The sequence below is a fragment of the Esox lucius genome, chromosome 19, assembly GCF_011004845.1.
Source record: "Esox lucius isolate fEsoLuc1 chromosome 19, fEsoLuc1.pri, whole genome shotgun sequence".
Lineage (NCBI taxonomy): Eukaryota > Metazoa > Chordata > Actinopteri > Esociformes > Esocidae > Esox > Esox lucius.
This window is the reverse complement of record NC_047587.1, coordinates 28,221,512-28,343,779: the sequence shown is the minus strand read 5'-3', so window position 1 is coordinate 28,343,779 and position 122,268 is coordinate 28,221,512. Positions and strand designations below refer to the sequence as shown.

The 122,268-nt window shown below is 42.9% G+C and overlaps 8 protein-coding genes across 26 annotated transcripts in view; all 8 read left to right on the top strand.

The window, feature by feature from the left end:
• Nucleotides 1–4,956: 4,956 nt before the first annotated feature.
• wwp2 (WW domain containing E3 ubiquitin protein ligase 2) lies at nt 4,957–34,533 on the top strand. Of its 5 annotated transcripts, none has more exons than XM_010884077.4 (24): nt 4,957–5,042; nt 5,996–6,077; nt 6,634–6,787; nt 6,950–7,071; nt 7,412–7,549; nt 12,389–12,470; nt 14,639–14,784; nt 14,978–15,212; nt 15,324–15,413; nt 20,735–20,909; nt 25,206–25,263; nt 26,837–26,918; nt 27,778–27,906; nt 28,989–29,067; nt 29,184–29,255; nt 29,366–29,454; nt 30,585–30,744; nt 31,490–31,623; nt 31,776–31,916; nt 32,290–32,410; nt 32,528–32,632; nt 32,728–32,824; nt 33,022–33,094; nt 33,254–34,533. In XM_010884077.4, the coding sequence occupies exons 2-24, from the start codon at nt 6,008–6,010 to the stop codon at nt 33,351–33,353; spliced, it is 2,652 nt and encodes an 883-aa protein (XP_010882379.1). In that variant the 5' UTR covers nt 4,957–5,042; nt 5,996–6,007; the 3' UTR covers nt 33,354–34,533. The 5 variants fall into 5 exon arrangements, with proteins under 5 accessions (XP_010882379.1, XP_010882382.1, XP_010882380.1 ...); XM_010884078.4 differs by lacking the exon at nt 4,957–5,042 and adding an exon at nt 5,253–5,338; XM_010884079.4 differs by lacking the exon at nt 4,957–5,042 and adding an exon at nt 5,442–5,461.
• Nucleotides 34,534–39,015: 4,482 nt separating this feature from the next.
• Nucleotides 39,016–48,739, top strand: adat1 (adenosine deaminase tRNA specific 1). Of its 3 annotated transcripts, none has more exons than XM_010884082.5 (9): nt 39,016–39,347; nt 40,828–40,896; nt 40,995–41,049; nt 41,127–41,257; nt 41,388–41,982; nt 42,582–42,727; nt 42,947–43,046; nt 43,966–44,052; nt 47,347–48,739. In XM_010884082.5, exons 1-9 carry the CDS (start codon nt 39,206–39,208, stop codon nt 47,477–47,479), a joined length of 1,458 nt encoding a protein of 485 aa, XP_010882384.1. In that variant the 5' UTR covers nt 39,016–39,205; the 3' UTR covers nt 47,480–48,739. The 3 variants fall into 3 exon arrangements, with proteins under 3 accessions (XP_010882384.1, XP_010882383.1, XP_010882385.1); XM_010884081.5 differs by having other exon boundaries at nt 47,344–48,739; XM_010884083.5 differs by lacking the exon at nt 39,016–39,347 and adding an exon at nt 40,687–40,730 and having other exon boundaries at nt 47,344–48,739.
• A 1,139-nt stretch (nt 48,740–49,878) lies between these two features.
• On the top strand, nt 49,879–60,099 carry tmem231 (transmembrane protein 231). Of its 2 annotated transcripts, none has more exons than XM_010884084.2 (7): nt 49,879–50,351; nt 50,783–50,949; nt 51,031–51,159; nt 51,297–51,440; nt 56,063–56,144; nt 57,679–57,784; nt 59,530–60,099. In XM_010884084.2, the coding sequence occupies exons 1-7, from the start codon at nt 50,213–50,215 to the stop codon at nt 59,687–59,689; spliced, it is 927 nt and encodes a 308-aa protein (XP_010882386.1). In that variant the 5' UTR covers nt 49,879–50,212; the 3' UTR covers nt 59,690–60,099. The 2 variants fall into 2 exon arrangements, with proteins under 2 accessions (XP_010882386.1, XP_010882387.1); XM_010884085.3 differs by lacking the exon at nt 49,879–50,351 and adding an exon at nt 50,401–50,558.
• Nucleotides 60,100–68,070: 7,971 nt separating this feature from the next.
• Nucleotides 68,071–80,999, top strand: chst6 (carbohydrate sulfotransferase 6). Of its 7 annotated transcripts, none has more exons than XM_020040310.2 (4): nt 68,071–68,410; nt 74,931–75,036; nt 78,988–79,103; nt 79,217–80,999. In XM_020040310.2, exons 3-4 carry the CDS (start codon nt 78,994–78,996, stop codon nt 80,427–80,429), a joined length of 1,323 nt encoding a protein of 440 aa, XP_019895869.2. In that variant the 5' UTR covers nt 68,071–68,410; nt 74,931–75,036; nt 78,988–78,993; the 3' UTR covers nt 80,430–80,999. The 7 variants fall into 7 exon arrangements, with proteins under 7 accessions (XP_019895869.2, XP_010882390.2, XP_019895870.2 ...); XM_020040311.2 differs by lacking the exon at nt 68,071–68,410 and adding an exon at nt 68,744–68,961; XM_020040313.2 differs by lacking the exon at nt 68,071–68,410 and adding an exon at nt 68,744–69,005 and having other exon boundaries at nt 79,005–79,103.
• Nucleotides 75,784–76,824, top strand: LOC117593344 (cuticle protein 16.5-like). Its single transcript, XM_034288203.1, has 2 exons — nt 75,784–75,801; nt 76,405–76,824. Exons 1-2 carry the CDS (start codon nt 75,784–75,786, stop codon nt 76,822–76,824), a joined length of 438 nt encoding a protein of 145 aa, XP_034144094.1.
• Nucleotides 81,000–85,909: 4,910 nt separating the features above from the next.
• spire2 (spire-type actin nucleation factor 2) lies at nt 85,910–103,355 on the top strand. 6 transcript variants are annotated; one of them, XM_034288119.1, is made up of 16 exons: nt 85,910–85,991; nt 86,114–86,632; nt 89,570–89,613; nt 89,799–90,182; nt 90,277–90,351; nt 94,369–94,542; nt 94,775–94,861; nt 95,022–95,193; nt 96,183–96,349; nt 96,503–96,725; nt 98,562–98,671; nt 98,797–98,934; nt 99,025–99,092; nt 99,920–99,947; nt 101,640–101,737; nt 102,303–103,355. In XM_034288119.1, the coding sequence occupies exons 2-16, from the start codon at nt 86,335–86,337 to the stop codon at nt 102,544–102,546; spliced, it is 2,310 nt and encodes a 769-aa protein (XP_034144010.1). In that variant the 5' UTR covers nt 85,910–85,991; nt 86,114–86,334; the 3' UTR covers nt 102,547–103,355. The 6 variants fall into 6 exon arrangements, with proteins under 6 accessions (XP_034144010.1, XP_034144012.1, XP_034144011.1 ...); XM_034288121.1 differs by having other exon boundaries at nt 85,937–86,632; nt 95,022–95,142; XM_034288120.1 differs by having other exon boundaries at nt 85,937–86,632; nt 95,022–95,184.
• Nucleotides 103,356–103,767: 412 nt separating this feature from the next.
• On the top strand, nt 103,768–115,382 carry sntb2 (syntrophin, beta 2). The gene is made up of 7 exons (XM_010884094.3): nt 103,768–104,726; nt 108,435–108,645; nt 109,233–109,434; nt 110,992–111,134; nt 111,307–111,503; nt 111,839–112,029; nt 113,670–115,382. The coding sequence occupies exons 1-7, from the start codon at nt 104,012–104,014 to the stop codon at nt 113,760–113,762; spliced, it is 1,752 nt and encodes a 583-aa protein (XP_010882396.1). The 5' UTR covers nt 103,768–104,011; the 3' UTR covers nt 113,763–115,382.
• Nucleotides 115,383–117,492: 2,110 nt separating this feature from the next.
• The window catches only part of vps4a (vacuolar protein sorting 4 homolog A), a 6,175-nt gene continuing 1,399 nt past the window's right edge, over nt 117,493–122,268 (top strand). Inside the window, exons 1-9 of the mRNA XM_010884095.4 lie at nt 117,493–117,892; nt 119,312–119,423; nt 119,555–119,699; nt 119,885–119,946; nt 120,053–120,172; nt 120,933–121,089; nt 121,215–121,363; nt 121,522–121,603; nt 121,845–122,064. Of these exons, the coding sequence (XP_010882397.1) occupies nt 117,872–117,892; nt 119,312–119,423; nt 119,555–119,699; nt 119,885–119,946; nt 120,053–120,172; nt 120,933–121,089; nt 121,215–121,363; nt 121,522–121,603; nt 121,845–122,064 (1,068 nt within the window). The 5' untranslated portion in view covers nt 117,493–117,871. The remainder of the gene's footprint in view (nt 117,893–119,311; nt 119,424–119,554; nt 119,700–119,884; nt 119,947–120,052; nt 120,173–120,932; nt 121,090–121,214; nt 121,364–121,521; nt 121,604–121,844; nt 122,065–122,268) is intronic.

Here is a 122,268-nt window from a genome sequence, read left to right as displayed (position 1 = left end):
ACCGGAACACCTTCCCAGGAAGGCGTTCCGGAGGCATCCGAAAAAGATGCCCAAGCCACCTCAGCTGACCCCTCTCGATGTGGAGGAGCAGTGGCTCTACTCTGAGCTCCTCCCGGGTGACCGAGCTTCTCACCCTATCTCTAAGGGATCGCCCAGCCACCCTGCGGAGAAAACTCATTTCGGCCGCCTGTATCCGGGATCTTGTCCTTTCGGTCATGACCCAAAGCTCATGACCATAGGTGAGAGTAGGAACGTAGATTGACTGGTAAATCGAGAGCTTCGCCTTGCGGCTCAGCTCTTTCTTCACCACGACAGACCGATACATCGACTGCATTACTGCAGAAGCTGCACCGATCCGTCTGTCAATCTCCCGTTCCATCCTTCCCTCACTCGTGAACAAGACCCCTAGATACTTAAACTCCTCCACTTGAGGCAGGCACTCTCCACCAACCTGAAGTGGGCAAGCCACCCTTTTCCGACTGAGGACCATGGCCTCGGATTTGGAGGTACTGATTTTCATCCCCACCGCTTCACACTCGGCTGCAAACCGTCCCAGTGCATGCTGAAGGTCCTGGTTAGAAGGGGCCAACACGACAACATCATCTGCAAAGAGCAGAGACGAAATCGTGTGGTCCCCAAACCTGACACCCTCCGGCCCCTGGCTGCGCCTAGAAATTCTGTCCATAAAAATTACAAACAGAACCGGTGACAAAGGGCAGCCCTGCCGGAGTCCAACATGCACTGGGAACAAGTCTGACTTACTGCCGGCAATGCGGACCAAGCTCCTGCTTCGGTTGTATAGGGACCTGACAGCCCTTAGCAAAGGACCCAGGACCCCATATTCCCCAAGCACCCTCCACAAGATGCCGCGAGGTACACAGTCGAATGCCTTCTCCAAATCCACAAAACACATGTGGATTGGTTGGGCAAACTCCCATGAACCCTCCAACACCCCGTAGAGGGTATAGAGCTGGTCCAGTGTTCCACGGCCCAGACGAAAACCACACTGTTCCTCCTGAATCTGAGGTTCTACTATCGGCCGTATTCTCCTCTCCAGAACCCTGGCATAGACTTTCCCGGGCAGGCTGAGAAGTGTGATCCCCCTATAGTTGGAACACACCCTCCGGTCCCCCTTCTTAAAAAGAGGGACCACCACCCCGGTCTGCCATCCCAGAGGCACTGTCCCCGACCGCCACGCGATGTTGCACAGGCGTGTCAACCAAGACAGCCCCACAACATCCAGAGACTTGAGGTACTCAGGGCGGATCTCATCCACCCCCGGTGCCTTGCCACCGAGGAGTTTCTTGACCACCTCAGTGACTTCAGCCCGGGTGATGGACGAGTCCACCTCTGAGCCCTCATCCTCTGCTTCCTCAATGGAAGAAGTGACAGCGGGATTGAGGAGATCCTCGAAGTACTCCTTCCACCGCCCAACGACATCCTCAGTTGAGGTCAACAGCTGCCCACCTCTACTGTAAACAGCGTTGGTAGGGCACTGTTTCCCTCTCCTGAGGCGCCGGATGGTTTGCCAGAATCTCTTCGAGGCCAGCCGATAGTCCTTCTCCATGGCCTCACCGAACTCCTCCCAGGCCCGAGTTTTTGCCTCCACAACCACCCGGGCTGCAGCCCGCTTGGCCTGTCGGTACCCGTCAGCTGCCTCAGGAGTCCCACAAGCCAACCAGGCCTGATAGGACTCCTTCTTCAGCTTGACGGCATCCCTTACTTCCGGTGTCCACCACCGGGTTCGGGGATTGCCGCCTCGACAGGCACCGGAGACCTTACGGCCACAACTCCGAGCGGCCGCTTCGACAATGGCGGTGGAGAACATGGTCCACTCGGACTCAATATCTCCAACCTCCCTCGGGATCCAGTCGAAGCTCTGCCGGAGGTGGGAGTTAAAGATCTCTCTGACAGGAGACTCGGCCAGACGTTCCCAGCAGACCCTTACAGTACGCTTGGGCCTGCCGAGTCTGTCCAGCTTCCTCCCCCGCCATCGGATCCAACTCACCACCAGGTGGTGATCAGTTGACAGCTCCGCCCCTCTCTTCACCCGAGTGTCCAAGACATACGGCCGCAGGTCAGATGAGACGACAACAAAGTCAATCATCGACCTGCGGCCTAGGGTGTCCTGGTGCCACGTGCACTGATGGACACCCTTATGCTTGAACATGGTGTTCGTTATGGACAAACTGTGACTAGCACAGAAGTCCAATAACTGAACACCACTCGGGTTCAGATCAGGGGGGCCGTTCCTCCCAATCACGCCCCTCCAGGTGTCACTGTCGTTGCCCACGTGGGCGTTGAAGTCCCCCAGTAGAACAATAGAGTCCCCAGTCGGAGCACTTTCCAGCACCCCTCCCAGAGACTCCAAGAAGGTCGGGTACTCTGCACTGCCGTTCGGCCCGTAGGCACAAACAACAGTGAGAGACCTATCCCCGACCCGTAGGCGCAGGGAAACGACCCTCTCGTTCACCGGGGTAAACTCCAACACATGGCGGCAGAGCTGGGGAGCTATGAGCAAACCCACACCAGCCCGCCGCCTCTCACCATGGGCAACTCCAGAGTGGTGAAGAGTCCATCCTCTCTCAAGGAGTGTGGTTCCAGAGCCCAAGCCGTGCGTAGAGGTGATCCCGACTACCTCTAATCGGAACCTCTCAACCTCACGCACTAACTCAGGCTCCTTCCCCGCCAGCGAGGTGACATTCCACGTCCCTAGAGCCAGTTTCCGTGTCCAGAGATCGGGTTGTCTAGGCCCCTGCCTTCGACTGCCGCCCGATCCTCTTTGCACCGGCCCCTTATGGTCCCTCCTGTGGGTGGTGAGCCCACGGGAGGGCGTCCTAAAGATATCTCTAGGATAATCAAAGGACACAGGATTCAACTGATCTCAATCTGAATTGTCATGACAAAGGGTCTGAATAATGTTCATGAGATGTTTACGTTTTTCAATTCCAATAAATTGGCACACATTAGCAGGTACTGTGTGTAGGCTGATGCCAAAATGTTTATATTTAATCGATTGTAACTTGATGTATTAATGACAAAATGTGGACTGGGCTGAATGCTTTCCAAAAGGCACTGTACTCACATGAACAGAAATGGAATGTTACAAAAATTTGGTTTCTCCTTTTTCTTTCTTTTGTTTCTTTTCTAAAAGCGAAGGGAGGGCAAAAGCAACATTAATTTAAATATTATAAAGATATTTTTAAAGAAATGTATGTTTCTTCAGCACCATCTTGTGGCTATCTGTCCAATGAAATTAGTGTTATTATATGCCTTTCAGGTGGTCCTTACTAAACTTATGTTGTCAATCTGGTAAGTATCAGTGCACGTATGCTGCTGCACCTTGGATTTGTAAGGTGCATGAGTGTCACTTACCTGTAGAACACATGGCACCAGGATGCACTATGGGAAGAAGGCAAGCCGGCGGAGGCAGTGTGATGCTTTGGGCAATGTTCTGCTGGGAGACTTTGGATCCTGCAATTCATGTGGATGTTACTTTGACACGTATCACCTACCTGAGCATTGTTGTAGACTATATGCACCCTTTCATGGCAACGGTATCCTCTGATGGCATTGGCCTCTTTCAGCAGGATAATGTGCCCTACCACAAAGCGAAAATGGGTCAGGAATGTTTTGAGGAACAATGAGCTCAAGGTGTTGACTTGGCCTCCAAATTCCCCAGGTCTCAATCCAATCAAGCGTTTGTGGGATGTGCTGGACAAACAGGTCCGATCCATGGAGGTCCCACCTCGCAACTTACAGGACTTAAAGGATCTGTTGCTAATGTATTGGTGCCAGATACCACAGCACACCTTCAGAGGTCTAGTGGAGTCCATGCCTCAATGTGTCAGGGCTGTTTTTACACAGGGCTGTTTTTACACAATGTTAGGCAGGTGGTCATAATGTTATGGCTGATCGGTGTATACTGTAGCTTTCAAGTTATTTTTGGTATTGGAAAACCATATCATATCAGGCATGTGTGAAAATAGATTCAACATGAATAATACTTGACTTTGTAAACTTAAAAAAGCAAGGAATATATATAATTGTTTTAATGTGTCCTTGAACCTAAATCTTTGAAATTGCCAGGGTTTGTCTAGGAATTATAGATTTGAATTAATAAATGAATACCATATTGTTTAAATCATTCCAAGAAGCTGGTTTTAATTTCATGTAGGATTGGTTTTGCATTTGTGTTTATCTGTCTAGCGATGTTTTCCTTTTAGTTACAAATGTTTTAACATATTAGAGGGGATTTTTCCTTTTAAATGCATCTTTGGTATACCCATAGAGAAGAAAAGAGGTCTCATTTGAATGTTGAAGTAGTACATTTCAGTAACATTTTCCAGACATTCTAACAATTCTGTAAACAATTCCAAAGCATGAAAGACCAGAACAGGTCTTGATCTTTAGCAAGTCATTGGGAGTACTGAAAAATAGTTTTCATGAATGTAAAAACAAATGTATAATTTAGATTTGAGCCTTTGTCTTATACCTGAAACTATGATGAAAGTGACAAACATGTCAAAGTGCCTTGGATTTGACACATTATTTTGTTCAATTTAGTCATTTAGCTAGACTGACAGATACTATACATTTTTCATACTTCTTGGTACTGACAGAATGCACAACCACAGTCCAGAGACATATGACAGCCCTGGTGGTTCATTTCTGCACATTAGATAGGTAGCTCCACTCTGACATTGCCCACAAATGGGAACTATGATATGATTTTATTTGGTAAACCCTATGAAAACATCTTTATTATTTTTTGTATGAGAAGAGGTCAGCCAACCTAGTCATAAGATGTGGGCAGCCAGTGAATTTGAAAGACCCACCCAGTTGACTATATTGAAATGGATGTCAGAACACGTTTTCATCTAGGTAAGTGTTCTGACAATCTCTATGACATGGGTGTTGCGTTTGCGTGTTGCAAACCACAATTCACTGCGCATTACTTTACTGTGAATCACGTGACCGCGTCATTGTGGCAGGCGGAAATGAAAGTTAACTAGCGGTACCAGAAGATCACAGCTGGAAAGGTATTTATTACTAAAAATACTAAATACACAATTAGCACCAATGTCAATTAACATAGTAAAGCGAAAATCATGCTTTAAGTAGTACACGAATATTTATGTACATTTACAACAAAAGGTGGCAGTCATAATGTCCTTAATGCTCACAAAGCTAGTCGCTAGCTAACGTTTGCTAACTGGCGCTAACTAATTAGCATCAACATAGCGCATAGTCTTCCGTGTTTTGTTTTTGTGATCAGTTTAAATATGGAGACAATTAACCAAATTGAGTTGCGGTTGTGTAGTTAAATTTAATCAATGTAAGTTCTGCTAGGAGTTGGCTGTTTCACCATGTTAATTTCTCATACGCAGTGACATGTTGAGGTTATTTCGTCTGACTATAATTTTTATATCCCTTTTATGGGATCACATTCACTGCTTAGGTAACGTTAGTTAGCTACGGACTACTCATTCACTATATTTACAGAAATCATATTAAATTACTTTTCCATGTCCTGACTCGATGTTTGTAGCTAGTTGGGTGGTTATGTAGTTATGTCATTAGTTGGTTAGCAATTCGTTTGATAACTATCCACACGTTTATGCAGGCAGTCGTAAGTAGGGCTGATGACGTGATAACGCTCAGATACGTGTCTAAAGCCTAAACTCTTCCAGGCAATACTGCCTATCAAGTATCTTAGAAGAAGTAAAACCCGCTGTTCTTTGTGCAATAGTGGTTGTTTTCCAGCTGAGATGACTAACTTGTTAGTCTTTCATTTGGCTGTAATTGAATGCAGATTTCACTGACGTGATATAGCTGTGACCTGTGTTGTTACTCTTGGTGTGTTGGAAATACTCTTGGATAAAGTTAAGTTACATAGCTGCTAGTTATTGATTTGGTGTCAGTGTGTGATTTACTTTACAGTTAGCTGTCATTTTAGTTATGTGTGTTCTCTGAATGTGCATGTGTATCCTAGGGCTGTGATGTCATGGCAGCTGCCAGCGTGACAAGACCTGGCAGTGTCCAGACCACAGAGAAATCACAGTTGACCTTGAAAGGTAACAATCAATGAACAGTGTTTTATTCCTCTAACCTATTTGCCTTTTTGGAACTTAATCTCACTCTCCTCTTTCCTGTGTCTATCCGTTGCCCTCGTATTTACGAGAACCATCCCAAGTACTATTGTGTTGTTTCATCATTCATCCATACATTTTCCCATTTGTTCTCCATGCTGTTTATTCCCTTCTTTCTGCTCTCTCTCTGTACGGCAGTGAATTGTCCTATCACTCACTTCCCTCGACCTCTTGTATAACATTAGATGAAACAGGTATAGTTAAATTGGAAGATTTTATGGCCATCCTATTAAAAAGATTTTGAAATATCTTTATGGTTATACCTTGCACCTTGATTAGCACTCTGTTTTGTCTTTTTCCACTAGAGGGCAATGTTTTCATTTAGTTTTTTGTATTACAGTTAGACATGTAGAGCAGCTGTGATAAGTGGTTGTATTACACTCTATAATGCTAGGCTGGAGTTGGGTGTACCACAGTCATTTCATTTAGATTTTGTATTGTACTCAAATATTCATCACTTGTTTATTTTCTCTTCACCCAGTGGTCTCAGCAAAGCCTCAGTCACCCAAGCTGCCCAACCGCTCCAGACTCAGCTCTTTCGTGGAGGTGACTGCTGATGGCCTGAGTAGTGAAACCAAGAAAACAGGCAAACGAACTGGGCACCTTGAGCTGCAGTGGAATGAGGACCTTACCCTGTGAGCTCCCCTTTTCTCTCAACCTTACTGTGTTTTGAGATGCCTCTTGCTCAGTGTGTGTGTGTTTAATCGAGAAAACATTCCAATGCCAAATATTACATGAATGTGTTTAATGTAAGCCTATTTGCATGTTTAATTGATTTTGACTGGTGTGTTGTCTAGGAATGTGACTCCTCAGAGCCACTTAGATCTCAAGTTGTGGAGTTGCCACACCTTGAGGAAGGAGTTGCTGGGAAGTGCCACCATTGACCTGCTTGACACCCTGCGAACACATGATGGCAAGAGTAAGACAACATCTATGTTGTTTATTTATATTTAGGTGGTATGATTCCCGCGCATGCTACTATAGTCTTTCCACTTGTTTGGAAATTACCTTCTACACAACGGAAGATGAAGTTGACATTTGTGAAACAGACTTCATGGGATGTTATTATTATTATTATTATTATTTTTTAACATGTAAGAAAAATGAGAACATCGCTTGCCCCATAGCTTGATAGAGCATTGCTCTTTATCAACCTATTATCGTGTCTTCATTTTCCTTCTCCTTCTTTCTTAATGCTCTCTCTCCCTTCCCGCCCATCTGTCCCTCCCTCCATTCCTCACTCACCCCTTTGGCTCCAGTGGAGAATCTGCAGCTCAGTCTGGTCTTGCAGACAGAGAACAAAGGCTCAGTTGTAGCAGGAGGCGAGCTGAACGTCTGTCTGGACGGCCTGGTTGTTGATCTGGGATCTTTGCCCAATGGCAGCACAGCAACAGACAGTGAGTCCCGCCTCATAACACACAAAAACCAAAAGCGTATACACACACACACACACACACTGACTTAAAACATACATACATCCTGTACCAGTCAAAAGTTTGGCCTTACCTACTCATTCAAGGGTAACAAATCAAAATACATTTATATTGTACATTTGTTCAAACTAGCCAAAGTGGTATCTCAACCAGCTTAATCAGGTTGTTGCCTGGAATGCTTTTTCAACTGTCTCTTGGAGGAATTCCTGCATATGCTGACAAATTGGTGGCTGCTTTTCCTTCACTTTGCGTTCCAACTCATCCCAAAAAAACCATCAAAATTAGGTTGAGGTTGGGTGATTCTGGAGGCCAGGTCATCTGATGAAGTGCCATCACTTACCTTCTTGGTCAGACAGCGCTTACACAACCTGGTGGTGTGCTTTGGGTCATTTTTCTGTTGAAAAACAAGCGATAGTCACTAAGCGCAAACCAGGAGGGATAGAGTACGGCTGCAGAATGCTGTTGTAGCCATGTTGATTGAGTGTGCCTTGCATTCTAAGTAATCACAGACAGTGTTACCAGCAAAGCATCCCCACACATCTCCTCCTCACCTCTTCACATCTGCCCTCGTCAGACCAAAGGACAGATTTCCGGCGATCTAATGTCGATTTCCCCTGTTTCTTGGCCCATGTAAGTCTCTTCTTATTGGTGTCCTTCAGTGGAGGTTTCTTTGCAGCAATATGACTATAAAAGCCTGATTCACACAGTCTTTTCTCAACAGATGATATTGAGAAGTGTCTGTTACTTGAACTCTGTGAAGCATTTCTTTGGGCTGCAATCTCAGGTGCAGTTATTGCTAATTTCTGAGGCTGGTAACTGTAATGAACTGATCTTCTGCAGCAGAGAACTATGTTCCTGTGGCGGTCCTCATGGGAGCCAGTCTCATCATTGCGCTTGATAGTTTTGTGCCTGCAGTTTTTGAAATGTTTCGTATTGACGGCCTGTCATTTCTTAAAGTAATGATGGAATGTTGTTTTTCTTTGCTTATTTGAGCTGTTCTTACTATTATATGGACTACTAGAATACAGACATAAGGATGGTCTTCTGTATACCGACCTTATCTTGCCCCCGTCTGTATAATCACCCTAATGGATTAAGATGGAAAGACATTCCACAAAATAAGTTAATTGTAATGCATTCCAGGTGACTACCTGGTGAAGCTGGTTGAGTGAATGCAGTGTGCAAAGCTGTTATCAAGGCAAAGGCTGGATAATGAAGAATCTACAATATGAAATGCATTTTGTTCTGTTTAACACGTTTTGTTTGCTGCATGATTCTGTATGTGTTAATTCATGGTTGGGTGTATTCACTATTATTGTACAATATGGAAAATAGTAAAGCTAAAGAAATACCCTTGAAAGAGTATTTGTGTCCTAACTTTTGACTGGTACTTATATATAACTACCAGTCAAACATACACACACACTTTCTTGCATTCACTCTCCTGGTCTCTGGTGTATGTGTATAGTTTTCCCTGGTAATGCCATATTTGTGATTGCTTACATTTGTTCCTTTTCTTGGGGTGCCAAGCAAAGAGTGTGTGGCCTATCTTGAACAAGTCTGAGTTATGTTATTGTTGAAAGGTGTAAAGTAATAGGTTGCGGTATTTTGTTTTGGTCACAGGTTCTGAAACTATTTGACCTCTTTCCACATGTTAATGTAGGCCTCGATGATATTCTTTCTATACTTTACTATAACCTGTGGACACAAATATATAAACAAGGAGTGAAAGGATCCCTTCCAAAAACATCAATATTATTTTCCCTTTACAAATGTGGATAAATCAACTGTGGTGAGACAAGGATTTTCCTCTTAAATTGATGGAAAACAGCGTTTTTAATGAAAATCCAAATAAACTGATTTATATCGGTTACTTGATTTGACCAGCTCTCTCATCTATGTATAAGAAACCACACAAGCCGTTTCATACAAAATCATAGAGCCATAGTGTTTCTTGGTGAATCAATGGACACAGCACAAGTCAGGGTTGGGTCTCTGAGCACATGATTCGTGTGTGTGTGTGTGTGTTTATGCATGTGCATGAAAGTAATATTGTTACTAAAGCAATGAATAGGCTTCACAAGCCCTGTTCCATTCAGATTTATTTCTTTGGTGTTCCCCAAACGCTCCCTTTCTCACACGCGCACAACCATGAACACACGTGCACACGCTTGGGAGTGCTTATGTGTAATTTGTTTCTCAGAATTGCGTAATTGAGTCTCATTCTGTGAGCTGTGCAAGACAATCGTCTCCTGTGATCCAGGACGTGGTGGTGGGGGTGGGGTTTCCTCTCAGCCTGGTCGGTGGGGGCTCACTGGGCATGTGGGACAGGGAATATAGGGGGAGGTGTATTAAGGCAATGAATGTGTGCTTTAGTGAATAGAGGTCTTGAGTGTGTCCTCACAGGGCAGGTTTTGTGTGTGTGTGTGTATGGGTCTTGAGTATGTACTCTCTGCCAGGGGGTGGATAAAGGTTCAAGTGTGCCCCCTGTTGCAGGGGGAAGGTGTCTTAAGACCCTCTGTGTTCTCTCTGAAGGCAGCTCTGTTGGTTTAATGTTTTTCCTCATTTCCCCTGGCAGTTTCTCTGACACCCTGACACACGCCGCCACCATAAACAGGCCTTTGTGCTGCGTCCAGCGGGAAACACATTGACACCAGACAGAGCCTCCCTTTACATATTCAGCCGCCTGCACAGTCATGTCCTCTTACACACATGCAGTCAGTACCGAGACCCGGAGACGCAAATGCACCTCACCTGTAATCAACACGCTATATATGTTCTCAGTGTTTGTGAGCTGTTGAACCATATGGAAATATCACCAATGCCAAACAGAATATAAAGTCAACTTTCTTTGGGGGTGCGGGACTGGGGGACTGGGGGGGGGGGGGGGGTGGGGGGCTGATGAGGGATTGACTCTGGAGTTAGAGGGTTTTGAAAACCAAGTCCTTTAAACAATTGACTTTTTCAAGGATTTCAAGTGGCAGGATTTAGCAGCGCACGGCCCCCATCAAACGTTCCTCCGTCTCCATAGAGTGGGCTAAGGCAAGGTTAACATGGATATGCCTCTCGGATGGTATATGGAGCTATTGCTAGACTTTGACTACCTCTACAGTTGTATTATCCACTTAGGGCAGAATGACACAATGGTTTCTCCTTAATTAGACCTTATTTGATGTATCCAAATGGATTCTCACAAGACACCCTTTCATATGGCTGAAACGGCAGTATTCCCTGGACAGCGCAGGCTTGTTTTTCTCAATGACTACCTGTTTACGTAATGGCTGAATCTGAGTTATCTGTAAACACATTATAGCATTGAAGCTGTTTTTTTTTTTTTCCAGGGGCCAGTGTGAGACAGACTGGAGGTTTGTTACTGCTGCCTATAGCCCACATCCTAGCCATGTCCCTCTTTTATAATGAAAAGCATGTTATACGGCTGTGGTTTTAGTCAGACTAATACAGTCATACAGTCACAAACCACATTCTACTGCAGTGAAAAAGCGCTCTCTGTGAAACCGTAACAGTCATTTCATCCCACAAGGACTCTGGAATTTTGATTTCACGTGTGATGTTCTCTGGAGTGATTGGAGTTGTGTGGGCAATTCCAACATTTTGGAAGTTAACATTGGCATGCTAAACTTTAATGTTTCACAGAATCAAGATTAGTTGTATGTGTGAGGTTATAGTAGCCCCTTGGGGGAGTGTGTACCCCAGAACTGTTTCATACTTTTGAGGAGACTTAACATTAGCAAAGGGGTTTGACTTTGTAAGTCTTATTACTTCACACCCTTGAGTAATAACCCATAAGATCTATTCACATATAGATGTTAAAGCAGTCATGCTGTGGATGACAATCTTTAGTAGAGAATCTTAACCAGAACACATCATTTTATACAGTGTCTTAAATAGAAATGTACCTGTTATATGTCCATTATTATGGTATTAAGATGTCATATGTGCCATGAGCAAGCTGATTAATTTCCTCACAACACCACAAATATGTGCATTTAACTGGTATATTTCCTGGTTTTTAAGCAAACCACAATATCCATAATTCATAGCAATGTTCAGTTCTTCATGTAATGATGGATCATCGCAAGCTGCCATTGATTTGCCTTACCAAAAAGACTAGCTAGCAGGCTCCAGAAAATGTGTAAAAAGGTCCCTTTTTGAAAAGTCCTGGTGGTACTGGGAACTAGGTCTCCCGCCAGGCTCTGGTCTTTACAAAGCCAAATAAACTGAAACCTGGCTATCCTGCACTGTGACCGCTTCGTTGTTGGGAGTCCAATGGCTCTCTGGAACATAGACAATGGGCTAAACGCAAAAGCCAAAAGAATTGCTAAAAAACCGGTATGAATCTTTTTATATCTCAGACAGCAGGCTCCCTTAATGAATTTAGTCAAATGAAAGGGGTATTAGGATCAAATTGTTAAATACATTGGTAAAAATGTGCCCTTATTTGGGCCAGCCTTCTCAATGTAAATGTGACGAACTTTGGCCAGTTGCCATCAAATTAAAGTTCCAAAGCCACATCATGCTCCATAAAAATTTATTTCTGAACAAACAGTTATTGATGCATATCAATTTAAAAAGGGTCACAAAGCCATTCCTAAGTCTGTGTCACCACCGCTTATTTATCCACTCCCAAATACACATAATAGGGAACATGACTCAATTTGAATGCAATTTGTCAGTAATACACTTTATTTTGAATGCTCAGGTTGGCCGTTACACATTTTGCTGGTAAGGGTCATGATGAAGTTTTTTTGGTGACTGTGTTCTTCGTCTCTCATGACTGTCCAGAGATCCTGCCGTCGGACAGGCCAAACCTCCGCAGGGCCCAGAGTGAAGAGACCCCAGGGACAGACGGAGGGTCCCGTGGCCGGTGAGCACACGCCTCTTTACCCACGTGCACGCCGCATGAACCAACAGTTTCACACACGACTAAACTGGTCGATCGTTTGGTCGATAGATGATCATGGCGCCCCCGTGGTTAGAATTCAGTTTGGTTTTCTTGGGGGCTGATTCGGCTGTGCTGGAAGAATGTGTTGCTTTCTAGAAGCGTAGGTGTGTCCTGGGCCCACTCTCTTTTTTTATTTTTTAAGAGCACAGAAAGGCAGCAGGTTCTTGCTAAAAGGGCAGTTGGCCGGACTCAAACCCACCCTGCAGGATATGTGTGTGTCTAAGGCAGCACCTTGGACCCCTGGACCCACTGTGGCCACTACGCTAGGCCAATTTGACCGTGATATTCATATTCCAGTTCCAAATTGTTCTGTTTAAATTGACTAGCTCCAATTACCCAAAACATCTCATCTGTACTCTAAACCACACGCTCTCTATCTGCAGCAGTAGTGGGAGGGTCTGGTGCAAGTTTGGCCAAAACGCCAGCAAGCTCTCACAAATTAATATTAGAATCCTGCATTTATCCACAGTCAAATTGGTAAATTAGAGATAAATGTTGTTTTGACAGGAACATTTTACGTGATGTTTTAAGTGGAGAGAATTATCACTCCGTGAAGGAGAGCATTCTAAACCACTGGTGCAACAGCTGGGTTCACACACACACCAGTTTATTCATTTTATAGTAACATATGGAAACCCGTATGTAACATATAAGAAACCCATTTACACCTCGGACCCAGGCCTATTCACCTGCCTTGCTGTTCACTTATTGGAGGGTCTGTGTGTTTAAATAAAGACTTTTGAAAGCCATCCAGACCCCTGGCAGTTTATTTCAATACACGTGTCTGAGTGGAAAAATACAAGTTTTAAAATGTCAACCAATCAATTTGTCAAAAAAGAAAAACATTGACCCTGCGTTGATCCTTAGTTTACAATTTGGATGTAAGACTCAATGTATCTTTCTCTAACTCCCTCACCCAAAATTGTATGAAACTCAATCTTAAAACACACTTCTAAACCGTGTGTTTTTTATCCTGAATGATTGGCTGATAGCTTTGGTATACATTAGATACTGTATACCGGGTGTATGTCATCACGTCACTCTTTACTGCTCTAACTGTGTCGGTTACCACTTCATAATATCAATAAGGCATCTCAGGGTTTGTGGTGTACTGCCAGTAAACCACGGATAAGCGCTGGGCCCAAAACCAGCCCTTTGCTGTGGTATACTTGCCATATCCCACACCCTCTTGTGCTCATTGGATACACCCTTTAAGGGTGATGGTTAGTGCAGTCATCCACCAATAAGTCCTAATCAAGCCCCTGATTGAAGTAGTACAGTATGAGACAGTCCGCTCTACTACAACACAGATGTATGTGGTATTTCCCGAGAAACATTAGAGGGAATTACCATGGAGCTTTTGATTTGGGACATCATTCCACACCTCCGTCCATCTGTCCCTAAACAGAGTATTAGATATTGGGGCGCAGAGAGTGAACGGGTCGATGGCGGAGCTCGATGTTATGTTTCTTTGTTGCCTCTGTGTTCATTCTCCCATGACCAGAAGCATGCCGTATTTTCCCCCATGATATAAAAAGCTTTAGTGTCGGGTGCCTAAAGTTGATATATTCTCTGGTTCTTTTCCGAGCGTCTGTTGTTCTGCCTCTTGCTTAGCGTAGGTGCTTGGTTAAAAATCTCACGCAAAGGCACTATGTTTCAGGCCCTTTCTAATAATGTCTAACCTTGAGTGTGTGCTCAGCATTCCGACGTCTGGGGGGTAGAAACATGTTTTCATTGTATGAAAACACTTGTAGGAAAGAGAAGCTATATTTAGTTTTTGGAAAATATGAGTATATTTTCTGAGGAAAAGAAGCTTACACACTGTGTGTGCGTGCGCGCATGAGAGCTTGAGTGCGCCGGGGCGTGTGTGAGAGAATTGTGCTGAGCTGCTTTTCAATTGTTTTCATTCTCCTCCTGACTCATTCCTAAGCGGCACTCTAAAGTGTCCACTATCAAACACCTTCTAATTCACCTCAGTATCTAAGCTTCACCTCTCAAATTCCCGTTCTGTTCATTCGCACAGTACAGAGTTGAGAGGTTAATGCCAATTTTGTGTTGTGTGCTTGATCCTATGTCTGTGCTCTGGTCAGGACTCACAGACACTCTGCAGGCGGTTCCCGTGGTGGTTCCCCGGGGGGGACCCTGACTAACGGAGAACCGACCGAGGAGCAAAGTCCCGGGGCTTCCGGCCGCCACCGCTCGGCCAAGAACTCCCACAGCAGCCCTGGGAGTGCAGGTACTACAACCTTGGAGAAATTGAAACCGATTTTCCTGTCACTCTCCATTCCCTTGATACTAGAATTGGAACGGTTTCCAAAAAATCAGCATCCAACTTCCATAGTGTAGACATGAAGCGTTATAATCACTGTGACATGGAGCTTTTTCCCTCTGGGGGTCTGTCAACACCGTGTCCCTGCCCTACCCAACAGGTAAAGTGGAGCTGACTGCCAACGGGCTGGAGAATGGCCGCAGCAGTCTGGCTCGTCACACACCCCCTCCCTCGTCCCCGTCGCTCCGGTCCCCAGCCCCCGGCGGCAGCCCCTCTACTGGGCTAGACAGTACCGTCCTCCCCCCTCCTCTCGAGGCGCCTCCTGCCAGCGCCAACACAGACCCGGCCAACACAACCTCTGCTACAGAGCCCGTTCCGGAGTCACTGCCAAATGGGTGAGGCTCTCTGTGCAGATGGTTAGGGTTAAGGTTAACCCTCAACTGTACCTGTGCCTTGGCCTGATTGTGTCCCTCCCACACTCTCTGTCTCTCTCTTTCTCTGTGCAGCTGGGAACAGCGAGTGCTCCCCCATGGCAGGGTGTACTATGTAGACCACAACACGAAGACCACCACTTGGGAGAGACCTCTTCCACCCGGGTTAGTCAGCCTACATGCTTTAACCTCTCTCTATCGCGCTACTAACCATCAGAGGAGTGGTGACAGAGCCAACCCAGTGCATGATGGGAATCTCTCTGTGGAGGGACATTCCCATGTGAACATTCTATGCATGTGACTCCTGTAGCTCAGACTGCTGCCTACACACGGATGTCCCTGGGGGGGGGGTGAGCACCATGGGGGTGTGAACCTCGGTCAGGGGGTGTGAACCTCGCTCAGAGGGTGGCCGAGTAGGCTTTTAGCCTTGTTACATTCCTAGGGGTCTAACTCTGGACGGTCAAGGAAACTGAGGTGTCTGTTTTCTCTGCTACCTACAACTGCAGTAAGCTGCCTATAAAAGTATAAACAGGTTGGCAACGAGAACACACTTTGTTTCATTCCCCCCTGGGTTTGCCCTGACAAAAACGGATTAGACCTCATTTAACGTTGTACACACAAAATAAATGTAAATTTTCTAATAATGCGTATCTTTGAACAATACTTGGCTCTACGGTATCATGGGTCCTTTTCATACTCTGTATGTCTATGGAAAATCACACTGCCTTCAGTAGTCAGGGATTGGGAAATACATTATGTATTCGGACGAAAGAAAAGAGGTTTACCTAGATGACAAGTTGAGCTGCCCTCCAAATTGAAGCACTGCCCTGAAGAATCAGGCGCAGACAGGTAGGCCGTATGATTCTGCCGGTTCTGGACTATACGGTGGTGACACAATGTCCCCAAATAGTGTCTGGTTAACATGATTGTCTAAAACTCAGATCATGAAAGAATGAATCAGTTTATGGCAGCTTGATGACGGGAGACGTGAGCAGTTGTGTGGGCCTGGGTCTTTGTGTTTGTGTATGTCATGAAAGGAAACTTCAGGGTGGTTTCGGGAGAATCTTTGGCTTTTGATCTCATGTCCCAAATGAAATAACAATGTGGCTCCTTTTGGGTGATTTCTGATCATTAATTGCAACCTACAGTGTATTCGGATAAATAAAAAAATGGCAGCCGTTAGTGGACCAAGCCCTACATGATTTAGGAGAGGCTGCCCTATAGATCATGGTTTGTTCCTATTGATGCTGAACATTATGCAGAAAATATCACATTAGGATTGTGTTTTTAGAACAGTTCAATTTCTTAAGATGCTTCCTGAAAAGTGCATGACCCTGTGGTGGCAGGAATGACCTTCTAAGTGGTTTAATGGAGCATTCTTTCCTAATGGTTTTATACTGTTCAATCAAACTTCAAACTAAAATAATATTTCACTATTTCGGCATTTGTTATCCTTTCCAAATTGTACCCCATCTACTATTTTTTTTTAATCGTTTTTCTTTATCACAGCAATTATTCTTCTCTTTATTGAAAGTAATTTTTTTTGTGGTTCTTACTTTTACCAGAAGTTACGTTCGATTTAGAGGGTGTTTTTGGCACCAGGGCTGCCTCTTAGGGAAGAGTCAGGGCACACAAGTACATTTGCACAGAAAAATACATGTGCGCACCTGATGTCAGCAAATTAGCAGTTCTCGACTGTTAGCAGCTGTTAGTGTTTAAAAAAATATACAGCACTGTTATCTTTTCTAGATGCTTAATGTCTTTAACTATTTGAGTTTACACTAAAATGTTTTCCTGTCTTGAAAAAGAGTTCTTCCCCCCAAAAAAATGATTTTGTATTTTTAGGAGTGGCAGCCACAACTCAGTGGTGGTGACCCGCTGCTGCAAAATTAATGCAGTGTTTGGTTTGCCTGCGTTAGTCTTCTTATCTGTGGCTCTGAAAGATTGATTGGCTGATTGGTTAAGTCTCTCTTGTGACGCGGTCGGGTTTCTCACTTACCAGAGCCGAGACTTTTTGCCTTTTTATTCAAATATATATTTTTTTAATATATTTTTGCTTATTCTATGTGAGAAGCCTGTTTGAGGAAAAACGTCACTCCCTCCCCATTTCACTTTTTCCACTGGAGGGAACTGGCCGGGGAACAAAAGTCCTTTGTTACGTGTATGCAGCGTTACACTGGTGCCAATCTGAGGCTCAATTAGCAGTGTGCCTCGAGGAGTCTGGGCTGGCTCTGATTGCAGCTGTAGGGTTTTGTGCTTAGTGCTTGGGCTGCGTATCTGGACTGAGTTAGCATTGCCCTGCGGCCCACCCGATCATCATGGTGCTGCTGTGATGAAAGGCGTGGTGTGGGTCTGCATTAATAGGCCTTGAGCTATGTCCTACTCTAGCAGCGTAGCGTTTAACTGCTCTCAGGTTCCTCCTCTAAGGACAGACTGTAAAGGAGCCGAAGTAACTCCTCTGTAGGATAGCGAAGACATGTAAGAATTTATATTCTGTTGTAGCCTGTATTTTATAATAAATGAAAAGTATTCCGTTTAGTGTAATTTAATGGCTATAGGACAATATCATGCCATGAAAAATTGGATAACAAGTGCTACATTAATACATGGTATGCTGAAACAAAAACAGAAATCATATGATGGCATGAGTTTCATGTTGGGAAATATGTTGCATATTCACATTTTGTAGACCCACCTCTTGCTTTAGTTTTTACTCTTTTGATATGTACCGGCTTTGCACTGATTGATTTTGCCCATTTGTTTTTGACGGCTTTTATCCTGGTTGTTCAGGTTGGTTCACGCATATTAATCACAATTTTCAAATAGTGACTAAGATTCTCAATGGGGTTGAAATCAGGACTTGGAGTGTAGGACATTCACCTTTTTGTTGTTGAGCCACTCCTTTTGCCTTGTGCTTGGGGAAAAACACAAGTGCATTTCCTCCCAAGCTTCTGTTTTTTAGTGGGCTGAAGCAAGTTTTCTTGCAGTATTTCTCTGTATTTTGCCCCAATCTTCCTTCAGTTTTAACAAGATGCCCAGTCCCCACTGATAAGCCTCCCAAGGCATGATGCTACCACCACTAAGTATGTCACGTGAACCAATACTTTAATTACAGTTAATTACAAAATAGATTAATTAACGGAAATTTTCAAACTTCAATTTTATCACACATTTCTAAAAACATGTTTTCTGATGCACTGTATGTTTATGTATATATTTTGGAAACAAGTTGACAATTATGTTATTATGGATTCCGGTTGGTCTGTGAATTTATCGTGGAGAAAAGTTTTCCATTTGAGGGTCAAATGTTCTTTATCAAATAAAGCAATTTCCCCATGTGGTTCAGTCCAGTCCTGATGCATTTTACAGCTTGTTTCTAGCTGGGATCATTGCATATTTATGTTCAGTATAAAAATTGTGAATTGGAAGAACAAAAACATAGTTTACAAAACCCTGGGATACAGCCATAGAAGTGCTTAGTAGCGGGCCAAATGGGACCAGAAGCACAGTAAACGGGGACAACTGTTTTGTTACAGTCCTAAAAGCTTATTTTTGAGGAATCTCTGAGCTTTCAATTCTGACCTATTTCAAGTGTGTAGGTGTGTAAAAAGCTTAGTGTTCTGAACTCAGACCTATTTCAAGTTAGTGTGTGTGCGTGCGTGCGTGTGTGTGTATGTATCTGTATATGTTTGTGTATCTGTGTGGAAGTCTTTGCTGTTTTCTCTTCCAAATTCTGTCCTGGTTGAGTCAGAGATAAGAATAGCAGCCTCTACAAATAAAAAATCACTGCTGCTCTGCGCCGAGAATGTGCTCATGTGTTGTGTGTCTGTCGGCCAATGTGTATCTTAAAGCTGTGTCCTTATCCAGGCTTCTATGTGATAATAAACTGTACCGGTCAAAGGTTTGCACACACTTACTCATTCTTGGGTATTTATTTAGTTTTATGGTTTTCCACATTGTACAACCCCATTTCCATTAAAATTGGGCCACTGAGTAAAATGTAAAGAACCACAGAATGCAATGATATGCAAATCATTTAACTCCCATATTCAATAGAAAATAGTATAAAGATAATGTTGAAATTGATAAATGTTGTTTCTTGATAAATATGTGCCTAATTTGATGCCAGCAACACATTACAAATTAGTTGGGACAGAGGCAACAAAAGACTGGAAAAGTTGTGCAATGCTAAAAACAAAACCCGGTTGAAAATCTCACAAATTGTTACATAATTGGCAACAGGTCTGTAACATGATTGGGTCTTAAGAGAGCATCCCAGAGGGGATGGGTCTGTCAGAAGTAAAGATGGGGAGGGGTTCACCACTCTTTGAAAGACTGCACAGGCAAACAGTGCAACAATTTAAGAACGTTTCTGAATATAAAATCGCCAAAAAAATTGGGTCTCATCATCTACAGTACATAATATCATTAAAAGATTTTGAGAATCTGGAGAAATCTCTGTTTGAAAGGGCCAAGGCCAAAAAACAATATTGGATTACTGTGCTCTTCAGGCCCTCAGACTGCACTGCATTAAAAACAGACACAATAGTGTAGTGGACATCACAGCATGGGCTCAGGAACACTTCCGAAAACCGTTGTCTGTGAACACGTCGCATCCTCCGGTCTAAAGAGGAGAGGGACCGTCCAACTTTTTATCAGCACACTGTTCAAAAGCCAGCATCTGTTATGGTATGGGGGTGCATTAGTGCACATGGTATGGGTGACTTGCACATCTGTGAAGGCACCATTAATGCTGAATAATATATACAAGTTTTGGCGCAACATATGCTGCCATACAGACAATGTATTTTTCAGGGAAGTCCTTGCTTATTTCATCAAGACAATGCCAAACCACATTCTGCGCGTATTGCAACAGCATGGCGCCACAGGAAAACAAATCCATTTGCCAAACTGGCCTGCCTGCAGTCCAGATCTGTCACCCATTGAAAATATTTGGCGCATTATGAAACAAAAAATACGCCGAAGGAGACCTCGAACTGGTGAGCAGCTGAAATCCTATATCAAGAAAAATGGGATACATTTCACTTTCACAACTATAGCAGTTGGTCTCCTCAGTTCCCAAACACTTACATAGTACTGTTAAAAGAAGAGGTGATGAAACACAGTTGTAAACATGCGTGTCCCAACTTTTTTTGAAACGTGTTGCTGGCATCAAATTCAAAATGGGCATGTATTTTTCCAGGAACATTTGATATGTTGTCTTTGTACACTTTTCAATTAAATAGGGATAAATAAATGGCACATCATTCTGTTTTTATTGCCATTTTATGCACCTTTTTTTGGAAACTGATTTGTAGAACAATAATGAAGACATTAAAACTATGAAATAATTATAATAGTCGCTTAGAGAGAATGCAAAAGATGTGCAAAGCTGTTAATAAAGCTGTGTTTTTGGTTACTATATGAATCCATATGTGCTTTTCATAGTTTTTCATAGTTTATTCTCTGCTTCTCCTTCTGTCCAGTTGGGAGAAGCGTGTGGACCAGCGAGGCAGGTTCTACTATGTGGACCACAACACCAGAACCACCACCTGGCAAAGGCCCACGGCGGAGTCTGTCCGGAACTATGAGCAGTGGCAGTCCCAACGCAGCCAGCTCCAGGGTGCCATGCACCAGTTCAGCCAGAGGTTCCTTTACCAGGTAACTCACATTCACTACTTCCTCTGCCCTCTGAATGCTTTGGCTTCTGGGTGAAACCCAAAGGTACTGAAGGGTGCATGTTGAGATTAATAAAGCATTCAGAATTTGAAATGGGTGTTCCATGGTACAGCAAATGACTAAAATGACTCTCATTGGACTCTATTTTTAAAACCTTTCCCTGCTGCCCCCCACCTACAGACTGCTTGACTGGCTCGGTTCTGAGCCCCTATCAAAATACCCCCCTACAATGGGTGACAATGGGTTCCTGAGAACAAGGAGGCAGGCCTGCTGCTGAAAGCCAGGTTCTGTTTTGGTATGCCTCCTCTACTGATAGGTTGTTATTTTTAGGTCTGTGTGAAAGTGGTGACGTACTCCACCCCTCAGGCCGGGGGGGTCCGGCTGGCCTCCTGGGACTCTTGACATCATCCACTCATGTCCAGATAGAGCAGGTTTAGTCTTTCCTGTTCCTTTAGCTTGGCTTCCCGTTTGGTTCCATGCATGTGAGGCTTTGTTGAATTCTGTCAAATGTTCCCAAGTCTGAAGAACGCTGGTGTCACAGTGTGTGTCTGCGTACGTACTTGTCTGTGCCTTTGTGGGCAATTATAACGTCAAGGTCTGTTTGAAAGTAGTCTGGCCCCGGACCCCGCTTCATGCATGTTCTAGGGCAGAAATATCACACTTAACTCCAACATTGCAGCTGTGTTAGCACACTCCCACTCTCTCACACACACATGACGCAGCACACAAAACACACCGAGATGAAATCCATTATACGTAACATACGTAATGTCCATAATGACACAGTGGGGTTTTGTGTGAGGGTGCCTGGGCACATTTTGCCAGTAATTGCAGCTCGTTAGAGACTCCCGAGAGAGCAGTCTCAGAGTCATTAACTGCTGTTTCCGGCTCCTTCTCCTGGTTCCCTCGTATTCTACCTCCTCCTGCCTTTTCGTCCAGTCTGTTCCAACTCAGAGAGGAGTAATGCAGAAACACCACTGGAGCTGTACCATTGTCTCCGTATGTGACTGCCATTCTAAGTGTTTGCATTTGACTCTTTTGATTTTGGGTTAAATGTTTTCTATAATTTTGGCCAATGAATCTGTGGAAGAATGTTTTAGAAGTTGTAACAAATACACTATCATAGTATTTATTGACACAGTAGCCACAGAACTTCACCAAATACGTTTTCGAGCCCCCACCTCTGCCCTATGACAACATGTTAAAAAAAAAAAAAACATTTTAGAAAATTTGCTTGGAAACTGCTAAATGTTCTCTCTGTTGCCAAGGGCTGGACATTTAAAAGGTTTCTTCCTAGGTTCAATGACTTAGTTTTGTTCAGCAATGCAGTGTTGAAATTATAGTGAAACTCTGTGTATGCTCTTGTCATCTCACCCAGGTTTGCTTGTGATTATAAAGGTGTCTCTGATGAATAGGCTTTTACAGAAGGGGTCCTTAAGAAGTTTAGGAACCATTGCCTTGGGTCTTCCACAGCCAGTATTTACATTTTACATAGAGAAAAAAAGAAAATCTTTAGGGGTTAGTCTTTAGTAGTAGAGTTGACAAGCCACTGACCAATTTAACAACAGTTACTCCAAACATGTAGTTGCCTAGCAAATGTATGTAGGTTTATTAGTATTGCCTGGTGAAAATCTTAATAAATGGTATTCCATTGCCTCATACCTTAATAGTTTTAATTGTTTTAGTGTTTTACTTTTATTTGTGGCCAAATCATGAATTGGAGAACAAAAATAAAGTTAAAAACCTTAAGCATAACCTCTCATGCTATTTAAAAGATTCCATGGAGCATAACAACGTTTTGGAAGAAAATTGTTTCACCTGTGTTGTAAGTAATTATACACAATCTATAAATATTTTCAGCTACTTAATTTCGAAAATCCCCCATTAATCATAGGCATTCTATCAGGCACAAATCTGGTGCCAAAAATAGATATTTATTCCTAATTAATTGAAGTGGTATAGAAAATAATTAGAAATAGAAAATATTATTTAAAGGAAAGATTTACCCCAAAATTGCCTTTTGGTGTATTGTGCTGATAAAGTCCTAGAATGTTTTGCTGCTCTAGATGTAATGATGACATAAATCAGCAGACCAGATGGTCCAGCTGATCTTTTCAGTCCTGATTGATTTGGTATTTTAGACCAATTAGTGATGACCTCTTATTATTTGGAGTGCTGTTTAATGCCGAATAACATACTATTTTTAGTTTGTATTCATTCTTACCTGTTTTTCAAAATGTTTTTGTTATCCTAAATTAAAAGGTTCCCTTCTAATATACTATAGAAACATCTGATTGATCCAGCAAGTTTGTAGTCTCAAACCTGACATGATTGCGAACATGCTTTTGACTTTACAATAATTTAATTTGTCCAAATTCTGTACCAGTCAAACGTTGGGACACACTTACCCATGGGTTAGTTGCACTGTCCAAATCAATGTGGTATGTAAAGATCGAACTTTGTTAAACCATCTGGCTTATTGGGGTACTTTAATCACACAACACCAAGCATGTTAACAACACTGTCATTGTTTTGTCACTTTGGGTGAACTTCCCTTTTATTGTTTTCCTATGCTAGCGCTAACATCAGGGCTGCTAACTTAGAGAGACTTTCTGCAACTCATATGCAAGCGTTTGCAGCCCAGGCCCATGTGACTACTCCCTCTCACAGTGCCAGTCATTCAGATGTTTCTGGCAAGGTGTCCAGACACTTTCTGGCCTTTTTGGAGTCATTTTCTCCACTTGAAGCAGGACGGGAGTCTGTTGCTAATTTAACACTTTTATCAATAACAATATAAAACCCAAATGACCCACTTAACACTTAATCACTTCATTTTGTATTTTAGTAAGTCTTCCACTTCATTGTACCACTTTTAAACACCCCCGCTGCCTTTTTTCTGGTTTTCCCTGTTTTTTCCTCTCTAGCTCTCTCTCACTCCCTCTTGGAACTGGTGAGGAACTGAATGGTCAGGGCATAGGAGATGATGTCATGTCTTTATTTCATTATTTCTTTACCTTTTTTAGTCACAGAAACACAGAAGGGTGGGTCTCATACATAGATTGGCTGTTGATCAAGTGACACACACACATTCCCCTCGAACTGCTCTTCACCATCGTATTCCTTCAGATATTCTGAACGTTTTCATGATGATTTCACAGAAATCAACAAGGTATGATTATTCTGGGGGAAATGCTGGGTAAAGTTGTGTGTTCAGGGACTACTCTGTGGACAGTTTTGTACAGTTACCGAGTGAAATGGCAGACGTTGAGGTTAGGAGAACGAACAAATGAATAAATACGTTAGGTTTTTGCTAAACGTTTTCATCTACTGTTACAACTTTCATACTCGCTCATGAAACCAACCGTGTGGGTACCAACTTCTCACAAACATCTTAACGAGTTAAATTTTCACTTGGGCAAATGTGCGCACCCACACACACGCGCGCACTCACACACACACATTCAGATTCAAACAAGCTCATACACATTGAATTTGTATTTGCTATATACAAGTTTACTGTGAAGTGGTGCATGCACATACTGTGTGTGTGTGTGTGTGTGTGTGTGTGTGTGTGTGTGTGCACACAGGCTGAGTAAACCACCCTGTGTCCAGGCAGGGTGAATAAAGGTGCTTTTGTCAGGAGGGGGTGGGCAGTCTGGAACAGCCATGAATGTTCCCTCAGTTCGCTCAGACATCGCGCCTCCCTGCTTACTTTCACAGCACATCTAGAAGAGGAGGACCTCTGCGGATGGGTGGGGTAGGGAGGGGTGCAGTGGGGGGGGCAAGGAAAGTGGGTGGGTCTTGAGACCAGCCTGTGAGCTCATTGGAACAGCGTGTTGTTTCTCTCCTCCTGAGCGTGTAGTTTTTGGAAGACATACGAGCTACGTCCAAGGCACTGTGTCAGTCTCCTGTTCCAGCTGCATCGGAGAGGTCACCTCAGCCCTGAGCGGTCCTCGGAAAGGCCTGAGCGGTCCTCGGAAAGGCCTGAGCGCAACGCTTCACTCTGCCTGCCGCTGCTCCAGCACACTCCCAGGTTTTCAACTGTGGGAAAACAGTTAGAGCGGAGTTGAGAAAAGTTTTTGCGTTTTTTTCCTCTGCGTTTTGTTTTTCTGCATTCTTCTCACGCCGGTGTGAGAGCAAAACTGAGTGTGAGAGCTGATTCAAGGCCTGCGTGGACACAAGCCTTCCCCACCCGGGCCCCTACCACGAAGACACCCTGAAAAAGGCCGTAGGGAAGGAAAGTGTCCTAACTGGAAACGTATTCTCTCTCTCCCTCAGTCGTCGGGCGTTCCTGCTGTGGAAAATGACCCTCTTGGTGTGCTCCCTCCAGGATGGGGTAAGAGTTCTCCACATACACACCTCACCTCACCTCTCACCACAGAAACACTAGTCATTGTCCCCTAGGGGCCTGTGTGGCCCCTGGACCTAAGACCAGGGACGTGGGTGTTGCTACTGGCTCCAGCGGTGTCTTGGAGTGTCACTGGCTACATCCACACCTGCACTGGTTCATACGAGAGCGGCTCAAGATACTTGTAGAAACATGAGTATTTCAAGGGCACCAGACACTTTATTTTTTTGTGTTGAAGAGGGAGTGTTGTTTGGGTGTCTCTCTCACACACACACACACACACACACACACACACAGACTTAGCTGTGGGCTCATGTTTGTTCAGCATTTTGTACACACTGTTTTATACCCTCAGGCTGAAAATCCCCCCGATCTTCCATTTAACTACATCTCACCTTTTGCTGAAATGTACACTGTTATTTCTCTTGTTTTTTCCCTACTAACATTAATAGCTGTATATGTTTTAAATAATCAAGCGCGCTTCTCACATACATGAATATATCCAGTCTATAAATGCTTGCATTCTACCAAAAATATTCTCTGCGTACACAAAAACTCTTTTCACATACTGTGACTTACTTAGGCACCAATGCAGCATTATATTTTCTGACCATAATTCGTTTTCAACATGTTGCAACACCACAAGCGAAACGCCTCAATTATACACTGGACTTGAATCTTGATGGATTTTCTTTCATGTATTTCTGTTAGAGATCTGTGGTTCTTCCCTGTGTCTTTGGGGAGTAACAGAGGGGTTGGATAGAAATCAACTTCACGGGAGAAAGAAGGGAAAGAAAGCCTTGACCAAGCGCGGGAACAGTCAAATAAAGGGGAGGCTGGATGAATACAGAGGCCAGGGTGAGGGGGGGAGAGCAGCAGGATAGCTGGAGTTGCAGTGTGAGCGCTACTGTTCCTGCGCCCTCCACACACGTCTGCTAATGAGAACAAGATGTCAGGGAGGGAGAGCGGGTGGGGGCGGGGCACCCGCTCTGGTCAAGAAGCCGGCGGGTCAGGACTAAAGCAACACACACAGGTGCACCCACTCAAACGTTTCGGCGCACGGACGCCAGCGCGCGTCCCCCCCCCCCCGGGGCGAAAGGAGTTGACGTGGTGGTCATGTCATCATCCTTCATGCCGCCGCTGCGTCACTTTCGCCCGAAATAGAACGGAGTCAGCGGATTGTTACTCTGCCGTTCTCACGCTCCCGCTCTGCCTCGGCGTTTGACTCTTTAACATTCCCCCTGAGCCCCTCTGCCCCAATCTGTATCCAACGCCGTCTCCCCCCGCAGGCTGGTCCGACAGGCCGAGGTGAATTTGTTGTCGGAGGTATTTTGGGAACAAGCTGGAGTGAAATGTCACACAGGCGCTTGAGTTTTCAATCAGCTTTGTGAGATTCAACAGCAGGCCCCTTTCCCTCTATTCTCTGGTCTTGTCGGGAACTGTTCAAGGCCTTGCCCCGGACGGTTTCCCCTATCTCCTGAAAAACAAGCTCCTTAATGATTTAAAAGGATTAACTCTTGATCTTTCCCGCCATTAACTGTGGTCTTCTCGGTCCCTGTAGAGAAACGCCAGGACAATGGCAGGGTGTATTTTGTCAACCACAACACACGGACCACACAGTGGGAGGACCCAAGAACCCAAGGGTAAGCCTCCATCTGTCTATGGTCCAATCGGAGAGGTGTGTGCGCACGCAAGAGTGTGTGTGCTTGTTTGTTGGGTATGGGTGTTTGTGTGTGTTTAATGTTTGGACACACAAGTGTCTCAGAGAAAAGCTGCCACATATTGCTACCATATCTTCACTGATATTACACTGTGTGATAGGAAACGGTAGCCACACACATGTTTTAGCTAATCATTATGAGTCATAGGCCAAATGCACAGATAATACAGGCCTAATGCACAGATAATACAGGCCTAATGCACAGATAATACAGGCCTAATGCACAGATAATACAGGCCTAATGCACAGATAATACAGGCCTAATGTACAGGTCATATAGGCCTAATGTACAGAACTGACATTTAGAATAACTGGTCAATAGGATAGTGTCACTTCCTTAGTAGGCCTTGTTTTCTAACCAAGGCTGTTTTCTGAGCTGTGTGGGTTAGGCTTAGATTGGTCCTCGATATCGGTGCTCCGCTGTGGATGGCATCGACATCACCATGTCTGGCCAACAAAACTACAGCAATGGTGAAACCCAATCATCCAATCGTGTTATGAGTTTGAGGTCATTTTACTTTCCCACATTCATCGTTTTAAACTTGTCAGTTAGCTCATTCACTCCCTCATTCACCTTCCAAGCCAAGTTGCCTCATAGCTTCCCTCATATTTCCATGCTCATGTTGCTTAACACTCCTAGGGTCTCAGAAGCATCCCCAGTGAGGTCAGAGGTTCAGGGTGGCGGTCGGGGGGTTGGGGGGCCGGGGCCGGGGGGGGACAGGTGTGCCCTGTTTGGAGAGCCTCCAGTGTAGGCTGTGCTCACTGCCCTCTCCCTCTTACAGGATGATCCAGGAGCCCCCTCTGCCCCCGGGCTGGGAAATGAAGTACACCGCCGAGGGAGTCCGATATTTTGTGGATCACAACTCTCGCACCACCAGCTTTAAAGACCCTCGTCCCGGGTTTGAGTCAGGGTAAATATTATTCTGCAGAGCCGCTTTTCAGGGGTGCAGTCACAGCTCCTGGTAGAATCGACTGACAGATAGCTTTGTACCACTCCGTCCTGTCAGGGAGCATGTGTTCAGGGATTCTCTTGTCATAGTCTGCTTTTTTTTTTTTTTTTAAGTTTTGATTTCTTACCTTTTTCATTTTTTCTCCCCTCTTTCTTTAAACTGGACAGAACGCACAGCGACCATCCCTAGGAAGTAGATGGTTAGTGTAGATACAAGAAAAATGTACACACACAGACATACGCAAGCACACGCTGTTACAAGCAAATGTGACTTAAAGCACGGCCCTGTTTAGAACTCTTCGAAAAGAGACAGAGTCAGGAAAACGAGCAGATGTGGGCCAACAACTGTAATCCGAAGCAGCCTGCTCGGCTGTCTGACTGTCTGTGTGAACGGGTGGATGTGTGCGTATGAGAGAGAACACGTGTTCATGCTGATGTTGTAACATATGAAGGTCTTTGGTGTTATATTTTTAGACGGCTGGTCACAAAGGGTTCTTAAACTGTCCGAAATGTTTCTCATTTGATACTGCTGCCTGCAGCCCATATCTGTAACCCAAGTGTTGCCTCTGCGGTCTATAACGTTTGACCAAAACCAAGATGTGCCTGGCAGCGTTCAAGAAAGCAAATAAGCAAGCATTAGAGGCCTCTTTCTCAGATTTCCTCGCTCCATCTCAAGCCTTCTTGGTTTCTCTGCTGACTAGGCACATATTTAATATGTCTGTATTCAAGTGGTGTAGCTTGTACTAACACAGCTGCACACCGAGGCTTACCTCCGTCTCCGGGCTAAACCCAGTTCTTTCACTTGCGCTGCCCGTCAGAACTGACCACATCCTCTGAGTACTGCCCAAAGTCTTCACTACGCAGCTCGACAGCAGGGTCCATTTCCCTGTCTCTAAAGCGTTCTGGAAAGGGGACAGCCGTGACGACCCAGCCTTGCCTGGCGCCTCTGCACTTATCTTTCCCTGACATGTAAAACCTTGCTTTAATATGCCCTTTATTTGCTAGCCGAGCCAAAATAAAGCCCCTCCATGTGTTTATCTGTAGGTCGAGGACGGGTGGTTCCCCCGGGGCCTACGATCGCAGCTTCAGGTGGAAATACCACCAGTTCCGCTTCCTGTGCCATGTAAGTGCTGAGTCGTCTCGCATGATCCGCGTTATCTGGGTCGAGCCAGGTCTCACATCTCTTCGTCTGATGTCCGGCGTTAACCAATGGAATATCTGCACCTCTTCTCTCCGCAGTCCAACGCCTTACCAAGTCACGTGAAAATCTCGGTGTCCAGACAGACTCTGTTCGAGGACTCATTTCAGCAGGTGAGGATGCTGTGTGTTCACCGCTCTGTGGGGAAGCATGCAGTTGTTTTCTTAGACTGGCCAATGTCGGGATACAGGCCGCTGACGTCTGTCCTGTCTTCTTCCCACAGATCATGAACGTGAAACCCTACGACCTTCGCCGGCGCCTCTACATCATCATGAGAGGGGAGGAAGGTCTTGATTATGGAGGCATCGCCAGGTAAGATGAGCGTCCTCCGCCCGTGTGCCTGGCCAGCCGTCATCCGCCCGCGGCTGCCCTGTGGTCCTCACCTAAATGTTCGCCATCCTCAACCCCCATTCCCGTCCCTGTCCCCCCTGACCGTCATCTGTTGTCTGTGTGTGTTTTGGTGTCCGGCCCCTGGCCGGCGTGTGTTTCTGTGTTTTCGGGGGACTTTTGAGTGTTGGTGCCGCTGGTGTTATCCTGGGCTTTGTTCCTTCGTCCTCCTCCACGTGGTCTGTGTGTGTCTCTGTCTCCGGTGTCGCGCCAGTGGTTTTACCCTATGGTAGGTTACGTCATGCTGTTCTACCACAGGGTAGAACCACGGACGGGATGTTTGGAGGTGTCTGCACAGCCTCGGTACCATCCCTGGAATTGGCCGGCCGCAGGGTCTGTGGTCAGGGCTTGGTGGTGGCCGGGGCTTCATTCTCTACACGCATTTCATGTTCCCCACATTATGCTGTGTGTCGTCATGGTGTCTTCCGGTGTCACCTGGTGCCCCCGACGTGTGTTTGTGTGTGTCCACATGCTAAGTACGTACAGGTAATGATCTGAACTACTCAGAGACGCCTCGGTCGGGCCACGGCTCACTGTGACACTTCCTCTAACATGTTTTATCTGAAACCATTTTGGCGTTGGGTATGTTGTTGACATACATCTCACAACTTTGGTGTTAAATAGAATAGTAATTGCCCGAATAAAAATATCACAGTATCTGATCATTTTTAGCCCCCATTTTTGTTGAAACTGTCCTACTGTGAATTACCTGCATTTCAGCTGTCTTGTGTTAATATCATTGTGCTCCGATCCGTTAGTTCCGTTTGTGCAGGTGTGTGTAGAAAACCCCATTTCTTCATGTCTTTACAAATCAAACTGTTAAAACCACCATGTAACTTTATGTGCTTTGAAAGTCAAAGATTTCTGTCATGTTCGCTGCTGTTTTCAAATGTTGTGTTGTTGGTTAAGTATGAGGAGATTTGTCAAATTCTGTCTGTTGCCCTAATGCATAACCGTAACGGCCGTACTCCCTGTTCATTTCCGTATGAGGGTAATCAGTGGTGTGCCTCTCTGCTAGGTATCGGTGTGTAATGCCGTGTCTCTCTCCAATGCAGAGAGTGGTTCTTCCTGCTGTCTCATGAGGTGCTGAACCCAATGTACTGTCTGTTTGAGTATGCTGGGAAGAACAACTACTGTCTGCAGATCAACCCCGCCTCCTCCATCAATCCTGACCACCTGACATACTTCCGCTTCATAGGCCGATTCATCGCCATGGTGAGAGATACTTCAGTGGATTTTGGTTCTTGCAGATTTGTGACAGCCGAGGTCAACCAAGACGATAGTTACGTGTGAAATGAAAACGTCTGATAGAAATGTGTGGCATGTAAGTGGCGGCCGCTCTTTGTCTGTCTCTGTGTTCGTGTTGTTTCATCTGGAAGTGGTTTTAAAGCCATTTGTCCCTAAACCAAGTGAATACGTCTCTTATATTAAGAACCCTCCCTTCCCCCACCTTCATCTGGCCAAACTGGGCTCTCTCTGGGACAGCGTCCAGAAGCTACAGGGCCTAAAACCAACCGCCCCCCTTCTTTATAGCATGATCTCACTGCCACGCCCAGCAAACCCGTCATGAATGGTCGATACTTCATATAATGCTCTATATTTAGTCTGCTAACCGACTTCACACCCCCCCCTCCCATATATGCTGGTCTTAAATCCAGGTCTGTGGTGCTTCTGCCCTTCCCCTCCCGTCTGTCGGGTGTCCTGTTGCTCAGTGGACGCTGCTGGTCCTGCCTGAACAGACCATGAGTCACAAGGGGAGGGTGTCTGTGTTTGTCTTGGACTGACACACACTGGGGCTCTGTGCTGTTAAATTAAACAGTCTGGGTCTTCTCCTCTGTGTCTGTGTGTGTGATCTTTTTTACCGCTAGCCGGCTATGTGTGTATTATCTATGGGTATCGGCGGCAATGGGGCTTGGAGTGACTTTTGGTTTGGTACTTACTGCAGCCTCTCTTCCTCTAGGCCCTGTACCACGGCAAGTTCATTGATACTGGCTTCACGCTGCCCTTCTACAAGCGTATGCTCAACAAGAAACCCACTCTGAAAGACTTGGAGTCCATTGACCCTGAGTTTTACAACTCCATCATGTGGGTCAAGTAAGTACACACGGCGCCTTTTAGTGTGTGTGTGGCTGTGTGTGAGCGTGGACGGCCCTGGTGGCCAACTGTGTGAAGGAGAACAGCGACGCTGGTTGTTTAACAGGCGGCTTGAAGCTCCCGTGTGTGTAATGTGGCGGTTCTGTGTACAGGGATAACAGTCTGGAGGAGTGTGGAGTGGAGCTGTACTTTGCTCAGGATATGGAGATCCTGGGGAAGGTCTCCACCCACCAGCTGAAGGATGACGGTGAGAACGAGCTGGTGACCGCTGACAACAAGGAGGAGTACATCAGGTCAGTGGTCGCTTCTATCTCTGGTATCATCGCGGTACGCTACGATATATATTGCGATTCTCCCATTGGGACGAGAGAACCATGAGAAAACCGGGATCGGTATTAATGGGAAGAAATGTGCTGAAAACAAATAGTATTTTTATTTTTTTTAATAAGTACGAGCTATGAAGGGCAGGCAACCCGCGGAGTTTCGAAATGTGGTCCAAGCAATACGATATGTGGTGGAACATAACGCCAGGATGTGTGACCGGTCCGGTGCACCTACCGTGTATCAACAGCACTTCTAGCTTGACACTCAACATGATGAATGAATATCCTCCCTTGTTGCTTACAAGTGCTGTGTTTCCCCACCGTGTCGTCCCTGTCTACTCAGTCTGCTGACGGACTGGCGCTTTACGCGGGGGGTGGAGGAGCAGACCAAGGCCTTCCTGGATGGCTTCAACGAGGTCGTTCCTCTGGAGTGGCTACGCTACTTTGACGAGAAGGAGTTGGAGGTGAGTTCCAGGTGTGGCAGGACCACCAGGAAGTGTGCTATGGTTATGGACTTCCCTTAAAGACCTGAACATTCCCCTTTTGTGACTGTGGGTAACTGGTCTCATTCCTGCCTGCAGCTGATGCTCTGTGGGATGCAGGAGATCGACCTAAGTGACTGGCAGAAGAACACCATTTATCGTCACTACACCAAGAACAGCAAGCAGATACACTGGTTCTGGCAGGTATGGTGGCCTCTCACAGCATTGTGTTTGTGTGTGTGTGTGTCTAAATCCCTTCGTGCAGCCTTAAAAATTTGTCCGACCTGTTTATTTTGTAGGTTGTAAAGGAGATGGACAATGAGAAGCGGATCCGTCTGCTCCAGTTTGTCACAGGAACATGTCGTCTGCCAGTCGGAGGCTTTGCTGAACTTATAGGTACAGTTCAGATGCCATATAAGGACATTGTCTGATGATGTGTCTGTATATGTTTGTGTCTTCTGGAGGGGTTGAAATAATGCCACATTTTGGTTGGAACTTAATGAATGAAATAATGTTAGTACTGTAACAAACGTTGTAATTTGACAGACATTTGAAGTATTTCCTTGTCTCTAACATATGCTAATTCCCTTCAGGGAGCAATGGACCACAGAAATTCTGTATAGACAAGGTGGGGAAGGAGACTTGGCTTCCAAGAAGCCACACCTGGTAAGAATGACATTTTCCTGAATTCCGTTGTCATTGTTGCTTTATTGAATAGCGTTCCTATTACAACATCCATCACTTTGGTATCTATGTACAGGATGTGCACAAATCTGTCCCTCCCTCTCTCCTTTCTCCATCCCTCCATAACTGTCACTTACTCAGCTTCAATCGTCTGGACCTGCCGCCATACAGGAGTCTGGAACAGCTGAGAGAGAAACTTATGTTTGCCATCGAGGAGACTGAAGGATTTGGGCAGGAATAAGGGAAGAAAGTGAGGGTTGTTGGATAGAGAATGAAGAGTCATTCAGATGTTTGTTTTTTTTGTTTCGTTTTGTTAATCACCAGGAAATGAACTCTCCGATCATCTGCGCATCTAGCCTCCACTCCCAGATCATCTGTGTTTGGGAAACCGTAGAGAACATCAGGGTGGGGGGTGGGGGGGTTGTTCATGTACAAGCTGACCTGAGGGGCTGGTCCAGACTGGTTTATGTTCTAATATTTGACCATTAACCCCCCCTCGTGCCCCAAGACCCCTCTCACTAGTTCTAGAGACACACCAAAAACATAAAACAGGAAGTCTTCAGATAATTATATCAACTGCAAATTGCAATGACAGCACAGCTACAGCAAATATATCATATCTAAGAGGAACGAACATTTTAATATTGAGTGAGAGTGTGTGTGAATGGAAGAGAGAGAGAGAGAGGTTATATATTTAGGGGCCTGTGTTAAAAAGGATAGATTGGTGATTTTATTTCTTTTTTGTTCATTGTGAAATTCTGCTTTACCTGTACATAGCTAAAATAAATGACTCAAATCTTGAAGTGGGTTGATTGTGATAGTTTTTCAGATCCTTGGGTGGAAATGTTATACTTGATTCTGATTTTATTTAGATTTTTTTGCTAGATCAATTATTTTGTCATGTTCATTAAAATGATTACCATGATTGATAAAGATGACAAAAAAGACCATTAATTAAGGTGTACGGTTTATGTGCTTAAAGGCACATCATGTTCCCCACGAAAAACCCTCCGTGTTACAGTCCAAGTAATGTTGTGAATGATGGATTTCTATCAGCCCAATTTTGCCAGATTGGACTGGGGAGTCTACAGTGTGGCTGGTTTCGGATTTGAGGCAACAGTTTTAAACGTGCCTGTTACAGGACCACCGCCTGGTCGATGGGAATTGAATATCATATCTTGAGTCTTGGCTGCATCTGTTTAATGTGTACCAAATGCTTTAATGTGTGTCCTTGAATCATATGCCAGACTACACCCATGTGAACCTTTAGTGGTCAATAAGTTGTTTTAAGAACTAGTCTGGAAAATATTGCATAGAGGCGTGTGTCCATAGATGCCATATATCACATTTTGTGCGAAGTAACCACAAAATTATGCTTTTCACAAAATTGTAAATGGTGAGAAAAAAAGATGTATTTTGAACCTTGTGTTGCTTGGCTACCAAAACTCTTTGCTCCAGCCAAAACACACCCACTGGTATTGGGTAACCTAGTTCGGCTGACACCAGCTCTCAAAGTCTGCTGTGTAATTACATGGCATGAATCATATTCTGCATTCATTCAGGATTGTCCACAATCATGGTAGCATCCACATTAAAGTGTCTAGTAACATCCTATTTTTAAAATAAAAGTGGTTCCAAAATGGCAGTATTAATTTCTCTTGTGCATGAAATCTTAAGAACAATAAATAAAACAGCCCAGTCAGTCACAAGTTTCAGGTGTTTATTGCATATTTGGAATAGAGTACCAAATGTTAAATTTTGTTAGATTTTTATCATTAAGAACAGTACACATGCCACTGATGGATACTAATAATTTTTGTATTTAAAAGAATACTCTTAAGCGTAATCAATTTTTTTAGCATTTATTGTATTTTTCCCATTATTTTTGGAGTTGCCTGTATTTTAAACACATCAACCATTTCGTGATCAACCTGCAGTTGATTCACATTCAGTTTTACCCCTGATATTTACTACTGGATCTCAAAATATCTGTTAAACTGTAGATACAGGGGGGTGGACAAAATAACGGAAACACCTGTTAATATATTCATATCATGGACCAAATAAGGAGTAGGACCGCCGGTTGCCTTCAGAACAGCTATACTCTGAATGCTGTCATACACCTGAACTGTGTTTAGTGGGATGTTGCACCATTCTTCAAGAAAGAAAGACTCTAGTTCTTTGAAGGATGAAGGCAAACCTCTGAACTCCAGAATGTCCCATAAATGTCAATGATGTTTGGATCTAGTGATTGGGGAGGCCATGAAAGGCATTTTGATTTCATCCTGGTGTTCATAAAACCACTTGCAATTCTTTAGATGTGTGTATGGGGACATTGTCATCCTGGAAAACTAGAACATCATGAGGGAACTGTGTTTGTACCATAGGGTGCATCTGGTCCTGTAAAATGGCCTCATATTCCTTGGCTGTTACACCACCAAGTAGAGCAATCATCAGACCCAATTACTCCCACTAGATGGCTGACCTTTCCACTACAGATCCCCCACCATGTTTAACAGTTGACAGCAGACATTGTGGGCATCCTTTGGCTTTCTCCAAACGTAAACCCATCCGGATGTAGGAAAGGGTGAAAAATGACTCATCAGACCATAATACTTTTTTTCCATTGCTCAGGGGTCCAGGTTTTCTTCTCGTTACACAAAGTTATACGTCTTGTGTATTGGCTTTGGATACAAGCAGTTCCCGAATGGCAGCCCTGCCATAAATTCCATCTTTGTGAAGCTCATGATTTTTTGTTTTTGTTGAGATTGGGTCACAGAGGTGCTGATTCAATTCTGTGGTAATTTTCAAAGCTATGCTTTTGGGGCATTGAGCAACTATCCTGTCAAGTTTACATCTATCCCTGTAGGTCAGCTTCGACTTGCAACCACTGTTCCTCTTTACCGATGCAGTTTGTCCATGTTAGGCATACACGGATCAGCCATAACATAATGACCACTGACAGGTGAAGTGAATAACACTGATAATCTTGTTATCATGGCACCTGTCAGTGGGTGGGATATATTAGGCAGCAAGTGACATTCTGTCCTTGTGGGGTGTTCCCGGTCTGCAGTGGTCAGTACCTATCAAAAGTGGTGCAAGGAAGGAAAGCGGTGAACCGGTGACAAGGTCATGGGTGGCCAAGGCTCATTGATGCACATGGGGAGCGAAGGCTGTCCCGTGTGGTCCAATTCAACAGAAGACCTACTGTAGATTGTAAATTGCTGGTACTGATAGAAAGGTGTCAGAACCCACAGTGCATCGCAGGTTATTGTGTATGGGGCTGTGAAGCCGCAGACCCGTCAGGGTGCCCATGATGACCCCTGTACCACTGCCGAAAGCGCCTACAATGGGCACGTGAGCATCACAACTGGACCAAGGAGCAATGGAAGAAGGTGGCCTGGTCTGATTATTCATGTTTTCTTTTACATCACGTGGATGGCCGGGTGCGGGTGCGTGTGCGTCGCTTACCTGAAGAACACCTGGTATCAGGATGCACTATGGGATGGAGGCAAGTCAGAGGAGGCTGTGTGGTGCTTTGGCCAATGTTCTGCTGGGAAACCTTGGGTCCTGCCATTCTTGTGGATGTTACTTTGACACGTACCACTTACCTGAGCATTGTTGCAGACCATGTGCACCCTTTTATGGCAATGGTATTCCCTGATGGCATTTGGTCTCTTTCAGCAAGATAATATGCCCTGCCAAAAAGCAAAAATAGTTCAGGTTTTAGGAACACAACAACGAGTTCAAGGTGTTGACTCTGCCTCCAAATTCCCCAGATCTCAATCCAATCGAGCACTTGTGGGATGTGCTGGACAAACAAGTCCGATCCACGGAGGCCCAAACTCGCAACCTACAGGACTTAAAGGATCTGCTGCTAACATCTTGGTGCCAGATACCACAGCATACCTTCAGAGGTCTAGTGGAGTCCATGCCCTGACGACCAGGGCTGTTTTGGTGGCAAAAGGGGGACCTACACAATATTAGGCAGGTGGTCATAATGTTATGGCTGGTTGTTGTATGTTGTCATGATATTTTGGACTGTTCGCCTTGACACATTTAATCATCAAATGCACCTGCATTTCGAGCACCCAATATTTGATTTCTTTGAAACACTTTTCTGTCTGATGTTGCATTGAACAGACTCAAATGTTAAAGTAATAATACAGACCTCGGTCATAACCGACACACAAACTATAATCAACGAAGTGTTACCTCTGCAACTGCTACTCCAGTAAACTAACATTAAATCATGGGAACAGCTTGACAGACATATGCCATTGTGTGTAAAATGAAGTACACCCCACATAAAGTTGCTTCTTTATGTATTTGGACATGTGGATATAGGAGGTAAAATCCAACCACATTTAAGCCAGTTTAAGAATCAAATTACCAATTACTTTGAAACCATTTATGCAATTAAAATAAACAGAAATGCAAGTTCCCCATTTGAAAAATGTTGTACACACATACCTTTACAAAAATGGCTAAAATTAGAATCAGGTGCACCAAAACATTAGAAAGTAACCTGAGAGGATCCAGCTTTCCATAAAGATTAGACACTTGGTCTGGTTTGGTCTTTATCATATGCATGTGTGGTAACACATCATGCCAAGATCAAAAGACTTAACTGAGGCCCTAAGTAGAAAGATGATTGATGCCTGTGAGTTTGGGAGGGGTTACAAAGACATTTCAAAGCAATTCAAAGTTCATCATTCCATTGTCTGATGGATCATCTACAAATAGAGGAAATTCCAGACCACTGGCAATCTACATAGAACAGATTGTCCCACCAAATTCAGGCCAAGAACTGACCAAAAGATGTTCATAGAAGTCTCTAAGAAACCATGGCTAACATCAAAGGATCTAAATGCCTCTTTTGCCACAATAAATGTCGAAGTGCATGAGTCAACTGTCAGAAAGACACTGCACAAACTTGGCCTACATGGGAGCTCAGGAAGGAAAAACCTCTGCTCTCAAAAAAAATTGTCAAGACACGACTGACAACACCTGGATAAGGACCAAAACTACTGGAACAATGTGTTCTGGACAGATGACTCAAAGGTGGAGTTGTTTGTCTACAATACCATGTTTGGAGAAAACAAAACACTGCATTTGATCATATCCTCATACCAACCGGGCTGCTTTGCTGACTCAGGGCCTGACCAAGTTGCTATTATTGAATCAACCATCAATTCAATATTGTACCGGAGAATTCTTGAGGAGAATTTGAGGCCATTTGTCAAATGCTGAAGCTGAACTGAACATGAATTTTGCAACAGGACAGTGATCCAAGACATATAATCAAAGCTACAACAGAAAGGCTCAAAAGAAGAAATGGAGGGTGTTGGAATGGCCGAGCCAAAGCCCATATCTCATTCTAAATTAAATGCTGTTGGGGAACTTGAAGCAGACCTTACAAACAAGAAAGCCCTCAACATTACACAGTTGAAGCAATAATGTAAAGAAAAGTTGACAAATATTCTTCCAGGTTAATGTAAAAGACTGATAGCCAGTAATAAGAAATCGTTGCATTAAGTTAATCCGCCCAATTGGGAAAACACCAGCTATTGAAAGTTGGGGTACTTTTCTGCATTATGAAATGGCAGGACTACACAGAAAAGAGCTGTGAAATGAGGAAGCTTTTTTCTACAACACAGTGTTCTTGTCACACTGCAGTAGTAACAATTGCTAGAACTGGTCATTTTTCCAACGCAAGCTTTAATAAATCATCGCATTATTTTTTATATTACTGTGTTAAAATTAATTCAGGTATTTTATGGGTCAACACAAAGCATTTTTGTCAGTTTGGTGGACTTTTATAGTGAAATGTTAAGACTCGTTTTACCCGGAAGTTTTTATTATCATCGTCATGTCACGTGTGCAAATATCCGCTTGTTAGGAAGCGGCATGAATACATATAAAAAGCATGTACATTGTAATAAATTATAGTAAATATTGGCGAGATACAATTATAGTAACAGGAACTACAAGTACACACTTTTTCCAATTTAAGTGACTTTACAGCTGACTGCTGCTGCCATCATATGCAATATACCTAGCTGTTGTAAAACTCTCACCAACTGCTGAGCAATGTGGACCGCAGATGAGATAACACAGTTGTGCTACCAACGCTTCAGCGAGTTGCCCAAGAGAGGAAAGCCCGAGCCGGGTAGAGAGTGGACACTATTGGCCGCAGTAATTAAAGTTTCAGTGTTGCCCAATCAAGAGAAAGGTGAACTATAAATGCGTCTTTTTGGCGTTGTTTTAGCCCTATTTCTTTCTGTTCGCAAGTTTTTATTAATGTCAGATTAAAACGAGGTATGCTTACAAGCACTGGTTCTCAACCAGAGGTTCTAGGACCCATGGGGGAACTATCTTCAGAGGTTACTTGTGAATGCTCATAGGCTTAAGTGTGATTAACCTGAAGTATTCACCTGTGCCCAAAGTGTGTTCTTCATCGAATGATTGGACCAAAAACGGAAATGACTTTATTTGCTAAGTACAAATATACAATGGGGAGGAAGAGTATAGGATATATCCTATACATTCATTTACAGTTGATGTACACATTTGTTGATTTACAGTGCTATCTAGTTAGTGCGTGTATCCAGCAAGTTGTTAAGAGCAGAGTTTTGGGTGTGTGGTGCAGCAGTTAGCTGTTAGCAGGTTGGTTGATGTGGCTTGTACAGTCATGTTACTCTCTGTGGCAGATGGCAGGTTACTGAGGGTCACAACAGAAGGAAATAAACTGTTCAGATGTCAGGACTTGGTTTTGGCTGTAATTGATCTTTCCTGGGATGTTAGCCAATTAGTTAAGTGTTTGTCGGTTACTTCAGGAGTCAAATTTCTAATTATTATAATTTTCAGCGCAGCCACTTGATAGTATTTTTGGGTAAGCCCGTGCAGCCATTTAGGAAAGAGCAGCTTTGTCCTCCATTGAAAACGTTGGTGTTTTTTACATCCAAGACACCACTGGCCAAGTCTTGAACAAAACTTGGGCGAGTGGTGTTTTTAATCAGAAACATCATTACCAGAATGACACTGATTGGCCAGATGGTGGTGCTACAATAAGCATTTTAAAATACTAATGTTGCAAAATCATATTTGTAACCTTGGTCACAACAGATTTGACTCCTGGTGCTTCTGCCTCTTGGGTTTTCTACCAACTTTGCCGGAGACCCCTTCAAATGCTTCTCCTCTGGGATTGAATTAACAATCCACACCAACTATTGTTCAATGCAACCTTTTTCTGATTAGTACTAGTATGTTGAACAGCATTGCCAATACTGACCAATAAACATTCACCTTGTAATGGTCTGGCACATAACTGCCTGTAGACAGGTTTCAGGGATCTTGTAGTAGATGCCGGGGGTTGATGGCACAAGCAGGGAACCTTACCAACAGTGAGTTGCTGTGTTCTAGATGTAAGATGACCTGAGCCCGTATTAATAATTGTGCCCGGTGTGAGATAAGGTTGTTCTCTACAAAGGTTGTGGAGCATTATTATGCAGGAGTGGGTCAACGTCATTGGTTTTTGCTCTCTGGGAGGGAGGCACCATAGATTTGTCAACCCCCAGAGGAAGAGCAGCTCTGTCTTTTCAAGTTTGCACTTGAGGTAACAGGCCAACATCCAAGCAGAGATGTTTTCTGTTGCATTGGTTTTCTATTAAGTGCCAGTAGTACAGTAAAGCCTATGTTTTATCTTCACACAGTTGAGAAGGAGGTAGTGTCTTTGGGGACTGGCACCAAATGTTTAGGACGCTCATCCATGAGTTCAAACGGTTGGTATGCCAGTGCGCACGCACACACACACACACACACAAAAACACTGAAAAAGGCATAAACAGAGGTGCTGATGATGACTTTCTTGTCCCATCAGGGGATGTGCTCAATGACAGCCATGCAGAAGTAATTGCCAGGAGGGGCTGTATAAGGTGAGAGCATGACAATGGTGTATGTGTGACATTTGTTTGCGTGTGTGCAGTGTGTTTCACCCGCTTTGTTTTTGCAGGTATTTGACTGAGCAGCTGCGAAGGGCAGTAAGTGGCCAGGACAGCTCTGTGTTCTGTCAAGGAGAGGGGAGGGGGAAGTGGAAGATGAAGTCCGGGGTGTCTTTTGTGTTCTTCACCAGTCACACACCATGTTAGTAGACCTTTGTCAATGTCACGCCCTGTTCTGTAGTTTTAGTGTGGCTTGTGTTATTTACCCTCCAGACGCGTATTACATTTCTTTAGAACTGATACGCTGAGACACGTCTCATTATTGTCCCCAGGCGGGGATGCCTCTATCGTTCCCATTATGACCGACATCCAATCCCAACCCTGCCCACCAGTACGGTCAGAGGAGATTCCCCATGGAACCAATGAAAAGCCAGAAGGACGAAACCAGAAGCGCAGAGCAGAGACACAGGATGATGGGATCAATAAACATTCAAGATTTAAGACGGAGGCAAAGTCAGATGATTGGCTCCAGTGTGGCCGGAGCTTGGGCGTACGCCCTCCCGCTGAAAGCCCAGTGCCCGAGGGGGAGAATGCACTGGCCAACGTGGTGTTGAAACAAAAAGACAGTGCTCCGAAAGAACCGGAGGACGTCCACCGGACTGGCGCCAAATGTGTCCCTGGAGGCCCAGAGGATCCCCGCCAGCCTGGGATAGGGTACCACAGCACTGGGTTGCTGAGGGTGAAGCCTGGCCGGGGGGAGCCCACTCTGTCACTCTGCTGCAGTGACAAACTGGCCCGGTGGGGTGTTTTGGGTTTCCAGGGTGCGCTGCTCTCCCATTACCTGCAGGGGGCAATCTACTTCAGTGCAATAGTGGTGGGGAAATGTCCATACAGCCACCAGGCCATGCAGAGAGCTCTGATCACTAGGTGAGCGGCTACATGAGACTGGGGAAATACTGGAGGGGTTTAAAGGGAAGTTGAACATGGGAATGTTTTGAATTTGTGAAAACTTTGAGAGATTGGATATTATAGAAATTATTAAAATGTTTTAGCATGGATGTCACCATAGAAGGCATCCACCATCTAATGTAGAGAATTGGGTGGTACTTTCCATCTTGGTCATCAGGAGGGATTGACTAATTAATTATACAGAGATTAATTATACAGGCTACTCAACTCCATTCCTGGAGCGCAGAAACATTTATGTTTCTAACCAACTGTTCTGTTGTACTCACCTAGCACCCCAGTCCCTGAAGTCTTTCGGCCTTCCAGGACCAGAGTTGAATAACTCTGGGGTACTTTAACATGGAGATTACTTCAGATTTACATAAATGATTTATGTAAATCTATTTGAGTGTATTACTTTTTTTTTTTTATTAAACACAAATACAGTGTTGTTTTTTTGTTTCCGAAGGGCACAATAATTATGTGTTTGTTTTTGTCCTGAGAGTTAAGGGAAAGTAATTAGTGACCCTGTGTTTAAACAAATTTGAGGAGAAGTGATTGGTTCCTCTGTGTTTCTCCAGGTGTTCTGATGTGAAAGCCCTGCCTGTTGGCTTCTCAGTGCATGCTCCAGAGCTCCTGCAGTCCAGCCTGGAGTTTGTTCACAGCCAGGCACAGACGGAGCACAGTCATCAGCCTGGCCAGGGCAGAGTCTCACCCTGTGGAGCAGGTGGGAAACTGTTGTCCCCCCCCCCCCCCCCCGATCACTGTCACGTTACGTAACACTGTTTCACCCTGTTTTTCCCTCATGCATCCCATTTTCACCATGTGATCTTCCCAACTATCCTAGTCCAACTTGAGCCCTGTCTGGCAGAGTTCACGTGACATAATGTTGATGTTTTATTTCTGCCTATCCTTTGAGGCGTGCTTGTCCTATGTCCTGTTTCAGCTATTAGCTGGTGTGCTGTGTCAGACCAACCACTAGATGTCACTGCTAATGGCTACAAACATGGAGTGACTAAGAAGGCTCTGGGCACATCAAAAGCAAGGTAATCTACACCAACTAGTCCCAGTGACATTCTTTTGGGGTTTATATATCCCCTGCCTGTCCTGCCCAGGTCTGTACTCCCCAAAACTAAAAAACTCCCCAAAACGAATGTGTTTGGACTAATGTCAAATGTGTAGGCCTATGATGTTACAAAACAATGTGATTTTAAAATAGGCTATTGAATCTTTGTAGCCAGTTAAGTATCACATTTCTGTTGTTCATTTTATTTTCCTTTACAGGCAGTAGACTATATAATTGAGCCAGTATATTTAGATCTATTCCACAAATGCTCCAGTGTTCAATGGATATGTGTTTTTGTTCATAAACTATACTCTCACCTAGGCAAAATAGTTTAATAATATTATAATAATGCGTTATTAATGCTACTATAATATTAATAAATTATTCAGTAGATGTTGGTGGTCAGTAATCACTTAAGGTTGTGGCATAGTTTAGGCTACAGTAATATTTTGGCTAAACAATCAAATCACTCAGTAAGTACCCTACAAGTGAATTTAAAAGCTTATTTTAAACAGTAAAATGTTAAATGAGGTTATAAGACAGCTTTCTATACTAAATGCTTCCATGTTTCCATTACTTTCTTTAGCCAGAAATGAATTCTGAAGATCAGGCTTAAATGACCATACAAAGCAAACACTTTATATTTATAACGGTGTAATGACTAGGGGTGTTTAAAGAAAACAACATGGATTTATGAATAGGTTACATTGCTGCACTAGGACCTTACATGCATTATGTAAATGACTCAGCACCTTTCAACTGGAACATGCCATACAGTATGTAATTTCATTAACTCACATACATCTACATGTAAGTAACAGTAAGATAGTGCCTCATCACATTGGTACCTGTGTTCAGTCCCCTGAACTTTAGATTGATGGCTGTCCATTTGTTCTCAGGTCTCTTATTTGTAAGGTGGAACTCTTTCATGCTTTCCTGTCAGTCCTGGCTGCCAATGACAAGTCCTGCTTGCCTGAATCTCTAAGGTAATACTTTTCAAGGGAGGGAAGATACGTGCTGCTATCATATTGTTTTATCTAAATGTCATGTTATTGTCCATATATTCTGTTTGAGTAGTGGATAGTGTGGTGTGCATAGTCAGCATTGAGTGCCAAATGTTTTTCTTTTTCTTGAATAAATGGATGAGCGGTTTAGATTTCCTGCATGTGGTAATATTTTAGATCAAAGGTCTCTCTGTATTTGTGTGTGCGTGCGCGGGCATGTGTGTGTGACTGAGAGTTTACTCCCAACTAAATAAGTGACCCTCTGTTCTTCAACTCTCCACCTGATAACCCGATCCTACCTAACCCCCCTGGGAACCTATCATTTTCTTTCAAGCTTCTGTGCTCTCTGAAATAAAAGTAGGGATTATACAACAAGGAAAGTTAAGTCTCAAAACTATCTTCTGCACACTCTTGGAGCAAGCTATTGTCTGTAAAATTGGAGTGTAGCTACATTTAATTGTTATGGGGAGATTTAAGCTCAATGAGTGCATTCCTTTTTTTCTTTTTTTGGGATTAAGTTACCAGTTAAGACACTAAAAGATGAATTGCAATACAGATTTCATAAATAATTTCCTATTTCCTATAAAATGTAATACAACCCTGTTTCCAAAAGAAAGTTGGGACACTGTGTAAAATGTAGATGAAAACAAAATGCTCATCATTTAAATCCTATATTTAATAGAAAATAGTATATAGACAACATATCAAATGTTGAAACTGGGATATTTTATAATTTTTATTATTGTTTCTTGAAAAATATGCCCACTTTGAATTTGATTTGTTGGGAGAGAGGCAATGAAAGACTAGAAAAGTTGTAATGCTAAAATACTAAACCTGGTAGGACATCACCCAACTAATTAGGTCAATTGGCAACAGGTCATTAACATAATTGGGTATTGAAAGATCATTCCAGAGAAGATGGGTCTGTCAGAAGTGAGGATGAGGAGGGGTTCATCACTCTGAATGACCGTGCGGGCAAATAGTGCAACCATTTATGAATAATTTATCTCAACGTAAAATTGCTAAACATTTGGGGATCTCATCATCTACGGTACATAATATCATTAAAAAATTCAGAGAATCTGGAGAAATCTCTGTATTCAAGGGACAAGGCCAAAAACCAATATGGGATGGCTGTGCCACTGCATTAAAAACAGACATGATTCTGTAGTGGAAATTACTGCATGGGCTCAGGAACACCTCCGAAAACCATTGTGTGTGAACACAGAACTTAAAACTCTACCATACAAAGAGGAAACCAGAACCCATGAGAGGGACCATCCGGCTTCTTATCAGCACACAATTCAAAAGCCAGCATCTATGATGGGATGGGGGTGCATTAGTGCACATGGCATGGGTGACTTGCACATCTGTGAAGGCACCATTAATGCTGAAAAATATATACAAAGCAGAAGGGGATACAAAAAGAAAATCACAACACAAGTAAAACATTTTCAATTTTCCATTTGTCATTTAGCAGACACTCTTTAAAAGTGTAAGATTTCAGAGGTTTTCAAAAACTGGGCAGGGACTGCCGTAGTGATGGTACAACCAAGAGACCAGAGATGGCACAATGAAGAGCTTGGGTGGGATGCAGGGTTTGAGCATTGCTTGAAGGTAGGGAGGGGCAAGCACTGTGGTCTTGTAGGTATGAGTTTGAACTGAAGCTAGTGGAGAGAGTGAAGGAGCAGGGTGACATGGGAGAAGTTAGGGAGGTTGAACACCGGTCGGGTTGGGATGTCCACGCACCAGTGACCCCTACACTATTAAACACAAGAAAACAAACCAGACAATGTCGAAAGGACAATAATAATGCATTGAGTAATTGATAATGCATATTTTTGAAGAACTAGAGAATTTAGTAGTGTGAAGGTGCCAATAGATATGGTCACACCTATAAATAGAACAGGAATCCCATGGACTTGATTCTACCTCCTGGAAAAAAAACTATTTCCCATCCATCCATCCATCTTCTTCCACTTATCCGGGGCCGGGTCGCGGGGGCAGCAGTCTAAGCAGGGATGCCCAGACTTCCCTCTCCCCAGACACTTCCTCTAGCTCTTCCAGGGGGACACCAAGGCGTTCCCAGGCCAGCCGGGAGACATAGTCCCTCCAGCGTGTCCTAGGTCTTCCCCGGGGTCTCCTCCCAGGAAGGCATTCAGGAGGCATCCGGAACAGATGCCCAAGCCACTTCAGCTGACCCCTCTCGATGTGGAGGAGCAGCGGTTCTAATCTGAGCTCCTCCCGGGTGACCGAGCTTCTCACCCTATCTCTAAGGGATCACCCAGCCACCCTGCGGAGAAAGCTCATTTCGGCCGCCTGTATCCGGGATCTTGTCCTTTCGGTCATGACCCAAAGCTCATGACCATAGGTGAGAGTAGGAACATAGATTGACCGGTAAATCGAGAGCTTCGCCTTGCGGCTCAGCTCTTTCTTCACCACGACAGACCGATACATCGACCGCATTACTGCAGATGCTGCACCGATCCGTCTGTCAATCTCCCGTTCCATCCTTCCCTCACTCGTGAACAAGACCCCTAGATACTTAAACTCCTCCACTCGAGGCAGGCACTCTCCACCAACCTGAAGTGGGCAAGCCACCCTTTTCCGACTGAGGACCATGACCTCGGATTTGGAGGTACTGATTTTCATCCCCACCGCTTCACACTTGGCTGCAAACCGTCCCAGTGCATGCTGAAGGTCCTGGTTTGAAGTGGGCAACACGACAACATCATCCGCAAAGAGCAGAGACGAAATCGTGTGGTCCCCAAACCTGACACCCTCCGGCCACTGGCTGTCCATAAAAATTTCAAACAGAACCGGCGACAAAGGGCAGCCCTGCCGGAGTCCAACATGCACAAGTCGGACTTACTGCCGGCAATGCGAACCAAGCTCCTGCTTCGGTCGTACAGGGACCTGACAGCCCTTAGCAAAGGACCCAGGACCCCATACTCCTGAAGCACCCTCCACAGGATGCCGCGAGGGACACAGTCGAATGCCTTCTCCAAATCCACAAAACACATGTGGATTGGTTGGGCAAACTCCCATGAATCCTCCCTCACCCTGTAGAGGGTATAGAGCTGGTCCAGTGTTCCATGGTCCGGGCGAAAAACAATTTCCCCATTAGATTAAAAAGGTTAATTCCAGTAAATGATTACTTTTCTGTTGTTCATTTGACCTCTCACCACTTGCCTTGTGATGTATAGTTTCCTAATACATGACATTAACTGACACTGAGGCTTTGTGTTTGTTGTTTCTTGTTCTTTGTGTCAGTAGGGGTGAAGATCTGCAGACATACTGGGACTACAAGCAGGCAGCTCAGTTATACCAGCAGGCCTGGCTGCAGCTGCGCTCACAAGCCTTCCCATTGTGGCCTCGCAGTGACCGCGACCTGCTGCTGTTCCACTGATTACCCCCCATGACTTCACGTCACGTTGATTTGTCATGAACAGATTTTAGTGTTTGTAAAAGGCGCAGTGATACGCTTGGATGCTGCTTCCTTCGACGTATCAATACCACAGTCTAAAGAACCCAGAGAATTTATGACTTTTTTTTTGTGAGTAGTTAATCAGTTAAAGAGGAAATGAGTGATAGGTCCCGTACCATGGAGGGTACTGAGCGCTTAAAGTATTTACATTTTAGTTAACATTTAACTAAAAGTATTGTGTGGTCATACAGCTTATGTCCCTCAGCAGCTTCTTTCTGTCTCTCCCAAATGTTTTCCACTCTGTCAGTGAAGAATAAAATGCCCCAAAATATATCGCATTTGCACCTCCCATCCTATCCTGATTATCCTGACAGCGCATGGCTACGTATCCTGACTATCCTGACTGTGCATGGCTATGTATCCTGACTGCGCATGGCTACGTATCCTGACTATCCTGACTGCGCATGGCTATGTATCCTGACTGCGCATGGCTACGTATCCTGACTATCCTGACTGCGCATGGCTATGTATCCTGACTGCGCATGGCTATGTATCCTGACTGCGCATGGCTATGTATCCTGACTGCGCATGGCAATGTATCCTGACTGCGCATGGCAATGTATCCTGACTGCGCATGGCTATGTATCCTGACTGCGCATGGCTATGTATCCTGACTGCGCATGGCTATGTATCCTGACTGCGCATGGCTATGTATCCTGACTGCGCATGGCTACGTATCCTGACTGCGCATGGCTACGTATCCTGACTGCGCATGGCTACGTATCCTGACTGCGCATGGCTACGTATCCTGACTGCGCATGGCTACGTATCCTGACTGCGCATGGCTACGTATCCTGACTGCGCATGGCTACGTATCCTGACTGCGCATGGCTACGTATCCTGACTGCGCATGGCTACGTATCCTGACTATCCTGACATAACAGGGACTGGGTCACTGTTATGTCGGCAGGACCTTCAGATGCAATTAAGTACACCCACACCACGACAGGGTATGTTGTATACCCTCCTTGTGGGTTTTACATATACTCAGACAGCTGATTGTCAGGTGAGTGGCAACGTGTCTTCATATACTGTTCCCAGACACCTCCAACCAAATATGTGGAAAGTAGCCTTTGGGGGACTAATGTGTAAAACCAATCCATGTGTGAGCTAACAAACTCATTGACTATGTGTACACAGACACTAATTGCAACTTAAAAAGCCACAGGTGTGGGAAATCCACCTTTAATTGCCATTTCCATCTCTGTGTGTCACCTTGTGTATATGTAACCAGGCCAAACATTCAAGGCTATGTAAACTTTTGATCAGGGCCATTTGGGTGATTTCTGTTATTGTGATTTAAAAAGGAGCCAAACAACTATGTAATAATAAATGGGTTCATATCATCACTATCCTTGAATAAAAGACAAGTTGTTTTGCATGATCAGTCATATTTTCTAAATCAATGCCAAAATATCACAAATTCTGCCAGGGTATGCAAACTTATGAGCACAACTGTACACTCAGTACAGCCTACTGTGTGGAACCGTGCCCCTACTGTACATGATTAGACTACATCTCACAAGCTGAAGTTAGACACAGTGTCACAGTTCTGTACTATCATCTGATAACCCATGTATACTACCTGACACTACCTTCATGGTACTTCATCTAAGCAGCCTCCATAGGTGCCTTTATTGTTTGCAGCCACGGCCTGCAGTCTGGTCATTAACTAACATTAAATGATGACAACATGGTTACTCTGCTTGCTTGCCTCTGAAGATTATCAGGGTCGATCCTGGTCACTTGGTCCCTAGATGGGAGACCAGGTGCTGCTGGAAGTGTTATAAAAAGGCAAGAAGACAGTACCCTTTGATCTATATATCAAGGTGCCATCTTTTTAGGATGTAAAATTGGTGCCTTGTTTCGGTGGTCTCTAAAGATCCTAATGCCCTGATCACAACAGTTCTGGCCTAAGCCCTGTTGTCATGACCAAATGTCCAATCTGGCTCTCATACCAACCTAACTATCCAGTCATTAATTAACTACTTCCAACTTGTCCCCCACTTTAACTATTCCCCTGGTGGTTGCTGTAAATGAGAACGTGTTTTCAGTCAACTTGCATGGTAAAATAGAATTCAACAAACTCAATTTAGTTTAACAAAGTTAATCCTTTTTTTTCATACTGTGAATTATTCACATAATCACTGAAAATAATAGTTACCTCCAAGTATTGGGACAGTAAAGTGAAAGTCTATTTGCTATATTTTGAAGGCATCCAAAAACTATGAAAAGATAAATTTGAGGCAAAACTCGACTATTTTGGGGACAACATTGTTGACCTTAAAATAGTCAGAAGACTGCATCGTTGAAACCGCGACGATGTGTTGCCATGGAACAAGCAGCGGCAGCCATGGTAACACCCGGACGCTAAACAACCGGAAGTACCGAGTTAGCAAGAATAAGCGTGGTGGCCGTTGAGATTTCAATTCGAAGCAGTTGAAAAGTATATTATGGACAACCTAAACGTTATACTACAGATTGCTTTTATAGTGCTAATTTGTGCTTTTGGATTTACCTGCCAGCAAGACAAATGTTAGTTTGGTTAGCTTGCTAACTTAGCAACGCCACGAACTGTCTGGTCAAGTACCGAGTTAGCTAACCACATTAGCAAGATAACTACTCGTCAACCCTTCTTCCGACAAGCTATTCGTCATGGCATTTTATGAAGTCTATTCTCACCCGGTTTTAATTAGATACAAAACAAGTGTTTGCACGAAAGCCACGTTGTTTATTTGTATGGTCTTGTGCCTCACTTACATCCCACCCCTTCTGGTTGCGTACAGGAGCCAAGGTAACGTTAATTCAAGACTAAGTTAGGTACTAGTAGTTAATTAGCTAGATTGAGTTGAGTATAATTATTAAATACCGTTCTCACGACGGTAGAATGTCAACAGGAATAGATTATTCACTACAGTTTTTACAGTGTACAGTACAGTAGCCATGTCTCAATTCCAAATTCCTGCCTTCTTGAATGTTCTTGTTGGTAATGACTTAAAAGGTATGCAAACTTTTATTTTCAAAATAGCTATTCCTCTATATTGTTGTCTAAAACGCACGGCTATACGCTGAGTTTCGTGCAATGTGTATGTGTGCTCACCTGAATAAAAATCCCAGGTTACACTGTAAAATATGTAGGTGCATATTATGTTTGTAGAATGACTGCAAACAGCAGACTCCTAAAATATATAATGTGATTCAGTATTATTCCCTTCCTCTGTTTAGGGTTCTGGGTGAAAAGGAGTACATACGAAGAGCAACCTGTTGTTCGCTTCCAGTACCAGACTCTGATAATTGCAGTAACAAGCACCAGCGGTGATTATGTTGCATGGAGCACTTTTCCCAATTTTAATAACATGCAAGGGGCTCACCTTCGAATACCTTCTGTCTCTGTAAGTGTGAATACTTTGTACATTGTACTTTTTGGGAACATAAAGATTGCTCACTAATCTCTGGGAATGTTTAATGTGCAGGTGCGAGAGGAAGATCAGAATCAGGATGGAAAGTTGGACCGTCTTAAGTTCAGACTTGACCTTCCCCTTCGGCCTGAAGAGCAAGTGTACAGCATCCAGCTACTACTGACCTTCTCCTACAAGCTTTTTGTATGCCCCTGTCTATAAAATCAGATACGATGCCCAATGGATTCACTATATCTACAAGCTTTTTTTTCTCACTGCTACTGCCTCCCTTTGTCATTCTCATCAATCTGGCTCTTTTCTCATTGTTTATGTGTTTGCAGAGAATGTCAACTGTTGTGATGCAGACACTAGCCTTTGTGCAGCATTCTTCTTCAGTTCCTGGCTCTCAGCTCTTCATCATTGGAGATCTGCGGCTCCAACAGAGAATCCCACTTCCACACCGTGGTCTCCACACTGTCTACAATGTAAGGAGGCACACTATCACTCTTTCTGTATCTGTATATCACTTTATTTTTCTATAACTCTCACTATCTCTTTCTGTATTGCATTCTGTATGTCTCTTTCTGGAACTCTTTTTCTGCTTCAGTCTCTCTTTGCATCTCTATCTCTCTTTGTATCATATTCTGTGTCTGTATCTCTTGGTCATCTTCTGTATCTGTCAGTATCCCGTAACTTGAGTCATTGGATAGTGGTAGTTATGCTGTGAATCTGAAGATGGTAGGCCTGTCAAAATTTACATTTTCTTATACTCAAACATAATTTCTTTGCTTTACTTTGTAGCCTAGAGTACTTAATTAGAATACTACCTTCGTTTGGTGAAAATTTAGCATATAGGACTGTATGAAAATACAGTGGATTAATTTAATGCTGTATTTGTGTCTACTGAAAGTTAAGTATAATGCACAAATGTTGCTCCAAAACCTGTATATATTGTTCAGCATTAATGGTGCCTTCACAGATGTGCAAGTCACCCATGCCATGTACACTAATGCACCCCCATACCATCACGGATGCCAGCTTCTGAACTGTGCACTGATAAGAAGCCGGATGGTCTCTCTCCTCTTTAGTCTCGAGGATGCAGCGTCCATCATTCCAAAAATAATTTCATATTTTGATTTATCAGACCACAGAACAGTTTTCCCCTTCATCCTCAGTCCAGAATTATTTTTAATACCCAATCATGTTACTGACCTGTTGCCAATTGACCTAATTAGTTGTGTGATATTCCACCTGGTTTAGTTTTTTAGCATTTACATAACAAATTTACATTAAATAAAGGAAATTGACAGAGGAATAAAGTATTGAACACAGTAAGAAAAAGCAGTGAAGTAGCTGATTCCACTAAATAGATAACTTACCTTTGGTAATTTGAATCAGCTTCGTTAGTACATTTTGGTAGGTTCCACTCTTTTAAAAAGGGTTATGCTCCTCTGAATGCAAGTAAACACCTTATTTGTTACTGAACTGTCACGCAAGAGACATCCCATGATGGGGAGAGGCAAAGAGCTCTCCCAAGAACTTTGCAACAAGATTGTTGAGCAACACAGCAATGGCACTGGTTACCGATGGATTTCTCAACTCCTAAATGTTCCTATAAGCACCATGGGGACCATTATCCACAAGTGGAAGGAACATCACTCCACCATCGACCGGCCACGCATCGGAGCTCCTCGCAAGATTACCAACTGGGCAGTCAGAAAGTTAGAAGAGTAGACCAAGAGCCAAAGACCACTTGGAAAGTGCTCCAGAAAGACCTGGAAGCAGCAGGTATAGTCATCACAGAGAAAACAATAGGCAACACACTCCAAAGCCACTGTCTACATGCCCAATCACCTCAGAAGAAAAGGCATGTTGAAGCTTGTTTGAAGTTTGCAATACAATATTTGGAGAAGCCTGTAAATTACTGGGAGAATGTAGTGTGGTCAGACAAGACAAAAATCAAACTTTTTGGCAACAATACGACACGCTATGTTTAGAGGAGAAATGGCTCTGCAAAAATACCATACCTACAGTGAAGTTTAGAGGTGGAAGCATCATTGTATGGGACTGTTTCTCTTCTCATGGTACCGGCGCATTTCAAATAATCAAAGGAAAGATGATTGGAGACTTGTACCAGGAAATTCTTTGAGGATTAGACACAGGTGGACTTTCCAGCAGGACAATGATTCAAAACATACTGCAAAGGAGACTCTCAAGTGGTACAAGAGGAAGAAAATAAAGGTGTTTGGATGGCCCAGTCAATCACCAGACTTAAACTCTAAGATCATTTGTGAAAGGAACTGAAGTTCAACATTCACCAGCGGGACACCCAGAATCTTCAAGATCTAGAGACTGTCTGTGTTGAAGAATGGGTCAAAATCCCATCTGAACACTGTGAGAGAGAACTTTCCTTGTAGAAGAAGCATCTTGAAGCTGCTATTGCACACAAAGGCTTCTCCACCAAGTTTTAAATAAATTCAGTTAGCATGTTCAATACTTTTTTTCCTATGTAATTTCCCTTTCCTATGTAACATCACTTTTTTTTATGGATTGGAATGTTATGATATTTTTCGCTGTGTGGCTTTATTGAGTCAGTACCAATGTCTGGTCTGAATTTTATGAATAGGTGCATTGGAAATATTTTCATGACAATATTGTTGACGTATTGAATACTTATTTCCCCCTCTGTACATATATGTATAGATATGGACTATAAATTGAGATGCATTGAGACATTGCCACAGTGATTACGGATGTACAGCACCATAGCGCTTTTCCTTTTCATTTGTTAATTTAACAAACAAGCAGCTCATAATCAAATGCCTTTATCTCAGAAAACATGATGGAACAATTAAAAAGCAACATTAACTCTTCCTCAAGCTGCTGACTGTAGTGCACCTACAGTGGATATAAAGTCTACACACCCCAGGTTTTTCTGATATAAAGAATGAGATAAATCATGTCAGAAATGTTTCCACTCTTAATGTGACCTATAATGTGAACAATTTAATTGATAAACAAACTGAAATCTTCAAGGGGGAAAAATGAAAAATATAAAACTTAAAATAACCTGGTTGCATAAGTATGCACACCCTTTTATAACTGAGGATGTGGCTGTGTTCAGAATTAACCAATCACATTCAAACTCATGTTAAATAGAAGTCATTACACACCTGCCATCATTTAAAGTGACTGATTAATCACAAATAAAGTTCAGCTTGTTCTTGTAGGATCTTCCTGACATTTTCTTAATTGCATCTCAGAGCAAAAGCCATGGTCCGCAGAGAGCTTCCAAAGCATCAGAAGAATCTCATTCTTGAAAGATATCAGTCAGAAGAAGGGTACAAAATAATTTCCAAAGTATGAGATATACCATGGAACACAGTGAAGACAGTCATCAAGTGGAGAAAATATGACACAAAAGAGACATTAACAAGAACTGGACAACGACCCTAATCACACATCCAAATCAACAAACGCATTACTTCAACAACATTTTGGAATGGCCCAGCCAGATACCAGACCTGAATCCAATTGAACATCTGTGGGGTGATCTGAAGAGGGCTGTGCACAGGAGATATCCTCGCAATCTGACAGATTTGGAGCGCTTTTGCAAAGAAGAGTGGGCAAATATTGCCACGTCAAGATGTGCCATGCTAATAGACTCCTACCCAAAAAGACTGAGTGCTGTAATAAAATTAAAAGATGCTTTAACAAAGTATTAGTTTAAGGGTGTGCACTCTTATACAACCAGGTTATTGTGAGTTTTAAATTTTTTATCTCTTCCCCTCAAAGATTTCAGTTTGTTTTTCAATTTAATTGTTCACGTTATAGGTCACATTAAAGGTGGGAAAAGTTCTGACATGATTTATCTTTATTTCATTCTTTTAAATCCCAAGAACCTGGCATTTTAACAGGGGTGTATATACTTTTTATATCCACTGTATGCAACCATAATTCTGGAAAAACTAAACCATGATCCTATTTCAAACTTTTGCATTGTAGAACAGCATATGGATCACTGTCCTCCCTCAAATAGCCTACATGCTATTTGATTCATATATTTAAAAAATAATAATTTTTATAGTTATGTGGTGTGTTTGTTTTGTGTTGCTTGTGAGTTGCTTTTTTTTACTGACTACCCATGACATAGATTAGTTAAATTAGGTACTACATTGTTTGCTTGTGATAGCAAGCTAGATTAATACAGTTTTATAAGGTAACCTATAGGTCAAAGTCCCTGATCTACATATTAACAATTTAATTGTTGACTTACTGCATGTTAGTGGTTGGAGGAACTGTAACCTGTCCTGACAGGGCTTTAAGAAGCACATTTGGCAGATGGGAATCGATGAAACACTCTTCAACCTCAAGTTTCTTCGGTTGTATCACTAATACTGTAGTTTTAGTGTGGTGACTGGATTAGACGCTTCAGGAGAGAGTTTTTGTGTTTTTGACTAGGGTACACTGCAACAGCTTGTGTACTCTTAAACAAAGCCTCATCATGGTTGTATGAGTACTAAAAGCATTCACTCCCCCAATCACAAATATTGTAGTCATACATAAGTACACCTCTTTATATATCAGGACAGTGACACACCTTGCATGCTTCAAAACTGCTTTGTGTCCTTAACCTATAACTCAAGGAAGCTGTCTTTGGTTGCCTACAGTTTATTCACATTTTACAGGGTATTCTGTATTATTTACTTTATCAACCAACTCTTATCTGTTTGTCTGGCTGACCACTGATGAATGCAGAAGGGTGCTTGTCAGTATTTGCTGTATCAGATTTTAGGATTACATTTCTGACAGTCACATTTTATGCTCATACTGTCAGAAGTGTACAGTGCCAATTTGTGCTGTAATTTAAACATTTGATTAGTTTTGTAACAGAGGTCTGCTATCATTCACTCCCTGTACTAAATAAGCAGTATTCTCCTTTCATCTTGGGGTTGCCAAATAAATGGGTCAGAGACTTTGAATAAACTGGAGAAGGCTCTACTTTTGCAGAACGTATATTTAATTCAGAAGCTCCAAAACTGCAGCAACTCCTTTATATTTCTATTATGTGTACTTATTAATTGGTTTGTCCTCTGTTATAATCTAGGTATCAGTAATTGATGGAGCAAGTCCATTTGCAAGCACTTATGATCTTGCCAACATCATTGGATCCTATCAGGATAGAAACTGTAAGTAGGAATTCTGTGCTGTACTAATGTTGTATTACAACCATGTAAATAACTTCACAGTTTGTCGTGGAAACATTCATTGGGACATTTTAGAATGTTCTTTGGTTTGGTTTACAAACAACATGGCAACCAAATTTTACAATGGTCTTTGACCACCCAGGAAACTTTAACCCCGTTTCCAGAAAAGTTGGGACACTGTGTAAAATGCAAATAAAAACAGAATGTAATGATGTTCAAATAACAACCTATCAAACATTGAAACTGAGAAATTTTATTGTTTGTGGAAAAATACAGTGGGGAGAACAAGTATTTGATACACTGCCAATTCTGCAGGTTTTCCCACTTACAAAGCATGTAGAAGTCTGTCATTTTTTATCATATGTACTCTTCAACTCTGTGTGACGGAATATAAAACAAAAATCCAGAAAATCACATTGTATGATTTTTAAGTAATTCATTTGCATTTTATTGCATGACATATTTGATACATCAGAAAAGCAGAATTTAATATTTGGTACAGAAACCTTTGTTTGCAATTACAGCGATCATACGTTTCCTGTAGTTCTTGACCAGGTTTGCACACACTGAAGCAGGGATTTTGGCCCACTCCTCCATACAGACCTTCTCCAAATCCTTCAGGTTTCAGGGGTTTTGCTGGGCAATACAGACTTTCAGCTCCCTCCAAAGATTTTCTATTGGGTTCAAGTCTGGAGACTGGCTAGGCCACTCCAGGACCTTGAGATGCTTCTTACGGAGACACTCTGTCTGAATCCCATCAGAGGAATGCTATAGTGGGTGAAGAAACAATAAAATGTCTCAGTTTCAACATTTGATATGTTATCTTTTTACAATTTTTTACTGAATATAGGGTTTAAATAATTTGCACATCATTGCATTTGGTTTTTATTTACATTTTATGCCGGGTCCCAACTTTTTGGGAAACAGGGTTGTCCTTCAAATCCTGGAAACCCTACATAGCATTGTCAATGCTAAAACTAATTCTATCCATCCAATGTTCTCATTTCAGCTTTATGATACACAACTGGCTAAAATATCAGCTTTTTTACTAAAAAGGCATTATTAGAATCTTAAAAAAAAATAATACATACACAAAGAGTGGAAATGTAGTGTATATAAAACACAGAAACAATAGTGCATATTATGTTTAACCAGTAATAGTACATATAAATCAACTTTGAAACTATAATAAGGCAAGATCAATGTATTTGTTTTGGGGTTAGCCAAAACCTTATTACCCAAAATGTACTGGTTAAACACAATATCTTAACTCTTTTGTACTTCTTTCTTGTACTTCAGGTAACTATTTACATTTACAAGTGTCTGAGTAGTATAAATGTCTACCCGACAAATGTTGGAATATGCATGCTGATCATTTGGGGAATATTTTTATAGAATACAAATAAAAAAAATATAAATAATACATGTATACACTTCGTAGAATTCTCTGTATACATAATCAGTTCACAATGTTTTGTCTGCTATTGCTTACTCTTAACACTTCTGTCTTACACAGTAACAACGGTTCTGTCCTGTCCAAATCCGGTGTGGACTGTGGGTCGCCCTGCTGGATCACCCTTCCAGATAAATGCTGAAGTCCGCTACCCAATCGAGGTTATCAGATATCCTTTAGTGTCTATGTGTTTTTGTGTGTGTGATATACAGTGGGGCAAAAAAGTATTTAGTCAGCCACCAATTGTGCAAGTTCCACTTAAGATGAGAGAGGCCTGTCATTTTCTTCAGGTACACTTAAATTATGAGAGACAAAATGAGAAGAAATAAAATCCAGAAAATCACATTGTAGGATTTTTTATGAATTTATTGGTAAATTCCTTGGTAAAATAAGTATTTGGTCACCTACAAACAAGCAAGATTTCTGGCTCTCACAGACCTGTAACTTCTTCTTTAAGAGGCTCCTCTGTCCTCCACTCGTTACCTGTATTAATGGCACCTGTTTGAACTTGTTATCAGTATAAAAGACAGCTGTCCACAACCTCAAACAGTCACAATCCAAACTCCACTATGACCAAGACCAAAGATTTGTCAAAGAACACCAGAAACAAAATTGTAGACCTGCACCAGGCTGGGAAGATTGAATCTGCAATAGGTAAGCAGCTTGGTGTGAAGAAATCAACTGTGGGAGCAATTATAAGAAAATGGAAGACATACAAGACCATTGATAATCACCCTCGATCCGGGGCTCCACGCAAGATCTCACCCCGTGGGGTCAAAATGATCACAAGAACGGTGAGCAAAAATCCCAGAACCGCACGGGGGGACCTAGTGAATGACCTGCAGAGAGCAGGGACCAAAGTAACAAAGGCTACCATCAGTAACACACTACGCCGCCAGGGAATCAAATCCTGCAGTGCCAGACGTGTCCCCCTGCTTAAGCCAGTACATGTCCAGGCCCGTCTGAGGTTTGCTAGAGAGCATTTGGATGGTCCAGAAGAGGATTGGGAGAATGTCATATGGTCAGATGAAATCAAAATAGAAATTTTTGGTAAAAACTCAACTCTTTGAGTGAAAACCTCCTTCCATCAGCAAGGGCATTGAAGATGAAACGTGGCTGGGTCTTTCAGCATGACAATGATCCCAAACACACCGCCCGGGCAACGAAGGTGTGGCTTCGTAAAAGCATTTCAAGGTCCTGGAGTGGCCTAGCCAGTCACCAGATCTCAACCCCATAGAAAGTCTTTGGAGGGAGTTGAAAGTCCATGTTGCCCAGCGACAGCCCCAAAACATCACTGCTCTAGAGGAGATCTGCATGGAGGAATAGGCCAAAATACCAGCAACAATGTGTGAAAACCTTGTGAAGACTTCTGTTTGACCTCTGTCATTGCCACCAAAGGGTATATAACAAAGTATTGAGATGAACTTTTGTTATTGACCAAATACTTATTTTCCACCATAATTTACCAATACATTCATAAAAAATCCTACAATGTGATTTTCTGGAGAAAAAGAAATCTCATTTTGTCTCTCATAGTGAGGTCTTTAACAGGTCTCTCTCATCTTTTCAAGTGGGAGAACATGCACAATTGGTGGCTGACTAAATACTTTTTTGCCCCACTGTAGATGCTACCCATCAAGTTTGACAATTACAGTTTATTTGTTTGTACAGACAGGGTGGGACATCGTTGTTTATCTTAATTATTGTATTTTTGCATAACACCTTTATTGCGAAACACTGGTGCCATTATTACAGTTGCTAGGGAGAGTTTATGCATCCCATTTTGGTCAATTAGTGGAGGCAAGACATTTTGATCAATTGGCAGAATATAATCAGTCTATTACATCCACATTAAAAGTAAGATAAATGAGAGGCCACTGCAAATAAGATCTGTTTCCTTAACCAAGTGTCTACCTATCGGCCTGGGTTCTGGGAGATGATAAAAAACGCCTGGATCCAGTACGTTAGTGTGCTGCTCATCTTCCTCTGGGTTTTTAACCGGATTCAGACCTTTGTTTTCCAGAATCAGGTGCTGCCCACTCTACCTATACCACTGAAACCACACTACTCTTGATTTCATTAATTGGTTTGGAGCATGGACACTCATAGATATAAACAGCACATTCTCCAAACAACTAGGATGTCCAGAACAGCTGAAACACAGCAGAACCTGGCCAGACAACTGCTTTGCTTTACTTTGTGGCAATCTGTGAGCCACATACTGCTAGCATGTAAGTGTTATTTTGCCTACATATTATTTGCGTAACCATCACTACATAAACACAAAAGGTACACAGACATTCAGTTACTTCAATCAATTAGCATTTGTTTTGCAAATGAACTGTAATGGAATAATTGACTTTAATTTAGCTATGTTGCTGGCGCTATGTGAATGTATAAACATAGCATTCACATAGCATACATTCATTGTGGACCGTGATAAAGACATTTCTGGTTTCTATAATAAATAGTTTTTCATTTGTACATACCTTTTGGAAATGTTAATAAATGTTTATATATTTTTACCCTGTCATATTTGCATTCACTGCTACCAACAGCATCAAGAACATGTTGATTCAATTCACAATTATAAGACAATGTGCTGCATTACAGTTGTTTGTTTATGCAACCAAAAGTGACAACCAAATGTTTGTTTAAAAAGTGCAAATTTACAATCCACAATCCTATTGCAGCTGATTATTTTACAGTTGTATGTTGCATCAACATAAGGGGAGCCTGTGTAGACTAATAAGGGGAAGAATCTATTTAATACATTTTAAAATAAGTCAAACTGTACAATATGTGGAAAAACTTAAGTACTTTCCAAAAGCTCTGTAAATACGTTGATGACAATAACTTTGGTCAAAGGAATTGCTTCAGCATTAGTTTCAAAGATAATGTGAGTGTTGATGTGTAAAAAGATCCCACCATTGACACGTCTAGGGTGATTTCATACTGCATTTGTAATACCACTGTTTGTTCCTGGTTGAGGTTTAGTGTCACAGCTAAAAGATGACTGGTTGTTTTACATTGTATGGTGGTACCTGCCTTGTCCTGATGTGGTTGGTCTCCACATTGTATGGTGGTACCTGCCTTGTCCTGATGTGGTTGGTCTCCACAGCTTTTGTTCTGCTTTATCTGTGCTGTTACCAAGTGTCTAACTCTTTTATTTTACTCTGCCCCTTCGCCAAAGAAAAGTTTAGTTTAGCACCAATTAAAAAAATTACAATGGTCAAAGGTTTGGGGAGGGGTTTTGCGAAAGGTCAGTTCTCCAGGCAAATGCGTTTAATACTTGGGCTTGTATAAATACAAAGCTATAGAATGTATGGTGTGGTTTATACAGGGTGCGGGTTATAAACGGGGAAATACAGTTTTCTTTCAACTGTGTGTTCTACCACAGTTGATGTATCCACAAGGGAAGTGTTTTGATATTTTTGGAAGAGATCTTTTCACTCCTTGTTTATATATTTTTGTATCAACAAGTTATATTAAGTATAGAAAGAATATCAACCATGCCAACATGATCATGTGGAAAGAGGTTAAATAGTTGTACAAAACGTCTACATTAACTGAGAAGACTGTCCATGTACACCTGAGACCAAGACAGAGTGATGCAAGAAAGAGTATGTGTGTGCATGTACAGTTGAAGTTGGAAATGTACATACACTTAAGTCATTAAAACAAATTAAACAAACTATACCAATTAAAACAAACTATAGTTTTGGCAAGTCGGTTAGGACATCTACTTTGTGCATGACAAAAGTAATTTTTCCAATTGTTTACAGAGAGATTTCACTTAGAATTCACTATCACAATTCCAGTGTGTCAGACGTTTACATACACTAAGTTGACAGTGCTGTTAAACAGCTTAGAAATTGGCATAGCTTTAGAAGCTTTTGATAGGCTAATTGACAACATTTCAGTCAATAGGAGGTGTACCTGTGGATGTATTTCAAGGCCTATCTTCTAAACATTTTAAGAAATCAACCAAGACCTCTGAAAAAATGTTTTTAGACCTCCACAATTCTGGCTCAAACTTAGGAGCAATTTCCAAACGCCTCAAGGTATCACATTCATCTGTACAAACAATAGTATAAACACCATGGGACCACGCAGCAGTCATACCGCTCAGGAAGGGGACAGGTTCTGTCTTCTAGAGATGAATGTACTTTGGTGACTTGAGGAACATTATGAAGAGTTCAGTGTTGCCCTGGCCTCCAAATTCCCCAGATCTCAATCTGACTGAGCATCTGCGGGATGTGCTGGACCAAGAAGTCCGATCCATGGTGGCTCCACCTCGCAGCTTACAGGACATGAAGGATCTGCTGTTAATGTCTTGGTGCCAGATACCACAGGACACCTTCAGGGGTCTTGTAAGGTCCATGCCTTGTTGGGGCGGCGCTGTTTTGGCAGCATGCAGTGGACCAACAGCATTTTCCAAAAAGGTTGGGACACTGCGTAAAATGCAAATATTAACAGAATGCAATGATGTGCAAATCACTTATCCCTTCTGAAAATAGTACTAAGACAACATATCAAATGTTGAAACAGAGAAATTGTATTGGTTTTGGAATAATACATGCCCATTTTGAATTTGATGCCAGCAACATGTTTAAAATGTTGGGACAGGGGCATATTTACCACTGTGTTGCATTGCCTTTTTTTTAACAATACTCTGTAAGCGTTTGGGAACTTAGGAGACCAATTGCTGGAGTTTTGAAAGTGAAATGTTTCCCATTTTTGCTTGTTATAGGATTTCAGCTACTTGTTTCATAATGCACCAAGTGTTTTCAATGGGTGACAAGTCTGAACTACAGGCAGGCCAGTCTAGCACCCAGACTCTTTTACTACAGAGCCATGCTGTTGTAATACATGCAGAATGTGGTTTGGCATTGTCTTGCTGAAATAAGCAAGGCCTTCCCTGAAAAAGACGTAATCTGGATGGCAGCATATGTCAATAAATAAAAGGCAATTCTAACAGGCTTAATAGAGTAGTCAAAACGAACAATACCTCAAGAAGGGTAAGGTGAACTGAGCAGAACTAAGTAGTGGAGCTAATAAGACTGGTGAGTAAACGGGTGACTAGAATGCTGGTAATTGCCATCTAAGGACTGGGATGCGTTCAGGTGACTGGGAGAGTGGGGTGCTTTCAGGTGACTGGGAGAATGGGGTGCGTTCAGGTGAATGGGAGAGTGGGGTGTGTTCAGGTGAATGGGAGAGTGGGGTGCGTTCAGGTGAATGGGAGAGTGGGGTGCGTTCAGGTGACTGGGAGAGTGGGGTGTGTTCAGGTGACTGGGAGAGTGGGAGAGTGGGGTGCGTTCAGGTGACTGGGAGAGTGGGGTGCCTTCAGGTGAATGGGAGAGTGGGGTGCGTTCAGGTGAATGGGAGAGTGGGGTGTGTTCAGGTGACTGGGAGAGTGGGGTGCCTTCAGGTGAATGGGAGAGTGGGGTGCCTTCAGGTGAATGGGAGAGTGAGGTGCCTTCAGGTGAATGGGAGAGTGGGGTGCCTTCAGGTGAATAGGATATTATGTACCGTAGATTATGAGATGCCCAAACTCTTTACAATTTTATGTTAAGATACGTTATTCTTGCATTGTTGCACTATTTGCCAGCACAGGCTTTCACAGAGTGGGGAACCCCTCCTCCTCTTCTTAATGTCTTATCCTCTCTGGGATGCTCTTTTTATACCCAATCATGTTACTGACCTGTTGCCAATTAACCAATCAGTTGTGAGATGTTCCACCAGGTTTTCTCTTTAGCATTACACAACTTTTCCAGTCTTTTGTTGTCCGTCTCTGCTTTTTTTTAAATGTGTTGCTGGGATCAAATTCAATGTGGGTGTGTATTTTTCAAGAATTTATAACATTTCTCAGTTTCAACCTTTGATATGTTGTCTTTGTACTATTTCCTATTGAATATAGGAATTAAATGATTTGCACATCATTGCATTCTGTTTTTCTTTACATTTTACACAGCGTCCCAACGTTTTTGGAAACGGGGTTGTATATATATTTTAAACAGGGAAATGTGAACTTTGCCCTAAATCCAAGTAAGATTATGCTGACGATTTTGCAGGTTTTCCTACTTACAAAGCATGTAGAAGTCTGTAATTGTTTATCATAGGTACTCTTCAACTGTGAGTGACGGAATCTAAAACAAATCCAGAAAATCACATTGTATGATTTTTTATTAATTAATTTGCATTTTATTGCATGACATAATTATTTGATACATCAGAAAAGTAGAACTTAATATTTGGTACAGAAACCTTTGTTTGCAATTACAGAGATCATACGTTTCCTGTAGTTCTTGACCAGGTTTGCACACACTGCAACAGGGATTTTGGCCCACTCCTCCATACAGACCTTCTCCAAATCCTTCAGGTTTCGGGGCTGTCGCTGGGCAATACGGACTTTCAACTCCCTCCAAAGATTTTCTATTGGGTTCAGGTCTGGAGACTGGCTAGACCACTCCAGGACCTTGAGATGCTTCTTACGGAGCCACTCCTTAGTTGCCCTGGCTGTGTGTTTCGGGTCGTTGCCATGCTGGAAGACCCAGCCATGACTCATCTTCGATGCAGGGAAGGAGGTTGTTGGCCAAGATCTCGCGATACATGGCCCCATCCATCCTCCCCTTAATTCGGTGCAGTCGTCCTGTCCCCTTTGCAGAAAAGCATCCCCAAAGAATTATGTTTCCACCTCCATGCTTCATGGTTGGGATGGTGTTCTTGGGGTTGTACTCATCCTTCTTCTTCCTCCAAACATAGTTGTTGCCTTCTCATCAAGCTGCTTGCCTATTGTCCTGTAGCCCATCCCAGCCTTGTGCAGGTCTACAATTGAATCCCTGATGTCCTTACACAGCTCTCTGGTCTTGGCCATTGTGGAGAGGTTGGAGTCTGTTTGATTGAGTGTGTGGACAGGTGTCTTTTATACAGGTAACGAGTTCAAACAGGTGCAGTTAATACAGGTAATGAGTAGAGAACAGGGCTTCTTAAAGAAAAACTAACATGTCTGTGAGAGCCGGAATTCTTACTGGTTGGTAGGTGATCAAATACTTACGTCATGCAATAAAATGCAAATTAATTATTTAAAAATCATACAATGTGATTTCTGGATTTTGGGATTTTTCTGGATTCCGTCTCTCACAGTTGAAGTTTACCTTTGATAAAAATGACATGGTTTGTAAGTAGGAAAACCTGCAAAATCTGCAGTGTATCAAATACTTGTTCTCCCCACTGTAAGCTCTATTGAAAACATACAGTTTAATGTGAGGACCGCTTTTATATTGAATTTCTGGAAGGAAATAGGAAGGTTTTGACAATCGTTAATATGTAACTGATTGAGACTGCCTAATCTCCTGCAGGAATTACAATGAAAAACAGATTCCTTTCTGATTAACTGCTGGCAAATACAAGTTTTCTTCCTTGTCAGTTACATTACTTTCGGTTGGGCCCTGCAACCGAGGTCAGTGAATTTATTAGACTGGGGTGTTCTAAAGTGGTTGCTTTTGAGATTGAACTTTGTGCAGATTAACTTTGTGGACTTTCTGTAAATATTGTTATTTTGGTTTAGCTGGTTGAAGGGCTATAACTTTTTCTGAATTTTATGGCCAAGAAACAGTGCCCCTCTTTGTTTCTCTTTTCTTTCAGTAACAGATGCATTTGGCTATTATGTACCTTTCCAACTGGCGCAGTACCAATTGATTAGCTCATGTAGCTTGGCAGTCAGTTCGACAATAGTTTCTCCAGTGTTCAGGAATAGTGAACTATGTGTAGTTCAACTAGTCATTAATGGAGAAGCAGTTATTTCTTAACACAGAGTCATACCCACTTTATCTCATTTAAATATGCTTCTTCATTATTTTCTCATGAATAAATATAAAATAGATTTTATGACCATCGTGTGATGTGCTCAATTATGTATGGAATCTTTTGAATGTAACATGTCAGTAATTGCCTGTTATGCTAGATACAGTGCCTTCAGAAAGTATTCAGACCTCTTCACTTTCTCCATATTTTGTGTTAGACTTAGTTTATAAATCACAAATATAATAATAAATATAAATAATATACACATGTGTATATATAGCCATCAATCTACAATTACCCACTAATTAAAAAGTGACAACACATTTCTGTAAATCCTTTGATTTCATGGAAATGATTTTGAAAGGCACATGTCTGTCTTTATAGAGTCCCACACTTCACAGTCCATATTAGAGAAAACATCCAAGCCATTAAGTTCAAGGATCTTCAACTGAACAGAATTGTGTTGTGATATTAGATTTGTGGAGGGTTTGAAAAAAAATTATAAAGCATTTAAGTTTCCAGGATCAGAGAGGGCTCCATCACTGTAAAATAAAAGAAGATTGGATATACAGTGGGGCAAATAAGTATTTAGTCAGCCACCAATTGTGCAAGGTCTCCCACTTAAAAAGACGAGAGAGCCCTGTAATTTTCATCATAGGTACACTTCAACTATGAGAAACAAAATGAGAAAAAAATATCCAGAAAATCACATTGTAGGATTTTTAATGAATGTATTGGTAAATTATGGTGGAAAATAAGTATTTGGTCAATAACAAAAGTTCATCTCAATACTTTGTTATATACCCTTTGTTGGCAATGACAGAGGTCAAATGTTTTCTGTAAGTCTTCACCAGGTTTTCACACACTGTTGCTGGTATTTTGGCCCATTCCTCTGTGCAGATCTCCTCTAGAGCAGTGATGTTTTGGGGCTGTCTCTGGGCAACATGGACTTTCAACTCCCTCCAAAGATTTTCTATGGGATTGAAATCTTGTGACTGGCTAGGCCACTCCAGGACCTTGAAATGCTTCTTACAAAGCCACTCCTTTGTTGCCCGGGTGGTGTGTTTGGGATCATTGTCATACTGAAAGACCCAGCCGCGTTTCATCTTCAATGCCCTTGCTGATGGAAGGAGGTTTTCATTCAAAATCTCACGATACATGGCCCCATTCTTTCTTTCCTTTACAAGGATCAGTCGTTCTGGTCCCTTTGCAGAAAAACAGCCCCAAAGCATGATGTTTCCACCCCAATGCTTCACAGTATGTATGGTGTTCTTTGGATGCAACTCAGCATTCTTTCTCCAAACACGACGAGTTGAGTTTTTTACAAAAAGTTCTATTTTGGTTTCATCTGACCATATGACATTCTCCCAATCCTCTTCTGGACCATCCAAATGCTCTCTAGTAGACCTCAGATGGGCCTGGACATGTACTGGCTTAAGCAGGGGGACACGTCTGGCACTGCAGGATTTGATTCCCTGGCGGCGTAGTGTGTTACTGATTGTAGCCTTTGTTACTTTGGTCCCAGCTCTCTGCAGGTCATTCACTAGGTCCCCCCATGTGGTTCTGGGATTTTTGCTCACCGTTCTTGTGATCATTTTGACCCCACGGAGTGAGATCTTGCGTGGAGCCCCGGATCGAGGGTGATTATCAATGGTCTTGTATGTCTTCCATTTTCTTATAATTGCTCCCACAGTTGATTTCTTCACACCAAGCAGCTTACCTCTTGCAGATTCAGTCTTCCCAGCCTGGTGCAGGTCTACAATTTTGTTTCTGGTGTTCTTTGACAGCTCTTTGGTCTTGGCCATAGTGGAGTTTGGAGTGTGACTGTTTGAGGTTGTGGACAGGTGTCTTTTATACTGATAACAAGTTCAAACAGGTGCCATTAATACAGGTAACGAGTGGAGGACAGAGGAGCCTAATACTTATTTTACCAAGGAATTTACCAATGAATTCATAAAAAAATCCTACAATGTGATTTTCTGGATTTTTTTCTTCTCATTTTGTCTCTCATAGTTGAAGTGTACCTACGATGGAAATTACAGGCCTCTCTCATCTTTTTAGGTGGGAGAACTTGCACAATTGGTGGCTGACTAAATACTTTTTTGCCCCACTGTACCAAGACTCTTCTTAAAACTGTCCAAATAAACAAAATAGCCAGGCAAGAAAAGCCTTGTTCAGAGAATTGACCAAGAACCCAATTAGCACTCAGAGCTTCAGAGTTTCTCTGCAAAGATGGGAGTACCTTTCAGAAGGATAACCATCTTTGCAGTGCTCCATCAATCAGGCCAGGCTGGACAAACCGAAGCCACTCCTAAGCAAAACGCATAAATTGAGTCTATTACAAACCAAAATGTGGAGAACGGCTCTGAATACTTTCCGAGCGTACTGTATTTTTCTCATCTCAAGAACTGAGCAGCTGAGTAGGATGTGAGTCGGAATATCCTGGAACCAGATGTATTGTCTACATAAGGAAATGAATAATTTTGTTGGCCTATTCGCATTTGTATCCTGCGCAAACAAACTTGATTTAATCAAGTCAACTAGAAAGCCAGGACCACATATGCAAAAAATGTAAATGTAAAAATAAAGTGGAGCGGAAAGTTTCTAATTATTTAATTGCACTGGTCATTATAGTTATAAAATATGATGCAATGTAAGTAAGGCTATTAAAGATCCCTCTAAAGAAATTGAATGTAGGCAATAATCTAATGAACAGCTCACGTCCCTTACGCATTCCTTTTCAGCATCACCATGAAAGCTCACTTGGTGAAAAGGGGTCTTTCCGCTTGTAATGCCACCCCTAGTTCTCCCTCCTGTCCCCCGCCCATAGCCTCCTGCCAGGCGCGGCTCTCATGGCCACGTCTCAAATCTTTTTGTGCACAAACTAACTTTCCGAAGACAGTAGATGTCCGTTTGAAAACCGTAAATGTGACAGTTACTTTTAAAGATCTCCTTCAATCTTTGCGGACTCCCTGCTACGCCAGAGTAGGTAAGGCATTCAATGAAAAACTAACGACAGGGACTGAACACATTCGACAAGGGCTTTTTTGGCGATGGGTTTTATTTTTCTCTGTCTGTATAACTGAATTAGGCTAATAGTGTTGGGGGGAAATTGTGAATATTTGTGAATAAAACAATTGTGAACACATTTTTGTATGAGAAAACATATGTTTTTATTTTGACTCCCCTCCAATGTGGCTGGTAAATTATATTCTATCAGCCATGCCAAACTATTCCAGTATATGGCTAGTCTTTCTCAACCTGTGGCGGAAACGTGGTCTCTTACATAAGCCTATTTGGTATTGCATACACGTTAAGAAATCAGTCGTATGTAAATACCGGTATTGCGTGCAAGCAGTGTAGAAATGGATGTGAACATACTTGTTTTAATCAACTAGTCTTAAATCAAAATACGTTTACTCATACCTATGATCAGGGTAAATTTAAATGTATTTGCTAAGTTTTTTGTCGTTAGACCATTATCAGTGAAACTTGCTGATTTCTGAGGTTTTTTATTCCGTAAATGGGCTAACCAACAAGGTAGACAACTCTACAACTTGATCCACCCCTATCGGGAAGACCAGGTATCGCCTCCGGGGATTTCATTTTTTGAGCTACTAGACTCAACTTGTTAAACGAATAATTTATACCTGCCTGCTACGAATAGCAATAAATATTATCTCTAAATCATACAAGGTGTGCCCCTGACTCATAGGAGTGAAACGTTACAATTGTGTGTCAATAACATTCAGCCAGTGTAGACAGTGCTCGCACTTAAATATATCAAAATTGTTATGCCGAATTAAATCAGAAATTCATTGTTGTTTCTCAATGATGCTTGTGGATTTTATGCTCAAATTATTCAGATGTGCTAAAACAAAAAAAAAAAACGTGAGTCACCAGGATATGGATTGCGGATCACCATGCTACTATTTGAAAGGCATTCAGTTTATGGCTAACAAGCATGTTTTTGATTCAAGTAACTGTTGATGGACATGCTAGTCATGCTTTGCAGATAAAGCCAGCTGGGCACATTTAGCAGATTTCATAGCTTCTGTATTGCCTAGATGGATATGTGGGCATATCTACATATTTGGTACTGGGCTGGCATCCTTTGAGTGTCAGTTAAAGTTAAAGCCAGAAAACGTAAACAATAAAATGTATATTAATATGCACTTCAAACTGTTTTCCATTCATCCACACCAGAAAGGTAGACTAATGTATTTGAGTGGTAGCCTAAATGCATTTTCCTTTGCAATGGTAAAGTACTACAGGCACGATGCATGTAATAAAAAAAATGATGTACAGTTGTGCTCAGAAGTTTGCATACCCTTGGAGAATTTGGTAATATATGTACCATTTGTAAAGAGACCGTAAGTGAGCAGGCAAAACACATGTCTTTTATTTCTTATGGGATTCACATTCAACTGTAGGTCATAACAGAATGGCACAATCATGAAACAAAACATGGCAATAAAGAAAAAGATGACCTGACCCCTGTTCAAAAGTCGACACACCCGTAGTTCTTAACACTGTGTATTGCCCCCTTTAGTATCAATGACAGCATGCAGTCTTTTGTAATAATCTATGAGGCCCTGAATTCTTGCAGGTGGTATAGCTGCCCATTTGTCTTGGCAAAGTACCTCCAGGTCATGCAAAGTTTTGGTCATTTTGCATGAACCGCAGGTTTGAGACCTCCCCATAGTGGCTCGTGATATTAAGCTCAGGAGACTGTGATGGCCACTCCAGAACCTTCATCTTATTCTGCTGTAACCACTGGAGGGTCAACTTGGCCTTGTGCTTAGTTCATTGTTGTGCTGGAAAGTCCAAAAGTGTCCCATGCGCAGCTTTCGTGCAGAAGAAAGCAAATTGTCTGCCAGTATTTTCTGATTACATGCTGCATTAATCTTGTCATATATTTTCACCAGATTCCCTGTGCCTTTAGAACTCATACCGGCCAAAACATCAGTGAGCCACCACCATGCTTCACAGTGGGGATGGTATTCTGTTCACTATAGGCCTTGTTGACCCCTCTCCAAACATGGTTGTGGTTGTGACCATAAAGCTCTATTTTGGTCTCGTCACTCCAAATTACAGTGTGCCAGAAGCTGTGAGGCGTGTGAAGGTGTTATAGAGCATATTGTAACCAGGCTTTTTTGTGGCATTGGCGCAGTAAAGGCTTCTTTCTGGCAACTCGACCATGCATCTTTCTTGGTCTACCTGACCTTCCTGTATTTTTCACTTCTTAATAAGTGATTGTACAGTACTAACTGGCATTTGCTAGGCTTTGGATATCTTTTTATATCCCTTTCCATCCTTTATTAAGTTCCATTACCTTGTTACACCGATCTTTTGACAGTTCTTTCCTGCTCCCCATGGCTCAGTATCTAGCCTTCTCAGTGCATACACGTGAGAGCTAACAAACTCATCGACCATTTATACACAAATACTAATTGCAATTTAAAAAGCCACACGTGTGGGAAATTCACCTTTAATTGCCATTTTCACCTGTGTGTGTAACCTTGTGTGTCTGTAACAAGGCCAAACATTCAAGGGTATGTAAACTTTTGATCAGGGCCATTTGGGTGATTTCTGTTATCATTATGATTTAAAAAGAAACCAGATAAAGTTTTTTGTAACACCACAACCTTCCTTTCACCATTGACTACAGATTTAAACCAATTTAAAGAAGGCACAACATCTATTTCAGTGTTGTTTGCAGTTGCTAAAGTTTCTTAACATAATTATTCATTTGGATTTGGTCTTATAGGTTTTGTTGAAAGGAAATTAAGAGATCATTGGGAAGTCAAGTCTGCTTCCCATTACTCGTCCTCAGCCCTTCCCCCTTTCTGTAAAGCAGTTGCTGAGCCATAGGAGTCATAGTGGTAGGGAAATATATCACCCAAACAAGATATTTAAGCAATAAGACACAGCTAAGAGATGTTCTTTGGCATATAGCATTGTGGAGTCATGGTGCTTGGCCATGGTATATTGGCAGTATACCACAAATCCCTGAGATGGCTTATTACGATAGAAAATGGTTACCAACACAATTAGAGATGTTAGATGTGCCGCAATGTCATACCCATTGTATATGGCTGTCAGCCAGTCAGCATTCAAGATTCAAAGCAACCAGTTATAATAATAAATCATAAACTACCAACAGACGCCATGCCTTGACTAAAAACAAGTGTATGTCTGTATTTGCAGCAGAGTAGCTTTCCTTATATTTCTCATACAACAAATACATACCAGCAACAAATGAGGACAGCAGAACAACAAGTGAATGTGCCTATGGGGCCCATTGTCAGGAGGTGCGGAGCCTGGTTGTTTTCTATCACAGCTCATCATTAATTGCACCCACTTGGTGTCCCAGGTCAAAATAAGTCCCTGTTTAGGGGGCTGCAAGGAAATGGAGTGGATGACAATTGCTGTTATTTGAGCTGTATGTCTGTGGTACAATATAAAACATAAGGTCATCATCTAAGAGCAATTGTGTTCCTCACAGGGTGTGGTTTTACATGTGGTTTAAACTTTCTTTAATTTGATTGGCAATGTAAGCTATTGTATGATGTAATGGTTTATTTCATGAGTGAATCAGGCTTTGCTAAAAGCTGAAACTCAGCCCATGTCACTGGTGTGTGTCTGTTTCTTTGGGAAAGAGAGAGACATATTGAGGGAGAGAGGGTGTGTTTCTGTGATCAGTGTGACTGGGTTTGGGTCTGGGTTTGGGACTGGGTTTGGGACTGGGTTTGGGTCTGGGTTTGGATTTGGGTATGAGTGGTATGGTAGTCCTGGTTCTGCTCCTAGAGGCTCATTACAAGTAACCTTGACTGTTGAGGTGAGGTATCAGAATTAATGTTATGATAATTTCTTTGCCTTTTATATACCTATTCCATGTAATTTTACAACCCTGTTTCCAAGAAAGTTGGGACGCTGCATAAAATAGAAATAAAAACTGAATACAGTGATGTGCAAATCATTTGTTCTGATATTTAATTGAAAATAGTACCAAGACAACATATCAAATGTTGAAACTGAGAAATATTATTGTTCTTGGAAAAATACAAAAAAATTGAATTTGATGCCCGCAAACACATTTAAAAAAAGTTGAGAAATCTTTACCACCGTGTTGCATCTCCTCTTCTTTTAACAACACTCTGTAAGCATTTGGGAACTGAGGAGACCAATTGCTGTAGTTTGGAAAGTGAAATGTATTCCCATTCTTGCTTGATATGGAATTGCAGCTGCTCCACAGTTTTGGGTCTCCTTTGTCGTATTTTTTGTTTCATCCCCAAACTCTTTGCTATTTTACATTGAGAAATGTTCTTCTTAAATTGTTGCACTATTTGCCCTGCAGTCTTTCACAGATTGGTGAAGCCCTGTCCATCCTCACTTCTGACAGACCCATCCTCTCTGGAATGATCTTTTAATAACCAATCATGTTACTGACCTGTTTCCAATTGACCTAATTAGTTGTGTGATATTCCACCAGTTTGAGTTTTTTAGCATTACACCACTTTTCCAGTCTTTTGTTGCCTCTGCCCCATCTTTTTGAAACATATTGCTGGCATCAAGTTCAAAGTGGGCATTTATTTATATTATATTAATTATAACATTTCTCAGTTTCAATATTTGATATGATGTCTTTGTACACTTTTCTATTGAATGTAGGGTTTAAATAATATGCATATCATTGCATTCTGTTTTATTTACATTTCACGCACCATCCCAACTTTTATGGAAACGACTTTGTAATATTTTACCTCATTTTACATGACTGGAGACATACTGTAACTGAATCTTTTTAAATGATCAAACCGGAAAATGACCTAGGACTGGGTATGTCGAAGCATACTGTATAAATATGGAGAGGAAATTATAGTCAATTTTTTATTTTTTTATTTCAATGACTCATCCTGTTTTTCACAGGACAGGTACTGGCAATGGCTGAGGTATATGTGCCAAAAGGACAGTCATGTTTGGAATAGGCTGTTTGCTTAATCTCTCTACAGTATTTGGGAACTTTGCAAATATTTTGGTGACTGAGAAATTTCAGGAGCCCTTTGCTTTCCAACATGTGTTTTCCCTCGATTAGATCGGGTAACTGTTGAAAATCCAGTTTTCTCCATATGTATTGACATTACTGTTTTTAAGTGAATATAAGAGTTAATGAGGAGGTGACTCAAATTAGGCACTACCTTTACAGTCATTAGCTAGTGAAGCTTTGCAGTCATTAGCCTTTGACGCGGGTCAGCAGACTTTTCCATGTAAATATTGATGTCTATGACTTCGAGGTGCAGTGGGAATTAGAGAAGTGGGAGAAACACTAGGAGGGGCAGAAATAGATTTTCATCCAGCGATTTAGTTGTGTCTACTGTGGACAACTAGGAAAGGGCTGGAGGCAATTGTTTGATGCTGACCTTTCCTTGTGAGTTTACAAGCTTAAGCTGTTGTTTGAAGTTGTCGTGGTGATGTTTCATCATCATTTTATCATCCTTGAGATATTTCTACAACTTCATTTGAGTCCATCAGTGATACATTCAATTGATTAGACATGATTTGAAAAGGCACACTGAACATATATCATGAAAGATTATACAATAGCTCCTTACAAATGAAGCATACTTGACATTTCACTTGGCCTATCTTTAAGCATGATTGTATAATTATTCAGTAAATCATGATCGTTAAGTTATTGTGTATCAAACCTACTCATTCAAGGGTATTTCTTAAATTTACTATCTTTCACATTGTTGAATAATAGTGAAGACATCAAAACTATAAAATAACACATGGAATCGTGCAGTAACCGAAAAAGAGTAAAACAGATCAAAATACATTTCATGTTGTAGATTCTTCAGTGGCCCCTTTACCTTGATGACAGCTTTACAGACTTGGCTTTCTCTCACCCTCTACTGTGTTTTGAGTCTTTCTATTTTAACATTTACCCAGTTTAAGAACATTGTCTGCTATGTCTTCCACACTTTGTCATTTGAAATTATCCAAAATATATTGAGAAGCAAAGAAGAATTAAGGTTATATTCTTAATATGATGGAGTTCTTATTGCGCTGCATCTGTGAAGGAGTTGAGTCACCAACAGAAAGTGTTTTGTCTGTGATTTACCCCCGGGGTGTGTTTTTTGAAGGTCATTCATCTCTCTCTCAAACGGAACTGTCCGAGGGACTGAAAAGTGAAACTGCCCCAGCTTGTAGCTCAGCAGACCAACAACGGATTGCGGTCAATGGCCACAAAAGTTGACAAATATAGAGAAGCTGCTTTAACAGTGTACATCAGAAACATATCGGATGCCATTTTAGAACAGTCTTGCTTTTCCAATCGTGACCACAAATCGCCACAACTAACCAAAAATTGACTTCTTGATAATAATTGCATATATGTTTGGCATCTTTCAGGTGTTTAGCTAAGCTGCCGGCACAAACTTTTAGTCGGCACTGGCTATTCAGAAGGAGCTCAACATTTGTTTGTATATTTTTTTGCTTTACAGAGAAGGAGGTACTAGTGAGACAGACAGCGTTGAGGCTGAGGCTGCCTGCAATACATGTACTGTAGGAGGTAGCAGAGAAGACAGGAGGAAGCAAGTGGAGAGAACGGTTTGTACAGTGGTTCTCAAACTGTGGGTCAGGCCCCATTTGGGTTCTTTGGATAAAACCTTTGTCAATCTTATCAAACAAATTACTATATTAAAGTTGTTTAGTTAAATCCAGCTTTAAATAGCCGTCATTGGCATCAGAGAGGGATAGTATAGACTTTATTACACTTTCGTGTGTTCAATGTCTAAATTATGGCTTTAGGGATTGACCTTTGAATTTTGCGTGGTGTGACCGGAAGGTAAAGATGATTATGGGATTAATAATTAATCGTTTATGTCAAAAGGTTAAAAGGGGTTGTTTTCAGACTTCTCAGGTGTCTTTTAGGGAGAGGTGGATTTTATGATGTTGACCCAGGATGTTTGGGTAATAAAGGTGATTTATGTATATGCTTTCATAGGTGTATGATATTTTTTTAAATAATAATAATAAGTTGTATTTGTATTGCATTTAACATTTTATCAATCTCAAAGTGCTACAGAGCATATAAAAATACAAAATAAATTAAGGGCCATACATTTAATATAAGGCTTATAAGTTTTTTAGGTCTCTTTTAAAAACATCTGTAGTCTGAGGGGCCTTCAGGTGGTCAGGGAGGGCGTTCCACAGCCTCGGAGCAACAGATGAAAAAGCCTTGTCACCCATGGTGCAGAGCTTGGTTCTGGGGGTTTGGAGGGTTTTTGTGGTTGCAGATCAGAGGGTAAGTAAGGAAGTCTGGGGGGTAAGGAGTTCCTGTAGGTAAAGCGGGGCATGTCTGTGAAGGCACTGGTGAGTAGGGAGACCTTATATTAAATTCTGAGTGGGACAGGGAGCAGGTGAAGAGATTTCAGGATGGGGGTGATGTGAGCATGCTTGCGCACTGTGTTTCTCACGGGAGGGAGATGAGCCTGTGTTTCTTATGGTTAGGGAGGAGCTGTGGTACTCCTCAGGGGAAGTCGGGCTGGTCAGGGGGTCAGGGTGATGGCCTTCTCAGAGGAGGGTGTCTGGTTTTGGGAGTCTCAGGTTAGGGAAGCGGGGGCTGGTCAAGGGGGATCTGGGTGATGGGGGCTGTGGCCTTCTCAGAGGAAGGGGTCTGGTTTTAGGGCTCTTGGGGCAGGGCGTGTGTGTGTCATGAATAAGGTTTGTGTGCTTCCTGCAGGCCAAAGATAGGGTTGGACTTTAATTTCCTTTCGATTTTTAAGATATTTCAAGTGACTGACAAATAACAATAGTCGCCTTGCTACTGAGCGATTCACCACATCTTTGTTTCAAGAAAGTGACTGCCTAAGAACCATAATATGAGCTCTGATTGTTGGGGTTCTCAAGGAAGGGAGGGGTGATGTGTAGGTTTGAGTGTAAGACCTTGCCTCTAAAGTCAAGCTGTTTTTCAAGGATGCCCACCTCAGGGAGGTTGGAAGGGTTCATGAGGCTGCCCCGGATGTGTCTGAGGCTGCCCCGGATGTGTCTGAGGCTGCCCCGGATGTGTCTGAGGCTGCCCCGGATGTGTCTGAGGCTGCCCCGGATGTGTCTGAGGCTGCCCCGGATGTGTCTGAGGCTGCCACGGATGTGTCTGAGGCTGCCCCGGATGTGTCTGAGGCTGCCCCGGATGTGTCTGAGGCTGCCCCGGATGTGTCTGAGGCTGCCCCGGATGTGTCTGAGGCTGCCCCGGATGTGTCTGAGGCTGCCCCGGATGTGTCTGAGGCTGCCACAGATGTGTCTGAGGCTGCCCCGGATGTGTCTGAGGCTGCCCCGGATGTGTCTGAGGCTGCCCCGGATGTGTCTGAGGCTGCCCTGGATGTGTCTGGTAACTAGGATTCAATCTAAAAATAGTTCCATTGAAAGTTTTATCTTTCAATTGAACTGTTGTTTCGTTCATTTGAACGATCTTGCAGCGGCATTCTACTCGACCACGGAATACGCTGTTGGTTTTACTATTGCAAAGAAAAATACATCAAGACAGTAGAAACGAATGCTCATCACCATAATTCCGTTTACATCATGTCTTCTCTATGTAAGGCTCAGTGTAGGCATTATTGACTCAAATGAACGAAATGACTTGAATGAATCAAACTTTTTACTGAATGTCTCGACAAGATCCAAGTCAGTAGAAAGAGTCGAACTTCCCATCACTACTGCTTTGACAGGAGGAGGGACTTCTATGTATAGTTCCAGAATGTGATGTATATAATTTTTTTGTAAAAGCCCAATTCAGTTAGGGTTGTCAGCTAGAAAAGGCCAGAAAGAGAGCAGGTAGACCTGTCAGCAGTAACGTATCAGCAGAATCATGGAACATATTTGTTCTAAACATGAAGGATCAGCCATTTTCTAAAATATATATTTTAAACTTATAAGCCTTATATTAAATGTATGGCCCTTATAAACCACAGGACTTTGTTGGGCTTTTTAAAATTGAAAATCATCTGATTAATGCAAAACAGTATTAAAGTATTTTAAAATATATTATTTGATACAAGCTAGGTCTTATTCATAGACAATGAAACAGCATTTATTTAAGATTATAAAATATTTTTGTCTAATGAGAACTAATTGTATTTATGTTCATAAATTTAGATATTGACATAATTCCTGTCAATGTTCCATGATTCTGCTGATACGTTACTGACAACCCTAACTGAAATGCATGCTGGGTAATCAACCAGAGTAGAACGCATGAGGCAAATACTCAGGGCCAATGCTATGCTGAGTCCTGTGTGTGCCTCATCAAGCAAGGTTATTAGTTTGTTACCAAACTTGTTGGAAATGTTCTTGGGGGTTGGCTGTGTTTTAATTGAACTGATAGGTAGCTGGGGTCAGTGCATACTTGGGGCTTTGCTGCCCCCTTGAATGTGATGGACTGTGTGCTTTGCTCAATGTTTAGAGTTGGTATTGCACTTTCATGCTTAAAATAGTTACAAATGCTTGGAAACCTGTTGTCTGCAACAACTATTTCCAAGAATAATAAATCTACCTGTTTTACAAAAACGTATGCATTCACACCCTGTGAAGTTGTGCTATACGTGCTTAATAGACAACCTCTGATGATTTTCCTATGGAATAATTAATGCTTTGCATTCTGGGAAGTGCTGTCCTAGTCGCTTCAGTGGGCTTTTTGAATTATTAACACTTTGCGTTCTTGGTGTTTTACCTGCACTCGCAAGCCGTTTCAGTGGTGGATGGGCTTCTTTTTGGAATCGTTAACGCTTTGCATTCTCTGTATTTTACCCGGACTTGCGTCCATCATACAAAATGACACCCTAGCTGATTCAGTGTTCTTACATTCTGGAACTATACGTAGTCAAAGCAGTCAAAGCAGTAAAACCTGTCAAAGCAGTAAATCACCTGATGGCTCATAGTGTGTGAAAAGGGATCTTGCTCTGTCTGTGTTAAGTAATTATCAGGCCAGAGCCCTCCTTTCCCTGAAAAACACAGCACCCTTGGTCAATAGCCTAAAGGATGACACTATACAAATTCAGGAATTGCTCTTTGGTGCATCAAATATTTCTGAAAGTTAGGGCCACCACTCGCATATCGCTCAGCACCAAAGCCTTTATTGTTCTTTTCCTTATGCATTCACGATTCACTAACTTTTTAAAAACCCTTCATAAAAATCTTAAAACAAATTACAGAAACCTAGGGAAATTTTTAAAAGCTAGTCATTAAACTGTATACACACAAACGCACAGTCCCTGCCCATTATGATGTTGCCCATCCTGGGTCAACATCATAAAAACCACCTGTCCTTAAAATACACCTGTGAAGTCCAGAAAATACCCCTTTTAACCTTTTGACATAAACGATAGATTATTAATCCCATAATCACTTTTACCTTCCGGTCACACCACTCAAAGGTCAGTCCCTTAATCCCTAAATCAGACATCGAACACCCGAAAGTGAAATAAAGTCTATACTATCCCTCTCTGGCATTTCCTTTGGCTGGTGTCAATACCTCTGAGATTTGTCTCTATCAAATATTAGGCTGCAATGTTCAACAGAAAGTGGACCCAGACTGTACTTCTACTCTCCTTTAAGACGAAAAGCATTACGCTATTCCTATACAGAATGTACATTCCCCCCGCCGTCTTACTCAAACTGTAAGTCAATTGCTCCGCCTCCAATGACAACTGTTCTTTAGGGGTTCAGCAGAAACACACATGCAATGTAGTAGCTGAATTAACATGTCCCTGTGTTGTGTCTTTCTCCCCAGCTATCACAGAGTCTCCAGCATGCCGCGCTGCCGACTGACTCTACCAACTGTGGTGTTCCTGCTCCTCCTGCAGGGCGTGGCCTTGGTGCTGCTGTTTGGATGGTACGTCCGGCTCCTCCCTTGCGGCAGCCCTACCTCGCAGGGCCAGGTCCACGTGTTGCTGCTGTCCTCTTGGCGCTCCGGGTCCTCCTTCTTGGGCCAGGCGTTCAGCCAGCACCCGTCTGTCTTCTACCTGATGGAGCCTTCGTGGCACGTGTGGACCACCCTGCAGATGCCTGGAGCCAGAGCCCTGCGCATGGCCGTGAGGGACCTGATGCGCAGCGTCTTCCAGTGTGACATGTCCGTCATGGACTCCTACACCCCGGCTCAGCGCAACATGTCCGACCTCTTCATGTGGAGCCACAGCCGCGCCCTGTGCTCGCCCCCTGCCTGCCCGCTCACCCCCCGCCACCTCTTCAGCAACGAGACGGTGTGCAAGCAGAAGTGTGACCAGCCCGGCCTGCGTGCGGTGGAGGAGGCCTGCCGGAGCTACAGTCACGTCGTGCTGAAGGAGGTGCGCTTCTTTGAGCTGGAGTCCCTGTACCCTCTTCTGCAGGACCCCGCCTTGGACCTGCGCATCATCCACCTGGTGAGAGACCCGCGGGCCGTGGCACGCTCCCGGGAGCAGTCAGCCAAAGCCCTGGTGAAGGACAACGCCCTGGTTCTGGAGCAAGGCAACACCCTGGTGGCTGACACACAGTATCGCGTCATGCAGGAGATATGTCGCAGCCACGTCCGCATCCACGAGAGGGCCATGCTCAAGCCCCCGGATTTTCTACGCGGACGTTACAAGATGGTGCGCTACGAGGACATGGTGAAAGACCCACTGACGGAGATTGAGCGCATGTATAGGTTTGTGGGTCTGGAGATGACGGAGATGCTACAGGGGTGGATATACAGGGTCACACACGGTAAGGGCAAGGGCACCAAGAAAGAGGCCTTCCAAATAACCTCCCGCAATGCCGCCGACGTCTCACAGGCTTGGCGCACTACGTTGTCCCATGACAAGGTAAGGCGTATACAGGAGGTGTGTAAGGGTGCCATGTCTTTGCTGGGGTACAGAACAGTAGGCAGTGAGAAGGAGCAGAAGAAACTTGACCTGGACCTTCTGAATCCCCGTGAGCGGTATCACTTCAGCTGGCTGCCCTCCAAAACAGACAATGCCAGCAATTAGTAAATACCATCGTTTCAGAGGCCGAATGGCTGGGCGCGATAACAATTCCAGTAAACCCAAATAAGAGAGTGACAATCATCCAGGAGGGAAGAAAAGCTGGAGGACAAACTTTGTTTGGTGTTAACGAACATCGATCATATTGATATAGATTGGCTTTAATTAGAAGTGCCCCTCTGTAGTTATTGGGACACTAAGCATTTTTCCCAATTCCTTGACCCTACAATCTGAAAGTTTATTTTTGAAGTCAAACAATTACTCAGCTTTGATTTTAGGGTATTTGTGTATACTTTATTGCTGTTTTCTGTCAGCAGAAATTATGAGATGCTCACCTATTTCACTAGAATTTGCTTGTTTCTGGTTTGTCACGCTTGTTCCATTACATAATTTGTGCTGACATAAGAGCGCTGCAATATCTAGTCTTGATTCTGGGCATGCGTTTGCCTTTGGAGTATGCGATTGTTTTCCGTCCACCTAAAGGTTAAAGAGGTGTCAAGTCAAGACAAGGTTTTCCCACTTACAAAGCATGTAGAAGTCTGTAATTTTTTATCATAGGTACTCTTCAACTGTGAGTGACGGAATCTATAACAAAAATCTAGAAAATCACATTGTATGATTTTTAAGTAATTAATTTGCATTTTATTGCATGACATAGGTATTTGATACATCAGAAAAGCAGAACTTATTTGGTACTGAAACCTTTGTTTGCAATTACAGCAATCATACCTTTCCTGTAGTTCTTGACCAGCTTTGCACACACTGCAGCAGGGATTTTGGCCCACTCCTCCATATAGACCTTCTCCAGATCCTTCAGGTTTGGGGGCTGTCGCTCCCTCCAAAGATTTTCTATTGGGTTCAGGTCTGGAGACTGGCTAGGCCACTCCAGGACCTTGAGATGCTTCTTACGGAGCCACTCCTTAGTTTCCCTGGCTGTGTGTTTTGCATCTTCAATGCTCTTACTGAGGGAAGGAGGTTGTTGGCCAAGATCTCGTGATACATGGCCCCATCCATCCTCCCCTCAATACGGTGCAGTCGTCCTGTCCCCTTTGCAGAAAAGCATACCCAAAGAATGATGTTTCCACCTCCATGCTTCACGGTTGGGACGGTGTTCTTGGGGTTGTACTCATCCTTCTTCCTCCAAACACGGCGAGTGGAGTTTAGACCAAAAAGCTCTATTTTTGTCTCATCAGACCACATGACCTTCTCCCATTCCTCCTCTGGATCATCCAGATGGTCATTGGCAAACTTCAAACGGGCCTGGACATGCGCTGGCTTGAGCAGGGGGACCTTGTGTACGCTGCAGGATTTTAATCCATGACAGTGTAGTTTGTTACTAATGGTTTTCTTTGAGACTGTGGTCCCAGCTCTCTTCAGGTCATTGACCAGGTCCTGCCGTGTAGTTCTGGGCTGATCCCTCACCTTCCTCATGATCATTGATGCCCCACGAGGTGAGATCTTGCATGGAGCCCCAGACTGAGGGAGATTGACCGTCATCTTGAACTTCTTCCATTTTCTAATAATTGCGCCAACAGTTGTTGCCTTCTCACCAAGCTGCTTCCCTATTGTCCTGTAGCCCATCCCAGCCTTGTGCAGGCCTACAATTTTATCCCTGATGTCTTTACACAGCTCTCTGGTCTTGGCCATTGTGGAGAGGTTGGAGTCTGTTTGATTGAGTGTGTGGACAGGTGTCTTTTATACAGGTAACGAGTTCAAACAGGTGCAGTTAATACAGGTAATGAGTAGAGAACAGGAGGGCTTCTTAAAGAAAAACTAACATGTCTGTGTGAGCCGGAATTCTTACTGGTTGGTAGGTGATCAAATACTTATGTCATGCAATAAAATGCAAATGTATTTATTTAAAAATCATACAATGTGATTTTCTAGATTTTGTTTGTATTCCATCTCTCACAGTTGAAGTACCTATGATAAAAATTATAGACCTCTACATGCTTTGTAAGTAGGAAATCCTGCAAAATCAGCAGTGTATCAAATACTTGTTCACCACACGGTATCTCATGACAACAACTCCCAACAGATTCAGGAGAGTGTTGATCTTTTCTATATTGTGTTATGCCATTTTGACGTACTTTTGAGTAATAAATAATAATTAGTCTGTTGGGAAGGACTAGAATAATTAGGCAGGATATGTATTGAATCACATTGATTTACAGCCTACATAAACTGGAGCTAGAGATGAAACCTAGCTCAGTGGTGTTATAGTTTTCTCATGCATGGTGTAAAAGGTGCTGCTATACGGTAGCTATCAGTGAAGACTAATGATGAGGCTATTCTTTTTTGCTCAGAATGTACTGGACGAACACAAATGTAATTGTGTATGTGTAAATGTAACTAGTATGCGTGTTTGTATTGGGGGAGATTCCTATGAAAATGGGTTTATAGGTTTTGTTACTGTGTGTATGATGTCAATATGTAATCAGGTACTGCCCCTTCTCCATCCTTTTGGCCTAGGCCTAACCCGATGATGGTCTGCGGCTTCAAGAAGATAGTGACTTTTATCTACAGCGTAACATTGTTAGAAATTAAACAGTGCAACAACAGTACAACTGTTGTTTGTAAAAAATGTGTATGCACCCTGCTCTTTTTAATTGACATTGTCATAGTGTTGAGTATCCATTGCATTTTCTTATTTAATATATGTGGAATGTCCTCAAATATTTTAGTACAGAGAAAGCAGTCTCGCTTTTACAAACCAGAACCTTGTTGATAAAAGTAATTCATGTTCACCCAGACAAATAATACGGCCTCAGGTGAGCCATACCACTGAAAGTGGACTAGCAGTCCTAATAACAAAAAGAATATGTAACTCTGATTGACTCTAATGATAAATTTGCCTTTATTTTATATGTGTTTTGTGCATAGAGTCCATTCATGGGTGACATCTTAGGAAGTTCCTATACTGAGAAGTTTACAATGGAGAAAGTGGGATTTAACACCCAGCTATGTAAGTTGCTATAATGGGTGTGTAATTAGTGGTCAGTTACAACTGACAATTGACACACTAATATAGACCTACCAAATGGCCACAGGATTACTCATGTAATGTACGTTTGAATAACAGACTATAAAGACACAGGATGTTGTGTTGGCAGTCCCCAGATGTCCTACATAGGGAATCAACCAGCCGGCCCCCTCCTTCCATCATAGGACGTGACTAGCCAGTATTTCTTAGCATAGACATTTGAACAGCATGCTGATTTCTGTCATTTCAAATGTTGCTTGGCTGTCTATTTGGTAACTCAGTATATTTAAAATATTTAGGAGAAACAGGTCAAGGGTACAATACCAAATACTTGACAGAGATGTTTGGCAACAATGACAAAATATCATGAAGATTAAACAATCCAAATAAAATAGAGTACATTTTCTTTTGTTGTTAAAATACATTTTTAACATATGAAATATATTTGCAGTTGCCCCCCTTAACCTTCAAATGATCAGTAACAGTTTTAATGTTCGTGTTATGACTGTGATCTGTGGTACTTGATTGAACTCTGTAAATTGCTGTGAATACTAAATTACCAAAATATAAAAAATAAACACTTGCAATGCATTATTTGTGTTATTATTTTAATTAGCTTCACTTCCAAAAAAGAAAATATTTCTATGTTGAGTCTGTAGTTAATCATAATTAATGTGCACAAATCCACAGAGAGAATAAACAAAGCTCCAGTAATACATGTTCTGTTAGATATTCAGTGTTGAGTTTGGATTTAAAGGTATTCATGTAGGACAAGAGTGCTAGATTCTTTGCAGTGAAGAACTGGATATGTGATTAAAGCTGTAAAACAAATTCTGCCAATAAACAATATGTGGTAACACAGTAAGAACATGTTAATTTTGACAGTACTCCTGAATAAAATAACAACTGACAGTCACAACCTAACCTTTGGGAAGGTGTTGTAGTGACTTTTTATCTGTAATGTACTCAAGCTTCAGAGGAGCTGTTCAAAGACAAGAATGTCTATGGGTTCAATTAGTGATAAAAGCATGAACATAGCAACATGATCAAATGTGAGTCTAGAAATGTCCTTTTTTCATACCTCTCAGATATAGGAAAGACAATTCAACACCTTGAACATTTAAGTGATATATGTTTGGATTATTTATGTGTGGATTAATTGTGTCATATGGAATGAGAGTGAGCTTTCCAGCCATATACCAAAATATTCTAACCTTGGATGTTAGGGGTGCAAGCAGATTGAGATGGAAAGTAGGATAGAAGATAGAAAGTGTGTAATAATTTGAAAGCCTATTGAGAAGTAGGTTATTGTAAAAGAAATGTTGGATGTAAACTAAAGCTGTGTTGTTTTGCTGTTAGCTGATGGGTAAAATACATATCCTGTCGTTTTAAAATATGACTGGAGTCAGCAACTTCTGAACACAGAAACGGAGGACACATGGCGTCATTTATATCTGCTTTGAAAAAAGGTTTCCGGAGTGGCAGTCAGCAGCAAAATAAACTCCCTCAAGTATTGCCATGGTGAAATGTTTGATACAACAGCTCCCTCTGCTGACAGAGATTATTGATGCCTGTTCTTCGTCCCATGTATAAGAGAAATCATTCTGCTTACCTGTGTCTTAATTGTTCTGCCGACTCGATTTACACGTGAGTTTAACATACTTTCCTTGGGGCGTGTTGCATGGCCCTGTAATACAGAATCACACACTACAGTATATTTTCACTATTTCAAGTGTTTGATATTTCTGATCCAATCCTCTCCTTTTTTTATCTTTTTTTTTTTTAGCTTTTTAGTAGGTATTAAGGCATAAGTTAAGTTCTAGTGGTTATTAGAACTTCACAGAGTCATATTATTTCAATCTGCCAAAGGAAAGAAAAGATGTAATCAGTAAATGACTAATAAACAGTGTGAAAGTGTGAAACATTAATGATTTCAAAACAAATTCCTGAAGTAATGTTTAATATATTTTATTAAATAATATCTAAAGTAACATTTTAATTTCCCTTGTCTCAAATGGCACTGTCCCTATTCTTCTCCAACTCAACAAATCATGCATTTCAATTGCATCTGTTCATTGCTAGTTAGATGTGCTGTAAGTTATATAAACCGTTATAAATTAGTAATGTTACAATATGTCGTTATAACATTGTTAAAATAACAGATGCTTTACATCTTCTCATTGGCTTGTAAAGTTTCTATATTGTGAGCACGAAACGCACAGTGGCTTAGATAAACACCCTAGAAATGTTGGAACCTAGATAGGAAACTAGAGGGGACAAAACTTGTTTGGTGGTCAGTACTCTTCTGGTGCCTATTGAAGATTATAAGAGTACCTACGATCAGTGGTTAGGTCCAGATGCGGCTTAAGGCAGAATGTATATCAGCAAAATGAACAGGTGGCATAAATAGGCACATTAAGTGGACTGGCATGTTAACGCTTTCCTTCCACAGATGTGTGGGCTCAAAGCTGCGGATTGGTTGGATAATGCTCAGGCTGCGTAAGACAGAGGCGGGGCGAATGGGATGCGGGGATGCGCTGCAGTGAAGCTGAGAATCATGCTGAACCGCATTGTCAGATCTGAGTGTATGGTCTATTTTGCCAAAGAGAAACATCTTTAAGTTTTCATCCATCTCATCATTATTGTGTACCACATTTTTGCTGGTGGTTAATGATTTTCAACAAGTTTGCCCCTTTTCTCCTTGCAGGTTGATTGCGACAACGTAAGGTTTCCTCCTCCCGCCTCTTCTATCCTTGGCGCTGATTGACATTCCTGCAGATCAAAGATCGCTTTCATTTGCTGTTATGGTAACTCGTTTCTGCGGCAGTTGTGTTGGCGTGCTGTGTAGAAGGAAGTAACCTGGCGTGCTCCCATAATGGCCTCAGAGCCGGCGGAGTAGGCTAATGGAATCAGTAGCCTACTGCAGCCATGGCCAGATCAACAAACAGAAGCTCCAAGGATGGGGATTCAAGGGTGTCCGCTCCCACGGACCGGGCAGAGGCGCGGGACCTGTGCGACCCCAGGGAACTCTCTCTTGAAGAAGTGTTGAAATCGTACGAGCAGCCCATAAACGAAGAGCAGGCTTGGGCGGTGTGTTATCAATGCTGCGGCGGGCTGAGAGTTCCGAGCCCGCTCACTGTGACCGGTGTAATTTACCGGATAAAAGACCCGTCATCTATACTCCTACTCAGGGATGGGACGGTTTCCCTGCAGCTTTGCAACAATGGTAAGAGAGCCTACTTGTCTTATTTATCGAAGTTCCTGCTATCCTTCACCCTGGCAAATAGTACACTAGCCTTAAATATTTATAATTGTTGTGTTTAATATTCCGCATTTGATCCTAACATTTGATAAAGATTTCGCTGTTGTTTTGAATGGGCAAGTCACAATAAATGCGTCAGTTGCACTCTCTCCCTTAACGGGTGTATTGGATTATGCTAGTAGGCTAAATGATCAATTATTAATTTAGTGCAATTTTCCTTTGTATCTGCTACAGTTAAGTAGCCTGTTATGAAGCTTATAGACCACAGCTTCACTGTCCCATTCAGTTCAGGATTCCTTTGGTCGACAAGAAAATACCTGAGGCCACTGCGGGCCGGGGCTCAAAGCGAACCTCGGTCACAGTACATGACATAACTAAAACTGGGCAATGACATGATAAGATAAAATATACAACTGGGAGAAGAAATAGATAGTAGGCTGTAAATTACGAATTGTTAAGACATTAAGAGTGACCATGGAAAGAAGTCAAAGACAAATATGAAATCCCCTTATCACTATGCTTATTCTCTGTTTTAAGTAGTCTACTCTATAGAAGAAGACAATTAGACTAAATAAAACATGGAAATTAAATCACAACACCTTGGACACTAGAAATCCAGGCTAAATATCAGATAATCAGAATTATAGTAGTATTTTTGTCACAGTTATATATATTTTTGTCTTGTTAAGATGTAGCACTTTATACTGGAGAGTTGAAACCCACTATACATTAGAAACCCATCGAGGGTACAGCTCAGCCAAGTTTGAGATTTTTCACTGACTACCAGCCAACATGTCACCTTGAGAATGATTACTGAGAGATGTGTTAATCATTAGATTCATTGTTGCTGTATATTTGTTGTATGTATGCCATATGAAAATCTATGTTTAAAAAAACAAATTGAAAGTAAATGTATTCAGTCAACTCATATATTAAGTACCGGGTCCTTGAGTTTTGCATTATTATCATAAATACGTGAAAAAACAGCTTTTCTGTGTGGTTATGATGTGACATACACTAATAACAGAATGGTAGACCAGTCATAAAAAGGAATAAGACAGTGTTTGTCCTGCTCATCCTTTCATAGACTGCTGATTGGTGGGTTCAAACTGCCTGTATAATTGTTCCCCCAAAATGTATTTAGGGTTTAAGTGGGAATGTACTTTAAATGTATTGATAATATTGGATTAAGGTATCCATCTACATCAGGATTAAAAGTTAAAGAATTTGACAAAATACAATAAAATGTGTCATGTTTTTTCAATGTAGTTCAATTTAACTTATTTAATTGAATGTGAATCCAGTATTTCAATAATAATCTTTCTTGAAATAAAATATTTTGAATGCATTTTACTGTTGAATGCAACAAAATATAAAAGTATTGCGGTGTGCTTTTCTCATTAATAGTTTTATTTGCTCTGACTTAATCTGCACTGATTTAATCTGGCATTATAATATTTAAAGACAAAACTAATTAAAGCCTGTCAAAGTTGCACAAATATATCTCCTTCAGTTGTTGATATTTGGTTGCTTAGACAACCAAACACCATTCAATATAAACTGTGTAAGTAGCCTAGTGTAAGTAGCCTATTAACTTGTCGCAAGTGAAATTATTATAGGTTTAGTCTCTTAACTAAACCAAAAATACAAACTAAAGAATAAAATGAAGCCAGTGGCTCAGATGAAAAAATCTGAGCTTTAGAAAACTTGTCTGAATGATTAAAAGATACACAGTCTTAGTTTGAGGTTAAGGTAAATGTTTTAGCATGTAATTGAAGAAAACTTACATGTTCAGGATAGCATTCAAAGGTTGAAGATCTTTCACAATTAATATAATAATTGTGAAAGAAATTTATTATCTTTCACAACTGTGCAGGATCTCAAACATCATTGATCACTTGGACTATGTAATTTTAATGGACAATCAACTGCATTCCAGGTAAATTAGTAGTGCCATTAGGTGATGCACAGTGAAAAAACGTACTCTGTATACAGGACAAAACATCTGACATTGAATTGGGATTTGAATTTTCTTGTGCTTTTAAATGCTTGAAACATTTAAACATTTAAATGACAACTAAATAAACAGAACTCTGTTTCTGGAATTTGGCTGTGCCTAGATGGTTAAAAGCATCACCAGACAAGTGCAAGATGGTAAAACCCATTTTCTCTCTCAGACACTGTCTGTGTCCTTGGTTACGAGACACTGATTGGCCGTAATGAAACCTGTCTAACTGGTTCAAAAAGGATCTGTTACTCTCTTCTAATGGGCTTGAATAGAAACAACTTAAACCTCCTGAGAGAGAATAGTACAACGACCCTGTGTCAGGCAGACTCTTTGTCCAGGCACAGACACTATATTCAGACTGGCCCTGTTTACTGGGGGCTTAGCCCTGCTCTCAGTGCTTTGTTCTGCAATGAAGGAGCAGCATTGGCCCCTCATCCAGGCCTAGCCTCCGGTTTTGCATTTCTGCTGTGCTGAACATATAGTTCTAGGCCTCCGGGGTGTCATTACAGACATCTGAGCCCTGCACTTCCTTCCTGTACACACCGAACACTGAGCCATTACTGACCAGCTGAGTTGTGACTGCAGAACAGGAGGCGTATGCAATTCAATGTGACTGTCCAATGAGAAATGTGTATTGTAGAGATGTAAGAGGATCAATAGTGGGAAACTGATACATTTTGTCTGCATTTGCTACTGTATATCACTTTCTGTTTATTTTAATAACCTCTGCAAGACGTGCATTGATAATATCATATCAGTGTGTTGTACATGAAACATTCGTGAAATTCTTGGCGAGCACCAGACCTTATCAGGTGAAGAGCGGGCATGTGACCATCAAACAGTTAATGTTGCCATGGTAATACAGCTGCATGCCTCCTTCCTTGTCTTCATAGATGACACAGATGAACCTCCCGTCCCACCAATCGCAGAGCGCCAGGTGAGTTTCCGAACCCCCCCCCCCCCCGTTTTCACTTGCATCACACAGCCCACTGACACTGGTCTTTTCTACGAGGCCACATCGGCGCCGCATGTCCCCGGTCTCGGACCCACATCCCTCCACCCGAGGCCTTCAGCTTGTTGCTTTGTCCCTTTCATTTCCTCAACTTGTGCTTGTCTCCTCAGCTGGTCCAGGCTCTGGGCGTGGCCATTTACCAGGCCCTGGACTGGGGTCTGGACGACAGCGAGGAGAGGGAGTTGAGTCCTCAGCTGGAGGGGCTCATTGAGCGCATGGCGGGGGGAGGACCCAGCCTCCAGGCTGACTGCGGCGCGGCCAACGGAACAGCAGACGAGGGCTACAGTGGACAGGAAGAGGAAGAAGAGGAAGACGAGGGAGACAAAGGGGCTGTAAGGCCGGTGTGTACGTTTCGCCAGGTCATGGCTCTGTGTGCCTCCAGACTGGCCAACCCCGCCCTCGCCCCAGACCACTACCAAGCTGTGTGCCGGGCACTGTTCGTTGAGACTCTTGAGCTGCAAACCTTCTTGACCAGAATCCAAGATGCCAAGGAGGTTTGTTCCTGATTCCACAGCAGCCAGGTGTAAAACACTGATGTCCCCTGTTGCCTGAATGGGTTATTATCAGTGTGTTGTCGTTTCACTGTAGATGCTGAAGAAGATCAAAACAGAGGACCCTCAGGGGGACACTGCTGAGATCGATGCTCTGAGAAACACTGACTGGGTGAGACACTGGGAGGTAGTACATGTGGGGCTGTGATGGTGTGTGTGAGGTAGTACATGTGGGGCTGTGACGGTGTGTGTGAGGTAGTACATGTGGGGCTGTGACGGTGTGTGTGAGGTAGTACATGTGGGGCCGTGACGGTGTGTGTGTGTGTGAGGTAGTACATGTGGGGCTGTGACAGGGTGTGTGTGAGGTAGTACATGTGGGCTGTGACAGTGTGTGTGAGGTAGTACATGTGGGGCTGTGACGGTGTGTGTGTGTGAGGTAGTACATGTAGAGCTGTGACGGGGTGTGTGTGAGGTAGTACATGTGGGGCTGTGACGGTGTGTGTGTGAGGTAGTACATGTGGGGCCGTGACGGTGTGTGTGTGAGGTAGTACATGTGGGGCCGTGACGGGGTGTGTGTGAGGTAGTACATGTGGGGCTGTGACGGTGTGTGTGTGTGAGGTAGTACATGTGGGGCTGTGACGGTGTGTGTGTGTGAGGTAGTACATGTGGGGCTGTGACGGTGTGTGTGTGTGAGGTAGTACATGTGGGGCTGTGACGGTGTGTGTGTGTGAGGTAGTACATGTGGGGCTGTGACGGTGTGTGTGTGTGAGGTAGTACATGTGGGGCTGTGACGGTGTGTGTGTGTGAGGTAGTACATGTGGGGCTGTGACAGGGTGTGTGTGAGGTAGTACATGTGGGGCTGTGACAGGGTGTGTGTGAGGTAGTACATGTGGGTCCGTGACAGTGTGTGTGTGAGGTAGTACATGTGGGCTGTGACAGTGTGTGTGAGGTAGTACATGTAGAGCTGTGACGGGGTGTGTGTGAGGTAGTACATGTGGGGCTGTGACGGTGTGTGTGTGAGGTAGTACATGTGGGGCTGTGACGGGATGTGTGTGAGGTAGTACATGTGGGGCTGTGACGGGGTGTGTGTGTGAGGTAGTAAATGTGGGGCTGTGACAGTGTGTGTGTGAGGTAGTACATGTGGGGCCGTGACAGTGTGTGTGTGAGGTAGTACATGTGGGCTGTGACAGTGTGTGTGAGGTAGTACATGTGGGGCTGTGACGGTGTGTGTGTGTGAGGTAGTACATGTAGAGCTGTGACGGGGTGTGTGTGAGGTAGTACATGTGGGGCTGTGACGGGGTGTGTGTGAGGTAGTACATGTGGGGCTGTGACGGTGTGTGTGTGAGGTAGTACATGTGGGGCCGTGACAGTGTGTGTGTGAGGTAGTACATGTGGGGCTGTGACGGGATGTGTGTGAGGTAGTACATGTGGGGCTGTGACGGGGTGTGTGTGTGAGGTAGTACATGTGGGGCTGTGACGGTGTGTGTGTGTGAGGTAGTACATGTGGGGCCGTGACAGGGTGTGTGTGAGGTAGTACATGTGGAGCTGTGATGGGATGTGTGTGAGGTAGTACATGTGGGGCTGTGACGGGGTGTGTGTGTGAGGTAGTACATGTGGGGCTGTGACAGTGTGTGTGTGTGAGGTAGTACATGTGGGGCTGTGACGGTGTGTGTGTGAGGTAGTACATGTGGGGCTGTGACAGGGTGTGTGTGAGGTAGTACATGTGGGGCTGTGACGGTGTGTGTGTGTGAGGTAGTACATGTGGGGCTGTGACGGTGTGTGTGTGTGAGGTAGTACATGTGGGGCTGTGACGGTGTGTGTGTGTGAGGTAGTACATGTGGGGCTGTGACGGTGTGTGTGTGTGAGGTAGTACATGTGGGGCTGTGACAGGGTGTGTGTGAGGTAGTACATGTGGGGCTGTGACAGGGTGTGTGTGAGGTAGTACATGTGGGTCCGTGACAGTGTGTGTGTGAGGTAGTACATGTGGGGCTGTGACAGGGTGTGTGTGAGGTAGTACATGTGGGTCCGTGACAGTGTGTGTGTGAGGTAGTACATGTGGGCTGTGACAGTGTGTGTGAGGTAGTACATGTAGAGCTGTGACAGGGTGTGTGTGAGGTAGTACATGTGGGGCTGTGACGGTGTGTGTGTGAGGTAGTACATGTGGGGCTGTGACGGGATGTGTGTGAGGTAGTACATGTGGGGCTGTGACGGGGTGTGTGTGTGAGGTAGTAAATGTGGGGCTGTGACAGTGTGTGTGTGAGGTAGTACATGTGGGGCTGTGACAGTGTGTGTGTGAGGTAGTACATGTGGGCTGTGACAGTGTGTGTGAGGTAGTACATGTGGGGCTGTGACGGGGTGTGTGTGTGAGGTAGTACATGTAGAGCTGTGACGGGGTGTGTGTGAGGGAGTACATGTGGGGCCGTGACAGGGTGTGTGTGAGGTAGTACATGTGGGTCCGTGACAGTGTGTGTGTGAGGTAGTACATGTGGGCTGTGACAGTGTGTGTGAGGTAGTACATGTAGAGCTGTGACGGGGTGTGTGTGAGGTAGTACATGTGGGGCTGTGACGGTGTGTGTGTGAGGTAGTACATGTGGGGCTGTGACGGGATGTGTGTGAGGTAGTACATGTGGGGCTGTGACGGGGTGTGTGTGTGAGGTAGTAAATGTGGGGCTGTGACAGTGTGTGTGTGAGGTAGTACATGTGGGGCCGTGACAGTGTGTGTGTGAGGTAGTACATGTGGGCTGTGACAGTGTGTGTGAGGTAGTACATGTGGGGCTGTGACGGGGTGTGTGTGTGAGGTAGTAAATGTGGGGCTGTGACAGTGTGTGTGTGAGGTAGTATATGTTGGGCCGTGAGAGTGTGTGTGTGGATTAGTACATGTGGGCTGTGACAGTGTGTGTGAGGTAGTACATGTGGGGCTGTGACGGTGTGTGTGTGTGAGGTAGTACATGTAGAGCTGTGACGGGGTGTGTGTGAGGTAGTACATGTGGGGCTGTGACGGTGTGTGTGTGAGGTAGTACATGTGGGGCTGTGACGGTGTGTGTGTGAGGTAGTACATGTGGGGCTGTGACGGTGTGTGTGTGAGGTAGTACATGTGGGGCTGTGACGGGATGTGTGTGAGGTAGTACATGTGGGGCTGTGACGGGGTGTGTGTGTGAGGTAGTACATGTGGGGCTGTGACGGTGTGTGTGTGTGAGGTAGTACATGTGGGGCCGTGACAGGGTGTGTGTGAGGTAGTACATGTGGAGCGGTGATGGGATGTGTGTGAGGTAGTACATGTGGGGCTGTGACGGGGTGTGTGTGTGAGGTAGTACATGTGGGGCTGTGACAGTGTGTGTGTGTGAGGTAGTACATGTGGGGCTGTGACGGTGTGTGTGTGAGGTAGTACATGTGGGGCTGTGACAGGGTGTGTGTGAGGTAGTACATGTGGGGCTGTGACGGTGTGTGTGTGTGAGGTAGTACATGTGGGGCTGTGACGATGTGTGTGTAAGGTAGTACATGTGGGGCTGTGACGGTGTGTGTGTGAGGTAGTACATGTGGGGCCGTGACAGTGTGTGTGTGAGGTAGTACATGTGGGGCTGTGACGGGATGTGTGTGAGGTAGTACATGTGGGGCTGTGACAGTGTGTGTGTGAGGTAGTACATGTGGGGCTGTGACGGTGTGTGTGTGTGAGGTAGTACATGTGGGGCCGTGACAGGGTGTGTGTGAGGTAGTACATGTGGAGCTGTGACGGGATGTGTGTGAGGTAGTACATGTGGGGCTGTGACGGGGTGTGTGTGTGAGGTAGTACATGTGGGGCTGTGACAGTGTGTGTGTGTGAGGTAGTACATGTGGGGCTGTGACGGTGTGTGTGTGAGGTAGTACATGTGGGGCTGTGACAGGGTGTGTGTGAGGTAGTACATGTGGGGCTGTGACGGTGTGTGTGTGTGAGGTAGTACATGTGGGGCTGTGACGATGTGTGTGTGTGAGGTAGTACATGTGGGGCTGTGACAGTGTGTGTGTGTGAGGTAGTACATGTGGGGCTGTGACGGTGTGTGTGTGAGGTAGTACATGTGGGGCTGTGACAGGGTGTGTGTGAGGTAGTACATGTGGGGCTGAGACGGGATGTGTGTGAGGTAGTACATGTGGGGCTGAGACGGGGTGTGTGTGAGGTAGTACATGTGGGGCTGTGTGTGTTTGTGTTTTGCAGACTCGCCTCTGGGTCCAGCTGATGAAGGAGCTGAGACAGGGGGTGAAGCTGAAGAAAGTGCAGGAGAAGGAGTTCAACCCACTTCCCACCGAGTTCAGCCTCACACCCTTTGAGATGCTAATGCAGGACATCCGCACCCGCAAATTCCAGCTACGGAAAGTCATGGTGAGCCAGGTAGTGGCACTGATGAGAGGATTCCTGATCAGTGGATTGGAGAGTGTCAACACAAACTACCATTCAACCCACTGAATTGAGAACATACACTAAACATCAAATGACACCAAATAGAGCAGGAAAAATTTATTCAGGATTCCGCAAGTGTATAGATCAGATAGCATCAAAGTTGCCCATTCCTGATTGAACAACCATAGTTATTTTAACTGTATTTATCTCCTGGTCTCTGTAGGTGGGTGGCGACATCCCCACACGGGTGAAAAGAAATGCCCATGAGCTCATTTTGGACTTTATCAGGTCTCGCCCTCCACTGAAACCAGTGAGTCTCCCTCCACTACAGTTTGTTCTGTTTATGTGATTGCAGTCCACCTGTGCCAGCACTAGTTGTGAGTCACAGTCTGAGCTGGGTCCTATGTGGTGGTCTGTTTCTCTTGTGTTCTCAGCCTGGCTGTGCTTTGTTGTGTTGTGTTCCCTGCTAGGTGTCCGAGCGCAACCTGCCCCCTCCTCCTCAGAGGCCACAGTCCCTTCATGAACGCGTCCTTGCTGAAATAAAACAGGAGCGCAAACTGAAGCCTGTAGACCCACCCAGCTCCAAGAGATGTATGGGTGTCTCTGTACTGAACACAGAAAGCAATAATACAGGTTTTTCTAGTACGGTCGTCTTCTTGTAGACTTTTTAATTATTTTTGGGTACATGTTCCCATTTGAAATGAATTATTATGGTACCATAACCATGGGAAAACCGTTGTTGCAAAAAGAGTAAAGATGAAACACCAGTAGGAGTAGTAACAATGTACCGCCAGTCGGAGTAGTAACATTTTACCACCAGTCAGAGTAGTAACCTTGTACCACCAGTATGAGTAGTAACAGTGTACCACCAGTAGGAGTATTAACATTGTACCACCAGTAGGAGTAGTAACATTACACCAACAGTAGGAGTAGTAACGTTACACCACCAGTAGGAGTAGTAACATTGTACCACCAGTAGGAGTAGTAACATTTTACCCCCAGTAGGACTAGTAACATTGTACCACCAGTAGGAGTAGTAACATTGTACCCCCAGTAGGAGTAGTAACACCAATCAATGAAACACTAATCAGGCATTATAGGTAAATTAGCATTTTCTGAAGTTCTGGCCACATATTCTCAAATCTAAGGTCAGAATCCTTTTAAAAAGCATTTAGCAGTGGTTATGACTGTTCCTTCCCCTTTCCATTAATTTAATATCACCAGATGACAATTGACACCAGCTAATGTAAGACATGATAACATAATAATAATTTTCTGTAATGTTCTCCTCGCAATAACATATCACCAACACTTGATATTAGACTAAGCATCACTACTGGGTAGTCAACTGGGTTACCCTAAGGACTGTAAACAATGCATGAATGTGCATTTTCACACTATAAATGACCTAATTTGTCCTTTTATATTGATAATTATTCCACATTTAAAAGTTTTTTCCATTGTTGACACAAATACCATTGCAATTTGAGATTGTCCCGTAAATATTTCATTGATATGAAGACTGTGACATGAACTTCAATGTCCCCTAAACATATCATCGACATAAACACTGTATAAACTGCTTTGATGTGTTTTTGTTCAATCTTTGTGTTTTGTCTTTTATTTCTCAGCATTTGGCTCCCTCCCATGTCTGGCAAAAGCCTGCCCTTGTGATTTCAAATCCACTTCCTGTATGGACCTGTCCATCTCAGATCCTGGCACCCGACCAGCATCTCGCCCTCGTATTCTGCTCAAAGCCCCCACGCTTCAAGAGATGGAGGAGATGAACATATTTGAGGTAGAGGGATGAAAGAAGAGAAAACCATATGGTTTAGTCAAGTAATTTGGCCACCTCGTACTTTTATTTTGCCCACATTTAACGGCAGCTTCCGTCCACAAAGTTCACGTACCGTATCTTCCACTGCCTCCATCTGCCCTTCCGGTTGTGCAGGATGAGGATTCTCCTGACAGTGGGGAGGTCACCCGCGCTGAGAGTTTCCCCTCGTCTATGAAACGTGACCGATCGTTCTCAGAACACGACCTGGCCGAGCTCAGGGGGGAGATGCTTCCCTCGCTGTCTGACTCCGGCCACCTGGGAAGGGCTTTGATGCAGATGGGGGAGAGGCCACGGTCACACACGCTGTCAGGGACTCGGCTGCCCCACGCACACAGAGGTCAGTAGGCCCGTCTCACTGAGCCTCTTCTCAAGTCAGGCAGTTTCAGCTGTCGGCCAGCAGGGGGAGCACTTCAATATGTCTTCATGTGATATGGTGACTGCACTCATCAGGTTTGGTTTATGAAACCAATGGATTGAAATTGTCCTTTCACCTCCAATAGTTATTCATGTTAGAAAGGTAGCCTCATTTTTTTTTAAATGAAATAATCGCTTTGTTTTAAATTGTGTAAAAACGTGCATCTCCACTGAAAAAAGTACATCCAAGCGTGGATTACTAAAGCGTGGATTACTAAAGCGTGAATTACTAAAGCATGGATTACTAAAGCGTGGATTACAACGGCATTAATAAAACATTTGGTGGCAGCCGTCTTAGTGCCAACATCATTTTAACTGCTATCAAACCTAACAACATCATATGTCTTTGCTGAAGTGACATGACTTTTGGTGATTTATTGTTAAAGATGTTGTTAGGTTTGATAGTTTTTTTGTATGATTTCAGCCAGTGGTTGTTGAAGTGGTGTTCATGAGCCAGAACAAGGCAGAGTGGTTTGTGTGCTGCTTTATCTGAGTGTTGTACTACATGAGATGGGCTTAAAAAAAAACAAGATAAAAATGATTCCAATTCATCCCAAACTGCATTTGTAATATAATGATTTATTTTTTTATATCTGAAGGTTTGTTACAATGTTTTTATCTAAATGAATTATGTGATTCAATCCATTCCATAATTGTCCATAATGATTTAGGTTGAAAGGCGTTACTGCTGATGTGTAATTTAAATGTAAGTGCTTCATGATGGATACTAATCAACTTATAAAGATGTACAGACAACAACCAGCTTGCTATAAATGTAGAAGGAAAGCAGCTAATGGGTTTGATAGATTTGTTTTACCTGTCTTCTTACCCACCCCTCATTTGTGAGGGAGGCGTGCTGCCATAGCCAATAAGTTAGGAAGTAGCCTGGCACGCAGAACTGGACCAGAGCAGGAGCCTGTCTTCCGTTTCTGTTGAGCGTGAGTTATGAGTGCACAGGTGTCTCAGGACCTGAACCTCATCTTCCATCTCAAACGTCCAATCTCAGGGCAAACACAGTGAAAACCACAAATCCCCTGAGTTGGTTGGACATGAGAGAACAGAAAGTAAGGGTTGAGTGATGTCTAGCCTTCTGTTCTATGAGAATGTTAACCTCTGTTAATCACAGGCATGTAGAAATTGCAGTCATCAGCAGCTGATTTACATTAGCCTACATTTAGCCAGCTCTTTTTTCTGGTGCTTGCTCTAACCCTGAGTCTTGGCTGTGGTTAGGCCCAGTAGGAGTTGCCCATGTCTCCAGGTTAGTCCTCATTTCGTTTATACCTTTACAGATATCAAAACTTAGTCTTATAGGTTACATTGCATGCTACCAGTACCTAGATTTCTGGATTTCTTCTGACCTCAATGATGTTCCTCTCTTGAACATAAAAAAACAAGCCTCATTTGCAAATGTTCCTTTATGCATTTTAATGCTCCACCAAAAATAAAGATCTGTTTATTGTATCCCCATTATCGCATATAATGTCAACAGCTAGTCTTCAAGAGTGTGTGGGTGGGTGTGTGGGTGAGTGTGTGGGTGGGTGTGTGGGTGAGTGTGTAGGTGAGTGTGTGTGTGGGTGGGTGTGTGTGTTCGGGCATATGTGTGAGAAGGGATGTGTCTGAGACATCACCACAAATGTATCTCTGACTGTGAGAACATGGACTGTGATTCAAAGATTCTTTCTCCTTCCTCTCTGGTCCTCATCTCCCTATTCTCTGTTTTTCCTCCTTTCATCTCTAAATGTCTCCCTTACCGAGCCAGGCTGGGTGAACCAATCCCCTGGCCATCTCTCACTCAGCTCTGTGGAGGAGACGACAGAGGGGGCAGACACCGCCTCCCACTCTCGGAGTGGCAATAAACACCAGTGGATGGTAAGTGGCCCATGACCTTTGAACACCTCTCCGTGTCGCTTCCCTGGATGGCCTCCAGTTCGTCCTGACCGGACCGTTCGATGCTAATCCCCTCTCTTTCCACTCCCTCCTCAATCCCTGTCAAGGAGGAATTCAGTCACCCAGTGGAGAGTCTTGCCTTAACAGTGGATGAGGTCATCAATGTGCGCCGTGTGCTGGTGAAAGCAGAGATGGAGAAGTACCTGCAGAACAAGGAACTCTATTGCAATTTGAGGAGAGGCAAGGTACATGCAGTTCAGTCACATCCTTGGTTAATGTTTTCTCTCAGCCTTGTGAATTACTGTCCAACTACAGTATTTGAATATGTCACCCAGGTGTGCTGTTGCTGCAAGATTAAGTTCCCCCTCTTCTCCTGGCCATCCACCTGCCTGCTATGTAAAAGGTCAGTAGACACTACCATTTGTGCTGGTATGTTAATACACAATTCTTTCGAAGGAACAACAAATTGCCTTTATTTGAAGTTGGTCCCTGATCAAGAAACACCAAAATATTGATGGTCTAGACATACCATGGTGATTTTGATGGAATAGCACCTAAAGCTCTGCTGTCAGATTCATAACTGTCCCTGTGATTCTGTCTCTTTCAGGTCTGTCTACCAGATTCACAACTGTCAAGTGATTCTGTCTCTTTCAGGTCTCTCTGCCAGATTCATAACTGTCCCTATGATTCTGTCTCTTTCAGGTCTCTCTGCCAGATTCATAACTGTCCCTGTGATTCTGTCTCTTTCAGGTCTCTCTGCCAGTTTCATAACTGTCCCTGTGATTCTGTCTCTTTCAAGTCTGGCTGTCAGATTCATAACTGTCCCTTTGATTCTGTCTCTTTCAGGTCTGTCTGTCAGATTCATAACTGTCCCTGTGATTCTGTCTCTTTCAGGTCTCTCTGCCAGTTTCATAACTGTCCCTGTGATTCTGTCTCTTTCAGGTCTCTCTGCCAGTTTCATAACTGTCCCTGTGATTCTGTCTCTTTCAAGTCTGGCTGTCAGATTCATAACTGTCCCTTTGATTCTGTCTCTTTCAGGTCTGTCTGTCAGATTCATAACTGTCCCTGTGATTCTGTCTCTTTCAGGTCTCTCTGCCAGTTTCATAACTGTCCCTGTGATTCTGTCTCTTTCAGGTCTCTCTGCCAGTTTCATAACTGTCCCTGTGATTCTGTCTCTTTCAAGTCTGGCTGTCAGATTCATAACTGTCCCTTTGATTCTGTCTCTTTCAGGTCTGTCTGTGGATCCTGCAGTGCTAAGGTACCTTAAAGACCTTTCTGTTTGTCACTATAATGGTTCTGAATGTGTTTTTCCCTGTGCTTTCTGGTGGTTTGAGTTACAATTTTTTACAATTGCTAACATTCTTTTGTCCAATCTGTAGTCACATTTTCTAAATACTAAAAACAATTAGCACAACATCCGTGTGTTAAGGACCATATACGTTAACACAATTCATGTTGTTTTTCACAGAATGTGCAGTCAGTTAAAACGTTTCTAAAATTAAATTATATTTTCTTTACATACAATCTTACCCAATACTAAAATAATTGGGGGGGTTTTGTCTAATTTACCTATGCTTGCACACAGCATACCAGAAATGAAGACCTAATGTTCAAAACCTTTAGTATAGGCTCTATTTCAGCAACAATGGCAGCTCAAAAGTATATTGAAACAGCTGTTAAGCATTTTTGAATGAACAGATCATTGAAATATTGAGAAATAGCTGATTTTCCTGTAAGTTGTTTGATTTTTACACATTTGGAACCAAAGACCAAATGTGATTTTTGTTGATCACTGGCAGCAGTTTCATGTTGCTAGTAAAACTTTCCCTGAAGCAATTCTGTCACTTACAATTTTTTTCTAATGTACATTCTATAAAGTAAAGATTACTCATTCACTTTTAGATATTATGTTGCCAAAAATACACAATTTGACACTCAACCAAAAAATTTACAGTGGTTTACTGTAAAAGCAAACTGAATCATAAAAAACTATGGATTTGATATTGTCTGTTGTATGCAGGTAGAACTGACACATACGAAGTAATGCGTTTTTTGTAATGCTATCAACTGAAAGTAATTGTGCAATATGTTCCTCTTGAATAGAAAACATGTCCTAGTGTTTTGACAAAATGATCAGATATTGAGTTGAGTTTGCCGTGTTTTGATAAGAGTTAGTGAATGCAGAGAGTTTTTTTGCATTTTGAAATGTAGAGTTGGTGTTTAATTAACAAAATGTGGTTATGAGCAGAAAATATACTATTTTTAATTGTGCGATGTAGTTGTGTTGCTGTGTTAAGAGTTTAGATAAACCCTAACTATAGATAAACGCTTGTTAGCAATTGTAGAAAACTGTAAATATATAAATCTTTCACAGGTGCAAAATATGTTAAGATATTCTGTGGTGGCTCATACTATTATTGTGATCTTAATCATGTCAATTATTTTGATCTGTGCCTCAGTTACCAGACCATTTGGATTTGTGATTCTGTGCTATGTAGGTTTGCGCCCTGGGCTGTTGTTGTTTGTTGTGTGAGATTGTGGTTTGTCTTTGCTGTGTGGTTATGTGTTTTTCTCATGGTTCTGAATATACTTTGGGATTGTGCCTTGAGGTTCTGTTGTGTTTTCTGTTGTATTTGATGCTATCTGTGTGTATGATTATGTTTGGTGATTCCATGCTTGTGTTTTTGTACAATGAGGATCTGAGTTTATAGTTTGAATATGTGGTTGTGTGTGTGTTTGGTTGCCTGTGGTATATGTTAGATGTTCTGTGCCGTTGTTTCCCCTTTAGACACACAGCTTTATCTTCTCTCATAATCCTTAATCATATCAAGACTGTCATTTCCTCTTCACGTTCTGCTTCTGATACAATCTATTTCAGTTCTATAAATGTCCTCCTCCTCCGCTCCAATGCCCATTTTAACTACCTAGTTTCCTCTGCCCTCTGCCACAGATGAAGATTCCTTCCAAGAAGATGGCCCACATCCCAGTCTATACTGTGGGCTTTCACAGCAGCCCAAAGAGCCATGGTCGCAAAAGTGAGGTCTACAAGTGAGTCTTGTTTGTCTGTCTGTACTATTTCATATACCTATCAGTCTATCTGAGTGACAATATGGACACTGAACTGCATCTCTCTTTACCTCTGCAGAGAAAGTCTTTACTCACAGCAGCCAATAGTAACTCGTGCTCAGTCTAATCGTTGTTCCTTCTCTACATCTCTCAGCATTATGTAATGCTTCCGCCAGATTTTTAATCGGCCATTATGTAATAATTAGTCATACGACTGCTCCGCAGACCGTCTTTAAAGGTCCAGCACTGGTCACATGGTCACCCAATTAAAATTGCCACGCTCCCCCAAAAAACACACTGCTCTCCAAAAGTGACCTTATCCGGTCTCAGCCAGATTCAACACCAACGCTAATCCCAATCAGCATTTTTTAACTGGAAGAAGATTTTGGATGATCATGTGACTGGAGTGGCTTTTCAACCCCCCGCAGACCACTAGAGCAAATACTCCAGGCCCCATGTGACACTTCAGGCCCAGACGGTCCATGGTCATGGTGAATACTTGGGTGAAACCACTGAGGGGTTATGACAGGTCTCTTCCTCACCTCAGATCCCTGCGTACCCTCTCCCGCCGATCCGTGGAGGAGGAGTTCCCACACCTGTACGCCCACGGCTGCAGCCTGCGGGACGTCTGCGCGGACTGCACCAAGTTTGTGGCTGATGTCATCTCGTCGAGCCGCAGGAGCCTGGACATCCTCAACAACACTCCCAAGAGGGAAGCTGGCACGCCCAAGCCCCAACCCCGGCCTCACGTATCAGCTCAGCCGCCTAGCTTGAAGAGGAAGAACAAGTGACTAGAGTGACTGTTGGTTAATCCCGCCCCCTTTAAAGGGTTGCACCTGTGTTGCACTACTAGCCCACTCAAACACCCCACCCACCCCACGCCCAGCCTGCAAGTAACCCCTCCCCCTGCTCAAGTGCTTGGTAAAAGTTGTTCCTCCTCCTCTGTGGAGAGGTTCATAGGAGGATGTGGCCTGGTGACAACCAATAGTCTGCCTTATAATGGCTTGACTCCCTGAGAGCGAGAGAGAGAGAGAGAGAGAGAGAGAGAGAGAAAGAGAGAGAGAGGGAGTAGTCTAGGGAGTAGTGGAGGGAAGCAGACAGGGGAGGTGGAAATGGGTGAGAGAGGAAGAGTTGGGTGAGAGAGGAAGAGGTTGGAAAGAGGAGATACTGTATATCTACTGTAGGAGCCACGTTGAGCTTTAGGCTAAACATTTAGCTCCATAGTTGCCTTCTAGTTATGAATGTAATATACCGTTTTAACACCAAAACAACACCTGTAAACGCTTCTTCCATGACCCACTTTCTCAGAACACTGGAGGGGGAATAATGTTTTTAGTTTTGAATGTGCTTGGATTGTCTGTGGTCCAACTTTAGTGCTTTGTGGCACTGACTGTCTGAATGAAACAGTCGAAGAAGACCAGTAAGGGTCAGTTCTGGGTAAATGGGATTCTGGGAGGGACATGTCCAATTGGCACCACACTGTGCTATCACTGCTGCTTTAGAATGATGTTAAGCCCCCTCTCTTGCCCATGGACCTGTGCGATCTGCTCTAATTTTCTAAACACTCAGTAAACCTCAACTGCAATAAATCTAATGTAAAAATGAAGTCCTTTGTGTGGATCTGTGGATATGTTCATCTTTACTTCAGAAGGCACAGGAGGCAATCTACTGTTGTATAGAACTGCTGTAGTCATGTTGCAATTGAGAAAATAAAGCATTGTTAAATAGGTTTTCATGTCCGGCAGAGGACATCTTAAGTACTATGTTACATCCTAGGCTAAGTGTTAAATGTTACGATCCTTCATAAGTTACACCTATAGTGTGGAATGTATGTTACATTGTTTTACACTGCTTCAGACCCCCTATAGTAAGAATGGAGATGCAGTGGGGCGTCAGAAGATGAAGTAAATGTCTCTGGGGATTTATTTAAACTCCGCCTATTTTATGAATAAGTCATTTAGGGTGCCATTCATTGGCTGGTTCTGTCATCTGGCTTGGAGTTTTCACTCCACAGACAATCCGTATCAGCGTGCTTGATAATAAGGGAGTACATCAGTAGTTGTTTCCCTTCAACTCTTATTCCCCTCTTCTTCCACTTTTATTTTTTTCTTCCCACTTCAGTTTCCCGCAATCTGAGCGTAAGTGGGTGTGTCAAATGTACTCTAGTGCTGGGTAGTACTTGGGTAGGCTACGCACTCTGAAAAGAGGAAAAAGTTCATCATGAGTTTAGTCTGAAACCCGCCCTGGACTACAAGGATGGCTGTCTGGACACGAGCGGACAAAAATGGTCAATTAGACCTTTTGCTCCGGGACCGCTGGATTCGGGTAACGGCCGAATTGACCCGCGAGACTTTAACATTAACGGCTGAAGCTGAGTTAAGCGGGTACGGGAACAACTTGGACTATAACAATTCAACGGGCCTGCGAAATGGAATGTCGAACGGAAACGATCCAGGGTTAGTGTCTGGAAATTCGAACCGTGGTCAGACGTCGAACTCGGAACAAACTCAGAACCATTGTGCGCTCGGACGAAGTGGTAGCCCTGTGCGTGGGGGCATCAACCGGGGTCACTACGACGGTTTTAAAAGCCCTCATAAGTATAATCGTGATAACGGTACGAACTCTGATTTTGGTAGCCCGGGGTCCAGTTGTGGTAGTCCTGGATCCAGCTTTAGTTCCAGGCATGGCGAAACTTCAATCAATGTAGAATCCGGCGCTTCGGAAGCTGTGCGTAAAGTTCGAGTTGTAAAACAAGAGTCTGGCGGGTTGGGAATCAGCATCAAAGGTGGTCGAGAAAATCGAATGCCCATCCTCATATCCAAGATATTCCCCGGACTTGCAGCTGATCAGAGTCGGGCTCTTCGGGTGGGGGACGCGATCCTGTCAGTCAATGGAAATGACCTCAGGGAGGCTACGCATGATCTGGCGGTGCAAGCTCTTAAAAAGGCCGGGAAAGAGGTTACGCTTGAGGGTAAGTTTCGAAACGCAATAGCGGGGATTTGAGAAGGCCACTCAGACTGACAGCAGCTTCCAGTAGTAGCCTAAACAATGTTCGCTTCAAAGCCAAATATGTTTACAGAAGTTGCAGGCCTATATAATACAGATGTGGGCCAAATATCGCTATCCATTTCACGATCAGAAAATAGACACAGATTTAAAAGAAAATCACGAGCAAACAGTTAAAATATAAAGCTGTATCTTGTAGGAATTACTGATGCCCTAGCTACCCTTTTCTCTTGTCTTTTGATGTATAAACGTAAAAAGACTCCAAGCCATTGTTTCAGGGTACAGCTATGTTTAATTTATATTTCGTTGACCGACTACAACACATCTATAAGCTAAAAAGAAATGTCATCAGTTTACGTAGCACAACTGTTGATTAGAAGGGGCTGGTGCCAACTAACTCAAAAGTATCATTAGGCTTACTGTAAACAGGAAAGCACAGTGGTTACACAATTAGCCACGTAGTATTTGAGTCTTTCAGATAAGATTGCATTGTAGGCTAAAACAGTCATAATATTTTCAAGCTGTTATATTGATTTTTGGAGCACTTTGGTGTGAAGCCCCAGGGTTTGGAAACAACTGGTCAGTAGATGATGCACTCTGTGGTGGTTAATGATTTAGCAAGTAACCTGCATGAATACTGAATACGGTTGAATTTCGAGTTTGTGTGATGCAGTTTGTTTTATCTTGCAAGTCAAAGCGAGGTTTCTCTATAATACCCAAATTAAAGTTGGCTTGATCTTTTTTGCTTCATAAATAGACTCAATTTTTATGCTTATCATTTTAAATAGGCCTAATAGTCCAAAGTATCCTTAAAATGTGTGTAATCTCTGCCCCTTCATTAAGGAAAACCAGGAATTTTATTTAAGGAATGTGTCAGTGACCTGTCACTGTTTGTTAGACTGACATAGTGAATTGTGGTGTTTGTTAATGAACCCCCATTCCAGTGTGTCTGCATTCTCCTCCTGATCCTCAGAAGACTCCACTAGGCCTCACCACCTAGAGATGTAAGGAGTCCAGGCCACTGTGTAATGTATACAATACATACACCCTCTACATTACGCCAATTACTGACTTAACAGTTGTAACCCGGGCTGCCTCCAGGACCTGCTCAAAAGGCAGGGATGGGGTGTTTCTATGTAACAGTACATACTTTAGCTGTTCATAATAAATATGAAGTAACAAGAAAGGACATTTAATAACTGAATGGGACTAGTCAATTTGTTCATAGCTGTCTTGTTTAGTTGGTATGCCTGTTGTTGGATGAAAGAGGAGACTACTGTCTGTTTAAAGGGAACAATAAAAACTGTACAAAGAGACAAAGACTATTCATGAAATGGGGACAGGCCCCGGTTAGATCTTTTTTTTATTTTATTTTGTCCACAAGCCAAAACTTGTTGACCAATGAGATGTCTAAGAAACGTTGAAAAGCCAGCTCCATATTAAGGTTGAATCATGTTTAATGTGGCATATCACTACATTGAGCAACACCATCGTTAGTCACATATCATTAAATCAAGCACACCTGCTCTTCTCTCTCGCTTAATCTCTCTCTCGCTCTCATCATTCTTTCAAGTTGTCTGTGTCAAACAGCAATGGACATCCATGAAAATATCAGTAGACCTTAAGTCTAGTTAGTGTAACTAAGATGTTTATTTTAACCCACATACTGGATCTTGAGTGTTTTCTCGTAGTGCCATGCCCTGCTTTTGTGATCCAGTTCAGAGTGGACTGAGGTGAGAAAGGGGGTCAGGTGTGAGTTTGAAGGGGAGCAGCAGCGGAGGCCTTTTTGAGTGGGGGGCAGGTGTGTGTGTTTGAAGGGAGCAGAGGGAGCCTCTCCGCAGGCCTCTACAAACCCCCTGCCCCCTCCCCATCTGGGGGATTCTGACATACTGTTCTCATTAGGCCTGGCAGCACACAGTCTGGGGTGGGGGGGGGGGGTGGGATTTAGAGTAGGGAAAACAGAACAAGAAGAGAGCTGGAAACACTATGGGGGATTTTGGTCAGAAAAACAGAGGTCTGGTGTGGTGTGTGGCTAACCGGGCTTGTAAAGCTGTACCCAGGTGAAGGCTACAAAAACAAGAGAACAAATGCAAGGAGGGGGTGGACAGTGGGGGGGGTTTGAACTCCTTTAGCCAGTTATGAGCTAGAGTCAGATTCCTCTGGCTCTGCCCTTCCTCTCAGTATCATTGCGCTACATTGCTGTGGGCGTAGAGTTATGGAGGGAGGGGGACAAGCTAGCTCTGGCTATAGGCTACGTAAGATGGCACCGCTAGGGACCACATCTCTCTCTCTTACACACACACACACAAGCTGTCCTCTGTGTACTGACCTAATTAGAAGCAGAACAGGAGCTGAGTGACAATGCTGACGGTTCTAATGAGATCTTTAAACAGCACCGAGAAGGGACAATGAGAGCTGCTTTCGGAACCAACCGTCTGACTGAAAATGGTAACTCGCTCTTTCAGCTTGTTCCGTTCCCCGGAGAACATTGCCATAAAACACAAATAGTCCAAACATCCCGGTCATTCCGCTGTAGCCTGCTCTCGCTCAAGCGGAGAGTTTTGGCAAGTGGAGATGTTGTGGTAAACCTCCGAGCATCCAACATGTATCTTTTCCTGTGAATGCGTGCCGGTGTCATAACATCTTTGTCACCTATAGCTCAACCTGTCATGGCTAGAGCTGGTCGGTACTGATACCAGGGCCCGGTACAGTGGGGATGCAGGAATGCAACGGAGACAGAGCCTGTACTTAAACATACCAGGACATTTATAACCACACTGGAACTCTGCACTGATGTTGTGGCTGGAAAAAGTCTTGACTGAGCATCTTTACAGTTAATTTAATGATTAGGTTAAAAGTAGCGTTGTCATTCACTACTCCTCACATTTCTACACTACATCTGGTGGCTGTGTATATTGGAAATGGGACACTATGGCCGGGAGGCTAACATATAATTTGGCCCATCAGGAGGGGCATATGATTGAAGGAGGCTGTGTCCATCTTCATCTGTTCAGGGTTTGGTGGATTCGGGCCAGACGCTTCCATGGACACACACACACACACACACACACACACACACACACACACTGACTCTCTCTAAAAGATTAGAAAAGGCTGCAACATTCACTGACACTGTAGGAGCAGGGTGGTTTGCAGTGGCCTCTTGAAAATAGGTTCAAATCCTTGGCCTAGTGCCTTGGAACTACCTCTGCCACTAGTCCCCTTTATTCCACCCTCACACACCCCACCTGTACTTATACAAGCAGATGTTTGGGCCAATTACCTTCACAACCCTAATCCTCTCCTACATCCAACAATGAGCTCATCTCTTCAGCACCCCATATCGAGTTTCTAAGTCCGACCAGAGTGATCCAGAGGACTAACATACAGCGGCAGTATGAGCGAGAGGGTAACGGACAATGGATATAAGATGGAACTGGCCGCAGGACCAAATTTGGAAACTGAATCCATGATTCCAGTCAAAGCCATTCTTCTCCAAGCAGCCAACCAGCCAAACGCACAGCTGCACTGCCAACTCTTCTGCTCCACAAGATCAATCCTTATAAGACATGTATTAGTCTTTAATTGAGCGTGACAACTTTGAACTTCCCCAACTGGCGGTCATCATGAATGACCAATGTGGCTATTTTTGTGTCTTTCTGCGTTTCTGCAGTGAAATATATCAGAGAGGTTTCCCCACTGTTTAAGAAGCCCTCCTTGGTGGCAGACCTGCCGTGGGATGGGGTGCGCCCTCAGTCCCCCAACTTCAGTGGTAGTGAGGACTCGGGGTCCCCCAAACACAGCGGAGCTAAGGACAGGAAGGTGATCCCCCTAAAAATGTGCTTCATCAGCAGGAACCTAACCATGCCTGACTTGGAAAACAGGTAAGGTGTGGGTGTGTGTGTGGAGAAAGCTACCTTGTCCCAAACACTTGGTGGAAACAGAACATCACTTCCCAATTATGAGACACACAGATCATACAGACCCGCCCCAAAAATCGGAAAGAAACTCAAACATTGATAAACTTCCGTATCTGTGAAAGAGATTGTGAAATCACAGAAATACTGCAATTTGAAATCACAGTAGAAAGATCTGTGACCTGTTGCCTTGGGGAAAAAAAGCCACAAACAACAGTGTAAACAACCAATATTTAACTATTTTTCTATTTCACTGTTGTTCATACTTAAACTATTTGCATAATATTAAAACACTCATCGGGTACTCACATGACATATATGAAATGTTTGTACTTTTGAAAGGTTTGTGTCATGTTTACTTTTACTTTTCCACTTTTTATTATGTATATTATTTTCTTATATTATTTTCGTATATTATTACTTGCTTGACAATGTATACCCAATGAATCCTTTTGAATTGTGAGAGGAATATATGAGGTAAAACACAAAACATAATGAGAGGGATGGTTTGGAATGTTTAGGAAGATGAAGTTGAGTTCTGCTGACTCCTACAGGCTTCTGGAGCTTCACTCACCTGATGGCCAGCACACGGTGGTTCTGCGCTGTAAGGATGGCCCCAGTGCTCACTCCTGGTTCACAGCCATCCACACCAACATTGCTGCCCTGCTGCCTCAGACCCTAGCACACATCAACTCCTACTTGGCCACAACCGGGTCACACCCCCAACTGAAACACATCAGCTGGCTGGCAGAACAGGTATTAAACTCATAGAGGCCTTCAGAATAAATTACACAAACACTCTAAAGCAATGTTGCCCAACCCTGTATCCTGAAGAGCTAGGTTTTCTGTCCAACCCCAGTTGTAATTATCCTGCTAATTATTCGAATCAGGCAGGCTAGTTTTGTGAGAACGTACAAAATGGCAGCCTTTCAGGAACAGGTTTGGGAAGCTTTGCACTAAATAGTGTGCAAAATAAATGAATTTAAGTATTGTTTTCTTTTGTAAAATATAGTTATGGACCAAGGCATACATTGTATTGTTGTGTTGCAGTCATGAAAAAGCAAGTACACCCCCTGGAAAAAGTTTTTCAGACCATTGGCAATGTACGTACGACAGGTTGTCCCACCAAATTCATCTCAAGAGCTGACTGAAAGATGCTCATAAAAGTCGCTATGAACCCTAGGGTAACATGACAGGATCTACAGGCCTCTCTTGACAGAAGCAATGTTCAAGTGTGTCAGCTGTCAGAAAGAGAATGCTCTAACTTGCTCTACATAAGAGGTTAGGAAGGAAGAAGCATCTGCTCTCAAAAAAGAATATTAAAACATGACTGATGCCAGACCAAAACTACTGGAACAATGTGTTCTGAACTGATGAGTCAAAGGTGGAGTTATTTGGCTGCAATTTCGGATACAATGTTTGAACAAAACAAAACACTACTGAAGAACCTCACACCAACTGTAAAGCATGGAGGCAGTGGCATTTTGGTTTGGGGCTGCTTCCTGCCTCAGGGCTTAGACAACTTGCCATCATTTAGTCAACCATGAATTCCATATTTTTACCAGAAAAGTCTTAAGGAGAATGTGAAGCCACCTGTCAAAAAGCTGAAGCTGAACCGAACATGGCTCATGCAACAGTTCCATGATCCTAAACATGAAAGCAGTGTTTCAATAGAAATGACTCAAAAAGACCAACCCTCAATAATGGAAGTTCATTGAGTGGCCAATTCAAAGCGTAGATCCTAATCCTATTGAAATACTGTGGGGGAACTTTAAATGAACCGTCGATGCACGAACGCCCTCGGACATGACACAGTTAAAGCTGTACTGTAAAAAGGAATTGTGAAATGTAAAAAAAAAAAAAAAAAACACTTCCTCAGGGGTGTACTTACTTTTTCAAGTGACTGTAAGGTATTTAGGTCAGCAGTCACAACAAACCTTATAAGAAACAATGGGAAAAGGAATAAAAAACGAAAAGATCAAAATCAGGTACTACACGGCATGGCATCATGGGAGCTATAGGCCTCAAAGCAGGTGTCAGTGTAGTGAACCCATTTTTAATGAATGGATATTGTCTATGCGAAGTGGTAGTTAGTTAGTCATGGTTGGGGGTTGACAGGAAACACTGAGACAGAAAACCACAGGAAGCTTGCTGTAGCTACAAAAATATTTCCACCGTGCCCACTTACAGTAGCATGATGCACACACACACACACACACAAACACACAAACACTGGAATGTGGAAAATCTCATCAGCAATCAAATCACACGCTTTGACACTCCCTTCTGTCGTTCTGTTTCGTTATGGTGTAGGTCCAGTTGGAGGGTGGGCGGCACCAGTTTCGACCAGTCGTCATGGCACTGACAGAGAAAGATATCCTGCTGTTTGAATCTGTTCCATGGAGCCTTGAGGCCTGGTCCACACCCCTGCTCACACACCCCTTACTGGCCACCAGGTACTGTCAGCGGGTCTGCAATGGATCTCTGTCCCCCGGCCTTTCCCCTCTCTGCGCCGTGTTGCAGTGTGGTTATTAGAACTTATGAGTCACTGTCGGCTGTGTGAAGATCACTTGTGGGTGGAGCAAACAGTGAATTGACCTTTTCTGGTTCATGCCCATTTGTCTGTAGACTGGTGCACTCTGGCAGTGCCCGCAGTTCCCAGGCGCAGGGGGCGGACCTGGTGTTTGGCACACGAACGGGAACTGGCCGGGGCATCGAGTCCCATGTGTTCAGGGTGGAGACGCATTGGGACCTGTCTTCTTGGACCCGGGCTCTGGTGCAGGGGGGGCATTCTGCCGCGGAACTCATTAAGGAGGTCTCTATCGGTGAGTGAATTTGTTTGTCAGTCAGTAACTTTGGTTTAGACAGGACAGAAATCTGTGTGTTTTACTAAGGATTTGGAATCACGAGTCAATGAAATACAGGAAGTGCTGAAAGAAAAATATTAGAAGGAAATGTTGAAAATGACACAGCAAAGTCAGTCACGGGACTGTTTCCACTCAGCAGAGAACAATAGTGGCTTCTAGTACGAGCTGGAAACGTTCAGTATTTTCCTTTCCTATTCCACTGCAGCACAAACACATTCAATACCTTTTATCAGACAAATACTCACACACACACACTCCCTCACTTCTCACTCACCCTCCCCTCTTTCCATAAGGTTGTATGCTGAACAGGCAGGACGTTCGCCTCACACTCCATTATGAGAAGGGCTTCACCGTGACCCGGGAGCCAGGCGAGCCCGCAGGCGGTGCTGTGCTTTTCAGATATCCCTTCGAGAAGCTCAAGATGTCTGCAGATGATGGAATTCGCAACCTCTACCTGGACTTTGGAGGCCCAGAGGGTGAAATGGTACTGGGCCGATGTGCACAAGTGCTGTGTAATACAAATCCAAAAAAGTTGTGACGCTGCGTAAAATGTAAAGAACAGAATGCAATGATGTGCAAACAATTTAAACCCTATATTAAATGGAAAATAGTACAAAGACAACATATGAAATGTTGAAACTAATGTTGAGACATTTTATTGTTTCTTGAATAGTATATGGCCCTTTGAATTAGATGCCAGCAACATGTTTAAAACGGGCAATAAAAGACTGGAAAGGTTGTGCAATGATAAAAAAAAACACAACCTGGTGGAATATCACACAACTAATTAGGACAGTTGGCAACAGGTCAGTAACATGATTGGTTATTAAAAGAGAATTCCAGAGAGGATGGGTCTGTCAGAAGTGAGGATGGGGAGGGGTTTACCTCTCTGTGAAAGACTGCGCGGTCAAATTGTTTGAGTTTGGGGATCTCATCATCTACAGTACATAATATCATTAAAAGATTCTTAGAATCTGGAAAAATCTCTGTATGTGAGAAACAAGGCCAAAAACCAATATTGGATCTTCAGGCCCTCAGACGGCACTGCATTAAAAACAGACACGATTCTGTAGTGGACATCACTCCATGGGCTCAGGAACACTTCTGAAAACCATTGTCTGTGAACACGTCGCTGCATCCACATATGCAAGTTAAAACACATGCAAAGAAGAAACCATATATAAAGAAGAACCAGCTCCGCATTCTCTGGGCCTGAGCTCATTTAAGATGAATTGAAGTGCAAAACTGTCCTGTGGTCTGACAAATCACAATTTGAAATTATTTTTGGGAATCATGGACGCTGCGTCCTCTGGACTAAAGAGAGGGACCATGTGGCTTCTTATCAGTGCACAGTTCAAAAGCCAGCAAGACGATGTCAAACCACATTCTGTACATATTATATCAGCATGGCTCTGTAGCAAAAGAGTCTGGGTGCTAAACTGGCCTGCCTGCAGTCCAGACCTGTCACCCACTGAAAACATATTATGAAACAAAAAATACGACAAAGGAGACCCCAAACTGTTGAGCAGCTAAAATCCTATATCAAGCAAGAATGGGAAAACATTTCACTTTCAAACCTACAGCAGTTGGTCTCTGGATTTCAAAAACGCTTACAGAGTATTGTTAAAAAAAAAGAGGTAATGCCACACAGTGGCATGCCTCTGTCCAAACTTTTTTGAAAACATTTGATATGTTGTTTTAGTACTATTTTCAATTAAATATAGGAATAAATCATTTGCACATGATTGCATTCTGTTTTTATTAGCATTTTACACAGCGTCTGAACTTTATTTGGAGACAGGGTTGTAGTCACATTAATGGTGCTATAATGTCCATCAGAGCCATGAGAAGGGACGGGTCTAAAGGGGTATTCCATGGCTCACCGAGCAAAGTTGAGAATGGCAAATCCATCCTCCGAAACAATCTTCATTTTCCTGGGCCGCCTAGATGCTGCACTGAAAATCAGTTGGAACTACACAATTGGATACCATCTCAAAAATATGCATATTTTAAAGAAATGCCAAAATAATACCTTTATTTACCAGTGTAAGGGACTAATAGTCCATTAAATACATTGATTGATCTACTGTTTTGGTTATTTTACCTAATGTCTCTGTATTTCAGGTGTTTGACCTGCACTCTGGGCCCAAGCCTGTGGTATTTGTTCTTCATTCTTTCCTGTCAGCCAAACTGACTCGCCTGGGCCTGCTGACGTGAAGAAAGAAGAGGCTAGGGCCAGAAACATAACCATTAATATTTCTCTTTTTTCTATGTATCATTCACCACAAGCCTTCTATATGTCTGTGCTTTATGTACCGTGCTTTCATGTGGATACATGTTTTTTTAAGAGCAGTGTATGTCTATGGTCATGTCTTTGTAAATGCAATTGGTTTGTTGACTGAGTATTAGTGACCAAGAGCATTACTGTGAGTGTGAATGGGTTCCTATGGTTGTATTTGTTTTGGGTTTATAGAATGCATGTCACCCAAACACTGATTATCTACCACATTATCCAAAATGATAGTTATAATCAGGATTACCAACTGTGCCTTGTTAAATGTAGTCATAAATGCGATTTCTATTGTGTGTAAAAGTTTTTTGTCAAAAGCTATTAAGGTTTTAAAGCAAAGTAAGCTTTGAACAACGTGCACATGAATAGTATTATTCTTATATTGCAAACATTATTTCTGTACTGTTTTTAAGATTGTTATTATGTGTATGTATATCCTGTGTTTAGCATGACTTGAATATGTGATTTGTCCACAAAATCACACCGTAACTAACACCAGTGACCTATGTTACCTGCCAAAGTCACCCTGCCCTCCAGTAGGCTAGCCACACTGCCAGACAAGTGTCCCATGCTGCCTGAGAACACCACTTCCCTTTACAAATAAGTTCCAAGCTAATGCTTTTTATCAGTGCTCGTGTGGTCACTAACTAAGCTAATCTGCCATTTTCTGCGCTATTCCATTTCTCTGTTTCTTTTGGAAGTTCCAGATGGAAGCTATGAAGACATGAGATATACCTTCAATAAGCATCCCCACTAAAGTCCCTGACTCACTAGCTTTCACCTAAGCGGTCTGGGGCAGGGTTGTGCTCCTTTAATGCATAATGGTAATATTATACCATTTAAACACCATGTCAGCTGCAGTATGGTACTTTTTCCCCCCAAGCTTTCTCTCTCAATCTTCGAAAGAGCCTTCATATACAATTAGTGAAAGGAAGCTTTGGATGCATTTACTAGCACAAATCAATTATTCTATTTTCATGTTTTATCTATAAGCTTATCATCTTCCTATATGTGCCCTCTGGACCATTGCCAGGGGATGACCACGTGATTGCCCCAACAGCTCAGTATGTAAGGAGATATTGTAAGTGGGGCCTAGTGGATGCTGCCAATGGTATGTTGGAACTCTATCCCAATTTAGTCTCTACATCTAATAATGGATATTTCTTGGTATCATTACAAATCTGAACTGTTTCATTTTTAGCTTGATAGTTACCTCAGTTTACCCATGAATGTATTTCACACAATTTGACAGGAAAATGTTTTAACTCTTAGCCATTGTTGTCTTCCTTTTGGTTCTGGGTTTGGAGCTATATACTGTTGTTGCAAAGCCAAGCTTTTTTCTCTCCATTTAAGGGTTTTTAAAACCAAAGTTAGCTGTGGAAGCTTGCGTTTGACACAATCACATAGCAAAAAATGCATAAAAGTTGCTGCTGCAAACCTGTTGTATGCAAAGTATTTTAGACTGCACTCTAAGATATATGCAATGTATGATAATAATGTAATCTAAAATGTAAATAACTATAAGAATAAAACATGTCCAACTATAACTCATTGTTCTGTTGTCTTTAATTATGTTGGAAATATATGGAAGTTTGCATTTGCATCTGCTTTTTCTAAATGGGTATGCATGTTTGGTGACAAAACTCAAATTCAAGTTAATATCATGAAAAGTTAATGCAATATATTGATTTGAATGTGTGTTTTGTCAACAAGGTCTATTTGTATTTCCAAATGAGTTTTGTCAGTCAGACTTCTATAGAAAGAATGCTGGTTCAGAAAAGCAAATAAACAAAAAAAATCTTTGTCTGCTAGGTGGCAGCCTACTGTTTTTCTTCTCTTACAAGACTGAAAGATTTAAATCACATACTCTTTGAATCCTCTCCCCTTCTCTCCATCTCAAGAGGTCCCTCCATTCTGACCTCCATTGGGTTAAAACAGAGATAAGAAGAGATTATAAGAATGTAATGAACATCTTCCAAGGTTTCCACAACGACAGAGTTCTATAACTGCCCTGGGCATACCCCAGCTAAAGCGGATCAGCAATGACTTCCCAGCGGTTTAAGCTCAACGTCCAGCTTTCAGAAGTCGGCTGACAATGCTGCAGGTTTCATCTTGCAAAGCTGAAGGCCTTGTGAAAATCTTGGCTATGGGCAAACTATGCCACACTCACAGATGTTAGTCTATTCTCCAAAAGGGATCCAGACCTGAATACATCCCAGATGATTTATAGGTCACAAAAACTATCAAATCATTCTGATTGGTCCAAGTAACCGATGGATTAAGCTGGAACAAGTGGAAAAAGCAACATTTGAATATTCTCAGACTCATTAGGTTTGATATGCTAATTGTAAATCCTAATAAAATAAATTAAAATACCATACCATACCATCTTCTTCCGCTTATCCGGGGCCGGGTCGCGGGGGCAGCAGTCTAAGCAGGGATGCCCATACTTCCCTCTCCCCAGACACTTCCTCTAGCTCTTCCGGGGGGACACCGAGGCGTTCCCAGGCCAGCCGGGAGACATAGTCCCTCCAGCGTGTCCTAGGTCTTCCCCGGGGTCTCCTCCCGGTGGGACGGGACCGGAACACCTTCCCAGGAAGGCGTTCCGGAGGCATACGAAAAAGATGCCCAAGCCACCTCAGCTGACCCCTCTCGATGTGGAGGAGCAGCGGCTCTACTCTGAGCTCCTCCCGGGTGACCGAGCTTCTCACCCTATCTCTAAGGGATCGCCCGGCCACCCTGCGGAGAAAGCTCATTTCGGCCGCCTGTATCCGGGATCTTGTCCTTTCGGTCATGACCCAAAGCTCATGACCATAGGTGAGAGTAGGAACGTAGATTGACTGGTAAATCGAGAGCTTCGCCTTGCGGCTCAGCTCTTTCTTCACCACGACAGACCGATACATCGACTGCATTACTGCAGAAGCTGCATCGATCCGTCTGTCAATCTCCCGTTCCATCCTTCCCTCACTCGTGAACAAGACCCCTAGATACTTAAACTCCTCCACTTGAGGCAGGCACTCTCCACCAACCTGAAGTGGGCAAGCCACCCTTTTCCGACTGAGGACCATGGCCTCGGATTTGGAGGTACTGATTTTCATCCCCACCGCTTCACACTCGGCTGCAAACCGTCCCAGCGCATGCTGAAGGTCCTGGGTTTGCTAAATTAAAATAACAAATGACAAATTACTTTTTCACCCCTGATTTGGAGCTCAAGTAAACCAGTATTACCTATTGTTTTATAATCCCTGCAGTGTCTGGCCTAGCCATTGAGTCCTAGTTAAGAAGAATCATTAGACAAGGGGAGGGCAAAGTTTCTGCCTCCGGGGCCACATCAGGATGTTGAAATTAAATGGAGGGCCACATTTATTTTTTCATTTGTTAACCATAAATTATTAGCAGACCAGAAAGAGGCAATAATAAAAACATTTACAGTAGGTCCAATAAAATGTCGAAATAATTTAAATTCAGATTCACCACATATAAGAATGGACTGGTGAGTTACGTTTTACTTCCCCTCAAAACAATTTTATTAACCTGCCTACCGCGGGTGGGATGGAATTGCTTCGCGGGCCGAAACAGGGCTTTAGTTTGCCCACCCCTGCATTAGAGCATTGCCTCACTGGTCAAATACATACGACGGGTACTCAGCTCAGGCAGTTTTCCGAAACAGTTTTCCCCAGCATAATCCCCTTTTGCGCTTCCCAGCTGAATGGCCATTAGTCGAAGGCAAGACAATAGACCAGACTTGTGGTTTGTGGGGGATGAATATAGTGCCGTTAGGTAACTACAACGTGGTGAAGATGACAAACTGAAACAATTACATTTTCGTCAAAAACAACTTTATGTCAGCGTTTCGCACATGCGCAGTTCTCAATATATATTTGATGTTGATGGGCCGTGGCTGTCGGAGGTTAGCATAGCCACCTTTGTCATGCAGCAACAACCCTTCTGAAAATATAGCAATCGTATTTTAAAAGATACTTCAGATTAGCATCAAAGACAGGTATTTGGGTGAAGAGAAGAAGAGTGAGATGAAATGACAACGTCAACATTACAGGTAAGTTAGTTAACGTAGTATTGCTTATTAGCTAAAGATGCTAACTTGCTAACGTTAGAAACTGACCAACAACACAGCTAATCTATCACCATGCATTGTTGTGTGTAGCTCAATAGCTAGTTATATAAATTATAAATGGAAAAAAATGGAAAGTTATATAAACTAGAAACACTTGAATGTTGGTGTTTAACTGTACGTTATTAGCTAGTTACTACAGCAACCTAGTCTCAGGGGAATACATAACTTATACGTACATCTGTGACAGCCAAATTCTTGATATGTTATCTAGTAGTACGTTATAATGCGATACTAAAATGGATCATCTTATGAATTTGCTAAAATGTAGAACATGTTATGAATTATATTTAACAAATGATATGCTACACATTACCTTAAACAACTGATCTATTACGAATTACATTTAAGGTTAAGGATAAGGTTGGGTATCACAGTACTGGTGTTAAGGTTAGGCATCACAGTACTAGGGTTAAAGTTAGGCATCACAGTACTAGGGTTATGGTTAGGCATCACAGTACTAGGGTTAAGGTTAAGCATCACAGTACTTTGGTTAAAGTTAAGTATCACAGTACTAGGGTTAAAGTTAAGCATCACAGTACTTTGGTTAAAGTTAAGTATCACAGTACTAGGGTTAAAGTTAGGCATCACAGTACTTGGGTTAAGGTTAGGCATCACAGAACTTGGATTAAGGTTAGGCATCACGGTACTGGGATTAAGGTAACCAAATAACTAGAAAAAAAATAGCCACTCCTTGCATTCAAACTTGCAACAAAAGGAGTGAAGCTCGAGGATGTTTATGCCCACCATCCCTGGTCAAATGCCCTTTCAAACAGCACTCACCACTGGCCGGTCTGTACTTTAACATAACATATCTTATGAATTTGTTCGGCCATTAAAGATTTAGGTATACTATCTTGTGTGTTCTCTGAAGATGTTTGCCAAATGACTGTAACCATATGCCATTTAATATGTGAATCGGCAGTTAAAACAATAACAAATCAAACATCACTGCCCATTTCCATAAAAAGCTTGGGGATGGGGCTGGAGAAATGTAACCACAGGAACTAATAGACATGCAAGGGTTGACCATTCATTATATTTTTTTGAACCAGGTTTTTAGGCTATAAACTGTTTATTTTTCAAACATTACAGTGAAACATACAGATATTTTAAGTTTTACTTGGGTACAACAGCTAAACTTAGCTCATTCTTTATGTATCAATGGATAAATATAATTATAGTTCTAAACACATAGGAACCTAAATTGGCCCTGTAAGCTGACTGCTGTTACATTACTACAGTAGGTACTATTATTTGATTGGTACTTAGGTAGATAATTGCCTTAATGTCAGCTTTCACCCATGGTATTACAACCCTTTCGCCCTCATTTCTCTCACACAGAAAGCAATTGATCTTGTTACCAAAGCCACAGAGGAGGACAAGAACAAGAACTATGAGGAGGCCTTGCGCCTTTATCAGCATGCGGTGGAGTACTTCCTGCATGCTATTAAGTGTGAGTGGGAAATGTAGTCTTCTCCTGGCCACAGTAAAATAAAACCATTTTGGGAGGCAAACATTTATTAGGGAAACACTGCACGGATAGGAACCAGAAGACATTGACATTTTTCCCTCTCTTTTATTAAGATGAAGCGCACAGTGACAAAGCAAAGGAGAGCATACGTGGTAAATGTATGCAGTACTTAGATCGGGCAGAGAAACTCAAAGATTACTTGAAGAACAAAGACAAAGCTGGGAAGAAGCCTGTCAAGGAAGCACAGAGTAATGACAAGTAAGTTGTCATCACACATTTGCTCATGCCAACCCTGTCCCGCATTAGCACAAACACACAGAGGAAATACCAGTGGTGAACAGATACCACTGTTCAAGCGTGCGTTGCGGACTATAAACAGGACCACGTAGTCACCAGCAGCAACTCATTTGATTTGACATTTACGTGTGTATGTTTCTTTCAAGGAGTGACAGTGACAGTGAGGGTGAAAATCCAGAGAGAAAGAAATTGCAGGAGCAGCTAATGGGTGTGTTGGTCTCTTCTTTACCTAGTCCATAGCCAAGATTGTGTGTCATCTAAATGAAGATGATAAACATGCATGAGGCACCTAACTGTTTCTGGTCCTGGTAAAGGTGCCATTGTAATGGAAAAGCCCAATGTCCGATGGAACGATGTGGCTGGACTGGAGGGAGCTAAGGAGGCCCTGAAGGAAGCTGTAATCCTGCCCATTAAATTCCCTCACCTCTTTACAGGTTAGACTGCTTTTATTCATCATATACAGCGGCTTCCGATAGTATTGTGACCCCTTCACTTTCTCCACATTTTGTTGTTATAGGCCTGACACTCACGATTGAGCTCAGATGTCTGTAGAACTTAACTGGAGTCCACCTATGGCAAATTCAATTAATTGGATAGGGCTGCAACTAACAACTATCTGGATAATCGATTAATCTGTTGATTATTATTGCCATTAATTGATTAATCAGATAACATAATATGGTATTGAGATGGAGAATGGGAGAAACTGCCCAAATCCAGATGTCTATAACTGGTAGAGACATATCCAAGAAGACCAAAATCTGTGATCGCTGCCAAAGTACTAAACACTTATGTGCATACATTTTTTATTTTCAATAAATTGGCACAACGTTTGAAAATATGGTTTTGCTTGTCAGTGTAAGGTAGTATATAGATTGATGGCACACTTTATTGGGGGGTGGGGTGGGGGGTCCATTATAAAATCAGTCTATAACACAGCGAAATGTGGGCTTGTCAGCCTAACTATTGAAAATTCTGGATGTGTAACCTCTGTTCATTATGCTTGAATTCTGGATGTGTAGCCTATGTTCATTATGCTTGAATTCTGGATGTGTAGCCTATGTTCATTATGCTTGAATTCTGGATGTGTAGCCTATGTTCATTATGCTTGAATTCTGGATGTGTAACCTCTGTTCATTATGCTTGAATTCGGGATGTGTTGCCTCTGTTCATTATGCTTGAATTTGGTTGCAGGCAAACGCACCCCTTGGAGAGGGATTCTGCTGTTTGGACCCCCAGGGACAGGAAAGTCTTACCTGGCCAAAGCAGTAGCCACAGAAGCCAACAACTCCACCTTCTTCTCCGTGTCCTCATCAGACCTCATGTCTAAGTGGCTTGGAGAGAGTGAGAAGTGAGGCAGTTGTTTATTTGTAATTGTGTAAATCGCCATTGTGCATCCACACCTGATTGGACCCATTCTTCGGACTAATACTCTTGTGTCCAGTTTAATGTCTATATCTCTTTCTCATCGTTTAGACTGGTGAAAAACCTATTTGATCTTGCCCGCCAACACAAGCCCTCCATCATCTTTATTGATGAGGTTGACTCGCTCTGTGGCTCAAGGAATGAGAATGAGAGTGAGGCGGCCCGGCGGATCAAGACCGAGTTCTTGGTACAGATGCAGGGTGAGAGATGAGTAACTCCACCTGGTCCACACCTTTTGCCAAGCATTTGCCCCTAAGACCAAACAAACAGCCCACTTGACCTTTCTGATTTAATGTGTAAAATGCAGGAAAGGAGCAACAGGTTCAAACAGTTCTCCTTCCTGTTTTCTGATTGACAGGTGTCGGCAACAACAACGATGGAATTCTCACCCTAGGTGCCACTAACATTCCCTGGGTTCTAGATGCTGCCATCCGCAGAAGGTCAGTGGTCAAAACTAGAGGACAGGGATTGGACGTATGTTTGTTGTAGACCAACAGGTTTACATAATATTTGTATTCAAATGTACAGATCTATGTAGTTTCCATTGAGTGGAAGACCAACGCTGTATTTTGTTTGTTTGTTGAAAAGTAAATTGGGAACATTTTGGGTTGAATCGTTGAAGCAAAAATGGTGTGCAGTTAAGTAATGATCGAGCCTTCTCACCCGTAATGGCACCATCAGGTTTGAGAAGCGCATCTACATCCCTCTTCCAGAGGAGCCTGCTAGGTCCCAGATGTTCCGGCTGCACCTGGGCAACACACCCCACAGCCTGAGTGATGCAGACCTTCGTCAGCTCGCCAAAAAGACGGAGGGCTATTCTGGGGCCGACATCAGCATCATCGTACGGGATGCCCTCATGCAGCCGGTCAGGAAAGTGCAGTCAGCCACTCACTTCAAGAAGGTAATTTCTTCACAGGATAAGCTGTAGTAATAGGATGCATTATATTAACAAGATATGCTATAGAAACAGGATATACTGTAGTAACAGGATGCATATTATCAAGCTAAACTATAGAGACCTGATATACTGTAGTAACAGTAACTGCATGTAACAGTAGTATGAAGTACTGTTGTAACAGGATATATTGTAGTAAACCTGTTGCAG

Excerpts from the sequence above, each read along its gene's own strand:
- spire2 (XM_034288119.1), top strand. The coding sequence starts at position 86,335 with ATGGCCAGATCAACAAACAGAAGCTCCAAGGATGGGGATTCAAGGGTG. Across the intron at positions 86,633-89,569 it reads CCTGCAGCTTTGCAACAATG|ATGACACAGATGAACCTCCC; the intron begins GTAAGAGAGCCT and ends TTGTCTTCATAG. Across the intron at positions 98,935-99,024 it reads GCAATTTGAGGAGAGGCAAG|GTGTGCTGTTGCTGCAAGAT; the intron begins GTACATGCAGTT and ends TATGTCACCCAG.
- wwp2 (XM_010884077.4), top strand. The coding sequence starts at position 6,008 with ATGGCAGCTGCCAGCGTGACAAGACCTGGCAGTGTCCAGACCACAGAG. Across the intron at positions 12,471-14,638 it reads GACGGAGGGTCCCGTGGCCG|GACTCACAGACACTCTGCAG; the intron begins GTGAGCACACGC and ends TGCTCTGGTCAG. Across the intron at positions 15,414-20,734 it reads GAGAGACCTCTTCCACCCGG|TTGGGAGAAGCGTGTGGACC; the intron begins GTTAGTCAGCCT and ends CCTTCTGTCCAG.
- adat1 (XM_010884081.5), top strand. The coding sequence starts at position 39,206 with ATGTGGACCGCAGATGAGATAACACAGTTGTGCTACCAACGCTTCAGC. Across the intron at positions 42,728-42,946 it reads AGTCTCACCCTGTGGAGCAG|CTATTAGCTGGTGTGCTGTG; the intron begins GTGGGAAACTGT and ends GTCCTGTTTCAG. Across the intron at positions 43,047-43,965 it reads CTGGGCACATCAAAAGCAAG|GTCTCTTATTTGTAAGGTGG; the intron begins GTAATCTACACC and ends ATTTGTTCTCAG.
- tmem231 (XM_010884084.2), top strand. The coding sequence starts at position 50,213 with ATGGCATTTTATGAAGTCTATTCTCACCCGGTTTTAATTAGATACAAA. Across the intron at positions 51,160-51,296 it reads CCTTCTCCTACAAGCTTTTT|AGAATGTCAACTGTTGTGAT; the intron begins GTATGCCCCTGT and ends ATGTGTTTGCAG. Across the intron at positions 56,145-57,678 it reads ATCCTATCAGGATAGAAACT|TAACAACGGTTCTGTCCTGT; the intron begins GTAAGTAGGAAT and ends TGTCTTACACAG.
- sntb2 (XM_010884094.3), top strand. The coding sequence starts at position 104,012 with ATGGCTGTCTGGACACGAGCGGACAAAAATGGTCAATTAGACCTTTTG. Across the intron at positions 109,435-110,991 it reads TCAGCTGGCTGGCAGAACAG|GTCCAGTTGGAGGGTGGGCG; the intron begins GTATTAAACTCA and ends GTTATGGTGTAG. Across the intron at positions 111,135-111,306 it reads CACCCCTTACTGGCCACCAG|ACTGGTGCACTCTGGCAGTG; the intron begins GTACTGTCAGCG and ends ATTTGTCTGTAG.
- chst6 (XM_020040310.2), top strand. The coding sequence starts at position 78,994 with ATGTTCAACAGAAAGTGGACCCAGACTGTACTTCTACTCTCCTTTAAG. Across the intron at positions 79,104-79,216 it reads CCCGCCGTCTTACTCAAACT|CTATCACAGAGTCTCCAGCA; the intron begins GTAAGTCAATTG and ends CTTTCTCCCCAG.